We start from the raw sequence: 144,179 nt of genomic DNA on the forward strand, positions 1-144,179 counted from the left end.
AAACTCAAACATGACACTTTTAAAAAACAGATTATTGATAAACCTAAGAATTTTTGAAATATAACTGCAAATATACATGGGTTAATCAAAAATTTAAGGCAATTTGACAAATACGTAGCAATAAGCAAAAAGGAAAGAAGCTGACACAACATGTTTGCAATGACTGCTGGGTAGTCTGGACGTGCTCTGCTGTTAATCTGTTTGGAAACAAGATCAAATGAATATGGACGCTCTGCTGCGGGACTGCACCATTGTTGAGCAACCTGAGCAGTAATAATGGACAACATAACCGGTTAGTCTTCTCTGATGAAGGTAATCACCATGTTGATGGTGGACCAGGATGAGCTCCTTCTGTTGCACTTGTTCTTCCTGCATCAAACTTTTCTACCCAATCATAAACCTTTTGCTGAGTCCTGCTGTTTTCACTACCATACTAAGCCAACATCCCTCAGTTAATGTCTGCACGTTTCACTTCCTCCTCCCAAAGAAATGTCACTGTGGCGTGTGGTTCAACAAATGCTGTAATCCTGCAGTGGAGCATCCATGTTTGTTTGACCTTGGCCTCAGCTAGACTAATAGCAGAGTGATGCACTGTGTATGGTTGAACTACTCATCACTCACTGCAAAACTTGTTGTATTGCATCAGCTTCTGTCCATAACGGTTACCATGTAATTTTCTAATTGCCCTTACTTTTTGATTTACCCTCACATATTAACATATAAGGCAGGATGCAAGACAGAAAAACATGCAACAAAGAAGAGGCAGACTGTTTAGAGTTCTAAATCTTGGCACACAAACAGTTTTACAATACAAAGTTTTTCAGGTTGATGTTTGACGTTGTGCAAATTTGTTGTTGCTCTGGGTTAAAGTGGAGGATTCTTCTTGCATTGGAGTGCAACTCTGCAGGGAAAAACATTACTCTTCCTGGAACTACAGTTTAGATGCTGAAATAATGGCTGCTTCTCTGTCTCCTCAGACTGGGCTCAGCTCTGGAACACAGCTTGACGTGGCACTGTGGATCTCAACATTCAGCTCTCAAACAGAGACCTGCTTATCAGCTTTTAGGTTTTAGAGAGTACAGGAGGTTATTTCAGCGAGTGCTCCCATAGAGATTCCCCAATATGAGGAATGCAGCTAGTTTTAGAAAGAATTTGTAACCTCTCATGATTGGATTCAAATCACTTCCAGTTATACAATCAGTGCCTTTTAATAGGGACATGATTTTGTCCATCACAGCTGTCACTAATTGAATTATTGCTCTTTGTTGGGACTCCATTGTCCATTTTTCAATTTTTGGTCAGAAGGGGGCCTCTATAAAATTGCCACCTCGACTCTGGAGTTCAGTCGCTTGCTTTGAAATGCAAGTTGGGGGAAAGTGAAGCTGGATTTCTACATCACAGTTAATTATGCTGTCTTAACAGACCTGGAGAAGACTAGCAGAATGGGAAATGCCCACCTTGACCTACACAGGGTGAGTCGCTGGGTAGGTCACATTAGGTGATTGGATTTAAGGAGGCATGTCACCAAACACCACAAGTCCAGAAAAAACATTTTAGAAAGTCATAAAATAGAACATGGCCTTTAGTTGTCTCATGTATTAAGATTCCCCACCCTTACTTGCTTATTTTAGTCTTTAAGAGATATATTCACTGCTTTAATAGCTCCTTATATGCAAAAAAAGATTCAAATGACAAAGGAAGCAGCAGTTTTCTGTTTACTTTACTTCTAGTTACACCGGTGTGTATTCATCATAAACTATCAGCTTTAATAAAACATTTTAGAAGAAATAAAAAGTGAAGGACTAAGAATCACTCATCTGCTTCAGGATACAAATCATTCATATGATATTCTTGGAAAAGGAAAAAAAAGCCTACAACATAAAGATGACTTGACAGGGAAGAATGAAAACCTTAAACAAGTCAAAATGAAATAAGATCCGTTACTGGCAAGGACTGGGTTCTAATTAAGCAAACTGGGCTGGAACAAAACCCTACAGCAGGGGTCCTCAATCCCAGTCCTGGAGGGCAACAGGTTTTTGTTCTAACCCGGTTGCTTAATTAGGCTTGTTAGTGCTTTAACTCTGCTATTTCAGGTCATTCTCATATCCTAGATTTTCTTCCCCTTTCTAAGGATATCATCCAAATGATTTGAAGGCTAAAATGGAGGAGTAATTCTCAATCCTTCACTTTCCTTCCAAGTATTTAATCAAACCAAATAGTGCATGACAAATACACACAGAGGTGTAAAATGTAACAAGCTAATTGGAGAAACACTGCTCTCTTTTGTCATTTGCATGCTATTGCTAATTAGTGATTAAAAACCAAGAATAGAGCTGTTTAAGACTAAAATAAGCAATAAGTGTTCAAAATCTTAAGGAGCGAGATGACTAAAGTGAAGCAGAAGTGTTACTTGAGTAATAAGTGTGTCTTATGAAGTTGTTGGGTTAGAGCAAAAACCTGCAGCCACTGCGTACCTCCAGGACCGTGATTGAGGACCCCTGCCCTACAGCCCTCCAGGACTGAATTGGCTGACCAATGAATGAGAAATAGCCACTTGTCTTTAAAAGAAAAAAAAAAAAAGTATTAATTGGAAGGAATATAATAGAGCAGGAGTGTCAAAGTCACAGGTAATGTATAGTTTCATTCCAGTCACTTTTCTCAATTAGTAACCAGTTACTGCTGTTAATTTAACATACCTTCTTTAATTGTGATTAACATTTTTTTTTTTTTTTACTTAATAAGCAGCCAAACAAAGAAATGCAAAGCAAGTCAATAGATAACCAGCAAACTCAAGGGTCCAAAAAAGTCCTGGAGAGGCACTGCTTTTACTCCAATTAAACTCTCATTTAGCTGCAAACAAAGTCCATTATTTAATTCTATGGCTTGTTAATGTTGTCACTCTACCACAATTGTCATTTTCAAAACTGCTTTTCTTTTTTTCTCCCCCCTGAGCTCACCATCCAAATTATTTATGTGGAACAGAAACGATCAATATTTCTCAGACCTTCACATTTTGTTTTCAGGTATCTGATTGAGAGAAGTCTTCATATGAAAGATCCTACTTGCACTTGTGTTTAAGTTAGCATGGTCATCTGTTGGCTCATGTGGCATCTCATTGTTTTGGCTGCTATTTAAGGAAAAAAAGCAAGCAATTAAAATCCAATTTAATTAAAAATCAAAGCAAATTCATATAATTCATTATCATTAGTAACTGGATACTAAAAGATAGAACTTTATTTGTCCCCAGTGGGATTTTTTTTTTTAAAAAACAGAAGCTCTTTAAATAAATACATAGACATATAAATATGTATACACACACCAGAATGGAAGGAAATTTTTAAAAAGAACAAACTTCTGACTTGGCAGTCACAGTGAGGCACTATACAGTCGTACTGATAACAATGAAATACAATTTAATAATGAACATGACTGGAATGAAAATCTGCAAGCCTAAAGGAATAAAGTGTGACAGATAGTAACAAGGTACTGTTTAAATATACAGCGTATGAATCTGCACTTAAATGCAACTGGGGTGCTGTCTGGCACTAATCTGTCCTTCAGTAAGATAAAGGTGTGCGTCTAGCTTTTTGGGCAAAATATGTTTAAACATAATTGATTACTGCAATTATTTGTCTACAGGTTACTGACATTTTTTGCAGCTTACAGCTAGTTTAAAGTAATGCTGCACTACTCATTACTAAAAATCGGTAAGTTTGACCCAAAACTCCTGTTCTTATATTAGTACATTGCCTTTCCACTTAATGTCGACTTCAAAATCCTCCTCAAAAAATGCAAAGCTCAAAGCTTTTGTTTTCCAAACCGTAACAGAACGTATCAAAACCATACATTCTGAAGTGTACATTATGATTACAAGAAAATTACAAGGATGAATAAAGCTACTGCCAGGATGCTAAACACTTGGATGTGAGGCCAAAAAGGTTGGACACTGCCTACCCCAAGTAAGAGCAACAGGTTCAGCTATAGATACTGCAATATTACTTACTAGCTGTGATACCCATTTTAGGCGGGTTTAAATTAAAGAAATCAACATGGACTTCAGCAGATTAAGAGGTAATGTTTAAAGCAGAATGCATGAACTAATTAAAATGGATTGCATTTTTCAGTCCAACAGATTGTGCCTCATTAACATTAGAACTGCTTATACAAATTCCATACAAAATGCACAATACAGATGCACAGCTTCAGATGGGCACACAAATACACAAAAACTTGTCCTTTTATTTTGGTGAATTTTGTTTAAAAACTGAAAGCTTGTCAATCATTACCAATAAATATCGATTTTCTCCTTCCTCCTGTGATTTTCTTCTTCGATGCTCCTGTCCATGTAATAAGACAGACAGATGTTAACCTTAAGATTCAACTGTTAGTGACAACTCTAAAGTGACTTTGTTTACTTCAGGAAAGTAATTGGGCTTTTAACTCATTAAACTACTGAATTCTCAGAAGGGGTAGAGTGGCAAAAATTATAACTGTTAATTAATTACTGCCATAACTTAATGTGGGGGAACAAGAAAAACAAACTATTTTTTCCAAGTTCATTGTCTATACATAGTTACGGACATGAGAAATCATGGCTTAAATATTACTGTTGAGGTTGTAATTTTCAGGGGTCAGTTTGGAAAATGACATCAAGGGGCAGTAATTAAAGTAAAAAGTTTATAAAACAGCCAGGTATATGGTCTTCCTTCTCCAATTATGGTAGAACTTCTGGTTAAAAGATGCTTAGAAATCGGGAACTTCTAACCAGAAATAAAAATAAAACATTCAGCATCATTTAGACAATGTGTCTAATCAAACCTTCATTGTGCTAATTACTGTCCAGAAAAAAATTAATCAAATGAACGGATGAACAATGTTGTCACTAAACAACAGTTCAACCCTAAAATGAAACGTCCACCAAAAACATCTACCTGAACTTAAATGTTTAATTGACACTACATCAGAAAGTCCAAAAAGAGCAAAAGAATAAGATTGTTGGCTTCTCCTAATATGGAATCGATTCCAATTCATTTTAATTAATTTGTTTACATTTATAAAGAACTCCCCTCAGGTGCTCTCCATTGTGAGTGGGCACTTCAATCACCACTAATGTGCAGCCTCCACATAGAGGATTTGACTGCAGCCATTTTGTGCCAGAATGCTCAGCACATGTTAGCTATTAGGTAGTGAAAGGGTGAGAGAGAATGAAACCTAGCCAGTTAGAGAAAGGACTTCGATTGCATGTTTCATCTGAAGGACAGTGCCATTTTTACAGCACACCGTTAGTGTACATTATTGCACCGGGGCATTGGGATCCACATTCAGACCACAGGGTAGGTTCGCTTTGCTGGCTCTCACCTCTTCCACCAGTAACCCAAGCTTTTCCTAGTTGGTCTCCCATCCAAGTACTGGCCAGGCCCAAACCTGCTCAGGTGGAGTACTTGTTCTGAAGTGCATGTGGTATGGCTGCTGGCATATTTTAAGATGGTCAGACTATTAAAATATTTAAAATAAATTTCTGTATTACAGAAATGATTATTTTTTTTCTGCAATTCTACTAATGAATATGCACATTCTATTACCAAATTGTGGCTCTTGGATCACAGCTTGATTACCTATGACTAGCTGATTGTAATTTTCTATACTTGCCAATTACAAGAGCTATTCTGTCCTGTGCCTGCTGATGTCAGCATAAGTGCTGACTTTCTCTCAGAGGTTATTAATGTTACTAGAAAATGCAATATTCAAGAAAACAAGTGAAATGATACCAAAGGTAGTAGTGGTAGCATTGTTAAATATTCTACTAAATGGAACAAAATATACACACACACTATTAAAATGAAAATCAAAAAGATACCAGTAAAAATGACCACCAATATTATGAGAATTAAAACCTTTATTAGTGTATTTATGTAGTCTGCATATGCAACACGCTTGAAGCTTATTGTCTCTAGTTCACATGTTCTACCAACGCCAAATTTTCTTCAGGTAAAACAAGCTCAAACATTTGACTGCTTTGCCAAAAATAATAATTAAAAAAAAAAAAAAAAAAGTCTGGCCAATTTTTCATCACTATTTGGTATCACTTCCGCACACATCTTTATGGCAAAAACAACCCTTTCGTTTGGCCTCTATACAGCCGTTACAGATTCAAAGCTATAACACTGGCCACGTTTTTGTTGTCAAAGCTAATCACTAGTTGCACTTACAAAGTACAATTGCTAGTGTAATAAGAAAGAAATTAACAATGAAAAAAGAAACATTTAAAAATCTTGCTACTGCCACAATAGGAAAAATAATGACAGACAGCAAGATCACAGTCATTAGTAATTTTACATAAGTGTGTATGTTTCCATCTTTAAACAAGTTACAAGAACTCCCTTTTCTGTAGAAGGGAGGAATACCTTGTTAGACCCTTTGTCTTGGCTTTCCAACAATTTCATTGTGAAAATTAAGGATCTAAACAAATAATTCATGTTGATTACAATATCACAATTATGCAGTATTCTACTTGACAAGGCAGCATGCCAAATATTTTAAAAAACACTATTCTTTATTATATTATGTTGTTGAATAAAGGCTCCAGTCAAAGGCATTTATTTAAACTTTAAGACGTTCTGTCGCATCACTGCATTAAAACGTCCATGAACAAATATACTTGACCAATTCTATGTCTGTGGCAGTTGAAATGTTGATGGGAAAAGGAGGAAAAAAAACCCACAAAAACAAAAAAACTTAAGCAAATGGTATCAACTTAAAGCACTAAGGACTTCAGATTTTTGTTTTTAATTAATAAATCTTACCTTTATCTTTTATTCTTTTTCTTTATATGCTACTTATTTAGAAGGAGGAAGTGGCCTATACCTTCATTATAATAAAAAGAACTGTACTAAAAGTGAAAAGTTTACGAATTATTAAATTACAAAATCGTACTATCTAGTCAAAATGGTATTTACACCCAAAATGGAATACATTTTGTATTAGTTTTCCTCAAATTTCGCACTTATTGGAAATATGCAAAGTGCATTTTAAGGGAAACTTTGAATGCAAAAGTAAAAAAACAAAATTGCTTTCAGGGATCATGAACTAAGATGGCTGCTCTGTGCTATTACATGACTTAAGAGTTGTGCTGTGTTCAAAAACAAAAAAAAAAAAAAAAAGGAAAGAAAAAAAAAACCTTTCTTGCAGTGCTATGCCAAGTATTACAAAGTCTTCTAGAATGGCCCTGATTATCAATTCCACATTCAAGATATCCGAATTCTACTGACTAATACATTTAATATTAGGGATTTGGAGACAGAATTAAACAAGGTGCATAAAGCTGATGGGACATCAAGTGCCTTTTTGTCTGTTTCAACAGTGAAAAAGTCTGTAGGGGTCACCAACAAGTACTATGAAAAAACAGGTTGTCTATTATTCAGACTCCAATACATGTCTTCCAGTCCAGAGTTGAGTTTTAGGACATGCTTGAGCAGCGGACAGATGGGGATCCCATTTGTGTCAATACTTTATCCAACCACTGCAAAGGTCCATTCAGGTGTAGTTCAATCCAGCAAGGAGTGCTTGTCACAGTCTGACGTCTGAAAAATGGAAAAAAAGAAAAGTATGAAACTAAGCAAAAGCAATAACATACTCTTAACTGTTAGTGTATTTATAACATATAATTAAAAACACCTACTTCAAACAGAAAATGTTAAGAACATTCCACGTTTTAAGGGGAAACTGATAGTCTTAAAATAGTAAACGCCAGTACCCAAGAATTACTACCTAAAATGGGCATTTTAAACTTATTTACATACAGTTAATGGCCCATTATATTTTAAGGTTAACTGAATACTCATATTTACTCGCTTAATTTGCACTTTTCTTGTGCAATCTAAAATTTAAGAGATTCTCGTAGCTGCAGAAAAAGATACGTTATTTTAAAAGATGACCAGCACCATGCAACTGCTTGTAGATTCTTCCACGAGCAGTAGAAGTGGTTTAGTACAGTAAGCAGATTCATGTGCAGAAACATTACTTTCCGATTCAGCTTCCTTTTACTAATGCAAACGTCATAGGAAAGTGTTTATCTAGTATGCCTATATTTAAGTTTTGTATCTTTTCTAGGTTTTATGTTGAGTGTACATTGGCATTAACAACGAGGTCCTGAAGCGTCTGAACAGCTCAAGTAGTTTAGCTTAAAACAAGCCATATTCTCTACTTTTGCCACCTTTATTTAAACAATAAAAAGATCACTCATTTGTTTGTATATTTGCATCTCTTTGAAAGCAAGAATTATAGGATTGTTATCAAGTGTTCAAAGTCCACTGAAATTCTTAACTGCACGTGCTAATCAACATTGGCATTAATAAAGTTAAATTTTCTTATATACTTGATGTTTCCCTATTAAGGAAATAGTCATTTTCAATTCATGCTTTTGTGTTACTGATGGTCAAGAACTTTCCAAAAGAGGCATAGCTGCATTAATCAAATATGAAGAGAAATATTTTGGAAAAAATCAAAGTGCCCCATCCACAGTTTTCCACTTTACACCCAGTAGAATGACCTTGCATTTTCCCCAACCAACACTGTCTTTATAACTTTATTTTACTTGAGTGTCAGATTCTTCATGTTTTAAGAAGATTTTCTATGGGGACCACCCCCCAGCCAGTCCAGACTACAGCTCCCTACTTTTAGGTGTAAAATAATGATGTGTGTAAAATTTTTAAAATTTCTCTACTATGTAAATAACTGTTAAAAAGGTGGCTTAATCATGACTATGTTAATGTCTACTGGCCCACTTGTTAAAAAGTAATGTGTAACAAACGCTTTGACCCTTTGTCTCTGGTTCAAAGCATGTCTTATTTGGCTACCCTTCTGTAATTCTAAAATAAGATCAATAAACAAAGTCAGTTTAATATATGTGATGGATGGCCGGCTGTTTATCCCGGTCAATACCCCCAAGCCGCTAGGTGGAGCCCTCCTTGCAGCATGGAGGTCCCCAGAAGACCAGCAGGGCATCATGGACAATGTAGTTTTTATGCGCAGCCCTGCTGGATGCCATGGGGTCCACTAGGGGATGCTGCAGGGAGGAATAATGGATAGTTTCCCTACACCCCGGAAGCACACGTGGACAAGAGGAAAGAAGGAAGAAGGAAAGAACTTGTACCTGACTCGGAAGTGATTGAGAGTCATATGGACTGGGGATTAGGAATACTTCCGGGTCAGGAGATATAAAAGGACTGTGGGAGCTCCCAGAAGGCGAGCTGAGCTGGGTGGAAGGGTGGCAACGCGTCTGGGAGTGGAGGATTGTATTTGTGATTTAGTATTGTGATTTATACGAGTATTGTGCTGGAGAGTGTGCTTTGTGCACTGTGGCCATTGAATAAAGTCAATTTGAGGACTTTTACCTGGTGTTTGGAGTCGTGGACAGGGGTTCAAGGAAGCGAGAGCGCCCCCTATCTACCACATCATCAGGAATTAAAACTGAACAAAAATAAATGGCAGAAGTGTAAACATTTCAGTAAAACAATTGCTATTTGTGGTTTGTTTATATCTATACCACATTAACGCTTTCAGGGCAGATGTCGACTTTTGTCAAAAGGAGGGGTGGATGCAGGTAATCAACTGTAAATGGTGAGAAAACCTGCCATTATGTTTTAGTTAAACTCTCATTGCTAGAAGGAAGTTAGCTTCATTGGTCTGTCTTACGCTTGCGTGAGTAGTGAGAAGCAAACAACGGCAAAAATGGCATCGACATCTGGCGAGAGATTGAAGTGAATGTGTAAAGCAAAATACTCCATGGACGTTTTGCATATTATCGCTGAATTGGACTCAGACTTATCAGATTCTGACTTTGATACAAGTGATTTTAAACAAATGTGAGGTACCAGCATAAGCTGATTGTGGTGCTCAACAGGTTTGTATAGCTGATGCAACTATGGCAAAATTTGCCTGGGAGGACCGCCATTTACAATGACAAGAGATACAAACCAGATTGTGATGCACCGTGACCTCTGCTACCACCCCTCACCACACAAAGACAGCCTGGCAGTCAGCCTGCTGCACATTCCTGGTAAACCTGCAGCCTCAGCATGCAGCAACAGATAATTTATGTAGATTTTTGTGTGCTTTTCAGAAACTTATGTTTTTTTAGAAAAAATACTCAGCCCTCAAAGAGTTAACACAAATTCACAAAAACCAACCTGAGGATACTTGTTTTGTTTGTCGATGGTAATGAAAATTAAAATACACCATGCTAAATACCAATCGATTCACTGCCATATATATATGTGTATGTGTGTGTGTATATACACACACACACACACACACACACACACACACGTCAAAAATAACAGCACGATTTAAATCAAACATTACTGACAATGGCTTTGCAATAGTAACTGCATCAACAATATGTAGTCTAATCATTGTTATTTTAAGACAGAACTGAATTTTAAAGAAGTCTATCAAAATGAGAAAACTGAAAAAAAACCCACACACAAAAGTGCCTTTATTTATTGCTCAAGGAAAAGGACTCTAAAGCACACCTGTATTCTGCACCCCATCCTTTGACAAAGCTCATTCTAATAGTGCACATCCTTGTTAGCTGGTATACTGCTTCAAAGCCTTGATTCACAGACTGTGCAAGAAGAGCAGCAAATTCTTGATTGTTAAAAATCTTTAAGTTGCAGCCTGTAATAAAAAACAAAAAAAGAAAATTTCCTAGTGATTTAACTTTCATGAAATGCTTACAGTAAGTTTATCTTATAAACAATGTAAGAACTATTGAAAATATCACACAAGGTGCATTAAATGTTAACACACACACAACATGATGGATTTCAATAATCACTTCAGACTGTTACGAAATAATTTCTATAGCTACATATGCGTAACGTGCAACTCAGTGGCCTTTAATTTATGAAAATATAATTTTACTGTGTAGAAATCAACACAAGTACACAAATTAAGCAATTTAAATAAGAAACGGAGTAATATGTAAAGAGAGTTCAGACATGCTCCAGAAATTAAACAGGATATAAAATCCAAATAAACTGACAAAATATACCCAAAGAACCACCACAATAAACAGGATGATCAGTGTGTATATTCCATTCTCTATAAGGCAGAGATAATACGAAGCTATGATGCAGAGTACTTTTTGTGATCACTTCTTAGATATTTTATATATTTTGCATCACAATATGAAGTTGATGTCAAATGCAATAAAGCTGGACAAAGTCGGCAATGAGCTTATAGACAATGTAACTGTAGAAAAAAAAGATCTGCATGTCATACCTCTGTAAAACCATTTTTGGTATAATACATGTAAAAAGTAACAAGATATTTGGAAGAACATGCTAAAACTTATAAAATTTGGGAAAAACTTTTCATTCAATAACAAAATCTAAAGACACTGTATAAAGAATTTATTCAATGACATACAAACACAAAAAACCACCTTATATTACACATACATCATCACTTTATTTTATTCCCTGAAAATTAAAATGGTGCAAAAATGTTTTCTTCGTTTTCTGAATTGTACACCTATCTTTGTCCTGATCCTGAGAACACTATAAGAACAGCAACCAATTGTCAGACTAAGACCATCTAATTTGATATTATGTCAACATGAAGCCGTGATTGGCTGAACTGGCTGAAACAGTGACTTAGTACAACAAAATTGCATGTCAACATCCATCATTCCCCAGCAAAGTTATTCCATTGGCCTAGGAAAGATTACTCATGTTTGGAACCTCATACAAACATTCACTTTAAAATTACAATATCAAACTTGAAACTGACATGCCAAAAAAATCAGTTGGCAGCAATCAATATACTTCAGGGTGGGTGTGGTTGGGGAGGTAAAGTAATCAAAAAATATTTTTTTTTTTTTCTGTCTGGGGAAATGTAATGAACATAAAGTTTTTGGCTTAATTCTTAAAATGTACAAGTCTAAGTCCCTGTCTATTAAATGTATAATTCTACATAAATGATGATGGGTATATATTTTAATATTCTAATGTATCAACAGTGACATTTATTAGCCAGATGGTGAAAACCTTGAACAGTGAATTTATATTACTGATGCATAACTTAAAGGTCTAGATGTAAATGCTATCTGTAAAATTAATTATTAATAAAAAAAATATCACTTATAAAGTGATTTTACAAGCTTACATCTTTTCCTGTGAAAGAGTTCATTAAGGCTGCAGTTTATTAAGCAGAATTGTGAAAAATAAAATGTATGTAAGATAATGTCATTGATTATCTTATTTACTCCTAACTACACAAATGTATGTGAAAAATGTGGTGTGTGTCACAGTGTGTAATGGGATGTGAAATGACCCACACATGAAGGACAACTTAACTGTTAAGACAAAATAAATTAGGAAAATGCAAATATTACATTATACCAATAATTTTATCTTAGAATATTACATCATACAAAAACAGAACTGTAAGGAATAAAAACAGTACCACACTATTAATATTAGCGAAAAACCCAAGGATATATTTTTTAAAAAAAAAGTGTACCAGGTGGAATTTTACAGACGGTAGCAGGATGCCAGCCATATCTCTGATTACAATTTGGACTTTGTACAAAAATTGCACTGTCACTGAGGCACTCTGCAAAAACTTCTCCTCCAATGTAATATAGTCTCACTCCTCTTCCTAGAAGCAATTAAAGAGTACATTATAAAAAAAAAATACAATGTTTCTGAACTTACACTTAAATTGTAATTTAGAACATCTGCCAGAAAGAAGTAATCTTTATTCATCAGACAAAAGTTTCTGTTTACCTATGTGTCTCCTTGTCATCTCTACTGTTGCATTTCTGTTGACATTGGAGAGCAAACCTAGACAAAATCTTTCAGAGTTTGATGGATCTGTAAACCCATCCACAGTCAATGAGGGCTGAGATGCATGAAAGGTTTCTCCAACTCTCTGATTTAATTCATAGTATGCTATAGAACACCAAAATGCTGGCTCGGAGTACGTCACTGGCTGAAGATCTGTTTAAATATAATAATAATAAAAAAACAAAAACAAAACACCATTAGTGACCAACAATCCTTAATGCCTTTAACATGTATAAAATATATAATATAGACCATGCATTAAAGACTGCAGAATAAAACCTATGTAAATGCAGCAAACTATAGAGTGTATATAACTACTCGAGTTATTATTCTTGTGTAATTTAATATATGTGGAGCACATATGCTATATAAAGTACTTGAATTGAAATACAGTTCATTTACTAACCAGGGTACCTTAACATTCAAAGTCAACTGAAAGTAAATGTGAGTTTACACTGGGAGCTGTAATTTCCACCCATAGTTTAAATAACTTCTTCTAGGCCCAGTAGTTACTCTGAATCAGCCAGGTGTCATAGACCAGTGTGAGTGCATGCATGCGTGCAGTTGGGTCTTGCTACGCTTTAGCATCAGGTCTTATTTTTGCCCACAACCACTAAATTAAAATATAAAAATGTATATTCAAACATTAACAAAACAACCTATTTTAACAGCTAGTTGTGAATTTCATTTAAAATTATTACCAAATACTTGCCCAACATGAAGAAAGTGTGCCCAAGAACTTGTGCAATTTCTTTATTACCCATGTTTAAACACTTCACATGTACACAAAATCTGAATAAAGACACCTTAAACTTGTTGTGTGCAGGAACACTTGATTTTCATATGTAAACACTTCCAAGTTACAAGTATTCTATTAAGCGATTTCTTCGTCTAAACTCTATGACGACAAAAATGATAAACACATGTAAAAAACATGATATTTTGGAATTTATTTATGCTAATATATGTGGGTGCCATCATTTTGGAGAAACATTTGCAAGTTTAAATCAAGACATGCAATGATTAGCACTGCTACTTCACAGCTCCAGAGTCCCAAGTTCAAATACCAATTCAGACACTGCCCATGTAGAGCTTGAACATGTTCCCTATATCTGTATGGGTTTTCCTCCCATATCCTAAAGACATCAATGTATGATTAACTGTAGTAACTATAAACAGTTTCACTATGACTGAGAGTGTCTAAGTGTGTACACGTTTTCTCTGTAACAGACTGATAATACGCTCAGTGTTGTGCCAAACTTGTACAGATATGCAGATTAGAAAACTGATGAATGGACTCAGCTTCATATTTTCAAAACAGTAAAGGTAAAGGATAAAAACAAAATAGAAAACATAGGAATCTTGACAGTTTTCCTCAGATTATTAAAGACATATTAGGAAGAAAAACATTGCAATATTATACTTATCTATTCAAAGAAATGTTAATCTGTTGATGCCAAAAGTAGCCTGAAATACTTAATTTTCTGTTCTAACAATGTGCTCAGCCAGGATATTGACATTTCTTTACCAGAGACCTGCTAGGAGCATAACATTGAAAATTACATAGTTTTGATTTCAAGGCTTATTTGTACTTTGTGTTGGGTGGAATTGCAACCAAATTAATTATTAGGTGCAACTATTTCATTCCCAAACCTTTTTTGTATCTATCCTTTAGATGAAAGAAAGCATCAATGCAGATGTTAGTAATTATAGCTTTAGAAACAAAGTACATGTTCAAATGCAAACTAAAATAAAAAAAAAAACAAACAATTGCAGATTCAAGCTTTATTGTCAACCATGTAAATTTAAAAATTACACTGTGGCATTACAGCTGCAAAGTCTGTCCCAAGGCTGTTGAAAAAGTGTATTGTTTACACCCTTGTAATCAAGGTTTTAATTATACTTCTGTATAAGCCTATGAAAGCCTTTTAGCTTTGTCTTATCTTTAAAAATAAGAAGTTTGTCTTGATTTCAAATCTAGACTGAATAATGATCTGTTCTCTCTGGGTGTTTTACTTGGCTAGTTACATGAAAACTCATATAGGCAAAATACTAATATACACCATAAGGAAATAAAATTCCTAAAACTAACAAATAACAAAATAATAAAAAAATATTCTGTTGTGTTTGTGTTCAGAGTTGCAGATACTGTAGCTTCAAGATCAAGATTACTACATATCACAGTTAATCAGGAAGAACAGTAAGGAAACCTGGTAATAACAACCTTGCTAGAACTAACCCATTTACAAAACAGAATGACAATGAACTGAATATTGGTAATGGGTGAAGGATCACATAATTCTGTAGGGATTTAATTTTCAGTGTGCAAGGGCAGATTATATACAATGAGGAGATGTTACCCCATGATTTTTAAAAAGCGTATGCATATTCTATGTAGCCTTTCTGCCCTGCTTGGAGGCATTCGTACAAAATAGTTTCAATTAAGATCAAAGTGCATTCAAAAAGACATCCCACAGAAAAGAGTAAAAGCCTTATTTATTGTGTTCGTTATTGACAATAACAGAAGTGCTGACTTTCCATATTAAGAGTGTTGTAAATGATTTTCAGGAATTTAAAATTCAACACCACCTGGCACAATGGCTAATAGTGTAGAGACAATGAATACTCTTATCTTGCCTAATGACTACCAAGTTTTTTTTTCTTTTTTTTGTTATTGGCCTTTGGTTAAATTGTTTTAAAGGAGTGGCACAATAAAAGTTTCTCTCCAAAGATGATTAGGCCTTTTAAAATTAATACTTTGTGGGGTGGTTTACTAATGTTACTTAGCCATTAAATCACATCTTAAGAAATTCATAACAAACATACTTCATGTAGAAATTACTTGACATAATAGGGAATACTTTTCTCTACAAGTTAGGTAGAAACAATATTTAATAGAAAATATTACTCACTATACCATTTGTGAAAAAAAATTACCTTCTTCCTGTTATTTTTTTCCTCTGACACATGTATAATGTTGGCTCACCCTTTGGTAGCTTGGACAGTAGAGAAACATTGTCCATCAACTTGGAGATTTTTAGGGTATTGTGACTGACAGTCTGTGGCTACAAAATTGACAAGCAAACTGCCTTCACATTCCCAATTTAAATTAGCATTAAATTCAATTTTGTTTTTATTAGCACTGCTCACAGTACACTGATACTAATAGCGATGCAAATTTTACACTTTTTTTTAATAATGCTCACAAACGCAACAGTTTTAAGTTATTTCTTGTTTATCAGGCTTTTATCTAGAGCAGTGATGGCGAACCTTTTGAGCTCGCCATGTCAAAAATTCTGAAAATGCCTAACTTGACTCTGCTGATGTGTCACCACACTAAAAAAAAAGAGAAACAATTCTTTATATACTCATTTATTTAAAAAGATACATCCCAATCATGTGTGGTGCTTTGTATTATAAAAGTAAAAGAAAAATCAGTGTCTTACAACAAAGAAAATGATATACACACTGATATATCACCGATAATTGGGCTTAAAATAGTGCACTAATATATTACGCAACTTTTAATAGTAATTTTGAATTAAACTGAAAAAATATGAAACACATTGCATTTGATTGGACATTAATGATTTTTTTGGTACCGAGTTTTAATAGATAAGTCTGAAATTGATGGTAGGTACTTTGTGCACTTCAACAAAGCAGCACTAACTTCATCGGCCAGTCGGTTTTTTTTGTACGTCTTAATGTTGTTTACTACCGAGAATAAGGTCTTGCAAAAGTATAACGTGGAAAATAAGCCAGTTTTAGAAGGAATTAAGAGGGATAGTTGAGAGCAATGTAAAACAGCAGATACTTGGAGACTGCACTTGCGCCATTGAAAACAAGCCTCCGGTTCAGCAGTTAGAAGTCATCTGACCCGTGTGGCTGCCATGACGAAAGTTGATGTGCTGATATGGATGGTAATAATCCAGTTTAAGCTCTGGGTGGTGCAGGGTCTCATATTTCTTATATTTTGGTTCGTTCAGCTTTCTTGATAACTCAGGTCTTGGCAAGTCACCCAAAATGTTGTGGCATGTCAACTTTGACATGTGTCATTGGTTTGCATCACTGATCTAGTGCATCTTTCTAGGATGCACAGAAACGAACATGTACATCAATATATAAAAAAACGTAATAGTAGGATTGAAATAACTGGAAAACTATTTCAAATGTAGGCATTTTTGTGGTAATACTGTTTGTAACAATGTTATGACATGATTAACACTTTTATTTTCATATCAATTTCTCAGGATACTCGCCAGAAATGCCTCTAATGCTTCTGTCCCTTTAGGTCTAAGTTTCTGCTAATCACTTTGTACCAGTTACACCTACTATATATACTGTATAGTATGATGGAACAATAGAGGTAAATGTAGTTCTACCATGTGATACTGGGTCTTTGAGACTATGTCATTCAAACTAAGTATATTTATGAAGTTTTCCCAAAGTTTTATATATGAGTTATTAACTGCATCAGTAATCCACTTGCCTACTACAGATCTTAACTAGATTTTTGAACAATGATGTGATAAAACTCATACCAAAAAATTAAGTGTTTTATTGAAAACGTTTGTTTTAAGCAGTCAATGACAAACTAATGTAAGATAGCACTGAAATGCAATATAGAAGTGGGGTTTGGTGCTTAAAATGTGAACAGCATACAGAAATAAACTGTAGGCTGATCAAGTAGGAAAATATAACGGGAGCTCATAGTAGGATCAACATAAAGTTTGTTGTTACTCAAAGTAAATGTACAAACCTGTGAATCTGTGCCAAGATCTTTTCATTTAAACCAAGTTTTGCAAATAACTTTGGTAAACACTGGATCATCACTAGGCAGACCCACTAACATGCAATGTTTAGTTTTAAAGTTAAAGTAACAGTACTGAAGTCTACTGAAACGTTTACAATGATGGTCATAATAACACGATAAGAAAAGCCTGAAAAGTTATTTAAGTAAAACGATCCTCGTTTGCCGTAGATGGATAAGCTGGCTGTCCTGAACTGGACTGGAAGTGATTTGCGGCTTTGGCAACATGAAACAATATCCAAACATACAGTGCTCATGTATGAGTTTAGTTCTCCTCTGTATGAGGTAGGAATGTGACCTTCATGTTCAAGCCAATTTACAGATTTTAAAGGAGAACATATTTATTATTTATTTTTAGCTGCAACAGCAGCACTGTGTCAGGAATCAAATCTGGAAGTGACCTTCTTTGGTACTAGATGCATGGTGCATTCAAATTAAATTGAAAGTCTCAATGTATTCAGGCTCTCATTGCATTTGAGATTTCAGAATATAGTAGCAACATTTAAAAACAAAAATGAAGGCCATATTAACTTTCTGGATCTTTTGCCTCTACATTTATAGACTTGTATTTAGGCTCCTGCTACCTGTTAATGGCTTGCATTGTGTCAGGTCTTAATTTTCTGTTGTTGGTACTGCTGGCATTTTTCTTTTTTTGCTTTAAGCCAGATTGCTAGGCAAGGGGCAGAAATGACAATGGAAAAATCAAGCCCAAAGTAAGACAACCCAAACTTTATCATTTCTAAAAACACTATTGGGCTTTCTTGTTAACAGTACAGTAAGAATAGGCATAGGAACATTGAAAAGGAACTGTACAATGAACACAAACACCAAAGCAACTTATCTTGAAACGTAGTTTATGATTTGTCACACCCTTACTATACAGCATATAGTTAGTCTACAAGCTTTAAAAGCTCCATGCAAAAACATCCTGTGCTGTTACTGCTACATTTGGCATGTACTACTATTTGCATTTTTACATTGTAGCTGTGTTTTACACACAATCCTTCATTTAAACTTGCATTTAAAATTTGGCAGGTATACTTTCAATCCCTTCACAGTTGCAGTCATTGCTAGATTTTTTTAAATTAAAAAACAGTGCTGATTTACTGTGCTCATCAGCTTAAATATTTGATCCTACACTATAGTCTTCATGCTCCATGCTGAAGGTATACATTAACTAGTATTATGAATTACCAGTAGATAATTTTTGTTTGCTACAGACCTACAATAAATAAATCAATAATGCCAAATAAAAAAAAACAAAAGCCAAAGTAAATGAGTAAATAAGTGGGACTTTAGGCGGGATTTAAATGTCAGAACAGTGGAAGCAACTCAGATATTAAGTGGCAGCGCATACCAATATTTTGGGATGGCCACTGAAAAAGCTCAATTCCCATACCAAATGTACTGACAGCATAGCACCCACAAGAGAGATTGGGAAGAACATCTGACCACCTTGAAGGTAAAATACTTAAGAAAATCTGAGATATAGGAAGAATCTAGGCTATTTAAGGCTTCAAACTCAAATAACACCTTAAACTCAATCCTATTCCTACCAGGCAACCAAGAAACAGAAACCAAGACAGGAGTGATAAGCTCCCTTGTCTGGGAGGCCAGTCCTCAACCTGTCTGCAGGACTGACAGACACCAAAAAACAAATGAGTTACAGTAGTCAAGCCGATTATAAATAAAAGAACGGATATAACCGAATGTATATGGCTAAATAGCAGGACTTCTAAAAAGAAGATCAGCCTTAAGATGTTCAGATGCTCCAGGCTAAAATCCTTGTAATGCAGTGCAAATGTCTAATTGTAACTATTTTTACCTCCATAATCCAGCATTTGGACTGATAATGAAGCTTTCAGCTGAAAGAAAGGGCACTTGTACTTTTCATGTTTTAAATTATGGAAATAAGCATTTTTTTTTAAATCTAACTAACTGGAACGTGCATTGATTAACCAATAGATTATCTTATCAGTTGGTAGGTCAAGCTCCAAATCTGATAGCAGTTGGAGTAACTTCCTGCAAGATAAAATGTTAACATTTTATACTTAAAGAATCCCACTGCATATAAAATAAATAAATAAATAAATACCCATGCTGTGATTCACAGGCGAAAGCGTACTGGGTGATAACTCTGCTGGTGAACCTAAAAAAACAAAGAATTATAAATAAACCTGTAATGAGAGTTATAAATTCATTATCCACTGACTGTAACAGAGGCTCAAATCATCTGTAGGTAACTTTGTAGATAATGGATAGTAAGGCCATAAGGCAATCATAAAAACAATGCTTATTTTTATTTTTAATGCAAAGCTAAAGAAAATGTACTTTATTCACAGTTTCTATATTTTACGTTGAACCTGTACATTTTGTATGAGGAGTTTTACCTGTGTCCATACTTTGGTTCATTTGTTGATCACTTGTCTCACCATCTTCACTGATATAACCAGGTGGTGGTGTTTCTAAAAAGAATATATTAAAAAAAATATATATATATATATATATTAAATGATAAACATGATTCATTATTTTAAGCACAATGCAAAGGAATGAATGTAACACTGCTAGAGAAAGTCTAGCCTAGTCTGATTCCGAGACTGAGAGGTAAGAGCTACAGTATAAGATGAGCTTGAAGGAGTTAAACTTTTTTTAATTTTAAGCAAACAGAGATTAATAGATGATAAGATTAAAGTTAAAGTGTATCCCAGCAGTTACTTAAATTGTACAACTAGAACACGGGCACATGGCTGGAAATGTCAAGGTAAGATTTCACACAAATGTTTGAAATGTTTTCTTCAAGCAAACAACCATAAATAAAAGAAATAAATTACAAAGCAATGTGATGGAAAGTAGGTCTTTTAGAGACCCTCAAATCTTAACTTGATGTTATTTCAATCTATGTTTTTGTAGGTAAATGTGACATATACCAAAATTTAATAAGTTCTTTAAAAAAGTATTAACTGAACAGATTCAAAATTGTTAACAAGACATGTGTTAAGTTCTAATTTTATGTTACAGATATGCTAGCTAGAGAGTGATTAGAGCTGTATTCAAAATACTGATGCAATATAGCGTGAATAAACTCTTGCTGAAACGTGAACTAATGCTGTCATTGCTGCATCAATACTGATGCACTAATTTTCATACAAAGCACGTGAGCTTGAGAAAATGGTACCATGTTCAAACATAAGACAGTGATCATTATATAGTCCAGTAGGTGGCAAAACTAGGCTCTAGATTCCAAAAAACGTTTTAACAGAAACAGCTACAGCTAGCACCACTGAAACTCAAAACAGACATCTTAGCACATTCTGGTTTTATAATAAAAAATGTTTATCAGTTATGTTGTCATAATGTTAATGTATCATATCATCTTGTAAACGTTTTATATGCATCTTTTATTCTGAAGTCGCTTGCAACAAACTCTTCCTAATAATGATTTATATTCAAGAAAGTTCTTAACAAGAGTACCAATAGAAAATTGAATGAACTATACCACATGTAAAGCAGTGTAAATTAACAACAACTGCTAAGGAAAAGTACATGTTGAAGAGACACACACACACACACACACACACACACACACATTACCTGGAATATAATTATTCGGTGGTTCAATTCCAGCAGGGAAATTAGTGTTTTCAGGTATGGAATGGGTATAGTCATCCAGAGGAGGCAGTTCTGTCAGAATTTCTGTGTGTCTTGGCACAAGAACAGGTGGTAAAACTGGAGCAGGATTAGACATTATGACATTAGGATTAATATGCACTGTTAATTTCATTCAATGAATAGTGCTAGTATCTGTATCATCTATTGAACAGTACAATGTTACATTTACTGATTTTACTGTTAAAATTTCATCTTTGATTTAAACAATTAACAGTAGTCACCTGTCTAAAAAACTAAACATTCAAAGAAGTTAACAAATACTACACACAGACAACTGAAATTTAGTTTCCATTTAAAGGCCAAATCTAATTCGGCAAACAAAAATCAGGAGTATATATATATATATATATATATATATATATATATATATATATATATATATATATATATATATATATATATATATATATATATATATATATATATGTATGCACAGTTGAAAAAAAACCCATGTAACATTCTGGAATAGCACAGTATGAATGACAGGCTTGATATCTATCATGACTGCCAGTACTTTCTATTCATGCTTAACATAGGCTTTACTTGCTATAAGAAGTAAACACAACTAAAATATGTAGAACAGAGTACAGAGGAGGTGACTAATAAAATGTAACTAATACGAGCTATGTATTTAAGTAAACACTGCTCAGCCAGAGTTTCACTTATAATAAATAACATTGATGAATAACTAGATTAAGACAAACTTAAATATTTCGGCATGTATAAGCAAAACTCAAAATTAACACTGAACAGTAGTTGTACTTTGAAAAACAAAAATGCAAGTCAATAGCTAAAGATACTATTTCTAACTCTTCAGTAATTCAGTATGAAAGCATTTTCACCTTTTAATTTTCTAACCATTATACATTACTATACAGTTAATATTACTTGTGGGCACCCAGTTTAAACTCAAAACATACCATATGTTTTTTTTTTTTTTTATTCATTCAAGGGAAATGCACTTTTTTGCAATCTTTTCAATTACCATAAGGAAATTGTCTCTGAAGAGTCTCAATGGTTGGGAACACTTTGCAAAAAGGCAAAACAATGCTTGATTTGATAGAGAAGCCAGATGGCCTTTATCATTTATTAAGTGAATTAATGCTAGTCTTGCACTAGACTATAGCTTGTATATTTTTATTTAAAGTATAGATGAAAACAAAAGCTTTATGTCCCTTGACCTTACATATTTTTTTCACTTTCATGAAGCAATGAGGCTAGTCTTTTGCATTTTAGGAAGTAAAATTTTGAACATTTAAAAAAATGTAATATTTAGCTTTTTAAACAAGTATACTGCTCCGTCCATTTTTTTGATTAAAAAGTTTTAACCTTTTATTTCTTCTTTACAAAATGAAAAACCTACTAAATTTGCAGTGTTTGGAAAAGCCAACACTTTTATTTCTATAATCAATGAGTATAATGAGACACCTTAAAAATGATTTAATATATATAGCAAAGAATATTCGCTTATACTTCTGAAGTGGTTGCTTGGAAAAATTTCATACAGAACTACTATAATATTTAACTGCAATCAAAGTTCAAAAATTGTCTTGAATTCAAAGCTCCCCCCTTCTTCTCTGATGAGGATTTCAGAAAACACAAAGAAACTGGGCTATCTCTTCGAGGACAATATGATCTTCCACAATGAAAACTAAAGTGATCTGCCACATGGGAGGGCAGAATAAAGTACCTGCAGTACTCTCCACTTCTACATTATCTTTCAGCTTTTCATTTCCTCAATGCTACCAAGATAAGCTGGCGAGTAGATTTACTGTCTGAAAGCAGATCACAAATATGACAATGTTGGAGAAAAAAAAAATTCTCTACAGGACAACAACAAACTCATTGTGAGCCCTTACATGACAAATTTATTTCTGAGGACTAGAGGTGTCCTAGCAGTATGTTTTAGTATTGAGTCTGTTTAACACGGAAGCTATAAAATAAAACCGCTCTTCAGTTCACCATATTCTCCATTCTCAGCTAGGCTATATTTTCTCTAGGTACTTTAAATTCTACATAAAACTACGAGGGAAAGGCATATAACTGTCTTACACATTTTACATTTTATTGCAGAGAGAAAATGCAAGGCAGAAGCTGGACCAGCTTATATTTGAAATGTCAGAACAGAGTTTGACCAAAAGAACAACTAAATCTTTGGAATATTTTTTACTACAAATTAGACAGTTAAGCAACAGAGATATGTTGCAGTCTTAAGGTTTTCATATTTGCTAAATTAGCACATAAACAGAAATATGTATTAAACAACTTTAAAAGATCAAAATGCCTACTAATATTTTTTTTCTTATAAAGAGAGAGAGAGAAAAAAAAAAACAAAACACAAGAACCCATTCATACCTGGTGTTTCCACCCTTTGGTAGTGATAAGGATTAACGCACACCTCGTCCTTTTTAAGATTAAAAGCATATTCACAAGTCTCAATGGCTCGTAATTCATGATGACTGTGCAGATCCGGCCACCTCCATAACCGACAGTAGATGACATGTGGTAAACCTTTGCGGTGAGAAACCTGCAAACGTCCATCAAGAGATCTAAAATGTCAAACAAAAAATGAAAATAATCAAGGCATGAGTACCTAAAATAGCCGCAAAGCAAGTGCAATTTACATTATCAACCATTCACACGGCTGTCCATATATGTTTAACAGCACCTTTAATTTGGATAAAATTTATAGTTACTGAAAAATGAATTTACCATAATGTGCTTATTTGTAAAATGAAGAATATGATCTTCTGGCTTTCCAAAAGAATTAATACGACAACTTAAGAGAGGCACTAATATTGTATATGTTAGACAATATGTATTGAATGGTTAACATTAAAGAACACTTGAATGAACTAAATTCTTCTATTTCTGATGGACTACAAGTAATGTGCACTTGTATTGCTGTATTTTGAACTGTATTTCTCAGGTGATTAATTAAGAGCCAATCAACAACTTGTTGAAAAAGGTGGAGGATATGAATGACTGTAAAACAAAAAGGGGATGTAGAAAATAACACCCATCTTCTGATGAAAATACGGCACCACCAATGATTCCTTATGTGGGCATCTTTGAGTGTCTATACTTTTCCTGGCTCCCACTTTTTGGTAGCAGATTCAGAATTCATCTAATTAAATTACTTGCTAATTACACAGTATGTTGTGCACTTAAGAACACATTCTACCTACTGTACAATTCTGAACAAATTTTAAAACAGTACACACTAAAAAGAAAATATATATATATATTTTAAATAATGTATCAGCAAAACTGCCATCTAAAAATGCTTCCTTACTTCATGCAGGAGAAGGTTCTCTCTGTCATGGCCCAAAACAATTTTGTTAAACTAATCTCTTTCAGGAATAATATGCATATCAATGTTTTGGATCCTTTGTAGCTCTAAAGACTGTTCCCAGTTACTCATGTTTTAACTTCCCTAACTGAAACAATTTTAAACTCAGAAAAAGTTACACTAATCTTGTTTATTTGCGACATAGTTTAGTATATTCACCTGGTTTGGTCAGGATAGCTGTAAAGGCCTGTTGTATCCCACTGATCTATCGTATTTGGTGTACTCAGTCCCCAAATTTCAGAGCAATTGCTGTGTACAGAAATCAAAAGAAACAAAACAAAAAAAAAAAAATTGATGTAAACATGGGGCATGGTTCATTCAAAAAATATCATGGTGAAAATAAGACATGGGAACAGACAAATTAGTCTCTTTTATGTGACAAGTAATAGCAGCCAACAAAAAGTAGAATTCCTCCTCATTTAAATTACGAGATCACATAAAAGAGGGCTACAGAATGGAATGAAAAAAAAAAAAAAGAAGGTGTAGGGAGTGGAGGGAGGAACACGGACAAGAAAAAAGTAAAAACAGTAAAACTTAAGATGTTTTAGAGTTTAACAGTTAGCTGCATTAAATATGAATTTCCAACCTTATATATATATTTTTTTTTTTAAATACGAGAACTGAATTAAAACCTACTACTGGTGAAATATGTTTCTTCTTCAAATTCTTTCAAAAGTTATTCTAATGTGTGTTGACTTGGATGAAAAAAAAAAAAAAAGAACAACTAGATAAACACTACTCATTTAAAACAGCCAGTTTGGTGATGGAGGGGGGGAAAAAACATAATATTAAAAGAAAATACCGCCTACATCTTTAAAAAATGAATATATGCATGGAGGTTGGCTGCCAAAGAATTATTTTAAAAGGTAATACATGAAGTGGGAAAACAAGATGTGCATATTTAGATACGGTTTTTAAGTATAACTAGATTAGCCTGTTCAATATAAAAAAAATGCATGACAACCTGACTTTCCTTCCTTTTACAAATTCATCCATTTATCTTTTTAAGCCACTTAATATCTTTTTTTAAAATTTACAGTACAGAGTGTTAATTTAATTTCTAAATTAAACCCTCAAGGTACTGCAAGAAAAGTTTCACGACCCCAACTAAAATAAACATACAAGACTTGACAAAGATAAATATACGACAGACACTGACTGAATATTAATTTGTTACTGGAAAATAAAACTTTACTGTTCTATCACCAATACAGAGCTCCACCTTTACAATACAAGTTATTTACTTTGATACTCATGCTTTACTCCATTAAATGATGACAAAGATCATTCAAACTAAATGGAAAGAAACTATCTCTGTGCGAAGCATCTGAAATACTGACATTGAACAATGCCTTGTTTTTATGCTTACATGAACAGAAAGCTTCACTCAAGATTTTGGCAACTGTGAAAGGCTCAATTCTACCACCCACTGCACTAAAAAGAATGCTAATAGTAGATCTGAGAATGTACACTTGGCATCACTAAGTAGCTGTGGGAAACTGAAAGCTTCAAATTTAAGAATAAATATTTTTAAGGGGTGAAAGGAGGTGGTGGTAATGAGTTAGAATGAAAAAAAAAAACACCCTCAGTCATAATTGTGGCATCATTTGTAAAGCCTTCCTTGCATTTCAGAACAACTGGCAATGAATTTGGGTTTTAACAAACTCTTCCTGTTTATTTTATTATTATTTTTTTTTGCCTTTGACTGACTATAAAGTTAGGTTTCTGGTTTACTGATGAGACATCACAATTACAAAGATATTCTTTATAAAACTGATCAGAATTACAATAACTGGACACCAAAACTGAGAATGCACTGTTAATTCTTCAAGTACTACCAAAAATGATTTTTTTTTTGTGCAGATTTCCCCATACCCTAGCTTTACCTAATATGCACTATGCAATGAATAAGAAGAAAGAGAAAAAAAAAAAACCGTACAGCAGCAGTGTGGTTCTGGAGCTCGCAGATAAGGCAACAATGTGGTGTGAAGGATTTTGCACATGAAACAGATGAAAGGTGAAATAAGAAACTGTACTACTTTAGTGTGCAAAAGTGTACTCTAAAACAAAGAAATCTGATACCTACAGTATTTCTAACAACTTCAAGGAGATGCATTTAGACCATTTAAGCAATTGCTAACAGGCTAGCAACTTTATCTGTACATTTTCAATGTAACTTAGTATCTGACATATGTTGAGATTTATTCTTTTTTATATTTTACACAGGCACATGACCCTGCCCTAGATAAGCAGGCAAGAAACATGAATGGATCTCTATAGGGGTGGGCAAAAGTAGGTTTACAGTTGTGCCTTGTATGCAAGGCTGGCAATTTGAGACAGCCTCTTAATTTTTCAAGCCAATGTTAAACTACAAAACAAATGAAAAGGAAGACGCATTAAAACTCCCCTTAATTTTTTCGCAAATGAATCCATCTCCACTGGATAACACATCTTGAAAAAGAAGGTATGTCAAGTCTGGTCTAGGACCATCTGTGCTAGCGACAGCTGAACTAGGTCTTCAAAAGAGTTTGTACAAAATGGCAATTTCTGCACATATACTTCCTTCTGGATTTTGAAATGTAAAATTTTTCAGGTCTTTATCAAAAGGTAATTTAAGATCTGACAGATATGGCAGGGACTTGGTGATACCAGGAACCTATCCCAAGTAATGTGTACAGTGTAACATAATCTTCAATCATTTTGTACGAAGGCTCCAAATTAGTGAGATAGTTCAGTGTTACAGGATGCCACATCCTAAATTTACAGAAAAGAAAATTGATATTTTTTTAAATTGCACTGTTTGTGGTCCGTGTACTTTTTGGTATTTGAAATTTCGTTTAAAAGGGAAAAAAGAGAGACACTTATTTGATTTTCAACTTAAAGGGGAAAAATGAAAAACGCCAAATAAACACTTTTTTCCTTTTGTTCTTTCGCGCATCAGAAAAGAAAAATGCAAGAAACGAGAACGAGAAAATGCCCTTTATTTTGTAGCTACATCAATTAAGCAAAGTTTGCAAAGCTTGTATTTTTACCTGAAAGATGTGACTCAGATTTTCTAAAGTCAAGTCCTCGTCCTGGAGTGTCACTCTTTTACTGTTCCAAAAAACAACGTAATGGTCCATCCTATGCTGATGCCAGTGTAACTTCAAGGCCGTCAATCGATGTGTTGTGAGTAGGACTGTTCGCACGTGTCGTCAGAAATCGCACAGAAGAAGAAATACTTCCAGTTTCAGACAACAAAAATCTGTTTTGTTGTTTTTGAGCTATTACACCTCATTATTTGAATCACAAATCAATTCAGAAAAGTATATGTAATTTTAAGTTTATGACTGTTCTTTGTTACCATAGAATTAAAAAGTACCTTATTTTCCCTCACTTTATTCTTGAATCAAAAATCAATAACTGAAAATTCCTTTCATTTTTGCTTCTAAAATGAAATATCAAATACCAAAAAGTACACGGACCGTTTGTGCACATTGTGTGCAAATAACGAAATTATTCAGTTCAGATTGCTTAATTTTTCTATGGGGTTTAGGAAAATATTCAACCTAATGACATATTCAGATGAGATTAGTTTTATACCGGTCGGGGGTTTGGGTAAATTAAGTGCCAGTACACACAGGAACTCTATCGGCATTTTCTTTTTCTTGCCTTATTGGCGTATCAATACACACAATCAGTTCAGACCACATCAGCAATAGCAGCCCTATATGTATTATAACAAATATATGTTCTTTGGCACCTACAATCGGGACATACTACTACTTCATATACAGTAAATTGTACATATCACAATATGGAACCCTCTGAAGGAACACCCCACAAACTCCCTGCAGCTTGGTCACAATCCCACCATCACCTCGTCATTCAGGATGCACAACGAGTACCAGCAGTTCTTTTTTGTATCTTGTATTTCAGGAACTGGGTAAAATTAACTATTACTGGAGGACCTCTATAATTTTATTGTTACATGAATTATTCAAATGATGGAACTACTGTATACCAACATTTAACGTTGGCTTACTTTTGACAGAATTTCTACAGAAGGTAGAACGTTCCATAATCTTTACTGAGATGTGAACATGGAGTCTATAAAAAAAAATCTGCTGACAACAGTTATTCAGAAAGGACAAAAATTTTAAATGTCCCCTGGTAATATACTCAGCAAAAAAAGAAACGTCCCTTTTTCAGGACTGTGTATTTCAACAATAATGTTTTAAAATCCAAATAACTTTACAGATCTTCATTGTAAAGGGTTTAAACAATGTTTTCCATGCATGTTCAATTAACCATAATCAATGAATTAACATGCACCTGTGGAATGGTCGTTAAGACCTTGACAGCTTACAGAAAGTAGGCATTTAAGGTCACAGTTCTAAAAACGCAGGACACTAAAGAGACTTGTCTACCGACTGTGAAAAACACCCAAAGAAAGATGCCCAGGGTCCCTGCTCATCTGCGTGAACGTGCATTAGGCATGCTGCAGGGAGGCATGAGGACTGCTGATGTGGCTAGGGCAATAAATTGCCATGTCCGCACTGTGAGACGCCTAAGACAGCGCTACAGGGAGACAGGAAGGACAGCTGATCATCCTCGCAGTGGAAGACCACGTGTAACAACACCTGCACAGGATCGGTACATCCAAATATCACACCTGCGTGACAGGTACAGGATGGCCACAACAACTGCCCGAGTCACACCAGGAACACACAATCCCTCCATCAGTGCTCAGACTGTCCGCAATAGGCTGAGAGAGGCTGGACTGAGGTCTTGTAGGCCTGTTGTAAGGCAGGTCCTTACCAGACACCACCAGCAACAACGCCGCCTATGGGCACAAACCCACCTTCGCTGGACCAGACAGGAGTGGCAAAAAGTGCTCTTCACTGATGAGTCACGGTTTTGTCTCACCAGGGGTGATGGATGGATTCGTGTTTATCGTCGAAGGAATTGAGCACGTCTGGGACCTGTTGGATCGCAGGGTGAGGGCTAGGGCCATTCCCCCCAGAAATGTCCAGGAACTTGCAGGTGCTTTGGTGGAAGAGTAGGGTAACATCTCACAGCAAGAACTGACAAATCTGGTCCAGTCCATGAGGAGGAGATGCACTGCAGTACTTCAAGCAGCTGGTGGCCACACCAGATACTGTCTGGTACTTTTGAATTTGAGCCTCCCTTCATTCAGGGACACATTGTGAAACATTTTTAGTTGATGTCTTATGGTGTTGACTCTTTTAGTGTTCATAGAAATATTTACACATTAAGTTTACTGAAAGTAAAAACAGTTGAAAGTCAGAGGACGTTTCTTTTTTTGCTGAGTATATTTACTTTACCTATCCTCACCTTCTGGTGTAACCCAAGCTAGAGGACTTAAGAGTTAATATTTTATTCTGATTTTCTTCACAATATCTGTTAATAAAATAGCCACATGATTGTGTTACAGATGGTTGTGACCCGTCATGAACGATCACGTCAACTGTAGAACATATTGTGATTAAAAAGTAATTTTAAGACAGAGTGTGAGGGAAACCTACATAGTGCACTTATCCATGAGAGGTCATTTTTCAAAACAACTATTTTATGTTTGCTTTCTCAAATAACTTAATTAGTAGAGTCAATGACAAAACTGATCTTAAGAATGACATTGATGAAAAGGACAGATACACTACTGGTCAAAAGTTTCAGAACACCTCAGGTTGTCCAGTTTTTCTTCAAATTTAATCAGCTGAAATTGCAATAAAATGACCTAAAATGGTAAAAAGGTAAGAAGTAAACTGCCAGGGGTTCAAAGTTGAGGTTAGCAAAAACTGAAGAAAAGAACATTTCAGAATATTACAAATTTGCCTTCTTCAGGCAGAAGAATAGAGATAGATCACAAAACCTACAGACGGTCTGCAGCAATTAAAGCAAATTAAGTCTTGCAAGTTGCAGCAAACATTTTACACAGGTATCCCAACTTCTCTTTATTTAAAAACCCCTCTGTCCGTCTTAAAGCAGAGGTGGAACAGTCTGCGCTACAACACTCTCTGAAGTACTACTTGGGCAATACTACACGATAGAAAGTTCTAAATTACACTGATAAATGCAAGACAACTGCAATTAACAAATGAAATGAGACAGTGCATTACTACCCTTAGAAGTGAAGGTCTTTTATTTAGAGAAACTGCAAGTAAAAATCAAAGTGTTGGTGAATACATTGGTGCCCTGCACAATCCAGAAGGAACTGGAGACTAAGAAACTCTGATAGGAAGCGATCTTGAAGACCCAAAGTCACAACCCAATCAGAAGACAAGTTTATTAGGGTCACAAGCTTGCGTGATCAGTGCATCAAAGCACAACGGCTTCAAGCACAGCTTAACAGTGCAGGTCAAAATAAGCAAGCCTCAGTTTGTTTGTACCGTGAAGAGGAGACTTTGTCCTGCAGGTTTGACAGGGTGGGTGGCAGTAAGAAAGACAATCCTTAAAGGACAAAGTGGGGCCAAATACCAGCTGTGAAGTACTGTAGACTGGAAGAAACTCTTATGGACCGATGAATCAAAATTTGAAACCTTTGGTTCATCACACAGGGTGTTTGTTATGACGTTGAGTTGGCGAAAGGATGGTTCCTCAGTGTGTGACACAGTCAAACAAGGAGGAGGAAGTGTGATGGTGGTCTGGGGTTCTTTTGCTGAAGGCACAGTTGATGACAGTTGGCTGGTATTCTGAAACAAAAGGGTTACCACAGTTTGGCTGCTATATCAGAAAAAGTGGCTACTTTGATGAATCAAAAATTTTAATGCAATTTTGTACATTTAATGACACCTTGACTTATTTTTTATTTGCCATTGTTTATTTGTTTTATGCCTTGATTTCATGAATCAAAGACCTTAAAATTGTGTGCATTTCCATAAAAACTGAAAAAAACTGAGGTGTTCTTAAACCTTTGACCGGCAGGGCAAGTGAACAGTTTATTTACACGTTTAACTGTTTTCTTTGTGAAAAAGGAAAACCAAATTTCCATATACATCTCATGCTTTTGGAATGAGTTATATTTAAAATAAGCAGACTTTTAGTGCAGATTCCACTTTGTTTATATAAAGCATGCAGTCTTCACAGCTTTGGTAATAAAACGCTGCTCATTGCTTGTGCTATTTATTCTGCATTGCTTTTGTTTTTCTTTATTATACTCTGATACTTAATTTAATGCTGCCAATAAATCGAAAGAAAGGATTGACAATTTCAGATTATAACACATTTTTGCATGGACTGACTGGAAACGATGCAGCAGTTAATTAAGATCAAGTCATTAAGAAAATAACTTAGTAAATGGATGAGAAATTTTAAAATAGAGGAGGATGAGCAAACAAGGAAGTAATCTTTAGAGGAAGACTCTACACACTGGCAAATTGTGTAATCAGGAAACTGCAGTATCTCATTACTAAGTTGGTGCAGGAAGTTAGTGCTGAACATGATGACTGCGTACACTGACAAATTCTTTCCACAAAATTTTGCAAAGTGGCAAGTGATCAGACTACTACTTTCATGTCCCATTTCCTGAAAATAATAATGTTGATTGGTAAATTGTCATATTAATATAACTGGTTCTCTACCAGAAGGTTGATAAAGTACTTACTAAGCAGAACCTCCAAACAATCCACCCTATCACAGCACAAATCATCACCCAGGTACAATCCACATCCATGCACTAAACAAAGTCATAAAGTTCAGGTGGTCTATGAAAACAAGGGGCCACGACAGATAGTATTCTCCCACTTTTATTTATGATATGTGCAGTACTTGCAAAAACAACCTACCTTGCAAATGGAGAAAAGAAAAAAAGACAACAGTTCTAGGTTGTAAAGATTTTAAACAGACAATGTGTACCCTCTCCACCCACTTAATCCATCATAACAACAAGCACAATTTTCCCCACTCCCAACATACTTATAAGTATTTACTGAAGAAAATAAAGCAAACCCAAAACATTTCCTGGTGTGTGAAACTAAAATGAATTTTTAACAGAAGTCAACTTCTTCCTCCTTGGTGATGCATTGTGAAATAAGTAGTACAACAGAGAAAGCAAATAATTTGTCAACAGGAAAAACTTCACTGCCATCTGGGCACCTCTGAAAAATGGAACTGGTGTTTAACTCAGAGACACTGAATACAGAATCCAACCTTTCCATTTCTTCCCTAATACAGACTAGATCCTAAAGCATTAAGTTTGGATGCTGTGAACAGTATACAATTTGCAGGTAGATGGATTGATGGATTAAAATAAACAAATTTAAAAAAAAAATCAGAAATCTTAAATCCTTCCAATTAAAAAGCATTTGCGAATTTTTGAAATCATGCAGAATGTTTACTTTGGGATGAACATCTTCAACTACCAAGTAATTTACTGTTTTACATTTAACATAAAAAAGGTTTATTTCAACTTGTATATTTATCTCTTTTACTAGTCTGAAAGGTGAACTGGACAGCTTATTAAAACATGAACAGAAGGCACACAGCTGGACTTCTGCCACAACAACTCACTCCTCCTGCTGCTAGAATCTGTACATGATACATGGAATTATATTCATAACTATAAAAACTTTAAAACACACAAAAAAGTCGTTTATCTAAAATACACGAAAGAGGAAACAAGCTCCCCAAATGCAGCTATGCTGGCCATTTATACAGTGAATAAAACAAGCACTTTACATGTACAATCACACTAAAAACAACCTCACGGCTGCACTATCTACAGATTATGATGATTCAATATTTCTTTGACACTATAGTTTATTGATGAAGCACCACAATAATCAGCTATCCATCATGATGTGTTGTAGTAAACAATTTTAGCTTTGGATTCTGACAAATTTTACAGCTACATTAGGTACTTCTTTAAAGAATATTTAGTAAACATGAACTAAAATTACAAATAAACCATCCACAACCAACAACTAACAATAACAAAAAAAGCCATTTTTATATTACTTTTATGAATTTGGATCAGGCATCTATAAAAGTTTTTAAGCCTCAAATGCCTAAGTGGAGTTTTTAATTACAATACATTGTAAAATACTATTACAAGGCATTTATTTTTATGTATTCTATTAACACATTTCACTAAATTCTATTTTATAGTGTTACTTCTGGATATGACTAATTGCTGCAAAAATATTTAATTGACAACAGAAAAAACCTTTAAAACAATTAATGAAGTCCCCAAGTGTATAGATCAACTATATCAATCAATTCATTCATCACCATGGGGATGATGTCTTAAATATACTGCTGCTGCTTTTCATGCAAGAGACCAATGTCAGGCAGCAGACCTTTTAGTTATTTTAGTGAAGTCAAATTTTTATTAAGAGTGTTTTTTTTTTTTTTAATTTACAGTACAGGACAAAAGTTTGGACACACCTCCTCATTCAATGTGTTTTCTTTATTTTCATGACCATTTACATTGGTAGATTCTCACTGAAGGCATCAAAACTATGAATGAACACATGTGGAGTTATGTACTTAACAAAAAAAGGTGAAATAACTGAAAACAGGTTTTATATTCTAGTTTCTTCAAAACTCTGATTACTGCTTTGCACACTCTTGGCATTCTCTTGATGAGCTTCAACAGGTAGTCACCTGAAATGGTTTTCACTTCACAGGTGTGCCTTATCAGGGTTATTTAGTGGAATGTCTTGCTTTATCAATGGGGTTGGGACCAGCAGTTGTGTTGTGCAGAAGTCAGGTTAGTTGGACGATCATTTATTTTTCAACAGGACAATGACCCCAAACATACCTCCAGGCTGTGTAAGGGCTATTTGACCAAGAAGGAGAGTGATGGAGTGCTGTAAAGGGTCATGAAAATAAAGAAAACACATTGAATGAGGAGGTGAGTCCAAACTTTTGGCCTGTACTGTTATGTGTTACAGAAAATAATTCTATAGGCCAAGGCCAATCTCAGGAGCACTAGGAACAAAGCAAGAAACAGTCCTGGACAGGGAATCAGTCCATCACAGTGCCCACTGATGCACAGACACAAACTCAAATTCACACAGAGACCTGTTTGTAAAAGGAATTCAACCTAAACTATCAGTGAACCATATTTCAAGTGTCATAGCAAAGGGTCTGAATACTTGTGTCAGCGTTATAATTTTTAATAATTTTGCAAACGTTTCTAAAATCCAGTTATTTCTTTATCATTTGACAGTATTCAGTGTTGCTTGCTATGACGGAAAATTAATTTAAAGGATTACAATAAAAGGCTGCAACAAAGCAAAATGTAAAAAAAGTAAAGAGTAATGAATACTTTCTGAATCTACTGTATTGTGCCAATCTGCAGTGTGTTTAAGTAATACTTTTCTTAGGAAGTATATACAAATTAAAAAAAAAAAGAAGGAAAGATGTTAAATGTATGATGTTTTCTCATGAAATGTTTTCATTTAGCATATAACAAGTTAAATAACAGATAACACCACTTGCAAAAACTGTAATGGTCTTTAGAAATCAGTTCCACCACACTGAAAGGTGGCATGAAGTTTCTTCCTCTTTCTAAAATGAGGAGATGCCTCTTTTTTTCCTCATGAAACAAGTCTCAATAATTCTAGTCCATAAATGACAGACTGTAGTAAAGAAAGCAAAGCAATAGAAATATGATGAAATCTTGCCTGAAGAAGGAGCCCGAGTTGCCTTGAAAGCTTGCATATTGTAATCTTTTTAGTTAGCCAATAATAGGTGCCATTTAGATTGACTTTTTAAATAGTAGTAAAATAATACTTGTTCATAAATAAACATGACCAATCATAGTAGAACATAATATTTCTTACTCAATATGATAAAAGGTGAAAACGCAATGCAAGATTGCATGCTGAAAACAAGTTAAATTCTAATAATTAACTTAGAATAACTTCTCTGAATTAGAATGAACTCTATGCACTGTGAAAGTTGCTTCAGCAAAACAGGTAAACAGAGCCTACAGCCCAGCAGCACTGAGCAAAAGGCAGAAACCACCCGTGGCAGAGGGACAGTCCATTATATGTTCCATTCACGGTATTACTTTGATGGTCATAAACATAAAATAATGAAAGACAAAATTTACTTGTAATCATCTTCTCACCAAGAAAGAAAAAACAACAACATAATTAAGAGGTCAATTGTATGAGTAAAGGAGAGAACCTGAGCTTTCCGTTTCAGTTTTGAAGCTGTTTGCCTGTACAAACATTAAACGCCTCAAGATGCACAGGCAGACAAGTCACATAACTGGTTTGAAGCTTTTCTCACGGCTTATAAAAGGTTCAGGAAGGAAAATGTAACACAGAGAGGGCGTGATTAAAAACACACAACAAAATATATTTTTCATTACAGCCGTATGTAAAAATAAAGCTTCTCTGCAATGTAATAATGTGTAAGGATGTTATTTGATGTACAAAGAAATCCCCACTTTTTTGACACCTACAACTAAACTCACAGCAAGCGAAGAACCATGGAAAGACTCATTATCTGCATAAAAAGTTAATTCCAGAGTAATATGTTTTATTGGACAAATACCTGCCTTTGACTATGATGTGAAAATATGCTGTCAAACAGACAAGCACAGGATGAAATGCAGTTATTGTCAAAACTTTCTGAAGTTGATGTAACTTACAGATGCAAATCTATATGCCTAGGAAAGACAAAAACCTCTGCAACTCTGAAAGCCGACAGACTGGGGGTTCAGACTTGTATGTCTCTATGATAGGGGAAGAAAGTGGTAAATTAATGTTTATCTGAAAACTCAATGTAAGAGCTCTGCTAAGCAACTACTGCAGCTATTTAAAAGCTAAAATCATTATGATTTTAGCTACTGGGTGAAAACCTCCTGTTGTGCAGTGGTCATCTTAGCAGACTGTGAGCACAGTGGGGATAAGAAAAAAAAAATCATGGAATATGGCATTTTAAACAGAAAAAATTGAACATAAACTGTAATAGTAAATAAATGGAATGATTTTATTAATCTTCGATAAAAGGTATCCTTGTGAATTCCAGGGACAATGAATACAGAGTGTAGAGTTTCAAATCCCTGGTAGTTTTTTAACACATAAAGTACACTGTTGATGTTCAATGCATTACTGTTACTGTGTATATCAGTCAAGGGGAGTGAGTTTTCAAACCAAACCTGTTCTACTGATACACTGGTAAAAGACTTAATGTCATGATACATCAGTGCCTGATATCATCTAATTCAGATAACTGAATAAAAAGGGATAAAAAGTATAATATTTTGTTTGTGAGATATTGATAATGTATTGATCTTCTCTCGAACAGCTTGTATATGTGACTTTAGTTACAACTACTACTATGAACTTTTTGAACTTGGGATGGGATAAACTTGGGGATGCAGGTCATACAAAGAAAGCAGGATTTTGATTAAGAGTACAGCTATTCCCTATTATACATATGAAATCAGAAATCACTGATGACTAGCACAGCACTGGAACGTGAAGAAAAAACAATATACACCTTATAGTACAGTTAAGTGATACTTTAATTTTTCTTAGAGAAATCAACTACTTTAATGAGAGTGGCAAACAAATCTCCCATTAACTGTGTAAAGCAGGTGTTACAAACATAGCACTCCAGCTTTTTACATTCAAACAGTTTTTATTAATAAATTAAAAGGCACAATAGCAAAAACACACACAGATCCTTTAAAGTTCAATGTTAAGAGTTTTCATTTAACAGAATGGACAGAACTTGAAACATACTGTATTATTCTAATTGATTTGTGCATGATTAAATAAAACATTCTATGGCAAGAAAAGTAAAGCAAAAGAGACAAAACATTTCAATCTCAGTCAAGGTTTTATGGTTGTATGTAATCAAATATGAAAAGAATGTTTAAAAGATATGATTTCTCCCTTGTCTAACATTAAACATTGCCTGAGGCATTTATTAAAAGGTACAAAATAAAGCAAATCATTTTCTGTTTTGTCAAAGTTCCTCAAAGTACTGTTTATGGAACCACCAAGTTTAAGGCGAATAAAATAAACTATTGCCACTGAAAAGAAGCTCATAAAGTTGAAATTTGTTTTAGTAAAACGTATCTTTAACTTTCACCACATTTAGTTCTAAAACTAGGGGGCTTCGCCCCCTGCTCGCTTTGCTCGGCAACCCCCCTTTTTGGTTTTCCAGATACACACTTAAGATTTTTTTTTCTTTGAATTGTTGCTATTTCATTAGTTTCACTTTTATTTCAGAACTTTTGTAAAAACAATATTTGGACTCTTTCGAGTCCCAATATGCTGAATCTTTTAAATGAGGTCAGTGAGACATGTGTTTAATGACTTTGTACCATAATTTAGGATAGGTTTCTCTGTTTGGAATTTCAGCACAGACAAAATGATTTACATCATCAGCAGTTAATATTTTTTGCAAAGTAACCAATAAATGCATGTGAGGTAAACCCCATTTTTGAAATTCTCTGACTTTAACTTCAAAGCCTTACAATATTTACATACTTCTGACATATCACCTATGTCCATATACTCGATCTCTATTCGCCTTTTCTTTATTTCTCCGAGTAATAATTTCTCTTTCTTTGCACTAACACAAGGTTTACTTTCTTGTTTTTGACACAGTCGTTTTTTTCTGCTTTCATATTCTGTACCTTGCTCTGCATGTGTTTCGCGCCTACGTTTTTTTTTTTTGTCTTTTGAATTCCACTTTTCACTATCTCTAACCTGCTCTGCATGTGTTTTGCCCCTTTTTATGACGTTTTACTTTGTTTTCTACTCTGTCTTTTATTCCTGACTTCGCTTTGTCCTGCATTTTTTTCCAATGACACCTGCTCCGTGGTGATTATTTTCCATTTATCAAGTAATAACTTCCGTTTGTTTACGCTACAGAGATCTTTACTTTCTTTTTTTATACTTTCTAATTTTCCTACTTTCATATTCTTTAACTTTCTCCACACGTGTATCGTGCCAACTTTTTTTGAGCCTTTCGAATTCCACTGCTTTCATAATCTCTAACCTGCTCTGAATGTGTATAGTGCCAACGTTAGTGAACATCTTTATGAAGTTCTACTTTGTCTTTTAATTCTGAGCCCGAATGGACGTGCTTTTTATCCTTCAATTCCACTTGTTGCGGGCTGATAATTACTTTCCTTATCTTCTGAATTTGTACCTAGATTATTCTTTTTCTTTTTTTTTCTCTCCAACGCTTTTGAGTTCCTTTTCTCCACTTAGTCTACGTTTCATTTATAACATATTGTCCTTATAAGCTTTATATGCGTGGAGAGCCCTGGATCTGCTTGTGCTCAAAGCCTTTGCACGACTGAGTGTTTTGCTGCCCGTGGTCTTATTTGATATTGGTTTTAAGTAGAGCGTGTCTTGCAAGAATCTCATATTCTACGTCCCTGTGAGACGGTCCTGGGTGAATCTCTTGGCACAAAGTCTCATGTTTAAGGTCCCCGTGAGACACTCCGTGGCCAATCCCTTTCGTCTTGCGGGTCTTTTAAGTGTCTTCCGTGATCTTGACTTGAAGATCACGTCTCGTATCCCTAGTGTTTCGCTCCAGGAATTTTTTTTTTTTTATAATAGACACACATGAATAGTACAAATTCAGCAGTTACTTGTTGGTAGCCTTCCAATCATTGTTATAAGGTTTTATTCAATTTTTATTTAAAAAAAAAAAAAAAAAAAACATCCTTATGTATAATTTGATACTATCTGTATGTATGGTTTCCTCTTCAATATCTCGACTCAATACAAGTTAGAACCATGCAATTTGGCACTAAATTTTAGCCGATCTCGGATCTAAAATGAGTGACGATCACAACGCAGCCAGAAGAGCAGCGGCCGCGGAAAGGATGCATAGGAAACGAAGTCACATGACTGACAAGGAACGTAAACTTGCTAATGCGACCAGACGTACACAACAAACGGATGAGCACTATGCGGCTACAAATGCTACTAACGCTGAAATAAATCGTGCAAATCGGACACAAAAGGACAGATGAAGAACGTGCTCTACAGAATGCTATTAACGCTGAAGGAAATCGTGACAGCCGTTCACAAGCGACTGAAGAAGCTCGAGCAGCAGTAAATGCAGCACGGGTTGAAAGAAATCGAGCAGCCCGTGCCTTGAGGCGTGAAAATGCTCAGCGGCACAGCATTGCCATGTGCAATCACACAGATATTATTGAGGACGAATTGTGCTTGACGTTAATCAACCATGCACCAGTCAGGGACTGGCAGGACATGATCCGCCACGCCAACATAATTATTACTCCAACTCTGATTAGAGTCGTAAAATACGGTTTGTTTTGAAATTTTTTTGCCGGAAAAAATCAAATGAGGTGCACCAAAGAGCTGAGTTCACGTCTCGCAGCCCCGTTTAAACAGGAAGCTCTTCATTACATCGGCCGAAAAGGTATATTTTAAGCATAAAATCAGTGCCATGATAATAAAATCATTTCAAGGACTTAAAAAAACAAATAATTCTTTGCAGAGAAAGTATTGATTTCACAAATGTAGAAATTGTAGCCCGATTTGATCGGGCTCCCAGTCGCTAGTACATATATTTACAACTAGGAAAAAAGATGTACTTCATCAGAAATTATACTGCAAACTTACAATCATATCTATACATCAAGGTTGGTCGTGTCTGCCAATAAACAGCTGAAGATTTCTGAGGTTGATTGTTTAAGCGATATACAAGATGACTGAGGGAATGTGATTTTTTTTTTTCTATTTCTCCCTTGATTTTAAGACGATATGCAACAGAATTGTTGCTTGCATAACTCAATACTTGTGATTATTGTTGCATCCCTAATGCAAACTTCAAAGAGATGACAAGTTGCTCATGGAAGTGAAATCCCTAGATGACTGCTTATTTAGAGAAAAGTAGGACGTGCAACACACTAGTACAAGCTGAATCTAGCTTCTGTGTGAGCACCAGCTTTTCAGGGATGCATAGATAGAATTTAACAGCAATGTGTACTATAATGAGATAATTTATTCCATAACTCTCCAGGAGATGAGCATATTGTGGAAGATAACTTATTTGACTCAAATATGGATTTAAATTTTTTCAGTAAAGATATTATTCAAAACCTGAATTAAAATAAATGGATGTAACATGACAGACTGAAAGAGGAAACCGGTCAAATACCAATTTGTACTTTCCTGAGAAAAAAGCAAACACCTAATTTTATAAACAGGAAAAAAAAAAAAAAAACATACAGGGGAAGAAAAAAAATCTTCAATGCTGATTAAAAAAAAAAAAAAAACTAGAATAAGAAAATACATAAAAGTACAAAAATAAAAATAACTGAAAAATTAACAGTTGTGATCATTAACTGCCATCTTGCGGTTTGTTAAACTCTTGTGCAACTGCCCCTTGTGGCCACTACTGGCGCATACAGCAAAATGAGCCTATTCTGCAGTTGCGAGGCCTTATCCTATTGCTGCAGAAAGGTCTGTCAAAATCGCAAGAAACTGAAAAGGTAGAGTGCATATTTCTAGATGCTGAAATCCAAGGCATTCCAAAGGTGTTCTATAGGTTAAGGCCCAGAAGGACTATTAGATGGACCAGTTTAATATGTCGCTCCTACTGTTGTGTGTTCACTCAAGGGTTGCAAGATCTTAGAGGGTCATTTGTCTTGCCGGTCTGCTCAGATCTTGCCTGCAGACAGAACACAGCAGAGTAGCTTAATCCATAGTGTTTGGCAATTCTGGAACATGACATGCATGCATGCCTGCCTGCCTGCCTGCCTTATACCCAAAGCACTCTTCCCTTTCTTCTGCAGATATTCAAATCATTATGGAATGCACAGAAAACCGATCAAGTGTGGCCTTTTTCATCTTGTGACCTTAACTTTAAGCAACAGATTTTTTAAAGGGATCTGATCAGGTAATGCATTTCACTGGGACCTTTCTGCATAAAAGTGCACCTAAATAGCGCGTTTAGCAAGATACAATGTCTCAATGCACAAGCTGTATAAGTGTTTTTCAAAGGAATAAAAACTGACAACTTTTAAGGAACATACATAAGCTTTAACTTACTAGTTAGGGGGTGGGGGGGCAGAGAGACTGTGTTTATAATGTTTATACATACAAACACAAACTGATGTTTAAAAGTTTTAGAGCACCAACAGTTTTTTTTTTTTTTTTTTAATTCTAGCAGTTAAAACTCCAATCAACAGTGTTGATGAACATCATATTACCCGCTACTTACAAAAAAAAAAAAAAGTAACTACTGTAATAGATGGCCGGTTTCATATTCCGGCCCTCACCCCCAGGAGGAGCTCTCCCGAGAGCATGCACGGACCCCGAATTCCTGCAGGGCCTCATGGCCTATGTAGTTTTTATGCACAGCCCTGCTGGATACCTTGGGGGCCACTGGGAGTCGCTGTCGGGAGGCCAGTGGACTCGTTTGCGCACTATGACCCGGAAGTTTGTCACAGGAAGAGCGACGGGCTTCCGGAGTGAGGAAAAGCATTGTTTACCCTGACCCGGAAGGAATAAGGAGTGTGGACTGTTGGATTGTTCACCCACTAATAGGGAGCTGAGCTGGGTGGTAGGAGGGCAACGCGTCTGGGAGTTGGAGGACTGGTATTGTGATTATTATTATTATAATTATTATATTGGTTAATGAATAGTGTGGAGTGGAGGGTGCTTGGTGCACGTAATTCTTATAATAAAACAAAGAATTGTAGCACTTTTACCTGGTGTCTGGCGTGGTACCTGAGGGTTCAAGGGAGTGATACTGCCCCCTACTGGCACACTACATATGCTATATAGCTACTTATTATAAAATTACAGTGCATTGCAAAACACTTACTTTTGTATAAAAAAACTGTACATTTCCCTAAAATGTGTTTTATAAATATATTTGGTAATTTCATATGCTATGAAGTGAACAGCATCCACCCTGAAGATTTATGGTATTGCATCACCCAACAACACCATTTCAGTATATCAATAGCTAATAAAGAAGATGAAAACTAAATGGACATAGTTTTCTGTTTTCAAAACAGCACACAGCATACTCTACCTGGCTGTGCAACTGAGCACTGCAAATGACTGGCATGCTTTTTCACCACAGTTGTTTCTTGCCTTTCATTCAGTGTGTGCATGCAGACCCATTAATGAAAAGCAGCAAAGAGAGGTTGAGTATAATATACTTGTGCGTGGGTGACGTACATGATAAACAGATACACTTGGATAGTTTTTGCATGTCTTCCTTGTGTTTTGATGACCTGTTGCATCATATTCAGTCCTTCAATCAGCATTCCAAGCAACCAGGTAAGAAGATTCTCCTCGAATTTCAACATTTAGGATGTAAGGCACTGTGCTTGCATCAGTGAGTAGTTGGGGGAAAAAAATTCTGTGCAAAGCATGTGGCAAAAAACTAGTGCTTTTGGCAGAGTCTGACAATATTTTTGCTGTGCTGTTCTCACAACTAGCACAGATCTGACAGGTATAAAGCAGGTGTTAGATGGTGGTTACAGAAATCTAGTGTGATACAAGCATCTATCTTTAAAAGCAACACCAAAGCCAAGTTCATACAAGAACAACTAAGTCAATTTGTTTTTTGTCACTTTGCTTTTGATTAGTAAAATTTGCATAAATCAAAGATCTAAAACATTTGGTAGTCTACCAGGCTTTGCGAGTATGTAGTTTGGTTGTCTGGAATTAAAACTAGTCCCAGGCATCTGGATTATTTGTCCAACCCTGTATTAGTGATGAAAATAATATGCTCTATACAAATAAATTTCTATCACATGCAAGGAACATGCACAAGTATTGTTCTACTATTTATAAAAGGACTAACTGCTGGCAGGAGTAGATTGAAAACTCTGCGGGAGTAAGGTAGTTGATAATCAAAATGTAGATGTCTTTCAAATGCCTGTGGCTTAAGTTTTTCCATGTCTTTGATAGACTCTACACCCTCTAACTGTCCAGAAGGATAACAAAACTCCACATTCCCCCTTGTGTGCCAATAACATATCAAATCCACATCTCTCCTCGCCTGGCTGCATCAACTCTTGGTTTTATGCTGGGTGGCTACTAAAAGGCATACTACTTCTGCTGTTGATAAAGTACCAAGAGATCACAATCAGACTAAAAACTGAAAAGACCGTTCTTTGTGAAACAATCTGTCATTTTCTTACCACCAGTTACTTCCATATGTTAGAATTCTGGATCACTGTAGAGAATACAAACAAGCAAGCGCTGTGTACTTGAATGTTCATGTTACAGAAAAAAATACCTTTTTCATTTACATATCTACATGGTGATCTACATATCTCTATGGTGAGGAAATTTGCTACTCTATATGCCAGATTTATTGGAAAACTATCAATTAAAATGAAACTGGGTCCACGAAAGTGAAAAAACATAAGCCATACGAAGCACTTTTTCAGCACAGTACAGCTAATCATACTAATACCACCAACTACAACCTTCAAGTTTACCCAAAAAGCAAACACTAACTTTCTACACCTTTTCCCTCGTTATCCTTACTAGCAGGAGAAATGATAAAACAAACCTGTACCTTTCTTTGTTCAAAAGAGTTTTGCTTGGTGAAGTCATATATGTATAGGTCACGTTTACCCGAGGTGTAGATTAAGGAAATGCATTCCCAGAATAGTAAAATCTGCTAAAGCGGTTTTTGCAGCAAATATGCTGTGTTCGCCGGTCACCCAACTTGCCAAATATTTTCCTGAATAATTGCAATTTCGAAAAGTTAATTTCTATCATTATTTATTGCAATAAATATTTATTACTGTGTAAAAAATTATAATGAAAAGGAAACACTAATACTCATGCGCAAGGGCCTACTTAGTGAGAGTACCTGATCTAAAAGTCTGCATATGTCTCACACAATTGATGCACATGAAACTGATGTTGCTTTACAACAAAAGAAACCTTTTCTGTCAGGGTAACTCTAACCATTTCCAACAGTACGACAGGCTGATGAACAGTAAAATGGCAGAACACTCACTTTCTTTGAATAAGTAATTGTCTGCACAAAGTGTGTCTCATTTTGTGAAGGGCTGTGCTTTCAGGTGTCATTATCTTTAAGAAAGGTTTCACCTGCATCGCGTAAGCAACAGTATATGAATTAGCGTTCTGCACAGTACTTCAGTCCCACTCCTGACTGCTCCTGTCATATTTTCATCCCACTTAAGGATGCTCCAGACCAAGTCCCATCCCATTTACATTCACTTTCTCCAACACCCAATCACTTTCCCATTTTTGCCTTTAAAAGGCACTTAAATTTGGCTTAAAACAGCACAAAATTCCTAAAATTGCCCAGGATTTTGTCTTGTTCATTACTTATTCTGTGTAAACAAAATGCAGACCCACATATTTTGTATGACGTGTTTATATTTTAAATTTGTGGTCATTGTAACTCTTGTGCAGTGTAGGGTTTGTTTGAACAAAACAACACAGAGCAGTTTGACTCAGATGAGGTGACAGCTAGGAGGACTGGGAAGAGCCACATTACTATTCAACACCAATTTCTAAGTATGACTGTGCCCAAAAAATGAAAGAGAACATCTGCAGATTAGTAAAATATTAACAACAATAACAGCACTCATATTTATGACTAGGATATAACTAGTATTAAGCTGAATGTGCAACGAGGAGAGCAGACATGTTTGACCTACAAGACACAGGAATAGGAAATATAAATAGCAAGTCCATAAAAAGGTTACTAAGAAATTCAACATAAATCAAGACATTTAAAGCGACTGAATTGTATAATCAAAAAAAAAAACAGGTCCATTATATATGAAGGCATGTATCTTATATTACTGCCCCGGATTTGAAAAACAGAATTTAGTCACCCCAATAAATAGACAGACAAAAATATGCATTAGCCGCACATGCACCGGTAAAGATGCTAAACAACCACAGGCACTGAAAACGCAAAGGCAAGTCGATATACTTATAAAGGACGCGGGGGCTTGGGGATTAAAAAAAAAAAAAAATACAGTACCACTACAGCTATTAATCATACCATGTGCACCATAATGCCTGCAATAATTTTTTTCCCTGACTGTTTAAATTAAAGACAATACTGCATTACAGACACACACACTCTTTTTTTTCCTTTTCTAAAAGTGAAGCTAACCTGACAATATCAATGATAAATTTCAATAGTAAAACTTCTCTCTCAAACTCTCGAAACATAGTTTATTTTCCAACTAAAACATACCCAACTACGCACCAACGCAGGAATAAAGTTGACTTGTTCGTGTTCACTTACTAATATTAAAATTTCTCTTCTCTCTGTACTGTACTGCTGTCATTGAGGAGACATGCAGTTTAAAAATTTAAAATTTGAAACTAAAATTCAGATGTGCCCATTTAAACCTAATATTTGGAGACAGTCCGATTTTCTTCCTTTGAGTAAATAAATCTTTAGTGTGGCCTGAACCGTTCTAAATATAAAGGAAAACAGACCAATCTGTGATTGGTTTTAAAAAGAACCTGCCTCTAACATTTAAAAGCTTGATATTTAATTCAGTTTCTAAGAATTACAATTAGGCTGCAGTTTGAATTCTAATTTTTTAAGGAGTTTGTATCTATTGCTCGCCCAATAATAAGCATATACAGAGTAATTCTTAATTTTAGCAATTATTAAAAATATTTATTCCTGCATAAATTTAGTTCACTATTGTTTATTACATAAAACTGTACTGCTCTCATAGCTTTGTTTTGAAAATGTAGGAACTTTTTCTTTCCAATATAAATACTTCTTTAGTACAAGTAATAAAAGCACAATGTTCGCTAAATACAAAATTAGTGTCAATACATTGGTTTAAATCAGAAAATATAGCTATGTGCTAGACACATACCATAATGCAGTATTTACAATCACAACTTGCAGGTTGTGTTAATAATTTAAAAATGAGTCAAGAGATTGTTCTAATCAGATGTAAACAACACCACACTGTTGCCTGTAAGGATATGACTAACTTCAATGTCAGTCTTTATTTAAAGACTAAAGTTAGACATAACCTTTACATAAAGTTGGTCAAAGGAAATAACACATTGTAATATATTGCAAAACAAAGTATCAGTAATATATATTGTGGACAATTCCATGACATTTCACACACCTACTGCTTTGTCCCTTCTAGCATTAACAGCAATATTTTGACAGGTAAGGAATAGTAATTTATGCATAAATGAACAAATATAGAGGATAATTTGGTTTCTTGTTCTCAGCTATCACAAACTGTCTGCTGATGAAATTTCAGCATAAGGCTAAATGTAAACATTGAGTTTATTTACATTATAAAAATGGTATGGACAAGCAGCGCTTCAACCTCAGACGAGATGCCAAATATCTACTGTGAGTGAACAAAGTATCCACCACTTGACCACAACAACAATTTGATGCAAATGAAAATTACATGTTTAACATTTTCATAAAAACTCTTACTAGAAAAGTAAAATATACAAAAAAAAGCCATCATCAGAAAGTATCAATACCCTTAATATCTATGATCATTAGTAGTAGGGTGTTGTACCAGATTAGCATTATGGCTGTAATGAGAAGACAAGCAAAATGACACCTATTTGCTACTTAGTCAATAAAAGGTGTCAATTTGCTTTACTTCTTATCAACAATCATTAAAAAGGATGGTCTCAAACTGTTGGCATTAGGATTTTCAAAAAATCCAGCTACAGTAATCATTTAAACCAAATTTAACTGTTTCTGCAGTGTTATTATATATATATATATATATATATATATATATATATATATTATATATATATATATATATATATATATATATATATATATATATATATATATATATATATATATATATATATATATATATATATATATATATATAGTTACATGAAAAAGCAAACCAGATGAACATAACTGAACATCTGTGGACATATCAAGATTTGATCTTCATTAAAACATTACCTTCACATAATAATGATATAAAATAACTCCATGCCACCTTTATATTTTCATATATTTATAAAGCAAGTGGAATTATGCCCCAGCAAGTTAACCCAGAGAACATAATGCAAGATGCTGAAAGAAGTCTCTAAGAACCAAAGAATTTCATAATGGGGCAGTGATGGTGGGGAACAGCCCCATGCTACTTGAACCCCTAGGTGCCTTTTGAACCCACCCCCACCGGTAACGCATCTAAGCGGTGAAGATGCAAATGAAGACACTCACATAAAAGCAAAGGGAAGGTGTAAAGTGCTCAGTGCATTTATTAAAACAAGTCCAAACAAACGCTGTTCAGAAAGTGCAGTGCTTAGTTAAATAAAAAAATAACTAAATAAAATATGTGGAGATAAAAAAAAAAAAAATCAAATAAATAATCAATTATAATGAGGTTAAAAACACGGTGTAGGAAGCTGTCCTTAAAAGCATGAGCCCTGGTGCATTCCCTTAAAAACACAGACTTAACCCAGAGTGGGTCCTGCAACCAAGCAGTTCTAGCCCACCTTTATTGCTGCTCCTTGGCCCGGGCCCCTGTAGCTGTCTCTGGCTCCTGACAAGGCCCCCATCAAGCCTCCAACTCTCGCTGCCAGGCTTGTGCCCCTGTGGTCCATATTACCACCTGCAGGTCACCTCTTTCAGCCTCTCAATCCCCTGCAGCCACGCTGTCCGTCTCTTGCGAGTCGCTACGCTACAACTGAGCACCACCTCTGCCACTCCAGCTCCCAGGTCACTCAGTTAACAAACACAAACCATGTAGAAACATATTGTAAGAATTCGGGGGGCGGAGGGGGTTTCGAACAATTCCAAGGAGCAATATAACATTAACAAATAAAATTACCCAGCATATTTAAAGAACACATTTTGTCCCAAAACTCAGCAATCAAGCAAAAAGAAAATTAGTGGAACATCTAAGAAATCCAAAACAACAACAACTTAAACTCTTGAATGGTTTAAAAAGGTGGTGATACTCATTGAGGATCCAAAGTCCTGACTAAAGTTCCTTCCACAAATATTCAGTTATTAAAACATTGCTCTGTAACTTTGGGTCAATTCTGCATGAAACAGGGAAAAAAACAATTCAACCCACAAAATATGTAGCACGGGTAGCAACACACTACAAAAGACTTGAGGCTGTAATTGCAGCAGAAGCACCAGCTACCAAATATTAAATGTTTAATGACTATGATGGTGAACACTTTCAAAGTGAGACTTGCTTTCTGTTTTGTATTTCATTTATTTTAATTTACTTTCCTTTTATATTAGGCAATTATGTCTCATTACGGCCCAATTGGCTGTGCATAAATTTTACAGAAATAACGGATTATTCTACTACTCTGTTTGCTTCTTGAAGAGACAGTCAATAAACACATTCCTAAATACATGTGTTGAACTCCTCCCTGGCACTGGAATTTTTATTTACTGCAAAACTTGAAAGCTCCCTTTAGTTTAATTGCCTCTGCACATTTTTCATGTGAGCCAAGGCAACAATTGTAAAAACCGTCTGCATTGATGTGGCAGTTGCAGCAGTATGAAAGTGGCATTTTCTCAAAAACACTTTGGCACTGGCAAAACAGCACTTCCATTTAAATAATGTGGTAGGTCCAAACATTTACACAATGGTGAATAAAAACACAGTGAATACACAAAGATGAAACAATAACTAAGTTTTATCTGTAATGAGTGCAACAAATTTTAAGCTTTAGGTCAGAATAATTTAAACAGTGAAGGGGCAATATTTCATGAGGAAGGCTCATGAAAGTTTCCCTGAATGGAAAAGTAACAGAAGGATAGATTGAGACTGAAGACCTCATAAAAATGCATTTCATTTTCAAAAGTGGTGGGATTTTTTTTGTTGTTGTTGTTTTAACTACTGCCTTCAGTTTGCCCAACCTCAAGAGATTTGGAGGACATTCAGAAAAATATGGCTAAAACAAAACAATTAACAAGTTTGAAAGTGGTACACAGAGCTTAGTGAACTGTTTTGAAAGCGGGAGCACCTTTATTTTATTTATTTATTTTTTTTCAATTCAAAGAGCCAATGATCACATATTTAATAAAACTATTTTTTTTAACAATGTTATATTTAAAAATAACAGCGATAATAGAATGCAATTACATGTGTTAGTAGACTACATTAAATACATGTTTTTAATAGAAGTACTCAATGGCATATAGTTTTGTTTTTGTTTTTTTGTTTTTTTAAAAAAAAAAAAAAGCTCATATAAGTTTGTAGTGCTTCAATAGCTTTCACAGATAGCAGATTTTAACTCAAATGATGTAAACATGGCAACAATTGATGTCTTATTGTTACTTGTTGGTCATTAAGAACCTGAAATGAAGTGTATATCAAATTTCTTAAACACAACAATTTTGAAAGTAGTATCCAATGGAGAGTTAAAACCTTTTAAGTCTCCAAGTAAAATTGTTAGTGGTTTCAGGCTATGATGGACAGCAGGTCTGGAGGTTTGCTGATAATTTATATTTTCCAAGTAAATTATAATGTACAGATAGAAAGATATGCTTTAAATGTAGATAATTAGAAATTATTAACTTTGAATGACTGCCATAACAGTTGGTCAGTTATGTTTATGTTGGTCCTCGGACTGCATTCTGCAGCTTTTACAACTGCATGTCATGCACATTATATAGGATTTGTAGTTCTCAGAAGTGCTAGCAAATGCGTTGTATTGTTTTTTAACCCCCCAATTCTTCATTTTTGCACAGCCGACAAATGGCATTGGCATAAAACTAGAGTACTGCCAAACAGGTACCATTGTGCTTCATTTGGTTTCAACTGCATGCAAAAAGCTTGCTCTAGCTTGGTCACAATATTTTTTCTTGGGTGTCAATGTGTGAGTATATGTGTATGAAAGAGACAGACAGAGAGAGACAAAGATCTTCCTAAAGTCATTTAAAGGTTTGCTTCCCAGTTTAAAAAAATATAAAGCCTAAATTCTGATTCAGCACTGAACAAAACTGCTGATGTGAAAACAAAATATCCAATAATTAAACATATAAAATACTTTCCATGCTGATCTCTATTCTGCTATAGATGCATTTTTGTAGAAAAAAAGTGTGTTTTACTTAGTTGGCTTTCATGCCTTGTTGGTTAGATGACATTTATTTTTATTATTATGCTGTCTTAAGGAATTGTTCTGTTCTGTATATTGTTTTGTATTGACCCCCAACTTTTGACACCCACTGCACGCCCAACCTACCTGGAAAGGGGTCTCTCTTTGAACTGCCTTTCCCGAGGTTTCTTCCATTTTTCCCTACAAGGTTTTTATTGGGAGTTTTTCCTTGTCTTCTCAGAGAGTCAAGGCTGGGGGGCTGTCAAAAGGCAGGGCCTGTTAAAGCCCATTGCGGCACTTCCTGTGTGATTTTGGGCTATACAAAAATAAACTGTATTGTATTGTATTTACCATGTGTTTTGGGTTCACTGTGATAAGCTCCATTCAAACAGACACAAACACAGTTAATTTTTAGATAGGCCTGCATTGAAAATAATTATCAAAGACAAAGGCTGACGCACAATTCAAGAATTTTCTCTCTACAAGCAGAGGGGCGAAAGCAAAAAAGCTTTAAAGGATTACATATATTAGTAATAATTTAATAAGTAAATCTATTATATATTTATCAGGCTACAGCGACTGCCTTCAGGTCCTCCCTTCTCCACATCCATAAATATCCTCTTTGGCCTTCCTCTTTTCCTCTTCTCTGGCAGTTCCATCCTCAACATTCTTTTCTTGATGTAGCCCTCATCTCTCCTCTGCTTGTGCTCAAACCATCTCAATTTAGCCTCTCTCACTTGGTCACCAAACTGTCATACCCCGGTTGTACCTCTAATACAGGGTGACACAGAAAAACGGGAACTTTTGAAAAACCCAATAAAAATAGAAGAAATCCAACAAAAAAATTTTATTGACAGCAATTGAACCACTACAACCAGGGCTGTGGAGTCAGTAGATAAATGCTCCGACTCCTCAGTTTCTAAATCTTCCGACTCCTCTGTATGTATATACTATGCTAATGTATTTTCTACATCCATTGAAGGAAAGGAAGGCAACATACATGTCATTTCACCACAGAACTACTGGCTAGGAAGCCAACACTCTACTATAATGCCAGATTAAAGACAAACACAATTGATTGGCGGCCGCAGATTGAGGGTGTCCACATGGACGGGCAGATCCAGCTTGCCAAAAATCTCGACCACCACCCCCATCCAAAGTAATGTGATGCCTCTATCTGCTGCAGTGGCTGTCTCCTCTGTCAGCCAGCCGGAAGTTTAGTGTATTGTGTCACTCACCAGCCAGCTGATCAGCAGAACGAGCCTCTGCTGGAGACCGGTAGGGAGATCTGTGTTCTCGGCTCCTTCGGCCCCCTTCACTAGCGCATAGCGAAGGGGAGCTGACGGAGCTGAGAATACACCAGATGATTTTTCAGGCGTTGGACGCGTGATGACTCGTTGAACGGCCAAAAAATCGGCAGTGCATCTGTAAATGTATGGGGGGCTTTAGGCTAGGTTCACAGTTCCCTGTAACAGTGGAACACGACACAATGGAAAGCGGTGCCGCACCTTACCTGTGCATTACATCCCATATAGTGACGCATACAGTCAATGAAAAGCATGCTTCATGGTTACTTGACATGTTCGTTTTGTGGTAACATTATGCACTGCATGCATTGGGCTTTATTCTTACAGCAGAGAAGTAGTTCATTATGACTGTTTGTGAATTGGGACATTTCAACTTACTTTTTTAATTCCCATTTAAATTTAGTAGGAGTCGGTTAACTTTTTGCCGACTCCGACTCCAGGTACCCAAAATTGTCTCCGACTCCGACTCCTCGACTCCGACTCCACAGCCCTGACTACAACTTGCCTTTTAAGAGACAGTAATCCAAATTATCAATTATGTCCCGTAGATGGCGTCCTCCTGTACGTATGCAGTCTTCCAATCTGCTGTTGAGGTTCCCCAATGATCCCTGTAACATCTCAGCTGGGACACCACGAATTTGGTCTTGAATTCTTTGTTTCAATTCATCGTGTAGACCTGACTCTTAAGGTAGCCCCAAAAGAAAAAAATCACAAACGGACAAATCCGGCGATCTTGAGGGCCAGGGAATGTCACTGAATCTTGAGATGACACGGTTACCGAACAATTCTCGCACAGCTACCATTGATTGCCTTGCAATTGATTACTAAATGGCGAGACTGTTTACAGCTCAAGGTCTCTGTTACGCATTGCTGCCAACTGTACATGGCTGCCTCTATGCATTTCAAAAGTTCCCGTTTTTCTGTGTCACCCTATATATTCATTCAGTCCTAATCCTGTCTACCCTCGTAACTCGGAGCGAAAAATCGTAGCACCTTCAATTCTGTCTCCTGCCTTTTCGTCAGTCATCATCTAACAACCGAAAAACAAAAAGAATGCTCATAGAATACTTCAAATGTATTACAAGGCTTACATAAAAACAAAAAATTGGCTTTCAAGCACTTATCAATGAAGCATCACATGTCTGCCTCATGTGAATTATGGTTCATTTTTCTAATCTTGTTTTACAAATGGTGTAATGTAATAAATTTTGCTAAAACTAGGGATGCTCTGATCAGGTTTTTAAGGCCAATACTGAACGCCGATTTCATATTACTTGATCGGCTGATTCCGATACAGATTGCAATTTTTTTTTCTTTTTAATAAAATTTTAAAAATGCAACGCGTTACACTAATGTCTTGCATAACCAGGCAAACAGAAATTTTTTACCTTGTTTAAGCTTAGCTAGCGATACCGGGTTTTTCAACAGTTATTATCATCTAGAGATTGTTAAAGGGCAACGTTTAACATTTTTGAGAGAGAGAACACAGCTACAGGTGTTTAAGAGGGTGCCTGCTCATTAGCAGAGATATCACGTGCTCTTCTCCCCACGTGGTGGACGCTCTCCCATCAAAGCTGAACACGATCAGATACAGTGCCGACATTTCACGTTGGAGCATACCTACCTTTGCTTGACCAGAATTATATTTAGATCATGGCACTGCCAGATCTAAACAACAGTGTGGCGAACTGCTCACATACTGAAGTGACTTTAGCTGCGGGTGGAAGTCCCATTTTACTTTATGGTGCCAAGCAGAGTGCGGCAGTCTATTAGCCAGCGAAAGCACTATGAAGAAGCTGTCTGTTGTTACGGTCCTGCCTTTGTCCAGTTTGATAGCGGTCACGGGACACCGTATCTTTGATTGCCAGTAGAACAAATAGTTCTAAACAGGCATCAGCCACAGAGCTGCACGTGAAAAGAATGGAGATAAATGCCATCAACACTGAGAGGGAGAGGCAAGTTCATTGTTCCATGTGAATGTCACGGAGAAAAAAAAAAGAATAATAATAAAAACCAACGCTAACTTTTAAAGTAGCCAAAATTTACACTGGGTGTAAGAGACAAATCAAATGTATGTTTTTATTATATTATAGTAATAATAATTATAGCAACTAACTAATCAAATGTGGAGCACCCAGTCTCAAACCTGGGACCACTGAGTTATAAGGCAGCGGTTCTTACCTCTGCACCATTCAAGAATATGTATAAACTCCCTGTCGATTGACATTTGAGCTTGGGTTTTTAACTCATTGACAGCAACATGAAAATCAAATGTGTTTTCTTTAGTTCTATTCTTAAATAAAAATGCATGTGTTTATTTGATAATTGAACTAAAGTCTTCACACATTATATACTTTACGTCATTATTAGTATAACATGGAAAAAGTTTCTATTCTAGGTATATGTTCAGCAGTTCTTGCCTCACATTTCCTTTCATCCTACACTTAATCCACATCTTGGTAGACACAGAACACACATGAAATTCATGTGTTTCAAATAACAATATATTGTATTATTTAACCAAAACAACTCCAGGAACATTACATGCAGATAAGGAGCCTTGGCTTGAGCTGGGAGAACTTTTTGCCTGAGCTGAGCTCCATCAAGGCAGGGGACGGGACAGCATGCTGTTTGCTGCTTGTGCTGATCGACATTTATGAAACAAAAGATGCTGATGGAGAGGTGCAAAGGGATTTAAGGTGGGCTGGAATTAAGAGTTATTTTGTTGGCTTCAGGGATTCTAGTGTTAAATTTAGATATACATGCGCTTATGTTTTATTCATTTTAAAACATTAATTGCATTTTTGCTGTTAAAATATAAATTTATACAGGTTTATTTTTTCTTCCATGTATTAACTATACATTTATAATTCTTGAGGTGTAAAATATTATAAAATATGAATTACCACTTTAATTATATAGTACTTGTTTCCTATCAAAACTTATGTTGTATGACACACAGCAGCAAATAACACAGTAAAAATCTTTAAATAAATAAAAAAAAAAAAAGCCTATCGTTTACTAAGAAACAATCTTAAATATGTTCTTTTTCCAATTAAAAGTGTAAGCCGCTGCATTTCTGTTTTATTTTAAGGATAAAAAAAAAGGTCTGAATTAAAGTTGATTTTCTTGTCATTCATCTAACTGCCCAGGAAGACTACTTCGATTACATTTTTTTTCACTTTATTATTCCACTTTCTTTAATGTAAAGGCTAATACACTAATCGCCTCTCGTTCACTGAGAAAACAAGCTTCTACTTCCTGCTCTATTTATGCAGCAGGAAGTTTACAGCAGTAGAAAAAATAAAGACTTGCACTGGCTCAACTATCATAAAACCTTAAGTAAACGAGCACAACAACTAAATTACCACAAAGCTTAGAAAAGCAGGGGCTGAAAGTATCATTTTTTATCATGGGCCTATTTACTGATCAAGCCATTATTTTTAAAACTGAAAATCAACCAATTTTGATTGGTGGTCGATTGATCTGCACATGCCTAGCTAAAACACCAATACCAAACCAGATTGGAAACTTGTACTTTAATTTACTAGTTCATAAAATGTGACAGGATATGTCAGTCTTGTCTGTTGCGGGAGATGGACATCAGAAGCGGAACTCCGTTAGTGGCGGTGTTAATTTTTCTCTTATTTTTATTATCCTGAGGTATCCTGTATTTACCCAACTAGAGGAGGTTCTACCACAGTATATGCTAGCATATATAAACATGGGCGGTAAGAAAGGGGCCGAAAAAGAAACGGAAAAGAAACCCAAAGATACACCCAAGCATAGACAGGCATCGTCCAAGTTCAACCTCAAGGTATGGCCTTAAAGAGACAGACCAGGAGCTGACAGGCGAAAGCAAGGACCTCCTGGGACCCCGGTCCGCTGCATCGTCTCCAGTTGAAAGTGAATGTGCAAGTCATGCAGGTCACAATAGCTTGCCAATTCCAGAAGATCACTTGAAACTGGAAATGGAATTGCCGTCCGCGTTATTGTCTACTACTCTTGAGCCAGGAGCATCGGCTGTAAAAGGGTTTGCCGCTTTACATATGGAGCGTGAAGGCCGAAACGATCTGTCCGAATTGAAAGTAATGATCGCCGAGCTCAAGAAAGATATAAAGAAAGAAATAAATGGTATGCTTAAGACAAACGAGAAGCTGCAGCTGGATAATAAAGACTTGGAGAAACGTGTATATAATCGCTTTGAGGGAGCCTTTAAAGATACAGTGGTACCTCGGTATACATCCTTAATCCGCTCCAGATACTTTGACTTATACCAAACAGGACGTATACCAAACAAATTTTTTCCATAAGAAATAAAGGGAAAGTGATTAATCTGTTCCAATGAAAAAAAATCTGATTGTAATTGGCATATTATACATTGATGGGGTTGTATAAAATAATTTAAACAATGCTTAATACTAAAATACATAAACACAAAAGCAATTAGATGAAATAAATGAAAATTTAACCTCAATTTACTTTTTAATAATGTCTTTGTTTTTCACAATCGTAGAGACAGTCGTTCTCGGCATACGGTATGCAGCAGCCAAGTCCTGGATACGCATGCCACCTTCATACTTTTCAACAAGCAATTCAAAATTTACGCGAAAACACACAAAGTCACGTGAAAATTCACAGAGTTATAGCGCGGGTTGTTCACTGAATGCTAGCAACTGCTGCATTGATGCTCGTGGGCAGTCGTGGCTATGTCTTGAGAGAGGTAAACAAGGGTATCACGTGAATCGTATTCCAAACAAAGGTCGTATACCAAGCAAAATTTTTCATGTCCAAACAGGACGTATGCCAAGTTGGACTTATTCCAAAGTGGACGTATACCAAGTTATCACTGTATACTGGAAAAAACTGAAGAACACATTCAGGAAAATACATCAAATACATGTTTGAGGGAAAACAGAGCACTTGGTGATCAGTTGAAAGAAGTTAAGCAAACATTTACGACTCGAACTGACACAGCCGAATATCTGGCATCCACCGCCAATGGGGAAAAACGGCTGCAAATTCCGAATGCAAAAAACTCGGAGACAGACTTCCTGCTCTGGAAGACGGATGCAGAAGGAATAATATTAGAACCGAAGATATGTCAGTCTGTAATACAATGAATAAACACACCACTCAACTGTCCTGTGGACCGTAACTATAATGTTTCATTAGCTTTGTTGTGTGTGAACATGTGGAAAAGAATTACAGTGACCCTACAGGATTAATGACCATGCAAGAGTGTGATTAATAAACAGGAAAATATTATACATGCCGCCATCAATAGTTTTTACCCTTCGGAACTGGAAATCACTGCCACTACAAGATACAGATAGAGATAGAGAGATTGAGAGATACTTTGTTCATCCCAAGGGGAAATTCACATACTCCAGCAGCTTACGGATACAAAAACAATATTAAATTAAAGAGTAATAAAAATGCAGGTAAGGACAATAACTTTGAAAAATGCTAATGTTTACACCCCACCCGGGCGAATTGAAGAGCCGCATAGTGCGGGGGAAGGAACAATCTCCTCAGTCTGTCAGTGGAGCAGGACTGTCACTGAAACTACTCCTCTGTCTGGAGTTAATACTGTTTAGTGGATTCTCCATAATTGATAGCAGCCTGTTGAGCGCCCGTCGCTTTGCCACGGATGTCACTGTCCGGCTCCATGCCTACAATAGAGCCTGCCTTCCTCACCAGTTTGTCCAGGTGTGAGGTGTCCCTCTTCTTTATGTTGCCTCCCCAGCACACCACCATGTAGAAGAGGGCACTCGCCACAACCGTCTGATAGAACATCTGCAGCATCTTATTGCAGATGTTGAAGGATGCCAATCTTCTAAGGAAGTATAGTCGGCTCTGTCCTTTCTTACATAGAGCAACAGTATTGGCAGACCAGTCCAATTTGTCATCCAGCTGCACTCCCAGGTATTTATAGGTCTGTACCCTCTGCACAGTCACCTCTGATGATCACGGGGTCCATGAAGGGACCTGGGTCTCCTAAAAATCCACCACCAGTTCCTTGGTTTTGCTGGTGTTCAGGTGTAAGTGGTTTGAGTTGCACCATTTAACAAAGTCCTTGATTACGTTCCTATACTGCTTCTCTTGCCCACCCCTGATGCAGCCCACGATAGCAGTGTCGTCAGCAAACTTTTGCACATGGCAGGATGCCTTTCTGTAATTCTGTTAGTAAGCAGTGTTCTGTAAAAGTGTAATTGTCTTGTTTTATGCAAGCAGGTGACCTTCTGGATGAGCCCCTTTGGAGTGCTCATTAAGAAATTACAGCTAAAAAACTCTTGTATTCGGTTATAATTAGTTGATGTAAAGGCATCTTAAACTCCACTTAATAGTTTGCTCTGAATACAGCAGCATTTATCAAACAGGTACAAAGTATGTTTCCACTTCACATATAAAAAAAAAAAAAACAACAAATAAACAATAAAAAGATTGATGCATATTAGGGCTGTACTATGTCTTAAAAGTTCATCCTCACATTGTCATTTTAAAACATTAAATGTTTGATACTATCGCCTTGGGGTTTTATTCAAACCTGAAGAGATGCTTGTAGATTAAAAATAATTAGCTGCTCTACCCATGAACCATGGAAAGCATCTATATTAGGGCACAGGAGTTTTATAGTTAGTTTTGCTGACTCAGATTGCTGCAACTTAACACACCAAAAAAAAAAACCCTATAAATCACAATTCAGTTTTGGAATGAAATCCTAAAATTAGATCTGCCTCATAAAATTGATTAAAAAACATGTACTTACAAGAAAGCAGAGATGTCTATAATTACTTTTTCTCTATCAAAACACTGCGTCCTCAGTTGTTCTCTTACTACCATCATCTTAACCAAACAAAAAAAAAAAACCCACAGAAATCCCAAATGCGTTATGGGGTGGGTTTGGGGGGGAAGTGCTTTGTTGTTCCACCATGCCTTGTATAAAGCATATTTTGCCTTATTATTATGCATTCAAATAACATGCTGCCAAAGCCACATATTGCCAAGTGTTGATTGGTACTGCAAGCTTGCACTGGCCTAAAATAAAAATAAACAAATGGCACTGATATGATATACCTGTACAGTGTAATCAGTTTATTTTAGATGTAATATCTTGTGTACACAGTTCAGTTGCATTCCTATTTGCCCCCTTGGATTTCAGAGCACATTAGTATATGATATCAAAGGGATGGGGCTCCCCATGAAGCATCAAATGCCACTGGTATTGGCCCACATCAAGCACTACCCGTAAGACCAAAGAAGCACCCCCATTATTTCATTTTCCTTTTCCGGCATCCAAAACTCACTGCATAGGGTTATGTATTATATAAAGGCTCCAAGGGAGGTAAATGAAACAAATTGTAACATTGCTGACAAGTTACATTAGCCTGCGGATCTGTCACCCACCGTATCAGCTGACACGCCATTATGCAAATGAGGAGCACCAGGAGACCATATTCAATAGGTAAACCAGCCAAAGACTCAAATATTCCAACTTGTACAGCCACAGTGAGCAAAAATTTTAAGGACAGTAAGCTACCAAACAGTGATGTGAAGAGCAAGAAGGTATGGAGACTTGGCATCTGAGAGCACAGTAGTGGCACATACCAGTGCTCTTCCCATGCAAACTTTGTGCATGACACATTGATAAGCCTGCCTTCAATCTGCTGCAGGACAGAATTTATAAAAAATAAAGAAAAAAAAACCATCACACAAATAAATTACACCTTCACAATTTCTCAGTATAAGCCATTGTCAATTTTGGGAAATCATATGGTCATAGGTGACTTTCCAAGTACTCCATCCATCCATTGTCTAACCCGATGAATCCAAATAGGGTCACGGGGGTCTGCTGGAGCCAATCCCAGCCAACACAGGGCACAAGGCAGGAACCAATCCTGGGCAGGGTGCCAACCCACCGCAGGACACACACAAACACACCCACACACCAAGCACACACTAGGGCCAATTTAGAATCACCAATCCACCTAACCTGCATGTCTTTGGATTGTGGGAGGAAACCGGAGCGCCCGGAGGAAACCAACGCAGACACGGGGAGAACATGCAAACTCCACACAGGGAGGACCCGGGAAGCAAACCCGGGTCTCCTAACTGCAAGGCAGCAGCGCTACCACTTTCCAAGTACTGTACAGGTATAATTAAAAATAAAAACAAATCTATTTCAAAGCAAGTACATTTTCTATATAGTGTTGCCACACATGAATCCTAAAATATTAAAGCTCAATAAAATTGTTAGCTTAAGTTACTTGACACTCATTGCTCAAATCATAGTTGCCTCAGACCAACTTAACTGTTTCTGAGACTGGAATATTAGTAATGTTTTAAATTCAGTTTATTTCAAACAATCACATAAAAAAATATTATTTTTCTTATCACAAAGAAAATACAATCACAAACCTGCCATCCTTTCAATTAACAATGCCACGGTCTACAAAAATAATTCCTTATTGTCTGGAAAAAGTCATACTATTGATCATTTAACATGATTTACGAAATGATTAAGAGCAAACTTTGTGTTCAATTTATTAATTCAATACGATCATATACTTAACTAAATCATCCAAAGTCTCAAAGATACTTGTCTTTTTAAATATAAACCAAATAGTTTATAATGTTAAGTGGGACTATTTTCCACATTCCACAAATATTAATGTAATCATTAATTCTTAATTTGAATAAAACCTTCCTATTCTAATCCCAGATCTTCAATTAATAAAAAAAAAAAACAATGCTGAGGATCACACTCTACAAATAATGACTATTAAAAGCTTTCTGGGTTTAAGAGGATTTTATGTGAATGACTGTACATTTAAGACCTGACTTGAAAATTCCCCCCAAGTTATTACAAAAGAAAACCTCCTGGTATCGCTTTAAAGTTTACCCCCAAAAAAAACTAACAACAAAATGGAACACGTCAAGCAGTATGTATGTAATTTATACAGATGCCATATGTCAGCTGTTCTACATGGAGAGAGGTAATGCAGTTAAAACTGAACATTTTTCCGATGATTCAATAACATTCTCAGAGATTGTGCACTGATCAAAACAGCCAGAGAGGCTAATGAACAGATTTACTTCTTTAACACAAAACCAGCATATTCTCTAAGTGGCCGAACCTTATCTTAAAATTGCCAATGAAATGTGGGCCACTTTCATGCTTGAACAATGTTCTCTTTTGTAGGGATTGGAGGAATTCTGCCTTGAAGGCAGCAGGACTAAGGCCAGTGTCAAACTACAAAAACTTCTTCAGTGCTTTTAAGTCTTTAGCCTTCATGTAAGATCCAGACATGCATTGTTGCGATATCCCAAGTGACTCAGTCATATTGCTCTATAACTCTCTCAAACAAAAATCAAACAGATTTGACTTTTTCGATAGATGCAAAGTAGTACTAATACTTTGCACTATAAGAGATGAAAACCAGAGTGGTCTACCAGAAGCACAATATGAAGAAAGCAGGTATTTTGGAATATCCAAAGAAAAGCAGGGTTTGTCTGCCTAATAATATCTTGTGTTTACTAGATTACAAAAGAATGGAAAAAGATAAATGGAGATTGCAGCTGAACTGTACATACCAGGTCAACATTCGTACTGCCAGTGGCACCGCCATATGTCATGTTAATTGGGTGACAAAATATTTGGTGTCAATTTTGAAACTGTCAAGAAGTTGTGCAATCCGTCAAGCCCTGTTATTTTTATTCAGTATAACTGGACATCCTCAAAGCAACTAGATTCAGCAACTGTAATCATTAAGAGAGAAGTGATCTCTGACACAGTCATGTAGTTTGATGCCGAGTTTAGTTTGGAATTTTAAGGCGACCTTGGCAATTCTCTATAATTCTGTATCAAAAAAAGACAGACAAGTCAAAAGTGTCTGATGGAAATATTCAAGGGCCTTGCGTAACTGCGAATACTGCTTTAAAAAAAAAAAAAAAAAACACCAAAAGGTCAAGCATGGTATTGATCACTTTAAAGCTGGGTGTTCATTTTATTGAGCAGGACCCTGGGTGACTTGACTGGACTAAAGCAACAATATGCACTTTATCAAAATATTCTTTTAGTGAATGTAAAGCCATCCATTTTGAAGAAGGACAAAAATCAACAACAATAACATATATCTTGTATAGCCCCAAATTACACAAAGCATGCCTAAATGGGCTTTAACAGGCCTGTTTGACAGCCCCAGGACAGTGGGTGTGCTATGGGTGTCAAAAAATGGGGACAAAAATACAGAACACAAGTATCCAAAACACACAAACAAATCTAAAAATCACAATGGCTTAAGAAAAATAAAATGAAACTAAACCCATAAACTACCAAAATACTGTGTGAGCAACTCAGCTTGAAACATTACAACTGTAACCAACTTGAAGAGTTTCTGAAGGCGGAGTGATTGAATATTTTGGCCACACCATTCTGACAGACAGATCAAAACAGGAAGCATTTTGTTGAAGTCACTGCTGCTAAAGATGGCACATCCAGTTACTGAGTGCTTGAAGTTAAATTTTCCACATGGTCCATCCATCAGTGCATAACTATTAAACAGGTATGAACATTTGTATATTCAGGGTTCCCTTTATCTAATACTGACCTTCACTCATGTAATGATATCCAGAAACAGTACTGTAGAGATTAAGATATGGGGCAACACTGCTTTGGAACTACATCTTCCATTTACATCTTCAACAGAATCATATCTTTAGTTATTTAGTTGACAATCCCTCCTAAAAAAACACAAAACCTAAGAGGTAGGTCTGAATGACTAAAGTTTAAAAATTTTACAATTTGCCCTGACAGATTATATATACTCACCTAAAGGATTATTAGGAACCCCTGTTCAATTTCTCATTAATGCAATCATCTAATCAACCAATCACATGGCAGTTGCTTCAATGCATTTAGGGGTGTGGTCCTGGTCAAGAATCTCCTGAACTCCAAACTGAATGTCAGAATGGGAAAGAAAGGCTTTTTAAGCAATTTTGAGCGTGGCATGGTTGTTGGTGCCTGATGGGCCGGTCTGAGTATTTCACAATCTGCTCAGTTACTGGGATTTTCACGCACAACCATTTCTAGGGTTTACAAAGAATGGTGTGAAAAGGGAAAAACATCCAGTATGCGGCAGTCCTCTGGGCGAAAATGCCTTGTTGACGCTAGAGGTCAGAGGAGAATGGTCCGACTGATTCAAGCTGATAGAAGAGCAACTTTGACTGAAATAACCACTCGTTACAACCGAGGTATGCAGCAAAGCATTTGTGAAGCCACAACATGCACAACCTTGAGGCGGATGGGCTACAACAGCAGAAGACCCCACAGGGTACCACTCATCTCCACTACAAATAGGAAAAAGAGGCTACAATTTGCACAAGCTCACCAAAATTGGACAGTTGAAGACTGGAAAAATGTTGCATGGTCTGATGAGTCTCGATTTCTGTTGAGACATTCAAATGGTAAGAGTCAGAATTTGGAGTAAACAGAATGAGAACATGGATCCATCATGCCTTGTTACCACTGTGCAGGCTGGTGGTGGTGGAATGGTGTGGGGGATGTTTTCTTGGCACACTTTAGGCCCCTTAGTGCCAATTGGGCATCGTTTAAATGCCACGGGCTATCTGAGCATTGTTTCTGACCATGTCCATCCCTTCATGATCACCATGTTCCCATCCTCTGATGGCTACTTCCAGCAGGATAATGCACCATGTCACAAAGCTCGAATCATTTCAAATTGGATTCTTGAACATGACAATGCGTTCACTGTACTAAAATGGCCCCCACAGTCACCAGATCTCAACCCAATACAGCATCTTTGGGATTTGGTGGAACAGGAGCTTCGTGCCCTGGATGTGCATCCCACAAATGTCCATCAACTGCAAGATGCTATCCTATGAATATGGGCCAACATTTCTAAAGAATGCTTGCAGCACCTTGTTGAAACAATGCCACGTAGAATTAAGGCAGTTCTGAAGGCGAAAGGGGGTCAAACACCGTATTAGTATGGTGTTCCTAATAATCCGTTAGGTTAGTGTATACTCTGAACGGAATGGAATTCCATCGAGTCCTTCTTCTTGTATGGTGTCTTATGTGTAAACACATCCCTAAGCTATCAACTGTGCCTAATGCTAAATAAACCAAATGGAAAATCTTGGTTTTCTCCATCAGCAAAATATTTCACATATACTTTTCTTAGACATTCAAGATATTAAGATAATCACAACATTTTTTTTATCAATTCCAAATTAAATGAAGTTCCCTATATGTCTAGGAATGTCATTTACTAAACTTAAACATACTTTCCAGGTCACATTATTGTTCTTAAACAAATGTAAACACCACCCACACAGCCTTTTTGTCTATACGAGTACATCCCTGCTGTGCACACTACATAGTCAGCTCTTCTATGACTATGGAAGCTAACCTAACCATTCAAAAATGTGAAGAGACTCAAACTCTGCCTTCTTTAGATTACATTTTTGATATGATAGACCTATAAGTTTTCAAGCAACATTTGGAGCAACATTTCAAGTCTTAAAGTTAAAATGCATTTTTCAACCAGAATTTTTGGCCTTGGAAATGAATAAATGCAGTCTAAAGTAATTTCCCTAAATTAAAAATGTCATGCTTTGCATTGTCCAGCAAGGAATGGAACTAACAGTCAATATCTCTTGTCCATATATTGATCCACTATTGCTATTCTTCTATCCAATGTCTCATTATTCATCAGTTTTGGTGGTCAGAGTCCCATTAATGCCAAGAAGAAATTTCAGTTTTACTAAACGGTTAACTAGATTTTTTTAATTACACTCAACTTGGAAAAAAGTTAAATTGGTTTAAACAAAAAAATTAGTCAGAAATCTACTGTTGCATTATTTGAAATTAAAAAAGAAACTAAACTGAAAAAGATACAGTATATTCAAAAATACTGCTTATGCCTATGTATAACAATTCACTTTTGGCTTTTTAAGATAATCCGGATTTTAAATTGTTACCTTTTGTAAAATGGTTAAAGAGTATTGTGGTATAAGAAGGGAGAGAAGTGTGATTACTTTGTGTACATTTGCCCTTCACATAGAAATGGGTGTTCAGTCAGTGACATCATCATACTTGCAGAAAGCTCCACTTAATGTAGGTAGGCATCAACAGATTGTGTTAAGCATGCAATTTAGAAGGTGACTAATAAGTTTGGAGACGAGATAATACTTTTGAAATAAAAGGTTCAGTTTTCATTTTGGTTTACTTTTCCTAGATTACCTTAGCCTTGTGAAATGATAATGACTCACCAATCACATAAATGGCCAATTTTAAGAAAAAGAATATTAGGGTGTATGATCCAACTGCTTGCTGCATTATTATTTTAATACAGTTCTGGCTAGCCAATGATTAGTCAGCACAACCGTGCAAATGCATGTTTGCCTCATCACTTATGTTTAGAAGATCAAAAAAAAAAAAAAACCCACTATCAACCACAACTAAACAAGCAAAAAATAAATGCATTATTTAGTAAAATACTGTAATAGCACATAAACTCTGATACTAACAAATGTCATATTACAACACTCCTTTAACAAAACCTGCATTTTAATTCTTGCTCACATGCTTACTGCCAATACTGCAATCATCTCACTTAAGTAGTTCAGTTTGACTAAGAATCATTTAAAAAACAAAAAAAAAAAATGAATCACAGCCCTGGCTCTCGACCTTAATTAGAATAGGGTATGTAATACATTTTTCATTAAGAAGTTATCAGATTATGGAACACCATGTATTTATACAGCTTTACATGTAAAGCAAGTACTTTCCTACTGTTCGCCAAATTTTTGCTGCGGTGTGTACTGTTAGTGCAGCATCAAGTTGGAATGGGGAAGGTGAGGGATGGTGGTACCTGTATATCATATTTATTTATTTATTTATAAATGAATTAAAGTAAACAAATCCAACAAGTGACATGTAAAAGCTGCATGTAAAAGTCCAATCATCTGTTATTTACAAAAAAAAAAAAAAAAAAAGTCTGCCATAAACTCTCAGATGGTGCACATCCTACATTTTCATTTAAACGATCGTGCAAATAAAAAAAAAAAGTAAACACAACACAAGTCTAAACATTTATGCACATTTGCATGTAAGCATAAGAAATAACAGAATTCATGCAGAGTATTTTTAGAGCAATAGTAAATAAAAATGCTGTGAATTTTGTGTGGCTATTAAAACACTCTAAGTTACATGTGCATAATTAACTAATAGAAAAAAAAAACAAAACAATTGCACATAAAGGAAACTTGTCTTAAAATAAAAAAATTCTACACTCTTATCTTTTAATCAATCATACTACCTACAGACACAAGGGAGCTCCTGACTTAAGGGCAACGACTAATCCCACAAGATATTTAATCAGTCTGAGCAAAACATTAGTCTTAAAATTTTAAGCATAATTAAAGATTCTCCCCCACCATCTTTAAATGCCTTACCCTGGTTACTTATTTGTGCAGTTTAAAAAGATTAAGACCAGCATTTGGCTAATTGGCTAATAGGCAGCATAGGTCTTGAATGCATTTACTAAGGAGATTGAGGAAGAAATCCGGTTTAAGTTTACAATTCCTATGGGGGTCTGTATTTTAGAAAGATAATCTGTTCTGTTCAGATTCAGGACATTCTGAAATCTACCAGTTTCTATGAACATCAAGGCTCAAACATACCACAGTAACACTTTGTATTTCTTTCTAAATGTGTACTTACCTTGGTATAGTTACACACTTGGTATTACAGTTCTGAGTGGTAATGGCTTTTTCTAATTCATCCAACTGTCCAGTTTTCTTGAGCTTTTTCACTAAACTTTTCACTGCTTTTTCACACCACTTCTCTTCTTGCCCATTCTGTTCCCCTCCACCAGCTCCCCCTGATCCACTTGCAGATTTTTTCCATCCGAGCAAGCGCTTCACAACTGGGGGTGTAAATGGAAGGATTGCTGACATTGTATCTGCAGAAGCGGTTTCAGATATGTCAATGAAGGTAACGTCTCTGAATGACCAGCAACCTGGGGGAAGGGAGAGAAGAGTAGAGAAGTAAGCACACAAATACACAAATTATGAATAGAGCATGAGATAAACACTTCACATTCAACTGTTTCTTGTACATATGTTGTAATGTATACATTAATTCTAATTAAAAGGAACAGTCACATTATTTATAAGTTAAATAAGAAAACTGACCTTGCATTTTCCTGTGCCATACATAATTAACATTTGTAGCCATGAGTATATCTAAACATGTACCAGCCTATATTATCTTACAACCATTGGTCATGACCTTGAAATGGAGTAAGTGGACATGAGAATAATATGTAATGCCAAGTTATTTGTTACACAAAAAAAAAACACTGCATTGTTACATCTGTGGTATAAACTGCACTGCACTACACTACCACACTACCAATGTCCTCTTTATAACCGGAGTTGCGGCGACGCAATTATTACTACAAGACCTATGTAATTTTAGTCCCAACTGAATTGCTCATGAATGACGAAATTATACTGTCACAAGGAATCACATGGGACTAGTATAACCTGGGATTATTTTTTTACTGACTTTTTATAGAAGGTAAAAGCTCTCTAGTCTTTACTGAGATGTGAATGCACAGTCCATAAAAAGTTACTTAAATGAGTAATTCATAAGGGACTAAAATTGCAGAGGTCCTTGGGTAATAATTTCTTTACCCCACCTACTGATTAAGAACTATTCCCACCCAAAAGAGGTCTTGAAATAAAAAGTATGATTTATATATTTATTTTTATGGAATGCACAGATATCAGAATCCTATCTGGATCAGCAAATAATGGTTTAAAATAATTTCATCAGCATTGGACCAATAATTAGATTTTACTGACAGGTCAAATATTTGATGATGCATTCATTGCAATCCAGATGAGAACGATGTTTGGGGATTACTAAACTGCAGCACCAAAAAAGTGTACAGTAAGTTTTTCCAACATGAGCGCAACATATAATATGCCATTTGTTATAACTAATATCAAACATTCTGTGCATGGAGTTTAGTATGTCACCTTTGAACAGTTCTTACAGCATCTAAAGCTGTCTGGCTGTAGCCCTCTTAGAGCAACATGATTACTGTATGTACCTCACTACCTCAATGCACATGGCGGTCCCTCAGCAAACAACATTGCTTACCGTAGTAACACAAAGGTGAGAGGAGAGATTTGAAACACTGAATTTAATTTCAAAAGAATTGGGGGGATAAAAAAACTCTCTAATTTTTAATGTAGCAGCTTTATTGACAATGAACACTGAACCGAGAATAACCTGAAAAAAAACAAAGGTTAAACATCTAAGCAATAATACATGAGCGTTGTGTGCGTAAGTGGGACTGTTTTACACAACTGGCACCTTCATTTTTTTTCCTGCCCGTACATACGTTTTTGCATGAGAATACAATTCCAGTCGCTTACTGATTAACTTCCAGCCAGCATACTATTCTATAACTCTTCATGTTTTAAGCAGTCCAGTGCCCATTTAAATTTTCTGCCTCCTGAACTTAGAGATTTGATACTTTCGAATTTTTAAATTAGATACATTTGATACTTGGGGGCTTGGAATCCATAAAACAGACAATTCCAAGTATAAGTAGCTAGGGGGCAGTACAGCATCAACACAAGTACCAATGAACATTATATGTGCAATCCCTAGCTGCAGGTGCACAACCAGTTATCAGTTCCACAGGGAAAAAAAACAGATCATCCAGATGATTAAAACAATTATTGCAATGTTGAATTTACTAATCTGGACAATCAATCAATCATTTTCTTTTACAGAACATATTGGGTTTTAAGGGCTGGTTGAGGACTTTGAGTCCCATTACATAATGCCTAATCTCTCTGATGTAACTCTTCCGGAGCTACACATCACTGTACACAAACATCTTGTACTTAATGTCACAAAGATACATGTTCTGGATCATACAAGGATGTAGTGTTCTCCACTGCAATCAAAAGAATGCTTCAAATGAGAAAAATACCAAGAGTATTCATGTAGTATTCCAAGGCAAAGTAAGCAACATGGCAGAGGTTATGAAGAATGTTGGATTCCTGTGTTTACCACATATGACCAATATATCATAGTCTGCCATGAATGACTGGGCATTGCAAAAGTACTACATCTTGGATACTGTTCTGAACAGCAAAGACGGTGGCCCATTTTAAACATGCACCATTAATCATCTCATCTCAAAACCATTCAAACAGGGACTTGGTGCACAGCTGAAAATGTTTGAACAAAATTTGCTCCTAGATGGAAAGGTACTTTCTATATGTTGTGAACCTTGCTGGAGTAGAAGAGAGCCCTTGGAACTTGGGGCTAATGCTACAGATTCTAAGCTATTCAAGAATCAAACATCTAAACAGTGGGGTTTGATCAAGAACATTTAATTTGCATGTAATGCATTTAATGATCATTTTGACTTGGGACGTCAACATCAGCAAAAGCGCAATGTTGGGAGACTAAATGTTGCAGTGAAGTTAATACTAAATCTATGTACTGCTTTTCCACTAGATTTGCGATTAGTGTTGAAAATGTTTGAAAACTTTGACGTCGGTATTGATACAAGCTTTCGGACCTCAGTACCAAAACAATTTCTGAAGCAAATAGCGGGAAACTCCAAAACTCACCACACTACTCCAGCCTCTTTGGGATGCCATGGCATCCTACACACAGCTTTCCTTGAGAGCCGTTAAGTTTTGATCACACTGAAGCAATATGGAAAAAGGTTACCTGTGAATCTCAGATAACATCAAAGTATGTAGTTTCATTTCATGCTGTCTACAAAACAGATTTTTGTTTTCACTACTGCAATATTAAGTCGCGTGAAAAAGGTGAGTGGGGAATGAGAGAAAAGTGGATGCTTACTGAACTGCTTGTACTGAAAATCCAAAATTATGGTACCATTACAGTTTTAAAAAATTTTTTACACCATGCAACCCAATCCATGATCTATGAGGACACAGGCATAAAATCATAAGCACACAAAATGTTGCATGCTGAAAAGAAGAGAGCATTGAAAATAATGCAAACCAGTAATCCACAGATGTTATAAATTGTTCACAACAGGAACGGGTGAGAAAGGGCTACTTTTGATTTGTGATTTAAAATTGTGGTGCAGAGGGGAAAAATGTGTCTGCCCCAAACATTACGGAGTAGAGGTAGAGGAGGGCACACACCACTTTGATTTTATTACTTTGTGGGCTGTTTTTTCTAGTGTCAGTACAAGAATACACACAGAAGTCAGATTCCTACTTTTGCTAAAGCAGCATAGAATTACCCCTCTGTACAATTGTCCGTCTTCAAGAATAAACTGTAATTTCATTAAGACAGTATGGGGTCTTGATTTTCAGCATGAAATTGCCAGTATCCCGTCAATTGTTAAAAAATCCAGCATAGTTTAACTTTATAAAGCAGGAAAATCCTGCTGCTCTTTCAAGGCAAAAATGGCTTTCACTAGTGCCAGTTTTGTGCCATTGTAAAGTTATTTGCCAAATAAAAAAGCACAAAACTTGCATACTTTGAGAGTAAGATCATCTGTTTATCAATACACAACGACGATGAAAGAATGGATGATGTGCATTTATTCTCAAATTGTTATGAACATGGCTGCAGTAATCAAATCAACCATGTATTTTCTGACTGGTGTACCTAGTTCAGAGTCGCTTTGAGTTGGCGCCTAGCTCCACACCATGGGTAAGAGATAGGATCCTATTCTGGACATTGCACAAATCTCTCCAAAATTATTATTATTTTTTAGATAGTGTTTTGAAATTTCCATACTGGCCAGACAATCGTGTGGTTCACTCCATAATGTTTTAAAGCAAATCTCTCCAAACATACAAAATGTGATGTGTTAAAGCACATAATCTCAAAAGGTGCACAGTTAGCTGGGCTACAGAAAACAAATAGTTTGGTCATTTAAAAAAAAAAAAAAAAAAAGTAAGGTTTACTGGTTTATTAAAACAACTAAGATGTGCACAAAACAAATGACAAGTATTTGAGTGGTACAAAGGTGAATGCGGTTCCATCTTCAGTTATGTATAATTTTTGCACTTGGCCCAATTCAATGGCTAATTGTGTATTAAAGCACAGGCATTAGCAACACAAAAGTCTGGTCACTTAGGTGAGGTAGCATCAAAACTGAACCAGGCTTGTTTAATAGCAGTGATTCTCAAACTCAATCCTCACCCACTGTGGCCGACGGTTTTTCTTCCAACCAACTTGTTTTTATTTGGACTTAAAGTGTAACTATGCAAGCCATTATTTCCCCAAATTTTATTAAAATTTACTAGGCAGTTATAATTGGATTTTCTCTCCTTTTTTTTTTTTAAACTTTAACACAATTTCCAGAACAAATAAAAAGCAGGTGTTCTGGTTATTTAATCTATTACTTATAAATTGCTGGGTCTGACAGTGAAGTAGATGCAGCCTTTTGTCTTTCCAAAATGGACTCAATTCATTTTTTTCCTCAGAATTCTACACACAACACCCCATAATGACAACATGAAAAAAGTTTACTTGAGGTTTTTGCAAATTTATTAAAAATAAAAAAACTGAGAAATCCCATGTACATAAGTATTCACAGCCTTTGCTCAATACTCTGTCGATTCACCTTTGGCAGCAATTCCAGCCTCAAGTCTTTTTGAATATGATGCCACAAGCTTGGCACACCTATCCTTGGCCAGTTTCGCCCATTCCTCTTTGCAGCACCTCTCAAGCTCCATCAGGTTGGATGGGAAGCGTCAGTGCACAGCCATTTTAAGATCTCTCCTGAGATGTTCAATCGGATTCAAGTCTGGGCTCTGGCCGGGCCACTCAAGGACATTCACAGAGTTGACCTGAAGCCACTCCTTTGATATCTTGGCTGTGTGTTTAGGGTTGTTGTCCTGCTGAAAGATGAACCGTTGCCCCAGTCTGAGGTCAAGAGCACTCTGGAGCAGGTTTTCATCCAGGATGTCTCTGTACATTGCTGCAGTCATCTTCGCTTTATCCTGACTAGTCTCCCAGTTCCTGCCGCTGAAAAAACATCCCCACAGCATGATACTGCCACCACCATGCTTCACTGTAGGGATGGTATTGGCCTGGTGATGAGCGGTGCCTGGTTTCCTCCAAACGTGACGCCTGGCATTCACACCAAAGAGTTCAATCTTTGTCTCATCAGACCAGAGAATTTTGTTTCTCATGGTCTGAGAGTCCTTTAGGTGCCTTTTGGCAAACTCCAGGCGGGCTGCCATATGCCTTTTACTAAGGAGTGGCTTCCGTCTGGCCACTCTACCATACAGGCCTGATTGGTGAATTGCTGCAGAGTTGGTTGTCCTTCTAGAAGGTTCTCCTCTCTCCACAGAGGACCTCTGGAGCTCTGACAGAGTGACCATTGGGTTCTTGGTCACCTCCCTGACTAAGGCCCTTCTCCTCCGATCGCTCAGTTTAGATGGCCGGCCAGCTCTAGGAAGAGTCCTGGTGGTTTCAAACTTCTTCCACTTACAGATGATGGAGGCCACTGTGCTCATTGGGACCTTCAAAGCAGCAGAAATGTTTCTGTAACCTTCCCCAGATTTGTGCCTCGAGACAATCCTGTCTTGGAGGTATACAGACAATTCCTTTGACTTCATGCTTGGTTTGTGCTCTGACATGAACTGTCAACTGTGGGACCTTCTATAGACAGGTGTGTGCCTTTCCAAATCATGTCCAGTCAACTGAATTGACCACAGGTGGACTCCAATGAAGCTGCAGAAACATCTCAAGGATGATCAGGGGAAACAGGATCATTGGAGAAAAAAAAAATCTCACATTAAGAAATAAATTTTTTTACATTAAATCATGTATGCCATAATTATTGGCACCCCTAACAATTCCTATAAAATAAGTGTAATTGAAGCGTTTTTATAATTTCTAGTTTAGTTTTTAAAGTTGATCAGAGTAAATTGGACTTTTTAATTAGTAATTAAGGACTTCCTGTGTCCCTGGGGTATCAATATAATGTGACAGAGTCCTATTGCTCTTAGCCACTCTTCAACATGGGAAAGACAAGAGAACATGCTGTTCAAGTAAGGCAGATGTGTGTCGACCTTCACAAGTCAGGTAATGGCTACAAGAAAATAGCTTCTCACCTAAACCTGCATGTATCTACAGTCAGAGGAATAATAAAGAAGTGTAAAACAACGGGAACAGTGACAAACAAGGTTGGACAAGGACCCAAGTTTATCTTGCCACCGCACACCGCGAGGAGGATAGTAAGAGAAGTAAAAAATTCTCCAAAGCTCACTGTTAGAGAACTGAACCAAAGAGTGGTATCTTGGGGTCAAAAAGTCTCCATGACAACCATAAGACGCTATCTCCATGCCAACAAGCTGTTTGGGAGACATGCAAGGAAAAAGCCTTTTCTCACCTACAATCACAAACGAAAATGTCTGGAGTTTGCTAAGCGGGGCTTCAATTCGGACCAAGTGCTTTGGTCAGATGAGATTAAAATTGAGGTTTCTGGCAACAAACATTCTAAGTGGGTCTGGCGTGAATCCAAGAATGAGTATGCAGAAAAGCACCTCATGCCCACTGTAAAGTATGGTGGAGGATGTGTGATGCTGTGGGGCTGTTTCTCTTCCAAAGGCCCTGGGAACCTTGTTAGGGTGTATGGCATCATGAACTCCTTGAAATACCAGGACTTTTTAAATCAAAATCTGGTGGCCTCTGCCAGGAGGATAATGACCCTAAACATATGGCAAAATCTACACAAAAATGGCTTAGCAGACACAAAACTAAGCTCCTTTCACGGACATCTCAGTCTCCAGACCTCAATCCCATTGAAAACCTGTGGGGTGAGCTGAAGAGGAGAGGACCCAGGACTCTGGATGATCTAGAAAGATTGTGCAAAGAAGAATGGTCAAATATCCTTGTCTCTGTATCCTCCAACCTTGTGAAATGTAATAGGAGAAGATTAAGTCCTGTCTTGTTGGCAGAAGGGGGATGAAGGAAATATTAACAGCAGGGGTGACAATAATTGTGGCACACATGATTTCATGTAAAAACCTTTTCTTAATGTGGGATTTGTTTCCCAATGAATAAATGTACTTCAGTTAAAGGTTAGATTCTTCTCTTTTTTTGTGTTGTGAGCCTATATTTTCTGGAAAAAAAATGTATTAGAAGCCTAAGAACACATCTTAACCAGGGGTGCCAATAATTGTGGAGGGCGCTATATAAAAAAATCATGTGTGTGTGTGTGTGTGTGTGTGTGTTTGCTCTGGCTGGAGCGATTTTCATGAAACTTGGTACACGAGTTTCTCATTGGTTGACTAAAAATGCTGTAGGGTAAAATCAACCCTAACCCAGCCCCTTCTGGGTAGGGTGCGGGGTGATCTTTTGGTATTGTATGCATGCTATTATCCAGTTGACACTGGGAACGACCACCAGAGGGCGAAATGGAGGTGACTGCCAGCATTGTTTTTGTTTGAGCACCATCACCACATCCCTGTTGCTTTTGAAATTAGAGTTGGTCGGTTCAGAGAATCAACTGGATGATAACATACATACAAGTCCGCAATACAAGCACATTAGTGATCCTTCATTTTTTGTATATTTATTTTTAAAGTTGTGTTTTATTTAATTATATTTTTCTCAAACATATATATATTTTCTTCCCGGGCAATGCTGGGTATTTCAGCTAGTAATAAGAAAAACAACAAAATTGAGTTAAGCACTTAAAGCTATAGCAAAGATAGAAACGCTCTAAATGTAAAATTCATACTGCTGTGCTTTTCTGAATGCAGAATAACAGAACAGAAAAAAGAACAGCTAATTACACAACCTATCAAAAGTTTAAGAACAAATCAGTTTTTTTTTCCAGTGTTTCTTCAAATTTAGTCAGTTGGAATGCAATGAATGACATAAGTGCTTACTGTTTCACCTATTTAACTGCCAGATATTTAAATTTAAAGTTCAAGTTACCAAAAAAGGAACAAAAAGGACATTTCACAATATTACCGATGGGCCTTCTTCAGGGAAAAACTAATAGGTGTGTTGCAACAATTAAAGTAAATGAAGCCATACAAGATGAAACAAACAATTTCCAATGGTGTCCCAACATCTGTTGCTTACTTAAAATCCCTTTGTCGGTCTTAAAGCAGAGATGGAACAGACTCTGAAGTACTACTTGGACAATATTCCAGTGATAATGGCAAGAAAAGAGCAATTAAATAAAATGAGACAGAGCATTACTACCCTATGAATATTAAGCCTTTCATTTAAAGAAACTGCACAAAAAAAAAAATTTTTAATCCAAGTGTCAGTGAGTAAGGTGCCCTACAGAATCCAAAGGTAATTTGAAACTGGAATACACTCCAATAAGAAGAGATCTGGCAGACCCAAAGTCACAACCCAATCAGAACACAAGTTTCTCAGGGTCACCATCTTTCGCAGCACAACAGATTCAAGTACAGGTTAACAGGGCAGGTCAAAAAAAGCCAAGTGTAACCCTAACCCTCAGAAACTTCTTGTGATCAGATAATTTACATTTTTTTTTTTTTTAATATACAGTATATTCATACATGTCATCAAGTAAACACTACAACAATCTAGACAAGAACAGGCCATTCAATCAAACAAAGCTTACCAGTCCTATCCACATAATTTTTCCAAAATAAAGTTGAGTTTTAAGGGTCCGTAATGTCCTACTGTCATCTACACTACTTGGTAACTTGTTTCATGTGTTGATGGTTTTCTGTGTAAAGAAAATCTTCCTAATGTTTGTGCGTAATTTACCTTTAAGTTACAATCTCAATCCACTGTATTAATTCTCTTCATAATTTGTAAACACTTCAATCATGTCACCTCTCAACATCTTTTTATGTAAACTGAAAAGGCTTAGCTCTTTTATTCTTTCTTCATAAACTCATCCCCTGTAGCCATGGAATCAGCCTAGATGGTCTTCTCTGAATTTTGTTCAGTGTTGCTATGTACTTTTTGTAGCTTGGAGACCAAAACTCCACACAGTATTTCAGCGCCAGTGCACTATAAAATGTCAGCAGAACCTCTGACTTTTACTCTACGCATCAGGGCTCTATATAACCTAATATTCTGTTAGGCTCCTTAATGGTTTCTGAACACTGTCTAGTAGTTGACAGTGATGAGTCCATGACGAATCCTAAATCCTTCTCATAAGGTGTACTTTCAATTTTCAAACCTCCCACTGTGTATTCAAACTTCACATTTTTACTTCCTACATTTACTTATGTTAAATTTCATCTGCCACAAATCTCACCCAAGCCTTTATGCTGTCCAAGCCCCTTTGTAATCATCCAACAGATTCTAAATAATCTGCCAATCCACTTAACTTGGTATCATCTGCAAACTTCACCAGCATGCTATTTGTATTCATGTCCAAATAATTTATATATAGTAAATAGCAATCGCCCCAACACTGACCCCTGTAGGAAACCATTCTTAACATCAGTCAATTCTGATATGGTTCCTTGCACAATAGCCTTCTGTTTCCCGTGTCTGGGTCAATTCTGCACCCATCTACACACTACACCCTGAGCTCCCACTTCAAGTTTGATGCCCAGCCTCTTATGTGGCACCATATTATTTATCCTGACTTTCAGAAAGCATTTGATATCATATGCTCCACTTTGATCATATTATTTTGTTGCTTCCTCACAGAATTCCAGCATGTTAGTAAAACACATCTTCCCTAGCCTGAACCCATGCCGACTGTTCAGTAAAACGTATGTACTTGTCTTGTGTTGTTCAGTCTTTTTCCTTTCAACTTTCTTCAATTAATTTACCTGTGATGCATGTTAAGTTTAGCAGCCTATAGTTATCTTTTTATATAATGTGATAATATTTGCCATTTTTTCAGTCCTTTGGAACTTCCCCAATACTTCCTCGAAATATGCATGAAGAGATTATTCACGTACTCACTAACCTCCTTAAGAATGCAAGGAAAAATATCTGGTCCTGGTGATTGGTTGGATTTCAGTCCATTTAATCTACATAATACTTCTTCTACAATTTCCAAATCCCTCAGTATCTCGATATTAGTCCCTTTTTACTGCTGGAAGGTTATTAGTTTTCTCATTTGTGAAGAACTCAGAAAAATGCAAATTTAGAGCATGTGCTATTGTCTTCATTTTTATTTCAACTTTTCAAATCCTAATGCACTTCACCTCCTTTTTGACAGCTCTTTTACTACTAAGAGAGACTTTCTGGGACATCTTTCACCTAATCTGCAATATTCCTCTGTAACTGCCTTTTAGCTTCCCTAATACAGTATCCTTCTTAATGGCTGTCCTCATGCTCTCACATGCAACACAACTCAAATTATAGTTACTATAGTTTCTTTTTTCCTGGCAGCTTCTTTTGCAAGTCTTTAACCCACTGCAGAGTTTTTTGTTTTCTTACTAATTCCAAATGTAGGTATGTACCTGATCCTTGTTACATGTAAAAAGTTTTTAAACCTGTTCTACTGCTCCCAGACTGTCTCCACACATACTGTAAAAGCTCATCACAGTCCATCCTCCTTAGACACTGCTCAAAATTTGCCCTACCAAAGTTAAACTTGATTGTTTTAGGCTTTGCATTCTCACTCTTCCAAACCATTGAGAATGAGCTTCTAATGCTAAACAAAGAAAGCAAAGATGGACACATTTCACAAATAGTGAGAAGTCAAGCAAAATGACACCATTTATTGGATAACTAAAATGATTACAATATGCAAGCTTTCAGGGCAACTCAGGACCCTTCTTCAGGCAATATGTAACTGTTGCCTCAAAAGTTTGCATATTATAATCTTTTTAGTTAGCCAATAAAAGATGCAATTTTGCTTGACTTCTCACTACATTCATAATGGCAAACACGGTACAACACCCTAGTACTATAAACAGTGAGTAAATCTGCTTTCGTGCATGTAACTAATATGAAATTAATGAAGAAGAAGAAACTCTCTAATGACACGGTCTGTGAATGGTCAAAAAAATTAGTGAACACAGGTGAAACCCTAAACGCTGTCTGTGACTGGTTAAGACTGGTAAAACACACGTTTTATGTATTTATGTATTTATTTATTTTAAGCATATACCTGAAAGTCTCTGCATGCTGCCACAGGCAGGAACACAGTCTCACTAACATCTTCTATACACCGTCTCAAAAACTGACCAGCGGAATGTTTTGCATTATCATAGTGTTATGCTATGCTTTAGACTATAACGTTCGTACATTCTCGAAGTGACACATCACTTGAGGCAGAAGCCTTGCTGTGCTTCTCTAACACAGTGCGAGTGGTGCCAACCCACAAATGATCACTAAAGAGAAATTTATTCTCTCTCATTGGAAAGAAACCTGGTCATATAAATGATGAAAGCAGAAGCTATACAAGTGAAAATAAACAGTCTGTTCCTGGAAATGATGTGTGAAGACAGCCAAGTCTGGAAAAGTGAAAAACCTTATAATGTTACATAGTGGTGTCTGGAGCAATATGAAAAGAGATATGCACTTTTCACATTGAATTTTAACGCACATATCAAATACACTCATATACAAATACTGCTAAAACATAACCAAACATACACATTGACAAAAACAATTAATTCCAACCATCGTAGTGAGAAGACTACATGTGGTTGTCACTTTGAGAAGCACTGAAAATGACTTGCTTTGGGTTGAGCCTTTCCCTTAAGGAAAATAGTACAAACAGTGTTGACAAAATGTGATTAGTAGTAGTACAAATATGGACTTAAAGGCTTTTGCAGAGCTAACTATTGCAATTAACAAATATGCAAAAGATCCTTGAAAACACAGATGTCATTGATAAAATATCCTCAAATTTATTCTCAATGAGCTAATGACCTACTTTGTGAAACCAAGGGAAATGAATAAGAGTTTGAAAGTGTATCAAAATGTATTTTCTGCACTCAAATATCCCTCTCAAAAACATACATACTATCAATATTATATTGGGAGAATGAACCACAGCACAAGATTCCAGATAACATTACAGTACCACCTTGAAATGCCGTTAGCGTGACATCATGGTGCTGGGCGAGATGACCAAAATTCTATATCACGGTATTTTTCAAAATTGTACTGGTTTCACAGTATTCGACGGTAATTTTTTCCCCATGCATGAGTTAACCACATTTTCCACTGCAATTACTGCAGTAGACTGGCTAAGAATAACCTATTCCACTGTCATGAGAATTGTATATTGTACAAAAAAACATTTTAATGTGCACACAAGTATTAATACAGGTTTGCATGGCCCCATAAAGTGATAGTTTTGAAGAAAGGGGGCACTAATGAAGAGAAGAAATCACATTGCATGACAATTACTGTCAAAATATAGAACCTTTTTATTGAACAAATTTTGCAAACAACTTAAACTAAAATTTTGATTTATATATATATATATATATATATATATATATATATATATATATATATATATATATATATATATATATTTATTTTTTCTCTTCTGGTTCCTCTTCAAACCCGGTCCCATCCAAACGGCATTTCTCGATTCCTATTTGTCCTCTTCCAAACCCTTCCCCACGCTGCCTACACCCCCACACCGCTTTTCTCAAGTCCTACCCCTCCTTCGGACTACCGTGTTCCCCACTACTCTCTCATGACTCCATTGGTGTCACGTCACCGCCCGATATCTAGCCTGACAGCGTGACCTTTCACTTCGGCCATGTCTGCGCCTGGGAGTCTTTTCTGTAGCCTGCTACAGGAACGTACTCTTTCGACCATTGCCATTGGTTTTGCTCCTTGCTATTTTCATTATACTGCGATGGCTGTTTCCTAAGCCTTTGTTATAAAATGAATGACAGTATCTTCTCTGTCGATGGGTTTTTGTACAACATCATCTGTATTCTGGGATCTGACAACTGCCTGTTCCTATCAATGGGTTATTTCTTGACACAAACAGTTGACGAAGGCAATGCCTCTCACTACGACATAGAACAGTAGATTTTGTTGCATTACATTGGGACAGATTTGGAGACGTTCTTCCTGTTCTTTCCAACGCAAGTCGAGTTATCACAAGTCATGAGTATTATCAATACATGGCAGCATCTGGAGTTTATGGTGTTGAAGCTGAAATTCAAGCTCTTTCCGAGATTACATCTATCGACTCATTATCTGTCGTCTCCAGCAAAACACCTATTCACAACCACGTCTTTCAAGAAGTATTTCTTTCTTCTTGATTTCTGAATTCCTATCTCACCATTTTCCGTTCCTATTCTTACACCGCCGTATGCTACGGCGGGTGTCCACTAGTAAATAATAAAACTGCAACTTGCATTTAAAATGCTATTTGTGGTATAGTGAGTCTGCGGCTTCAAAAAAATTCAGTTCGCCGTGTCCATCTCTATGGGCGCGACTGCACAACCGCGGGGAGTTGGAATGATTGGAGCGAGTTGCATCCGATCGTTCTCAATTGCTTTGTCGGCTTACTGTAGTGTGTGAATAAGGCGATGTGCACACGGAGACATATTTATAGGCCGACAGGATATGGGAAAAAAGAAAAGTTAGAACACAAGGAGGTTAAAGAAGGGAAAAGGCAGTCATGGGAGATGATCCAGACACCAGGAAGGAGAAGGCAGCATGAGCTGGGGTTCTATGAGGGAGCGCAGGCTTAGGCGATCTAGGGGCTGGTTCACCCCACTGACTAAGCATGTAGAGTGGGGCGAGCGAAATGCAAGACCTCCCAATTGATCTGAGGAGCGACTGAGTGAGCACGAAGGAAGATGGGAGGTGTGCAGACCTTGGGCAGTCTGGCTGCGCAGTGTGGCAGTAGCCAATACAGGGGTTGGCAGAAAGCAGTTTATGCTGCAAAGGCTCCGCCAGCAACGGGTGAGCCGTGGATACAGAAGTTGGTGTGCTGCGATCGACTAGGAGAGAAAGACTGCATTTTAGCAGATTTATTCATTATAGATTTTATCCCCACGTTTCAATGGCTTTATGGATTTGCTATTTATTTGGGTACTGTATTTTTCTGAACAATGCAGAATGGACACTTTTGGTTTTACTTTGACTTTTTTTAACAAAAGCACTTGAGCACTTTCCACCATCCACTGGCTTCAATGAGATTTCTCAGCTCATCTTGGTCATAACTACTGATGGTGTTGGTTCAACAGACTCCCATGTAGGAAGAGGGAGTCTGTAGGGGACTGGCATCGTCACACTATTACACAGTAACCAGGTACATTACACAGTATTAAAAAAATGAATAAAATAAAACAAGTACAACTTGACTTGCAGTACTATCCAGTAGCATAGAAGCAGTATTCACACATTTGAACATAATGGTCCACATCCGACCTTTTAAAATCAAAGTATCTCAAGACAACCTTTTTTTTCGTCATAAGTTCTTCTGTGTCATCATGTTCAACTTTACCGTCTGCTACAAGTTCAGTTTCAGAACGTTCTTTTTCCATTTTCACCGCTCAATACCTCCACTAACGCATGTACTCTGATGCATGCGTATTTTGCGGTGCACAAGTGAAAAAGGACCCCCCCTTTAACAGTTTCCCGCTGCACCATGTTCCAAATGTTGTTTAGGCTATTTAAACTGATGTTCCGATATAAGAAAAGTCTACATCATAACAAAAATAAAAAACTGTTTTTGGTATGAACCGGTTATACCGCCCAGCACTAAGACATCACTTAAACAAATCAATTTTGTCTTAAATTAGGTTGCAACTTACAGTTTGCACCTACTGCATAAGCAAAACTGTAACCGTGTTCTCTTGGTTTAACTATGATAATTAGAGAAATCAGCAACATTCTAGGAATCATTGCAAGAACAATGGTTATATGTTTTGTAGCAGGTTCTTTGAGTTTACATTTTTAATTTAAAGTTGATATCAATGAGAGACTTAGGACCACTTATATCTTGAAAGATTTCTTGATATTGTCACTATAGAACATTTTAAATACATTTTTCATTGAACTAAATACAAAATTGAAGCCACCACAATTTTATACTGCAAAACAAATAAGAGACAATGTACATTAAGACTTAACTGTCTCCTTACCACAACAATTACCATCATTCTGCTACTATATTGTCATCTGGACCATTCTAAACACCCCCTAAATCATTCTCTATACATTAAAGCCAACACTACAGGTGCAATATTTATCATTTACTACAGTAAGGTATCAATAAATAAAAATATTATTGGTATCCATGGGCATTTAAAATAAGTATATTATTTTTTTCTATATCTTTGAGATTAAGCCATGTCTATAACATCTACACTGTGACCAGATATGCTTCCTCGGAATGGCATGAGTAAAGCTTGTCAGACAAAAACATAACAAGAAAAGCAAGCAGTAACAAACATGCTCCCAGTCAAGTATTCACCTCACATTTCTGCCAGGTATTCACAATTCAGGATTGTCGGAATGAATGCAAATATGTCTTCCAAGCAGGTCAGCTAATGGTGTGCCTTTTCCATCTTAAGACAGCCACTATGAGGAAAAGTTGACCACAAATTTGTCGTGTTCAAATATTATTTCTCCTCTAACATCCTGTGCCGTAACTCATTACTGCTTTTTGATCCTGCATTTCAGAAGTTTTTAAATAAACTCTTCCAAAACAGAAGATATTAATTTTGGCTATACAGAGAATCCTTTGCATGTCTGATCAGCAATCAAAGGGGTAATTCAGAATTTTTCCTATTAGCTATGCCTCCAGTCTAGCATGGTGCCATATAACAGATAAAAATCAAATAATACACAATCAAATTTCCATTGACACTTAACAATGGCTTTATCAATCTACCCCTTGATGTCCATAACAGCCTTGAAAGAGTAAAGTAAGTTTCAAGTAGTTCACTGTTTTGCGTTTTGTTCCCTTTATGTTCTACTTTTCCTTTGTTTTTTTATGTATTGATATTGAAGTAAATGGTTTTTATCTATTAAATTATTATTTGTATGATTGAGTAGCATGTCATTGTAATGGTCTTCATTCCGAAAAAATAACTAATTGCTATATATGTATGTTTTTTACAAATCCAACTCTAAACTATATTTGTACTATATTTATGAAGCAGAATATTGTACTAGGAATAAAACACTAATTTTTGAATAAAATTATTGGATTTGCACAAATATTGCTTTTTTTTTTAAATTTCCAAATAATTGAAAAAGTAACTGACCAATTAATCAATTAGTAAAATAGTTGTTAGTTGCAGCCCTAGATAAAAACACCACATAAAACCTTTTATGGATTATTTCACCTGTAAAAACATTTTCTATTTGATCAATAGCAGATTAAAATTAATGACTGAACTTTACAAGAGCCAAGACATATATGTACATTAAAAACAAAATACAGTCAGTCACTGCTAGTATATGAGAACAGTGTTCTGAATAATTATTCTAGATAAGAAAATTTGTGGGAAATGCTCTACAAAATGAACAAACTGCAGAAATACACATTTAAGACTCAAGGATCAGGTAATTGTTTCAAAAATTACATTTTTATTTTCTTCAAAACATTTTTCTGCACATCCTAATGGGAAATAATATGTGTCTGGAATTTTATAACATAAATATAGTAATACAACCATATTAAAGCATAAATTGATATTCACTCAAAACTATGAAGACAAAATTAATGTGAATAGTTTGTCACAGATGTATTTAGGTTTACTAAAAAAAGAAATTCTGTATGCGATACTTTTTAACTGGCAAAAAATGCAATCAAAAAAGGAACCATTTGAGCCCATTCTGACAACCTCCTTTACCCAGCGATGCCCCGCTTGATCAGCTGCTGATCCAAGGTTGGAAGATTTTCACCCCAAATGACTATCGGTGATTAGCAAATTATCTCAAAAAACGATTTCTATTTCAGGAACTGCTTTCCTAAGCTTAAAGGAATCAATTGCTGTCCTGTGCAATGTGAGCAGTGTTTTTATATAAAAAAAAAAAAAAAAGAGAGGTATATCTTCAGCAGAAATTATAAGAGAATGAATTCAGACCTTTTCATTTTGTCCTTTACATAAAAATGGATGTTCGTTGTCTGAACGTGGACAGTGAGCATGCTTTTGTTTATACTGTGGCACACATTTTTATTCAAAAGATATCAGAAGTAAGAATTCACCCTTGCTGCTTAAGCCAAAAAGTACTTGTGTACGAAGTGACAAATGTGTCAATTTGTCATGTAAACTTTTTATGAGTTAGTCTTGTATCTTCTTGACAAATATTAATATTTTATTAGAATTTTAACTTAGAATTATGACAAGAACTATTTTTTTTTTTATAATGTGGACAAATATTTGTGCATTTTTTATAGATTAAAAATATTTTAAGGGTATTTTACAGTCACCAAAATGTAAGATTAATCGTTTGCACAATTCACCAAAGGAGTTGTACTTTGTACATAGTTCACAATTTCTTTTCATCTGTTATCTGTACACTGCTTAAAATGATAAGTTGATTTTATGGGACACAAATGTACAGCTTACAAATATCAAGGCTGCATGTAACAAGTTAAATGAAACCATGACTCTGTGTATGTTGCTTTTTATCTAAACCCTCCAAAACTTTGTAAAGGTACAAGATTACAGATCAAAGGCTTGCATTCAAATCTGGCTGAAGCCAACTCTACCACCTAGTTTCCAATCCAGCAAAATGGGTGCCAATCATAAGCCTGGATAAATAAGGAACACTGATAAGAGATTCCACCAAGGCTCTTATTTATTTACTTATTATGTATTTATTTCTTTTAAAAAGAGGAATGAAGATGATGGTGAAAAAAATAAGAATTCAAACTGAATGGTGACCATTATAAAAATATTCCACTTTTCAGCCTTGGGAGACTAGGGATTGTGGTGTTAAATGTGCTTCCGAATCCCATTCTGAAGTTTTGGGGATTAAAAGTGACATTAAAAATAATGATGCTGAACCCCAGAAACTGAGGATGAAGTTCACGGTTGGATGCTGAAATTTAAGATCACAATGGCAAGTCAGGAAGTATGAGATACTGTAACAAGAATTAAACAGAGCTAAGTAAGTCATTATCGGCAACTGCAAAATATGATGGAGAGGTTGTGGAGAGATAGATAACTGTAAATTGCTTTGGTCTAGAAACAGCAAGCATGATGATGGAGTAGGAATGTCACTAAGTAAGAGGGCACAGGATTCACTAATGAGACACAATAATGCAAATGAGCAAATAATGCATGCCAGTTTCTGAGGATAATAGTAGCATATGCATCAACATCATCTCACTGTGATGTGGAAATAAAAGATTTTACATTACACTGGATGATGTGCTGTCAACGGTTAAGAAAAGTGATGTCAAGATCATAGTTGGAGACTATGATAGAAAGCAAAAAATGTGGGATTTGAGGATGTGATGGGATACAATTAAATTTAAGAAAAATGAAAAAGGAGAGTGCCTACCTGAAATAAAAAAATAAAACACACCATAAAAACTGTACATTGCTAACACCAAAATGCAAGGAAGAAAGAAGTGGACATGGGAGTCACTGGACAGAAAAAGTGAATCTGTCTGATATGATTTTGAAACAGAAATGGAAGAACTTTAAAACGTTCTGAGGTTTGCCAAAGAGTGTAGATTATAAGCTCAGACAACCAATTAGTTCTGTGCAACATCAAGTTCAAAATCAAAAGCAACAAGAACTATGAGATAAGGTTTAAATAAAATAAGATCAAATGCAGAGGATATACAAAAGAAAGTAGCAAAATGGAAATGGACAACAAAGTGATGATCTTGGAAAGAATTTTGAGAGAAGCTATAAAAGATTGCAAACAAGAAATAAGACCCAAGAAAACTTAAAAATCTTGAAATCAGATGATAGGAGAAAGCTGAACATCAGAAAGAGACAGAACGAGAAAAACATGAAATATGAAGAATTGCTTAAGGCGATAAAGAAGTGTGCTAGGGCTGACAAAAAGAGACGAATTGAAAATACAGTAGATGTGAAGAAATTGACCAACGCATAGTTGCAAACAGAACAATTACAAAGGAAACTTTCGAAGAACATTTTGAGTAATTAATGATAAATACAGTAATACACAAACTGATATGCAGGCAATAAGAGACAGACTGTTCATGTAAAGGATCCGTTTGCTGAAACAAATGTATATAAAAAAGCAGACATTGGATAGACTGTAAAAGAAAGAAAGGTAGTCAATGAAACAGACAATGGAATTGTATTTGAAGTAGTAAAGTCAATCAAAAAGCCAACGAGCAGGAGTATTAGGATAGATGGAATACCAGCAGTACTGATTCTGTGTATTTCTTTGACTAATATGTGTGGAAATCTTTGAGACAGGCCGGTGACCAGAAAACTGGTATAAGACAAATACGTTGATACTACCAAAGAAGGGTGACTTGAAACGATACACAAATTACTTGCAAACAGAATTTATATATACACATAAGCAGTTGTTCTGAATGTCCTTCAAAAACAACTATGGATAGCCTTGGAGTATGGACATTGTACTCTCCTGTAAAGCTAGAAAGCTTTAAGATTTTAGTTTTAGATTAAAGATTTCAGAATTTTACAATTAAGATTTTATTTGGAGCTGATGAATAAATTTAGTGTGTTCTCTTATAAAACTTTAAAAAGTCTCAATCCTGACCATAAGTGTTAAATTTTGTGTTACGGTTCCCATTTTACTTATGTGGAACTGACCAAAGAATTTAGTTGTGCGTTTTGTTTGGGTTCTCCTGTTAACGCTTAAAGCTTTTAGTTTATTTTACAGATATGCCTATTTTATATATTTGAAATACAGTTGTATAATGTTCTACAGTACATCTGTCATATTCAAATTCTAACAGAAAATAAATATTTAAACAAAAACTAACATTGTAATATCTTTACATATCACTTAGGAGTAAAAAGGAACCTTTAAGCTTGACAGAAAGTGATTTTATTTATCTTGTGATATTTATTGATATTGACGGATTATTAAAAAAAATGTTAAGATTTTTTTCCAGCCCTAGCTGAGAGTAGGAGAATGGACAGCAATAAAAACGGGCAAGTAAAGAAAAGGTTTCTGGATACCAGCTGGAAAAGTCTGAAAAGCACCATCTGCCTCCACAGTCCCTAGATGGACTACAGAGGATCTCTAGATCTGACTGAAGCTACCACTTTACAGTGAAATTATAATTATACCAAAAATCCCCATTATTCCTACTAATTAACTGTTTAAATTCAAAAGAATACAGTATACCATAAAATTGTGATTTGCAGCGACATTCAACAAAAGTCAAGTCACTAGGAAAAGAAAGAATTGATCCAAGTCAGGAATGTTTTACTCATTTGCAGTTGTATGTACCATGTTCAAGAGTAAGGGGTGCCAGTTAACTAATATTAGCCCCTGGTGGGGAAAAAAAAACAAAACAATTGTATTACAAAAAGTATCCAATTACTTACTTAGTACTTCTAAAACAATCAATCAATTCTCAACACTATAACCAAAGCTGGATAATAAAGCTAGTTTGTAACTGTATTACAAACATTACAAGATTACATATAGTTAATGTTTATAGTGAACAGGTAATTAATATTTAGTCAACATTTTTAATTTATCCCTACTGCCCATTGACCCCAGACAGAAAAAGAATGCTACAAATGAAAAACTAGCAAATAAGAAAAAACAAAACAAGGCATTGAACTCATCTTGTACCTTTCTGTTTTCTGCCTTCATTAACAAAGCCATTTAAAATATAAACCATTCTGATTCTGTAAAATGTTTAAAAGGAAATGGTAAAGATGATCAGCAGAATTCTTCCAACTGAACAATGACTTGTATGCTTTTTTTGAAATCTGCAGTAAAAGCCAGTAAATTCATTAAGGACGGAATCCAAGTAAAACAATGAAGGATCATGGGAAAAATTACTAGTGCTTCTAGTCAAAATCAGCACTTTAAAAGCTTTTGAAAACCTGTCTGCTGATATGCATGGCCAGTTACAGAGGTAAGAAGGAAACGAAAAAAGGATACAGTGCAGTGTTTCACTGAGAACAAATATCAAGATTAATAGGCACCACATGCATTAGCAGGTCTGCAGAAATTTCAGCAAATGCTCTGTTCATCTTAAGTTCAACATTTGGACTCATTTTTATTTCCACAGTGTAATAGGGCAACACAACTTCATATTAAGAACATAAATTGAAAGTATTTATATACAAAATTGGACTACAGTTTTGAATATTACAGCTCAAGTTTTTCAGTCTGAATATTGAGAATTAGTGTTGGTAATTTGAGACGTCTTTAGTTAATACTAGGGGGAATTGTTACATATGCATTATGTTCACTCTTTTTTTAAAATTTAAAAAAAATTTTAAAAAAACTTCAGTAAAAACAATATTTGATTCCCGGATACAGTATGTAATATTGCAAGATTTTTTTTTTTTACACTGCCACCATTTTTATCATCAATGAAAAAGAAAATCTTTACCCAGTGAGAGGTGCAGCTCCAGACTTTTTCAAAAAGAGGAGCTGGTCAGTATGTCTCTCCCCCTGCCCTTCATTCGACACATGCACTTGAAGTCAGACTTCACAGGCTATATTCACATAAAGATCAACCTCATACAAAGGAATTTTAAGCAAATATAAACTAATGAAATCACAGAGAGAGAGATAGAGAGAGAAACCTTAAACAAAACTGCTGGTCACATAACACGAAAAGTAGAAATTTGGTTCGAGATGCAAGAAAGCTCCATAAGCAAAAGAAAAAAAAAAAGTCCTAAAGATATAATAGACTAATTAATTAAAATAACATGGATTTTTTCATATGTGAGAACAACGCAGTTGTTAATGTGTTTTGATTGTAGTGCACAGAATTTTAACAATTTGGGAGAACAGGCATGTTCATGGCCAAGCTTTAAGCCCCTCTGCACCCGGTCAACAAACTTCACACGCACATTTAAATACACTGAAATGAAACACATTTTAAATAGGGCTCTCACCACTGGCAGTGTTGCTGCCTCGTGATCCTGCTTCCCATGAATGAAACCCTGCATTCAGTTGCTGCCTGTGTCGACTTTGCACTTTCTCCCTGCATCTGATGTCATTTTTTTTGATATACACAAAGATATGTATGTTACGATAAATAACTATTCCCAAATGCCCCTGTGGGAGTGGGCAGTACTATGGAGAGGCACCCAAGTCAGGGCTGTTTGTTGCTTTGTGCCCATTGCCACCAAAATACACTCTGGTCTCCATGAAGCTACACTGGGTTAAGCTGCTTTGGGAGTTTAATGATGCATTTAAATATGAAACTTAATGGCTGGTGGACATCTGAACTAAACAGATGAGCTTATCTCATAACAAATTGTTTAAAGCTAACTAGAAATGATTTACTAATGTGTGAAGGGATGTCATAAGAACCAATACTTTGTACCAACTTAATACAAAAATCCAGAAAACATAATGGTTCCGGCTTTTTGATAGTATCGGTAGTACAGAGTGAAAGTCCATAATGCACTCAAACATAACTGCAAGTAGGCAAATTACTTCAGAAAGCACAACAACACATGAGAAAAACATGAGTAAAAACTAAATATAAAAACAGATCACAATAGTGATGATACAGCACCATATTAACACATCAAAAAGAAAAACAGCAGAAATTATGTCTGGAAGTGTTTTGAGTTCGATGAAGAAGAATTTCCTGTGTAACTGCGGGAATCACACTAAAAAGAAAAAAAACACAACAAACCGCGTACTAGTTACTGTCACTCTTAACCTATTATGAAATTCGTTCAGAAACAGATTTGGGCATGCTTCAGAGCAAAACAATGTGACTGATCAGATGAGGTCTAATCATTTAAGTTATTTGTCACGTATTTGTGAGAGTAGATTGAGAGCTTAATCACTTTTAATTAGTGTCTTATACAGTCCAGATAAAAGGAACAGTGGATATGCATTCATTCTCTGATTGTAATAAGCATGTCTACAGATCCATCCATTTTCTAATAGGCATATACAACTCTGAGTCATGGGGGAACCTCACATGCATTCACAATTACACAAAAGGACCAAACAGCTGCAGGAAGTGAAAACAAAAAAGAAGAAAAAAGGCAAAATCCAAATGAAGTGGATACTGGCTTGCCTACATCAACAATGAAATGAGCTGAACCATTTGTTAATACCAAAATGAAATTTATTTAGTGCTTCAATAAATCGAAGCACAAACCACATTTCCCTAATAATACGACATGTACTGCACTAATAGAGGACATACCAACATTTCAAAGCTGCTGTTACTGATAACATTTAAGTATGTTATATTGTACTAGCAGACGCCCGCGGTGGTGTAAGAATAGGAATGAAAAATGGTGATAAAGGAATTTAAAAATCAAGAAGAAAGAAATACTTCTTGAAAGACGCAGTTGTAAATAGGTGTTTTGCTAGAGACGATTTGTGTCAAGAAATAACCCACTGATAGGAACAGGCAGTTGCCGGATCCCGGAATAGAGATGACATTGTACAAAAACCCATCGATTAAGAACATACTTTTATAACAAAGGCTTAGGAAACAACCGTCGCAGTATAACAAAAATAGCAAGGAGCAAAACCAATACCAAAGGTCAAGAGCATAGAAATAGATAGATAGATAGACGCCGCATTCACTGTGCTGTCCAGTCGACACGATACGTCAGCGTGTCTGCCCTATTGCGAGTGGCAAAAGTGCCATTTAAACTAATACAGGTAGACGTGGAAACTGGGTTTTCTGATGGAAAAACAACATTTAAAACAGTATCGTTTACATACAGCAGATTTTGGCGAATTGCTTACATGCAATTATTTATATCCATTTATATACTAATAATGGCAATTACATAATAATAATTATTATTATTAAATAATTCCTCCCATAAGTAACATTTCTCGGACTGCCTTCTTCCATCTCTGAAACATTTCTAGACTTCGTCCTGTTCTTACGCAACACAGTACTACTGAAGTATTGGTTAATGCCCGAGTCACCTCACGTATAGATTACTGTAATGATATTCTAACTGGCATCCCACAAAAACTTATCCATCACTTACAACTTCTTCAAAATTCTGCTGCCAGGATAATAACCTGCTGTTCTAAATCCACTGAACATATCACACCTACTCTCTCTCAACTTCACTGGCTCCCTGTGAAGTTGTGAATAGGTGTTACTGGAGACGACAGTTGCCGGATTCCAGAATAGAGACGACGTTGTACAAAAACACGTCGACAGAGAAGATACTGTCGTTCATTTTATAACAAAGGCTTAGGAAACAACCGCTGCAGTATAACGAAAATAGCAAGGTGTATGGGAGGCCGCAAGCAGCATGGGGAAGGGAAGAGGACGAATAGGAATTGAGAAATGCTGTGTCGGCTGCGTGTGGGCGGGACCGGTTTTGAAGTGGAAGCAGGACGAACCCGAAAAAAAATATATATAAGATATTACAGAAAAAGGCACTTAAATAACAGACATACTTTAATAAAAGGCCACTGAAAGGGACTTCTGCTCTTGTCATGGTATCAAAAATTGTAAAATTTCACTGGTACTGTATTGGTATCGAACACAAAAATTCTGTTATTATGACATCCCTAAAACATGTGTGAAATACTAAAATGGTGTATTCCCAGTCTTACTGGGCAAGTGGTATGATACTTGAAATTTACTTATACTATAATCTGTGACAAATTATTTGAGAGATTTTTTTGTTTTGGAAAAGCACACAAAGCCAGTCTGTCTTCACATGGCAGGGGTGTCAGCAGCAGCCACAGAACAACACAAACTTGTTCAACATCACAATCAGATGGGGAACAATCAGCTGAAGCTGGCACCTCACGTACATTTTTGATTACCTGCATCAAAACCGAAGTCTGACAAGTCAGAGTCCAATTCAGCAATAATATGCGGAACGTCTTACGTATCAAAAGTATTTTGCTTTGTGCACTTGCTTCGATCTCTTGCAAACTAGCGATGCCATTTTTGACGTTGTTTGCTCCTCGCTCCTCATACGAGCGCTGTGAATTTCAGTCAAACCAACAAAGATAACTTTCCTTCTACCAAATAGAGTCAAATTAAAGCATAACAATGGGGTTGGTCACTGTTTACAGTTAATTGCCACCCTCAACCACTCCTCTTGAAAAAAGTCGACATCCGCCCTGAAAAAGTTAAAAAAGCTAATGTGCAAAACAAGTTAATTTTGGCTTTTACAAAACATATCATCTCAAATCAATGCACTAGTCATTCAATTACCAGTTTAGGCATAACTACTTTTTAACATTAACACTAAACAATTCCTACAAGAAAAAAGTAAAACATGTTGCCACCAGTCATTTTTGGAAAATCTCATCAATGAGACGTGAGGAGATGGATTTTCCTTGCCAGAAGCTATTTCACCTAAAGAGCTTTTTTTTTTTTAAATTAAATTTATATGACCCTTGAGAACATGTTTTGAAGACACATCTATATTAAAAAGAAAAAAAAAAAACACTTTCAAAACATGCCAAATGCAAAGTAACACCTAAAGGGAAGACTGGGACAAAAATGTATATTTCTTGTAAGAAACCCAAACTTAAAAAACCAACATTCTTACAACGTAACAGATATGTTGTTATATCCACTGTCTTTAAACTAGCCTGCTGAAATTGAACTAACTAAAATAAACAATAAAACACAAACTAACTACATGCATGTAGGGCACCAGTAACTAATTCTGAAAAGAACTTGTTGCCATATAAAACTCTCAATACACAGGAAGAGAGTCTGCAAGAGACGCTGAGCCAAATACATTTCCATTAGAAAAAAGAAAAAAAGCAATCAGACAAATATATTTTTTTTACATTGGCAAATTGTGCAACAGCAAGTAAAAATACTACTAACTGGAAATTAAGCTGCTGAATCAGCACCATTGTATATGTATTTTATTCAACAATTAAGGGATAGTCGATGACTCCAAAGAAGGATATGTGAACGATATTTTGATGCTTGACTTTAGTTTTTTGCAAAATGTAAAATAATTCAATTTTTTTCAATTATTTTTTGTATAGCACTCTTCACTGAGTGTCAGGTAAAATACAAATTCAGACTTTACTAATTAAATAGTAAGTACAGTACATAAAGACACCAAACCGTTAAATAGTGATTACCATAAAAGGTAATGACTTAGCAAAGTTAATGCCATGTCAAATGCCTACCACATTGTCAGATAAATTTGATGTCATTTAAGAAAGCAGCATATAACAGCCAGGCATCAAGTCCAGAGCTGATCCGGGTACTGCATCCATTTTGACCAGGCTAGGTTATGGCTCTTTGCTGCTCAGTACTAGAAAAAGCCAGAATCAAAACAAATAAAATAACAGGCAATGAGGTTTCTGGATGTTAATTATTGGTTAAGCACAAGTGTAACAAATAAATCAGTGATAATAAAAACAATACAAGCTCATAAATAAACTACAGAAAGCGTTTCTTTTTGTCCATGAGATTTACATCATTTAGACTGCATTTGAAACATGGTGCATTTCTGGTTACTATACTATTAAAAATACCACTTCTCTTCCATCCTAGCACAAAATGGCAAACTCTAATGTAACAAGCTAAAGGAAGCGAGTGTCTTAAAGCTTGAAAAAGGCTTGTTGTGTCAGGACCTCATTTATGTCTTCAATAAGCTGACTCAGCACAATTCCTTTGCTTCTACAATGAATCACAAACACAAAGACACTGGTTGAATTTAACAGAAATGCATTTAGGATGTAACATGAAGATACTAATTATTTTATTGATTTTTTTTGTTTTTAAGGGGCCAAATTAGAGACACTGACACACTGAAGCTGGCTCTTTCTCCTGTTCTGCTCCTACTTTCAAGCTACCAGAGGCTATTAAAAATTATTTTAATAAATTCACCAAACTAAATCAACTAAAAATAGTAGTAAAAAATAATTTTGCTACTCAACCAGCCACCAAATATGACTGTACACATCACAGGTTAAGGGACAATGAATGAATGGATGGATGGATAGATAGATAGCTAGATATGAAACAAGTAATAGGTTTTCAGGTTTTTAACTGTGACAGCACAACCAAGATGGACCACGTTTATTTCAGTTTTTATGTATACTAGGGGGCTTTGCCCCCTGCTCGCTTCGCTCACCAAACCCTGTGCTACGCACCAGCCTCTTTGCATATGGAGATGCAGTTGTACAATTTAAACAGATTTTTATTTTCATGAGAATTTCACATATGCATAATAGAACTATTCTACATTACAGTGAGTAATTAACCATATTATAAAAGAGTAACACGTAGTAATCTGAAAGTAAAAAATTTTTTAAACATACACTTTACTGTAAAAACAAAAAAAAATTTTTGAATTTAATTTGTCAATATTGCACTGAATTTTGATTCTGTGTTTGGACTTTCATCGTGATAACGTGTTTCTCTCTACTGAAAAAATCTAATTTTTTGAATGCTTGGCTCTGAGATTTGTTCATTCTCTTTGCAAAAGCTATTTTAACGGGAAACTGTTAACATTTTAATACGAATGGCATATCAAGATTTGTTGTGTAATGTTATCCGTGGAAGATGTACTACATTACCTTTCTTGGATACATGCATGTTCGTGCAGAGGAAAACCAGACATTGTTAACGGGTGCAGATATTCTTCGTGATATTGCAAGTTGATGTTTTCATCTTCTGCACAATCACCACCAACTGTTCCAGCATAGTCTATTAATACACATTTACCCAATTTGCTGTGTAACTGCTCGTAATTTTTGGCATTAATTTGTTTGACTTCATCGTTTCACTGTGCTAGGATTTCCCCGTGTACTAATTTTTTCTGTTGATAATCCTTCGTGATGAAATTCTTCAATAAGATTTGGACATAACACGTCTTCTTTAATTGGGAACTTAAAATGAGGAAAATGTTAAAATTTATAAGAGCTGAGAGAGAAGAAACACACAAATGAGAGGTGAGATTACAGTGTGCATGGTCAAAAATGATTGAGAGGGTGCATGACTTAAAAAAAACCTCATGGCCAAGGTCTCAACTCGCAGGTTCTTGAAAAAATCTTCCAAAAAGTCTCGTCTTGTTGCAGGATTATTTTTTTTTTTTTTTTATATATGATAGAAAGATTTGTTACTGTTGCTGTATTATTTCTGTTATGAGCAGTAGCTCCATGTTTTTTTTTTTTTATTTTGTTCTTGAATACAAAAAGTTGTTTAACGAAAACATTTATTTATATAGCACATTTTCATACAAATAATGCAGCTCAAAGTGCTTTACATGATGAAGAGAAAAAAAAGTAATAATTAAAATAAAACAAAATTAATTAACAGAGTAAGAGTAAGGTCTGATGGTCAGGGAGGACAAAAAAAACTCCAGACTGCTGGAGAGAAAAAATAAAATCTGCACGGGTTCCAGACCATGAGACCGCCCAGCCCCCTCTGGGCATATACACATTTAACCAGTCACCATTCATGGGGAGGTTGTGGAAGTGGTGAAGAGCTATAAGCACCCAGATGTTCACATGAGCAACAAACTCGGCTAGTCTGACAACACAAGGAGACTCGGTTCTTTTGATGTCTGCAGAAAGCTGCTGGAAATGTTCTACAAGTCCACAGTAGCCAGTGTGGTGTTCTAAGCTGTGGTTTCCTGGGGAAGCAAACAGAGCTCAAAAGAAGAGAGCTCAAAAGAAGCACACTGCTTAAATAAACTTATCAGGAAAGCCTGCTCCCTCACAAGGCAAAACTCTGGACACAATGGAAGCTGATGTGGAAAAGAGAATAGTGGCAAAATTGGATGCAATCGTATCCTTGAGGCGCTCTCTTGGAACACTTTTAGCCACAGGCTCATTCCACCATGGTGTGCTAAGAAGTGCCTCTTGGGGTCTTTTCTCTCCAATGTTATTAGGCATTTCAATGCTTACACCCAATGTACTTGTTAGATAAATAAAAATAAATGCATTTATTTATTTACTTACTTGCATGGTGATGGATTGACTGACTGCATTATCTGTGATGCAAGTCTGTATCCTTATTTTTTAGGTTTCTGCTGTTGCATGAATCTGAATTTCCTCATTAGATTAATAAAGTTTAATGTAAGACACAGGTTAAGTATAGTACACCTACTGGAGTTTCAACTTCTGTTCTGAGAAACAAAATTTGATACACGAAGGTTTAACTTATCGAGAGAATTCAGATGAGGTGGCTCGGGCATCTGATCAGGATGCCTCCTGGACGCCTCCCTGGTGAGGTGTTCCGGGCACGTCCAACCAGGAGGAGACCCCGGGGAAGACCCAGGACACGCTGGAGGGACTATGTCTCCCAGCTGGCCTGGGAATGCCTTGGGATTCTCCCGGAAGAGCTGGAAGAAGTGGCCGGGGAGAGGGAAGTCTGGGCCTCTCTGCTAAAGCTGCTACCCCCACGACCCGACCTCGGATAAGCGGAAGAGGATGGATGGATGGAGGTTTAACTTAATTTAAAGTTTATCATAATGTCTGTTTCAGAGGTTTAATCAAAATGAGACAGTGATATTTAATCTTTATTTTCATGGCAATGTTATTTTAACATGCCACTTAATGAATGAAAGGTAATGTTTATACAATCTGCATGATGTTGTACAGTCTATGAAAGAAGCACCCAGTCAATTAAGGCAGAACCAAAATTCCGAAAAGACTACGGAGTGAACGAACAGCTAAATTGTTTATAGGGGGAAAAAATGTAAAAGCAACTTTCTGGCATCTAGAAGTGCTAGATAATGGATCACTTAATTTAAAACATTAAAAAGTGATTGTGAATTAGCCTAGTGTATTGCTAAAAGGATAGACAGACAACTTGGAAAAGACAAAAAAATTGATCAAATATGAAGTGTTAAACCTCATGACCACAGCTTGAAAAACAGAACGGACTGCAATAAGAGGAAAACAGATCGGGAAATCAGAAAAGCAGATGGTTCTTCACAACATTTTAATGTTTCCTTTACTTAAATATAAAAACGCAGGCAGTGTACATATTTACCAATAAAATATTGCAAAATAATAACGTAGTGTTGCTTCAAAGTCTGTGAACCCTGCATGTCTCAAAAAAACAAAAAAAAAAATCTAATCTTAATTCTAATATTTAATGAGGAATTCAAATAACAGACAGAGATAAAAGCTATACAGTGCATTGTTTCAGAAACTCTGCAATCTCTGCATGCAAGTGCAACTGAACCTTTTAACTGAGTAAGCAAGGGCACATCCTTTAGCATTTATGACAGCAACCAAACATTTCCTCTAGTTACTAATCAGTCTCTCACATCTGCTTCGAGGAATTTTTGCCCATTCTTCCTCACAAGAATGCTTCAGCAGCTCCAGGTTTCACATGCACAGTCCCTACCATTTCTTTCGTGCATGTGAATTTCTATTGGGGGTTTGGCATGACCAAAACACCAATTTTTTTCCTCTAAATTCAGATGCTGGATGATTTGCTGAAATGTCAGTGTTTACTGTCATGCTAGAAGCCTGATTTCCAGCTCAACTTTAACTTACATATATGATGTTCTTCAGAAACATATGGTACAATACCAAACCCTTTTTTTTTTGTTTTTACCGTAAATATCCCACATCCAAAAGGTATAAATGCAGTGCAGATGGAAAGATAAATGGAATGTGTTGTGATCGAAGTGTAAACAAGGTATACAAGATTTCTTTTTCCAATAGTTATTTCTTGGCCAAACTCGGTTTTCGTTGCAAACAGTAACTACAATTTTAATCAATCAACAGAAAATTACTGCAAAAATCTACAGCACCATTCAAATTATATTTTGTGAACTTTTGTTACTGAAAGCTAAGCATTTCTACAGGTTTCCCCGCCATGAACCCAATTTGTTATTGAGCTTGTTATAATGGCAAGGATATTACATGTGTTTATATAATAAAAAAAAAAACCCTCTATAAAATGGTCTGTACAGTACATCCCTGTAAATTAAACTTTAGTGTTACTGCAGGAAAATACTCAACAGAAGGTTTAACAATACAACTGACTGTACAATAACAGAATCAAGTACATTAACTTACATAATATTTACTATGTACACAAATGTAGAGTAAATGGGAAATTCAAGAGAAAAACTTCAATAAAATTTAATTGGAAACTAAACAAGCTGTACAGATAAGCAGATTGGTACACAAATGGCATAATGGCTCTGTCCACATTGACCTTATAGAGATCAGGTTGTGTGTTTGTGTGTGTGTGTGTTTGTTCAACTCTCTCATCATCATCCAGTATGGTAGGGCAAAGCAAGCTGTCTTCACTAATAAATTTGAGAGTGTGTGTGTGTGTGTGTGTATTTAAATAAATTATGTATCTCAAAAACTACTCTTGCAAAAATTTAGCAAATCAATGCGCCTGGTCCCATGCCTATACAGAGCAGACTGAAACAATTTCGAGGGCAGCTGTTTTTGAAGTATACGGAGATAAGTAATGGACCAAAAACAACTGACTTGGAGCCTGTAATAAGACAAACACAATGAAAATTGTACAAAAGAAGAAAAAAAAATAAAACACAGGTTCATTTTTTTTCAGGAGTTACTGTCATACATATATCTGTGTGTTAAAAATTGATATCCTGGAAACCGGTCGTTCTAAATTTTTTAAATCTTTGCTAGAATGTAGTCATCCAGGAACAAACCGCAAAAGCCTTCATCTTTCTACAAAAAATGAATTGTAATTTTAAGACCTCAATTTCAATTTTCCAGACACACACACACAGTCAACAAATAGACACAATGATAAAATCAACTTTTCTTTATGTTTTGAATGACACAGAATCAGAGTCTAAACTTACCTCGATTATGAATTTTTGACTCAAAACTTCAATTTATATGGAAGTAATCTGGTAAACCTTTGAAAGGGTCCCAGTGTTATTTAGCACACCCTGAACTAGGTTCCTTATTGATCTTAGGAACATTGCTGTAGGATGTTCACACCTAGGTAGTGTCACCATGGTCTTGAATTTTCTGCATATGTAGAATACCCAATGGTAGACTCATACAAAACATAAGAAATTCACAGATTTTCAAATAGGACTGAATACCCAGATATACTAATGCTCCTTCTACCATGGCCATGTGAAAAGAAATTGGGAACATATAGTGTAATCAGAATTACTCCATGTGTGGAAACTTCAATCTCCAAATAGAGGGAAAAAAATCTTTCCAAACGTTGAAGTATAAACAATTATTTTCAAGAGGGAAATATTAGCTTTATTTTTCTGTTTATACGTTACTAGCAAAATACCCGCGCTTCGCAGCTGCAAAGTACTGCCTTAAAATTTTTATTAAGAAGTAAACCTTTTTAAACTGAGGGAAAAATATACCAATAATTATTTGTTAAGGATCTCTTTGTATACCACGTTGTCAGTTCGGCCCTCCAGCTGTAATATGACCAAGCTATGCGCTGAACTTACTCTTGAGCATGCAACATACAGTTGGCCATGTGAAAAGCAATCTTGCCTCAAATCTCACAGCTTGGATTGCTGCTGTCATAATCGGTTTGAGTTTCATGGGTTGTTTCAATTACGACAGTATTTGCAGGACTTGTTGTGTTGAAGTGACATTCGCCATCTGTCAAGCGTTGTAAGCATACAAACGGTTTCATCGATAACTTCGCATCCAGCTTTTGAGAGTTTAAACATTCATAAACATCAAAGTGTCCACTACTCAAATCGTCACCTGTGAATCTAAGATGTTTAAGAGGCATTGGCGGCTGTCCAAAGGTGTAAAATATTTGGCCATTTCGGTACACTTGAAAGCGACAACCGAACAATTCAGCGGCAGCCATCAACTCACATGCAGAACCACAGGTGAAGGGCTTAAGCATTTCACTCTTCTAGTGCTCCTGTGTAGTATAATTATCTCCTGTACCGTCATCAGTCCACACCTTGAACCTGTCCCAGTCATGCAATACATAAGACACAATGTTCCTCCGGATATCAAAAGTGAGCCTGATATGGCCATGCAATATGTAACACAGAGAATGGAAAAGGCAGGTGCCATCTCCGGGCATGGAAACCACTCGGTAAGTGACAGTTCTTTGATCGATGGTGATCACCTCGATAGACATGTTAATGGGGTACGGTTGGAACGATAAAGGAAATGGGTATCTGAACAATGTAAAGTAAGTCTAAAATACCTACACAATAACTATAATCGTAATAAACGAAGAATAAAACAGCGGAGAAGCCGTGGATTAAATAAAAAGGCTGCAGTTACCAGCAGGGAGACGTGAATCCCGTGGCAAAGCAAGGAAGAGAATGTAGAGACTGGAGCGACGGACGGCCTTATATAGGCAGGCAGCCAACAACGTGGGAGGCGTGGGGATGGGGGACCAAATGCCGCCTCACACAGCAACCGAGCTGCAGGCTATGGACGTATATATGTACGCAAGTAGGATTCAGTTAGCGTTGGGAACCTGCGTACCAAATTTCTTGAAGATGGGCCCATAAGTAACAAAGACCATTGGAAAGTTCAATATGGAGGCCGACAGTGGTGTCATACCACTGAAATAAGTACATACATCGGTTTCGGTTAGCGCAGGGAAGCTGCCTACCAAATTTCGAGAAGATGGGGCCATAAATAAGAAAGTTCAACGTGGCGGACGTTGTCGACCGTTACGCGTAGAATTTCGAAATGAAACCTGCTTAACTTTTGTAAGTAAGCTGTAAGGAATGAGCCTGCCAAATTTCAGCCTTCTACCTACACGGGAAGTTGGAGAATTAGTGATGAGTCAGTCAGTCAGTGAGGGCTTTGCCTTTTATTAGTATAGATTATTTAATGTGAAGATAATCCTATAGCAATGCCAAACATTTCGTCATGCAAGTAAATCCAATTTTTTCCCCCATATAAATGGAAGCTTAGTGACAGGAACACACACGTTGTACAGAGTTAAGCTGTTCAAAACACTGAGAAAATTTGATTTTAACATGGCATCTGCATGTGCGCATCAGAAGAAAATCAGAATTTATTTTTACATGTAAAAATCTGAATTTGTCAGAAAATGTAGCTTTTTGCATTGTATGGTGGTAGCGGTTATCCACCCTCAGACAGATGTACAATGACATCTTCAGAAAAACTTGACCTATCCTCTTCAAACATTTCAATTATGTTCATCTTATTACAGGCTCAAGGCCTATTATTTTGGTCGTGTACTTAACCCCATATCCTTCAAAAACAATTTGACCAATGTCTAGCAATAACTATCACACAAATTGGTGAATTTACCTGGGATTTTACCATGGGACCAAGCCTATTGATTTGCAAAATGTTTGCACAAGTAGCTTTTAACAAACATTTGTATTTAAATATGAATGTACACACCCATTTGACCAAATGTGTTTGAAGTTTCAAATGAAATATTATTGGAATTGTTGATCTGATTCCATTTCTGGTTCATTTTACTCCACATTTATTTGTGTACATAAAATTAATAACTTAACTCTTTTAGGGCTAATTATTTTTTTTTTTTTTCCTTTTCTCCCGGGGCTGAACAATTTCCCTAAAAAACTCAGTTTTCTAAAAAGTAAGGGTGTCGCACATAAATCAATGAAATACTTATTTAGGACAAATGTCACTCTGTTTTGTTTGTTTCAAGAGCCTCTACAGTAAGTAAATTCACATACCTGTTTTTCTCATCACTCATAAGCTGAAAGACACTTTCTGAAAATAAAAACAGCTACCTGTCTTTCATTTTTGATTTCCAGATCGTTTGCACTCAGAGTTAGTTAAGTCAAAGTCCGATCCAGAGATAACACGTGAAAAACCAAAAAATAAATAATGCACACAGAGCATTTTGCTTTGCGTATTCTCTTCACTCTCTCATCTGATGTCGATGCCATTCTAGACATTGTTTACTCTACGCAACTCATGCATACACTAAAATTCGACCTCAAGTCAACAAGTCTAACAGTCCTCCTAGCAAAGAGGGCCTTCCTATAACATAATCAGCTGTAAACATTGACAAAACTCACTATTTCCCTCTTCCCCTTGGCCCTCAACAACAGTCGACATCCGCCGTAAAAGAGTTAAAGGTACCGGACTATAATATGATAAGCCATGACAAAGATCACCACTGGCTCATCTCACCCAGGTCATCACTTGTCTCAAATACTCCCCTCTGGTAAATGTTTCACGTTAATTAAAATACAACTAACAAACACCTGATTTACTTCTTTCCTAGAGACATAGGCCTCACAAACCAGTAATTTAGCCAATTTTCCTCACTTTCTCATGTATTCTCTCACATATGACGATGTGAATATCGGAAATGCATATAAAACCATTTGCAAATCTCCTTAATAACTGCGCAACTCGACAACTGGTTACTATGTACTTGGTATGTCACCTGTCTAAGACATGTAATATCAATTATTTTAAAAATGAACTATTTGGTATCCCTTGCCTTACGGGAGCCCTCAGCGTTTGTCCAACATCTTTCTTCAGTATTCTCTTGTATCTGAGCTTGTCTTGGCCAGCATTTACTCTTTAGTTCACATTCTTGTAAAGCCAGCTTCTCAGACTCCAATTTTGAAATGTGTTGCTCACCTCCTGCCAGCTTTTTAACTACCGCAGATTGTAGACGGACCCCTATTACCTGCTGTGAAAATATCATTAGTATTTTTGCAAATACTTCCCGATTGATGACAACTCTCTGCTTTCGTCAGTACTCTTGTTTGAGTCCACCTCACCTGCCTGGTACCGCCTGTTTCAGTTGTGCTTGACTGAGCAACCACAGTGTAACGGACCATGCAGACTCACCATTCAGATCACATACCCACACACATTAGTGTCTTATAATCTAGATTGATACAAAGATGTTGATTAACTTATGTTATTTATTGTATTTGTATAGAATGCTGTATTCTGTTATAAACAGCTCCAAAACTACAATGTTTAAACTCCTTTACATGAAGTAATGGAGGATAAAAGTGATTTAATTATACTTTAAAAACTTCTGTTGTGTTATTTCCTTCGGTATCACTGAAGTGTAATTTATATTGAAGTACAGTCGTGGCCAAAAGTATGGTACCAAAACATTCTCTGACAGCAACTTCTCCCAACTATCCAAAAACAGTTTGGTGACCAACAATGCCTTTTCCGGCATGATGGAGCACCGTGCTATAAGGCAAAAGTAACAAACTAAAACAAAACGTCGGAAATTTTGGGTCCATGGCCTGGAAACTCCCCAGACCTTAATCCCATTGAGAACTTGTGGTGAATCCACAAAAGGGCAGGTGGAGAAGCAAAAACCCACCAATTCTGACAAACTCCAAGCATTGATTACGCAAGAATGGGCTGCCATGAGTCAGGATTTGGCCCATGAATTGTTTGACAGCATTCCAGGGGTGAATTGCAGAGGTCTTGGAAAAAGAAAGAAGGGCCAACACTGCAAATATTGACTCTTGCATAACTTTAATGTAATTATCAATAAAAGTATTTGAAACGTACAAAATGCTTGTAATTCTACTTCAGTATACCATAGAAACATCTAACAAAAAGATCTAAAAACACCGAATCAGCACAATTTGTGGAAAACCAACACTTGGGTCATTCTCAAAACCTTTGGCCACGACTGTATGGACCGTTCCATATTGACTTAGAACAGGAGATACATCTGCAAGATCAGATCATGTCTAACAGATTATGTGGCCCAACACCTAGTCTAGGCATTGGTCTTATCACCTCCAGCCTATTGTGACTCTGCTGGCAGGAGTACTGGCATATGTCACCAAACAGATGCAGATGGTTCTATGAATGTCGCAGCAAATCTGTTGTTCAACAAGCGAAGGCCTGGCACATGTCACTTCTCTTTTTCAGAGCTCTATACTGGCTTCCTGGATGCTCACTTACAGAGTAGTCCATGGGTCAGCACTTTATATACAGAGACACCTGTGAGGCCTTACGCTCCTTCTCAATCACTCAGGTCTGCTATTGAACAAGGTCTAGTGATGCCAACTCTGCATGGTATTAAATCTCAGTCTAAACTCTTTTCATGTGTAACTCCTAGCTGGTTGGATGAGCTGCCCATTCAAAACTCTGACTCCCTCAATGTATTTAAGAAACATTTGAAGACTGACTTGTTTGGTGAATTTCTAACTGATACTACCTGTTCAAATTTTGAAAAAGAAAATCTAGAAGTTGAAACTAGCTTGTATTCTGTTCTGAGCTCTTCATTTATGATGATCAATTTACCCTGCCCTGCAACACTTGCTCCCAAACAGTCCATTTTGATTACAACAGCATCTTTACATATAATATGCTGCCGTGGCTGTTCATTTGTCTGTCCAGGATTTTAAACCACCTGTAGCTCACAGATCGTTTGATCTATAGACCTGAAATTTGGTAAACATATGCTAAGTGACGTCTACTATCTGCTTTCGGGGTGATGATTGACCTCCAAGGTTATTCCACTTTTTATTTTATTGTAAAATCAACTCTCGGCAGAAGCCAACAGGGCGGCCAAGCAGCACATGCGTATGGACGCCGTTCTCATTCCTACTACCTCTTCATATCTTAAATCATTCTTGAGGCACATTGAAGACTTCAATGCCAGTTTAACTAAAAAATGGATGAAAACGTACTAAGTAATTGCAACACAAACAAACAATGACCATCACTTTTAATGCGAAAAGATACCGACGAAAGAAGAAAAGAAACGGGCCGCTAGGATGAAGAAAAGAAGAGCTGTTCAGGAAGCAGCAAGCGCATCAACCTCTGAGCAAACGAATGATAAACGTACAGAGAAAGAGGATGAAAACTGGGAATGCTCAAGTCATCATGCAGTGCGCCATTACTGGTTTATTTATATATCATAAACAAGGGGAATATAGCTAAAAGACCTTAATCACTCACAAAATAGACAACAGAAAAATATAAATATAAGACAGAACAATGTACAGTCCTAGATTATACCAACCTCTTTTCTAAGTCACTTTGGATAAATGCGTCTGCTAAGCAAATAAATGTAAATGATTTCAGAATCAGAAGATGAAAGGATGAATTGAGTAGTGAGAATAGGCCATGTTGTATAGACAAACAGCCTGTGGTGGAGCCTATCTGCGGACACTAACTGCAAAGATGAAATAGCTGATTGAAAAGCTGTAAATCCAAAGCTTATGGTGAAACGCAAACATCAATATTAACTAATACGAAAACTTTAAAAAGTGATTTCATTCATCTAATAGTTAAGATAAATATATGTGCACCAAGCACTGGCAACAACTTAATTCCAAATCCAGGACATCGGACCAAGGCAAAGAATCAACAGCTCCTCGCTCTGCTGTGGTCAGGAAAACAGTAAGGCTGCCTGAAGACCTGTTCAGGTAGACTGAGGATGAGTCTCCTCCCTACCCCTTTAGTATACCCACACCTTGAATGAGGAAAGTGTCTAGTGCTACATAATGTTCTATTGCCCATTGACTTGTATGGAGCTACCGGTAAGTGGTTATTATTAGTTGGTTTGTCACATTTTCTGTAATTCTAGTGTAATGCATTTCATACTATTGCATTAATTTAACACATTAATTTCTTTGAAATGTGTAAAGTTGTGTTATTGTTTACTGTCCTTATTTACTGCAGTCTTGGAGTCCAGCAACAAACCATTTAGATCGACCAATCGTTTGATAGACCTTTATTTGACCCAGGGGGAAATATGGCTTTTTACACAAGCTCAATAACAAACAAATTATGACAAACAACAAACCTTGCACAAATATATGCCAGAATGTTAAAAAGAAAAATTATGCGACTTGGCAGTTACAGACCCAATCATGTATTATGCAGGTGTACTACTGTTGATATAAAGGGGCCCCAGTAGCATTCCTAGACACACTTCTGTTGAATAATTTCTTGCCGTAAAAGTATTTATCGTTTGTGTGTCTGAAAGATAATTTGCCGCATTGTTCATAATGGTACACAATTCTGTCTTCAATCTCTCCTCCAAGTCAAGAGTGTGTCCCATAACTTAAAAGAGCTTTTATTTAAGGAGCTTCTGTACAAAAAGCCCAATTTCCCCTTGGGGTCAAATAACGTTCTATCTAATCTAATTTGTCTTTTTAATTACTTTGTTGATTCGGTGAGCCTCTCTTGAATGGATGTTACCAGCACAGCAAACCACATTGTATAAAACTGCACTGGGTATCAGTGTTATAGCATGTGTGAAAAATGTCATTACCCACATTAAAAGTGTGCAGCCTCCTAAGACAAAAAAAACATTTCTCTGCCCTTTCTTATATTCTGTAGTTCATTTCTGTTAAAAACCAGTTCAGCCTGTCATTAATGTAGACCACCAAAGACTTAAAATGCAGCACTTGTACATCCACTCCTTGAACAGTGACCAAGCTTTGAGGTTCTTTGGTAAAAATCAAAAATCAGTTCCTTGGCTTTGCTGGTGTTAAGTTGCCGGCAATTCTTTCTGCAGTGAGAAACAAAGTTCTTCACCTGACTCTTATACTGTGTCTCTCCCTCACCCCCTTTATGAAAATATCCCTCAAGTGCAGAATGATCACAAAATCTAGGCAAGTAACATGACTTGGCATTATATGTATAGTCTGATGCGTGCAGGGAGAAAAGAAAAATGTAACAGGATTATTTCTTGTGGCGTTCACTCAGTCTTTCAGCCTCAAAAATTGCTCTCTGCCAAACAGTCCATTATCAAGGACCCCACAGGCTCATGCACCTGAATGCTGGTGTCTTCAGCCAGCCATCTTTGGATGGACCACACATCTAACGACATGTTTCTTTTGTGGACACAACAAGCTGCACCTGCTATATTTAAATGCCAATGGCTTTAAAATGTTCGTTTGGACAGATTTTGCCATCTTACTGCCACCTACAAGTCTGTTATGGACAGCAGCAGCCCTCCAGTATCCAAGCCTTAAGTTCCTATAAGTGTTGGGGGGGTTGCTGTTTGTTTCACATTTGTTAGTCATAATATTTCTCTTTTGATCTTCTGTAAAGTTTTACATTTCCCCTTGGGGACAAATAAATAACTCTCAGTTTACCTCTTAACAACAATGGCCGCATGGTACTGAAGGTATTTAAGAAACATATACTATATGCATAATTAAGTGATAAATATAACTTGATTTGATTCTCAACATGCTCCCAATGAATTGCTAAAACGCTGGCCCTGAAATTCATCATTTGTTTCTTAAAATTCACGATATATATTTTTTTGATAGAATGGAGTTTGGCTCTTCCAGAACAACATAAAAAATGACCCAAGAAGCAGATATATGATAATTATGCAAATAAATGTAACATTCCGTACCACAAAATTATTTACCGGACCACGTAATCGAGTGATCTATATGGGAGAATCAAACAAAAACCGTGCTCAGGACACGAGTGCCAACTGGCGAGCACGTTTTGATGTATTCTGCGGGCTGCTACTCGCGAGTCTTTCATGAAAAGCAAACTTAGTATAATCAGTCTAGTTGCAGCACACGGGATGAAAACAGTTAAGAGTGTAACTGTGTATTTACGTTTAGATTACGTAACAGAAGGGGGAAAAAATCACCTCGGTGCATTAATGTCCCCCTTACTGAAAGGATAACTGAGTGCACAGAAGGCAACAGGAGATACAAGCAAAGCAGTGCACAACTGTCCAAAAACAACAAACCCCAAACGGTGTAATAAAAGGATTACTTAAGGCAAGCCCAGGCCACTTCTGATGCCTGTGCGTAAACACCATTGTGGCACGCGTTTATCTTCACAAGAACACACACACATATATACAAACTCACCTCGACACTGGATTGATGATTAGCGGGCTTCGGAGCTCTGGAAATCAAAGCGAGGAGTCCTTCCCCCGTTGAACAGTTCCTTCCAGGAACTCGGGTCCCGCTGCTTTTAAGGAGCGAGGAGGCAACAATAAATCCTGCCAGTAAACATGTAATCTCTCTGATAAATCAGCAAACAATTTTAAGTGAAAAAAGAATATCCAGAAAAAACTTAAAGAAAACATATACTGCGTATCGGCGTTTTAAGCCCGCTAAATAAAACTCAAAAGTATTAATACGACACTTTACAGGATGGGGGGGGGGGTTAAAACATCTTAAAAATAAACCTCTTCCGCCAAGTAAAATACACCTCCAAAAACTATCCTACAGAACAAGTTCAAATTGAACACGAACAGGGAGCAGAAATTCCAACTTTTAAAGCTTGAGAGTTTGGAATTACTATCAACGGAATTTCGTTTTCCTTTTTTATCCGCCCCGACACACTAGCTGACGAACGGCCTCACACACTTCAACCTACCAAGCTAAAGCACGCAACACGACACTTTGCTTTGCCATTCCCGCCCCCTTCCATTCCTATTGGTCAATCACACAGCTTCTACGTGAACAGGGGGGCGGGGAGCTGCCCCAGGATAGGCCCTGGAATCAGCTGCCAGTCAATCACAGAACTGTCAACTCGTTAAAAAAAATCCCTGAATCAAACCCGCCCCCTCCCGATCGTCATCCCTCACCACCACCCCCAACCCCGACTCAATCCAGGCCGCCATCGGGAAACAATTGTGGAGGAAGTGACCGCCTTTAGAGACTCGATTCTACAGAAACGACTGGATAAGTTACCTGTCGGTCTAATGACATCATAATAGGTTGGCCGCCACAAGGCGGACCTAAAAAAGCTAGCGGGGTTAGTTGAATCCTCTCAAAACATTCGAGCTCATGCAGCTTACGATTGCGTGTTCCTCCGCAGAAGAAAACGGTGGGAAAATAGTGCTGTCCGGATCTTAAACTTGAATGACACCGAAGCTGGAATTGGAAGAAATGAAAGCGCAGAGCGTGAACATTGCACTGTGTAAAAAATGAACAGAATGCTGCTGTTTGTAAGATGAACACAAGAAAAAGTTTTAGAAGAATAGGCAATTGAGGCCCGTGTAACAACTAATAATTAGTATTTGATACTATAGTAAAAATAACTTTTTTTTTTTTTTTAGAAAATCAGTTTATAAAGGACTTTTAGTGAATAGGTAAAAAAGATGACTGAACACATTTCCAAGAGAAATCTGATAATGTGAAAAAACAAGATAAGACAAATAGGAAAGACACTATATGAGATAGATGGAAATTGTACTGATCCCGAAAGAAATTGCAGTGTTGCAGCAGATGACAAAAATACATAAATATTCACATAACAAGAATTATCATCTTAAATCGATACATTTGGCATTTTTAAGTAAGTTATTTTTCACAATCATGATATAGAGTGCTATGATGGACTGTCGCCCTGTCCAGAGATTGTTCCAACTTTGTGTCCAATTCTTTCTGGGATAGGCACCAGCTACACTACAAACACTTCAGGAGAAGCAAGTTTAGAAAAAGGATGGGTGAATAACACATCATTTCCAATTGAGTTACATACAGTAGGTGGGTTAGGATTCCTCCAGTTAAATAAGATGAGCTTGTTCAGGATACCACAGTAGATTTTTTTCATTGCATGCCATTACATTATTTCATATGGTGTTACTCTGAATATTGCTCTGATAGGATTGGAAGTAACTTTAAATCTGAGGCTATGTGAGGGAAGAGGCCACAATTTTAAAATCAAAATGGCTTACATGAAGAGCATTCTCAAAACATATAACCTAGTGACTCATGCAGTTGAAAACATCCATCACAGTTTAGATCCTGCCACAGGAACATCATCGCTTGAATGCCATGGTCTATTTGAGTTTTGCTGCTGCCCATCCCTTTGTGGCGACAATTTACCCATCTTCTAATGGCTACTTCCAGCATGATAATGTACAGTGCCACAAAGCAAAAGTCATCTGAAACTCGTCTCATGACATGGTCTTCCCAGTCACCACATATGAGTCCAATAAAACAACTTAGGGATGTGGTAGAATGGGAGATTCACAGCCTGAATGTGCAGTGGACAAAGTCTGCAGGAACTTTGTAATGCAATCATGTCAACATGGACCAGAATTTCATAGGAACATTTGCAACATCTTGTGGAATCCATGCCATAAAGAATGAACTTGTTTTGGCAGCAAAAGGAGGTCCTATGCAGTAGTAGAAAATGCAGCAAGTAAAACCTAACCTGCTTATTACAATAAACCTTACTAAAAATGTAAAAAAAATTAGAATGAAAGCACATTTGAAAAAATTACTTAATGTCCTTGGTATCTTAAACCTATGATAGATAGATAGATAGATAGATAGATAGATAGATAGATAGATAGATATAGATAGATAGATAGATAGATAGATAGATAGATAGATAGATAGATAGATAGATAGATAGATAGATAGATAGATAGATAGATAGATAGATAGATAGATAGATAGATAGATAGATAGATAGATAGATAGATAGAGCCCTCCAAACTATCATAATTTACCTCAGCTTGCTTCTACCCATTGGTGTCTATGGTTACCATTTTTCAACATGAGGACAAGAGCCAATGTGCCATTGAAAGTCAAAGAAGCCATTATGAGTCTAAAAAACAAGAATAAAACCATTAAATACATTGGTAAAACCTTAGGATGACTTAAATCAAATGTCTGGAATATCATGAAGGAGAAAGAACACCCTGGTGAGCTCAGTAATCACAAAGGGACTGATAGGCCAATGAAGACCTCCACTGCTGATGACAGAAGAACCCTCACTATGGTAAAGAAAACCCCCCAAATGCCTGTCAGACAGATCAGAAACAGTCTTCAGAATGCCAATGTGGATGTGTCAGAGACGACTATCAGCAGAACAATTCATGAATAAAAATGCAGAGGCCATGCTGCAAGATGCAAACCACTAATTTGCCACAAAAACAGGATGGCTAAAGTACACTTTGGGAAAAAGAACTTAGAAGAGCCTACAGAAATCTGGAAAAAGGTCTTGTGGACAGACGGGGACAAAAATGAACCTGCATTAGAGTGATAGCAAGAGCAAAGTGTGGAGACCAAATAGGAACTGCCTGAGATCCACCTCATCTGTTAAACATGGCGGTGCTGGGGGTGTTATGGCTTGGGCATGTATGGCTGCCACAGGTTTTGGCACACCTCTCTTCATTGATGATGGAACTGCTGACATCAGTGGCACAATGAATACTGAGGCGTGTAGAAAAATCTGATCTGCTCAAGTTTCAGTCAATGCCTCCAAACTCATTGGATCCCGCTTCATCCTACAACAAGATAATGATCAAAGCATACTGCTGAGGCAATGTAGGAGTTTTTCAGAGTTGAAAATTGGAAAACTCTTGAATGGCGAAGTCAGTTACCTGATTTATGTCCTACTGAGCTGGCCTTCCATATTCCAAAGAGATCATTTAAGGGGACAAGAAAACTGAAACAAGCAGGAGCTGAAGATGGCTGCATTTGAGGCTTGGCCGAAGCATCACCAGAAAAGGTCCTCAGCACATGGTGATGTCTATGAATCACAGACTTCAAGCTTAATATGATGACTTTAATAGACCTTCTATTGCTGTGTCCCAAACATTATGGTTCCCGGAGTCACACATGTGCACATGGGAGGCAGCTTAAGGGCTCCAGTACATGTAATTACCCACCAATCCAGGCGTTGGCACTGTTTTCTGATCCTTTCTCACTGTTGCTGCAGCCCGGGTGATTGATGGCCTAACTTCACTGACATTATCTCTGGAGTCCATCCTCTTGGACCCACCATTTCCTACCATCTTTTTTCATAAACTGGCAAACCAGTAATCTACTTCGGTTCTGTTTGGACTTGTGTCCAAACACAACTCATTGTGCATTTAATCTACTCATACTGCCAAATTATACTGGGTTGACAAAGTGGTACCCCAAATCTTCATTTGTATTCTTTGTGTCATTTTATAGTCCCAAAGGTATCACGTCCTAGTGAAGCTGAATGACTTCCGGCCTGTCGCTCTGACGTCACATGTGATGAAGACCATGGAGCGGCTGCTGCTTCACCACCTGAGGCCACAGGTCTGCCATGCCCTCAACCCTTTGCAGTTCGCATACCAGGAGAAGGTGGGAGCGGAGGATGCCATCATCTATATGCTACACCGATCCCTCTCCCACTTGGACAGAGGCAGTGGTGCTGTAAGAATTATGTTTCTGGACTTCTCTAGTGTGTTCAACACCATCCAACCTCTGCTCCTTAGGAACAAGCTGACAGAGATGGGAGTAGATTCATTCCTGGTGGCATGGATCATGGACTATCTTACAGACAGACCTCAGTATGTGTGTCTCGGGAACTGCAGGTCTGACATTGTGGTCAGGAACACAGGCACGCCACAGGAGACTGTATTTTCTCCGGTCCTCTTCAGCCTATATACATCGGACTTCCAATATAACTCGGAGTCCTGCCACGTGCAAAGGTTCGCTGACGACACTGCTATCGTGGGCTGCATCAGGAGTGGGCAGGAGGAGGAGTATAGGAACCTAATCAAGGACTTTGTTAAATGGTGCGAACACCAGCAAAACCAAGGACCCGGTGGTGGAGTTTAGGAGACCCAGGCTCCTCCTGGACCCCGTGATTATCAGAGGCGACTGTGCAGAGGTTGCAGACCTATAAATACCTGGAGTGCAGCTGGATGATAAACTGGACTGGACTGCCAATACTGATGCTCTGTGCAAGAGAGGACAGAGCCGATTATACTTCCTTAGAAGACTGGCGTCCTTCAACATCTGCAATAAGATGCTGCAGATGTTCTATCAGACGGTTGTGGCGAGCGCCTCTTCTATGCTGTGGTGTGCTGGGGAGGCAACATAAAGAAGAGGGACGCCTCACGCCTGGACAAACTGGTGAGGAAGGCAGGCTCTATTGTAGGCCCGGAGCTGGACAGTTTAACATCTGTGGCAGAGTGACGGGCGCTGAGCAGACTCCTGTCAATCATGGAGAATCCATTGCATCCACTGAACAGGATCATCTCCAGACAGAGGAGCAGCTTCAGCGACAGACTGCTGTCACCGTCCTGCTCCACTGACAGACTGAGGAGACCCCACACTATGTGACTCTTCAGTTCCACCCGGGGGGGTAAACATTAACATTATTCAAAGTTATTGTCTGTTTTATCTACATTGTTATCACTCTTTAATTTAATATTGTTTTTTTTTATCATCAGTATGTTGCTGCTGGAGTATGTGAATTTCCCCTTGGGATTAATAAAGTATCTATCTAATCATATACACACACACTACAGTTTCACACACTGGAATTTTCAATGTAGTTGCTTTCCACGAAACTTGTTTATTAAAGAATTCATTTAGATTTGTCTTTTAAGCATGTTTGCATTCACTTCACTATTCATGTCATTTTTTTATTTGTAGTTGTTGACATTTACATTTTCTAAACAAGATAAAAGATTGGTCAGAACAAGTGCCATAATATCAGAATTAACTTTAAAAAGATTGGTGAGATGCTCAAATCTTTTCTTTGTTCTGATTAAAAGTCCTAAAAATAAAAATTATCTTTTAACATTAACTTCAAGAACTGAAACATGTCAAATTTTACTCAGTATTAGTACCTTTACTATCACACAGGCATCTGAAAGAATTAACATTTTTTATCTGTTCTTGCATTTACTAATATATTTCTTTTTCTGTGACATATATAAATGAGGTGAAAGGACATACCATAGTTGACATCAAGCCGATGAGTTTAACGTGTTACTTTTATAGCATTTACTGTCACTGCGTGGTTTCTTCTAGTTAAAAGTCAACCACTCTACCTAAGCTTGAATCCAAACTAAAATCTTTCATAATGCATTCCTCAACAAAGTATGTGAGAGGGTAATAAAATCAAACAAAAGTCTATGCAAATTTAACACCTTCTCTGTAATTATAAAAACATATCACAACTGCGCCTTCTGCTCCCTCAGCCTAGTCTGATAGTCTTCTGCCTCAGTCTTCTCTTTATTCATGCATTTTATGAATCACTTATTGCAGTGTCCATCCTGACAGCTTTTAATACAAGGGTGCGACAGTCCTGTAATGTCAGACAGCACACTACTGGTCACACTCACTCACACAAGGACAATTAGAAGTGGCCAATCAGCAAAACATGCACACCTCTGGCATGTGGTGGGGAACTGATAGTACTGAAAAAGTGAGCACAGTAAGACCGCCACAGGTACAGTGAATATGGAAGGATTTTAGCTCCTTTGCTAATTTTTTTTTTTTCATTACATTTTTAAGGGCACTTAAGAGAACAAGTTCCCATAATCATTTACTTACAGTGGGATGCAAAAGTTTGGGCAACCTTGTTAATAGTCATTATTTTCCTGTATAAATCGTTGGTTGTTACGATAAAAAATGTCAGTTAAATATATCATATAGGAGACACACACAGTGATATTTGAGAAGTGAAATGAAGTTTATTGGATTTACAGAAAGTGTGCAATAATTGTTACTATTACACTTTGACTATTGACAGCACTGTAATAGAAACATCAATGGTGGTGGTGCAGTGATGTCATCATGGAATTATTAATCAGGGATAGCGTTTTAATAAAACCAATAAAGGAGCAACAAGGCCATAAGCAATATGGCCGAATGTAGTATGTACTGTAACCAGTTAATGTAGAACACAGCAATACCACGACTAGTCGCAGCCGAGGTGTCGATACACCTTGCCAACACAAAAAAGCCCTGGTTGTATTGATATTGTTAAAATATCTTTTAACATTAACTTCAAGAACTGAGCTGTGTCATATTTTTAAAATTGAGCTATAGATTTGTGTCTGTTGGACAATCCATGGACTGGTGTTCACTCTAGAAAAGTGCTTTATCAATTAAACCTTTGTGAGTTCATATAGTAAGGACCTCTGGAGGGGCAGGGGGGAACAGTTTGACTGTGAGACAGGCTTGGCAACCAGCTTAGTTTCAAGATGTGTGATGTTTGTGTTTTGTGGCAGTGTTAACTCCTCTGCATATAGTTATTTAACACACACAAGGGCAACTATAAATAACCCCTTTGGTATTACAGTTCAAACAATGCGTCATTGTTTTTTTTGAATACTCATCATAGTAAGAATCATTAATAGGATAGATTAGTGTTTTTAGGACAGCAAACCAATAATGGCTTCAGTATGAACACTCCATGATTTTTTGTATGCATGGAGTTGACCCCTCCATTAAAGTTAATATGTTTTTAAAATATCCAGCAGGTTCATCTTGTTCTGAGATGTCTACAGGGATAAAATATGTATCACCAGACTTGTCTATGATTATGCAGCAGGCACACATTCGATTTTTCTTATGGTTATGAACCTAAAATAACATCTCAACATGTGGTGTAACAGAAAAAACAGTAACATGAGCTTAGAAAATAAACTTGTTTCAGTGTCAGCAAAGGTTATCATCATCTTCTTTTTGCTTGAAAATGCTAGATTTGACGTTTAGTGCTGTCCCTGCTTATTTAGCTTAGCAGAGCTTATTCACACTTAGAAGCAAGCTTTCCTGTTGCACAGGCAGGTCTCACTTCCTAGTACTTGGTTACCTCTTACTGCCTTGGCGAGTTGTTCTGCACCCTTAGAATCTTTGCTTCTGTTGACAAAGGTCTGGGGTCTCATTTACAAAGCTTGCATATACACAAAAAAAAGTTTGAAATGTGTGTATGCAACGACCCATGCAAACAGCAGTATTTATAAAAGAAAAGTTGACATGGAGGACATGTGTATATTTATAGCAAATCTGCCCCATGCGTATGCAACATTTCAGAGAAACTGGGTGATAACAACACTCTTGATCAAGTAGAGAAATGCAGGCAAACCTGCTAAATGATGACTCACATGTATAATAATTCATATCACTGTGCTGTTATTATAATGTGTGTTGACTTGACAAACATATGATGAATATGGGGCACAGACTCTTTTATTTCCTTTTAAGAGGGCCTATGCTGTGTATTTGCACTGACAATCTTTTTTTTTTTTGTCGCTTTATATCAGTTGCCTGTTGTTACTTATCAGGAAACTGGTCTACAAGTCAGGAATACCTCAGCCAAGCTTCACTCCACTTTATCATGCATGCCGTACAGCATTTGTGGGCAAAGTCGTTCCTGGAGGGCTGCAGTGGCTGCAGGTTTTTGTTCCAACCCAGTTGCTTAATAAGGACCACTTATTGCTTAAGTAACACTTGTGCTTCATTTTAGTGGTCTCGCTCATTAAGACTTTGAACACTTATTGCTTATTTTAGTCTTAAAAAGCCGTTTTCTTGGATTTTAATGGCTCCTTATTAACAATAAGATGCAAATGACAAAAGAAACCAGAGGTTCCCCATTTAGCTTGTTTCCATTTACACCTGTGTCTATTTATCGAGGACTATTTGGTTTAATTAAATACTTTGGAAGGAAAGTGAAGAGAAAAAAGTGAAGGACTGAGAATTACTCCTCCGTTTTAGACTTCAAATCATTTGGATGATATCCTTAGAAAGGAAAAACAAAATCTAGGATATGAGAATGACCTGCCATAGCAGAGTTAAAGTACTAGCAAGCCATGAAATTAAATTATTGGCAAGGATTGTTTTTCTAATTAAGCAATTGGGTTGGAGCAAAAACCTGCAGCCACTGCGGCCCTCCAAGAATGACTTTGCCCACCCCTGCTGTACAGGAAGCCTTTAATCAACCAACGAAGCATTATATCCAGTTTTTGTAGGGAGTTGGGGGACATACATAAAACATGTTAATGCCAACGTAAAAAGGCAATTTGCTGCAGTGTCCAGTTTTTCTGCCATAGCTGTAGCTTTTTATTGCACTCATATTGCAATAAGCACCTAGCGAGAATGTGGCTGCATTTGTTAAACATGAGCAGAAACATTCCATTCATGCAAAATCCATATGCAATGCCAAGATCAGACCATCAAATGTCATGTCACAGTGGCCTGGATGAAAGTAGCTTTGATAGAAGTGATGGTGCTGTTTGTAGTGAATGGCTTGTTGCTAAGGTAACTGGCTGACCCTCACTGTTTCATGAGGCCTGTAATATTCATTGTAACAGCAATCAGGTCATTACATGTGCCAGGTGATACCCACTCAGATGCTGGTGCCTTATACCTTTCTTGGGCCCCCAGAATGCAGAGGAGAGGCACTAAAATGCTGTGCGTGATCTTGCGCTCTCAGTTGAGAAGCACTGCCAGAAACTTTTGAATGCAGACGGTGGGCTCTTGATGAGTTAGGTGAGAGGCTACTTAACCAGCCAATGTAGTTTGGCAGCATTGCGACTGCATATGTATAAGGTTACTTAGAATGCTCCTTATATGGATGTTTCAGGGTGGCGCTTGAGGCTCTTTCCCATATGTTTATAAGGTGATTGTGATTTACAAATGATAAATTGCATAGAGATATTCATACATAAGGTTTTATAAATCTTTTTTTTTCCTGATTTTTTTTGGCATGCCCATATTTTCATGCTCAAATCCATGCAAAATTTTATAAATGAAATCCCTGATGAGTATACATGTAAATCAATGACTTTTATGGCCTGGCACACCCAATTGAATTTGAAGGCAAAAAGATGGTGAACTTACTTATTGTAAATCACTGTGAAACAACAAATAAAGGTAAAGACATCTTTTAGAGGAGCACAAATTCACGCCAATGGAGGGAGTGGAAACTTCCACGTGAAGCAAGACACCACAGAAATGTATGCATCTAATATTGCAAAGGTGTCCGTGCCATCTGTTCAGCCTGCTCTCACAGTCACCCATATGCATTGACTCCGGCAATAATGACACTGTGGTTTTAATTCAGCAAGTGATGATAATTACTGAGATGCTGTTGAAACTAAATTATGCATTTGCAAACTAAAATTAACAGGTCAATAGATGCTGCCATCTCTTAGACCCTACACATTGTAACTGAACACCTGGAAAGGAGGGGCATCTACTTCATTATGTGATTGATTATGCCTTCAGCATAATAATTATTCCCTATGAGCTAGTCCTGAAACTTAGTGTTCTGGGTGTGGGTAACTTCATCTTCAAAGAGACGGCTCCTGTCTCAGCCCCAGGCTAAGTTCATAACCATTGCTATAAACCCAATTATACCGACCACCATATGATTAGATCTGTTGGTAACCCTACAATGACTAGGCTAACCTGCAAAAGAGACTAGACTGTATACTGCAATTAGGTGGTAGATTTGACAAAATGTTGTAGCAACAACAACCTGGCCCCGATTGTCAACTGCATAAAACCAGTAAAAGAGTCATTGTGTACTTCAGGAGGTTTCAAGAGTGAGCTACTCATCATTTAGTGAAAACTGCTAGCTGTTTCACATTCCTTGGGTCAAACAGTGGATTCAGAAAGTATTCAGGCCCCTTCACATTAGAACATTAGAACAACATTCAAACAATCTAGACGAGAACAGGCCATTCAGCCCAACAAAGCTCGCCAGTCCTATCCACTTGTTTCCTCCAAGAAAACATCAAGTCGAGTTTTGAAAGTCCCTAACGTCTTACTGTCTACCACACTACTTGGTCGCTTATTCCAAGTGTCTATCGTTCTTTGTGTAAAGAAAAACTTCCTAATGTTTGTGTGAAATTTACCCTTAACAAGTTTCCAACTGTGTCCCCATGTTCTTGATGAGCTCATTTTAAAATACCAGTCTCGATCCACTGTACTAATTTCCTTCATAATTTTAAACACTTCAATCATATCACCTCTTAATCTTCTTTTGCTTAAACTGTAAAGGCTCAGCTCTTTTAATCTTTCCTCATAATTCAACCCCTGTAGACCTGGAATCAGCCTAGTTGCTCTTCTCTGGACCTTTTCTTGTGCTGCTATGTTCTTTTTGTAGCCTGGAGACCAAAACTGCACACAGTACTCCAGATGAGACCTCACCAGTGTCTTATAAAGGTTGAGCAGAACCTCCTGTGACTTGTACTCCACACATCAAGGCGCTATATAACCTAACATTCTGTTAGCCTTCTTAATGGCTTCTGAACACTGTTGGGAAGTTGATAGCTTAGAGTCCACTATGACTCCTAAATCCTTCTCATAAAGTGCACTCTCGATTTTCTGACCGCCCATTGTGTATTCAAACCTAATATTTTTACTTCCTATGTGTAATACTTTACATTTACTGACATTAAATTTCATCTGCCACAAATCTGCCCAAGCTTGTATGCTATCCCAGTCCTTCTGTAATGATATAACGGATTCCAAATTATCTGCTAATCCACCTATCTTGGTATCTGCATTCTGCATACTTTATTGTGTTGTAGATGTAATTTTAAATGGATAAATTAGACATTTTGCCTGCCAATCTACACTCAGTAACCCATAATGACAAAGTAAAAATGTTTTTATAAAGGTTTGCAAATGCATTCAAAATCAAAAATTGAAATCTGTCATTCAGATAAGAATTCACACCCTCAATTCAGTACTTTGTAGAAGCCCTAAAGGCAGCAATTCCAGCCTTGAATCTTCTTGCACAAGTGCCTATTAACTTTGCACACCTGGATTTGGGCAGTTTATCCCATTCTTCCACTCAGATCCCCGAAAGCTCCATTAGATTGGACAAGAAGAATCTGTTAACTGCCAACTGCAGGTCTCTCCACAGATATTCTATGGGATTTAAGTCTGGGCTTTGGGCGGGCTACTCATGGACAGTCACAGACTTGTCCCAAAGACACTCCAGTGTTGTGTATGATTCAGGTCATTATCATGCTGAAAGGCCCCAGTCCGGAAGTTGTGTGTACTCATGAACAAGTTTTCTTCAAGGATCTCTCTGTATTTTTGTAAATTTATTTTTTCCTTAATTGTGACCAGTCGCCTTGTCCACGCTGCTAAGAAGTAACCCCAATGCATGATGCTGCCACCATGCTTCATTGAAGGGATGGTATTAGGCAGGTGATGAGACATAGTGCTTAGAGTTCCGCCCAAAGAGTTCAATTTTTGTCTCATCAGACAAGAGAACCTTTTTCCTTGAGTCTCTTAAATACCTTGTACTCAAGAGTAGCTTCTATCTAGACACTCTACCATAAATGCCTGATTGATGGAGTGCTGCTGAGATGGCTGTCCTTCTGACAGGTTCTCCCATCACAAGAGAGGAATTCTAAAGCTCTGTTAGAATGACCATTGTGTTCCTGGTCACCTTTCTGATCAAGATCCTTCTTGTCTGGTTTATTAGTTTGGTCAGATAGCCAATTCTGGAAAGAGTCCCAATGGTTCGAAACTTCTTCCATGTCATAATGGTGATGTTAGCATGTGATGCAGCTGCATTAAGATAGAAAGCCCATTTGGAGTGTTGTCCGATCATCAGTGAGCATCATAGGACTTATCTTGTCATCAGCCAAAGATTATCAATTATAAATATCGGTGAAATTAAGTCTGAAGAACTGAAACCACTATAGAACAAACTCTCAAATTCTTGGTCTGGAATACAATACTAAATCATCAAAGCTCAGACCAGATGTTTTTTAGAAAAACATTTTGTCTCCATGTTGAATAAATTGAGTATAATGGGGTGGACGGATTATATTGTTACTATTCCTTTTAAAGATTTAGAGTTAAACATCATCACACTGTAGGTTGCACGATTTTGTACAATTTCATTTGCTCTCTTTCAGTTCTCTGTTCTACGTTACACTTTGACTGGTATTGTTAATCTGAGGACTACAATAAATACAAATTAAGATTTCCTTCTGAAAGCTTACACAAAGCAGTGCCATTTTTATTTTCAAATTTCTAGTTGTGCTCAATATTTAAGAGAGAGCATTTATGAAAGCTGCCTCCTAGTCATGAGCTTACTAGTATAACTCATGTTTATATTTTTCCTTTATCATTGCTTTCACCATTTTTTACCAAATTTGATTGTCCCTTAGAATATCTCTGCTTTCAGTATCAGTCTTTGCTTTTTTAGAACATTAAAACAATCTAGACAAAAAAAAAGGCCATTAAGCCCACCAATGCACGTCATTCCTAACCACTTAATTCTTTTAAAATAACATCATTCAAGTTTTGCGGGTCTCTCAGTTCCGACTGTCCATCATACTATATGGTCACTTATTCCATGTGTCTAACTGTGTCCCCATGTTCTTGATGAACTCATTTTAAAGTCATAGTCTCGATCCACTGGACTAACTCCCTTCATAATTTTAATCACTTCTGTCATGTCTCCTTTTATTCTCCTTTTGCTTAAACTGTAAAGGCTCATCTCTATTAATCTTTCTTTATAACTCATCCCTTGTAGCCCCTGAATCCACTTAGTTATTCTTCTCTGGACTTTTTCCAGCACTACTATATCCTTTTTGTAGCATGGAGACCAAAGGTGCACACAGTACTCCAGATAAGGCCTCACCAGCACATTATAATGCTTCAGCATTACCTTCTTGGACTTGGACTCCACACATCAAGGTGCTATATAATCTAACATTCCAAACCAAACATGTCCTTTAATGTTGGTCTGGTTATAATTCCAAGGGCCAAGCTTAAAAGAAGTGGTGAGGTGGCCATTTGCTGTTATGCACCAAAAATATGGAATACATTACCAATAGAGACTCACCAGACTAATACTGTAAAACATTTTTAAAAAACTGCTAAAAACCCATTTTTTGAATTTGTCTTTTTCATAGCTACATTTTAGACGTTCTCTTAATAGACTAAATAGATACAGTATGTAATTATATTTTTCAGTGAACCTGGAAACTTTATTAATTTTTACTTTTCTCTGTTTTCGTTTCTGGTTTTTCTGTGGTGGCACACCTAATTAAAGTCATGGGTGCCTCAGCTGTGCATGATACTCACTGCATCCAATTCTCCCAGATGAAGACTGGGAAGAATGAGGAATGATTTAAGCACATTTATGTTAGGTAGAATGCCCAGTGGTGGCTGGGTGGTCTTTTGACTTTAAAACCCCTGGAGTTTTTTTTGTTTTTTGTTTTTTCTGTCCTCCCATCCATCTGACCTTATCATCATACTCATCTGTTGAGATTTATGATATTGTATATAAGGATGCTACTGTTCTACTATCTATCTGTTTAATAAGATTTATGGATTTTTTTCTTTGTTACTTATTCATTATTATTTAAGCAAAATCTTTTTTTTTTTTTTTTTCTTTTCTTGTACGGTAATTTTCTCCTTGACATAAAGCATTTTGAGCTCTATTCTTTGTATAAAAACATGCTAAAGAAATAAATGTTGCTGTAGTTCCATATGACCCATTAGAGATAAAACCAGTTTCAGAAAATGGATGGCTGAATAACTATCAAGCACAGTGAAGAATGACAAGTCTTACTTGGTAAATGGCACCCAACTCAATGGTGCAGAGAAATAATGAAATAATTGAAAACAAAAGCAGCCAAATCAGACTTCAGGTTTTGTGTTGTGCTCTGCTCACAGAGAGACGGCTCCTTCTGTCGGCCCCGTGACATACAGGTGGGATATCGGAAGGGGCAGAATCAGGTGCCCTCACTGAGCGTCTTCTCGGTGCTGTGGAGGACAGCGCCCCCTCTCAACCCGGGGTGATGTGAAATACTTTAAAGTGATATAAATGCATGACAAAGTCTAATTCTAAAATGTTATGATTGTGCTGAACTACTATGTACATTTGATCTAATTTTCTTCTCATATATTGTTTAAAGTAACATGCAATTCTTCAGTGTGAAAGATGTTAAATAAGTTTACCATTTTATTTAATGCTTGTTATGTCCAATAATCACTTTGAGTCCTACAATGGATATATTTTAATAATCCCAGGGTATGCATACAGTACAATGAATTTTACAGTGAACAAAATTAAACATATTAGGTTAGATTACATTACATTAGATGAACTTTATTAATCCCATGGGAAAATTCAATTTATATAGGTAAGTTAATATAAACTGCTCAAAAAAATTAAAGGAACACTTTGAAAACACATCAGATCTCAATGGGAAAAAGAAATCCTCCTGGATATCTATACTGATATAGACTGGGTAATGTGTTAGGAACGAAAGGATGCCACATCGTTTGATGGAAATGAAAATGATCAACCTACAGAGCCCTGAATTCAAAGACGCCCCAAAAATCAGAGTGAAAACATTATGTGGCAGGCTGGTCCATTTTGCTAAAATTGAATTGCAGCAACTCCAAATTGTACGCAGCACTTTGTATGGCCCCTGTGTTCTTGTATACATGCCTGACAACATCGGTGCATGCTTCTAATGAGATGACAGATGGTGTTGTGGGGATCTCCTCCCAGATCTGGACCAGGGCATCACTGAGCTCCTGGACAGTCTGAGGTGCAACCTGGTGGCATTGGATGGACCAAAACATAATGTCCCAGAGGTGTTCTATTGGATTTAGGTCAGGAAAGTGTGGTGGCCAGTCAATGGTATCAATTCCTTCATCCTCCAGGAACTGCCTGCATACTCTCACCACATGAGGCCAGGAATTGTCGTGCACCAGGAGCCACTGTACCAGCATAGGGTGTGACAATGGGTCCAAGGATTTCATCCTGATACCTAATGGCAGCCAAGGTGCCTTTGTCAAGCCTGTAGCGGTCTGTGTGACCCTCCATGGATATGCCTCCCCAGACAATCATTAACCCACCACCAAACTGCTCATGCTGAATGATGTTACAGGCAGCATAATGTTCTCCATGGCTTCTCCAGACCCTTTCACTTCTGTCACGTGCTCAGGGTGAACCTGCTCTCATCTGTAAAAGCACAGGGCACCAGTGGTGCATCTGCCAATTCTGGTATTCTATGGCGAATGCCAATCGAGCTGCATGCTGCTGGGCAGTGAGCTCAGGGCCCATTAGAGGACATGGGGCCCTTGGGTCACCCTCATGAAGTCTTTCTGGTTGTTTGGTCAGAGACATTCACACCAGTGGCCTGCTGGAGGTCATTTTGTAGGGCTCTGGCAGTGCTCATCCTGTTCCTCCTTGCCCAAAGGAGCAGATACTGGTCCTGCTGATGGGTTATGGACCTTCTATGGCCCTCTCCAGCTCTCCTAGAGTAACTGCTTGTCTCCTAGAATCTCCTCCATGCCCTTGAGACTGTGCAGGGAGACACAGCAAACCTTCTGGCAATGACACGTATTGATGTGCCATCCTGGAGAAGTTGGACTACCTGTGCAACCTCTGTAGGTTCCAGGTATCACCTCATGCTACCAGTAGTGACACTGACTGTAGCCAAATGCAAAACTAGTGAAGAAACAGTCAGAAAAGATGAGGAGGGAAAAATGTCAGTGGCCTCCACCTGTTAAACCATTCCTGTTTTGGGGGTCATCTCATTGTTGCCCCTCTAGTGCATCTGTTGTTAATTTCATTAACACCACAGCAGCTGAAACTGATTAACAACCCCCTCTGCTACTTAACTGACCAGATTAATATCCCATAAGTTTCATTGACTTTATGCTATACTCTGACTAAAAAGTGTTCCTTTAATTCTTTTGAGCAGTATAGTTTAGTGCTCCAGAAATGAACCCACATTTTCCCATAATTTCAGATACATATTTGCAGTTTCTTTTTATTTCTGTGTTGCTGCTTATCTTTCTTCATGCCTACCCTCTAACTACCCAAAAGCAGCAAAATGATGCATGGCTAGACATGATGTTGACAATACTAATGGATGTTTTGTCTAAAATATGTTCTTCTTGAGAAAAGCATTTCGGTCATGACGTAGAAAGTTATCAGAGTTGCTCCAGCTATGACACAAAGTGCCCCAAAATGATATTGCTTCTTACTTCATGTCACCTTACTTTGTTCTTATTTATCCATGACTATTAATTTAATACAGACGGTCATGAGTTAAGAAAACAAAAAGGTGGGGGATTGGAGTGCCACACCTGTTTTAGGGAAACGTTGCATTCTTAATTTTTTTCAGTACTTTTGGGAGTATGCAAATGACAGGTTTGATTCCGTGTAGTTAAGAAATTATGCCTGAAACGTAAAATCTCAAGTTCATGTCTTGCCCCCTAAGTCACATACTCTCAATTAGTAAGAATTCAATTATACTCTGTCGTGAATAATGTTTTGCATCTCATGTTAATTATCACAAAAACCTGCACTGTGGCAACCTGGCTGTCTTATCCAAGTTGTGGCATCCTGAGTTCTAATCTTACATGTGGGAGTCTGTGCATTCTCTCAGTGTCTGCACGGATATTTCTTTGGGTTCTCTGCTTTTATTCCCACATCTCCAAAGATGTGCAAGTCAGGTGAACTGATGATGATTTTTAAACTGGACTTTTGTCAGTGAGGGCTGTGAGCTTGAGTGGACCCTGGCTACAGATGTTTCCTGCCTTGTGTCCAGTGCTGCTGACATGGGCTCCAGGCCTGCACAAATATAACCATGGTCTGTGTCTACTGGGTGCTCAGGCTTATTGATTTCTGAAATAAAGAATCAAGTCATCCAATCTTCCAGTGAATTCTTGAGAGTAAGGAAGGATTTTTCACTCAATAATTGAAAACAAAAATCAAAAAGTGGAAAACAGGCACAAAAACAATATGTTGCCAAAATTTGGATACCTCCATAAATGCACAATTAATTGAAGGTTCAATTTACAAAGGAAGCACCGTACTTTTCAATGTGCCTAAAGCACTCTGTAGCTCTGAACTTAGATGCTCACCTGTCAAAAGACAATCTTTGGTGGTTGCTTTTCCATTTTATACATAGAGCAAGGCTTATCTAGCCAATTCTAGCATGTCTACTACTCTCAGTCAATCATTAAAGGTGACAAAACACTCACCTCATGTTGCACTTTAAGAGGTGAATATTCTCTATAACTTCTCTTGAAACGTGAACACACGAACCTGGTGGCATGAGTATGAGTGAACAAGTTAACAAATTCTTCTCTCAGGTAGCTAGGCCTGAACTTCTCCTTACCCATAGCTCCATATACACTCACCTAAAGGATTATTAGGACCACCATACTAATACGGTGTTTGACTCCCTTTCACCTTCAGAACTGCCTTAATTCTACGTGGCATTGATTCAACAAGGTGCTGAAAGCGTTCTTTAGAAATGTTGGCCCATATTGATAGGATAGCATCTTGCAGTTGATGGAGATTTGTGGGATGCACATCCAAGGCACGAAGCTCCCGTTCCACCACATCCCAAAGATGCTCTATTGGGTTGAGATCTGGTGACTGTGGGGGCCATTTTAGTACAGTGAACTCATTGTCATGTTCAAGAAACCAATTTGAAATGATTCGAGCTTTGTGACATGGTGCATTATCCTGCTGGAAGTAGCCATCAGAGGATGGGTACATGGTGATCATGAAGGGATGGACATGGTCAGAAACAATGCTCAGGTAGCCCGTGGCATTTAAACGATGCCCAATTGGCATTAAGGGGCCTAAAGTGTGCCAAGAAAACATCCCCCACACCATTACACCACCACCACCAGCCTGCACAGTGGTAACAAGGCATGATGGATCCATGTTCTCAATCTGTTTATGCCAAATTCTAACTCTACCATTTGAATGTCTCAACAGAAATCGAGACTCATCAGACCAGGCAACATTTTTCCAGTCTTCAACTGTCCAATTTTGGTGAGCATGTGCAAATTGTAGCGTCTTTTTCCTATTTGTAGTGGAGATGAGTGGTACCCGGTGGGGTCTTCTGCTGTTTTAGCCCATCCGCCTCAAGGTTGTGCGTGTTGTGGCTTCACAAATGCTTGGCTGCATACCTCAGTTGTAACGAGTGGTTATTTCAGTCAAAGTTGCTCTTCTATCAGCTTGAATCAGTCGGCCCATTCTCCTCTGACCTCTAGCATCAACAAGGCATTTTCGCCCACAGGACTGGCGCATACTGGATGTTTTTCCCTTTTCACACCATTCTTTGTAAACCCTAGAAATGGTTGTGCGTGAAAATCCCAGTAACTGAGCACATTGTGAAATACTCAGACCGGCCCGTCTGGCACCAACAACCATGCCACGCTCCAAATTGCTTAACTCACCTTTCTTTCCCATTCTGACATTCAGTTTGGAGTTCAGGAGATTGTCTTGACCAGGACCACACCCCTAAATGCATTGAAGCAACTGCCATGTGATTGGTTGATTAGATAATTACATTAATGAGAAATTGAACAGGTGTTCCTAATAATCCTTTAGGTGAGTGCATAGCTGGCATACATGCTCACTCCTTGCTGGAAATCGAATTGGATGTCTAACTATCCTTCAGCAACATAGTGACACCAAGACGCTGGCAGATGCATAGCTCTGTAGGTCTTCTGGACCCATGCAGCTGCCCAGCCGTATCTTCCTGAAGCACTTCTCTTCTTTTAAACACCTCATAATACCAAGGTAATATATCTACACATGAAAAGAAGGAATTAATGATATACAGTACATAGTTGTTATAGCATTGAAAAACTAAAACCTATAACGCAGCTCATTGCAAGGATGGGTTGCAAAGACTGCTCTATGAAAGAAATGCTATACTGTAAAAAAAATGCCTGTTAATTTACATTTAAAACTGTTAAATGGTGAAGGTGATCAACTCTAAAATCGAAAATGGTAAAGGACTGTTTCAGCAACACTGAAGCTGTGAAATGAAACATACAGACAGATATATTTTTTACATTGTTAATCTATAAATTTTTTTTTTTTTGTGAAAAAGCAGTAAGCACGTCACCAAAAATGAGACAATGACATCAGAAAGGAAATTGTATTATACATATTATCCATTTCACTGCACCAAAACATTGCTGTTTGTTGACCATGTCCGGTTGGCTGTAATACAATTTCTCATGGTTAAAAATATATTCTGTAATTTTAACAGCTACCATACTTTAATTTAACTCAAAGTGATCATAAGTACTGGCTTTATGTAACTCTTTCTTAAATATTACTTTCAATTAATGTGCACACAAAGCAAAAGAAGTTTGTTTGGTTGCCAAATAAAGTATAATGCAATTTTTGCTGAACTTCAAAATTTTTTGGGATTTATTTTTCTTGGCACCAATTTCTAAATTTGCATACAGTTACTATATTTGCATAATGGAAGGCCCCCTTTTACCGTATTGATCCTGATGACTTGCACATCTTTGCACAGTGGGAAAAATAACTTAAACAGAGTTATCAAACTTATTATTCCTCAAGTGCTGAAGGTTTCTTGAGGTCATGGAAGTTGGGTTGTTTTCAATAAACTGTCAAACCTCTAACACTTCATATACCATAAAAGAAAAGTTTTCTTCTCCACCTAACAACACGTAATAATTACAATCAACTGTGAATGACTATATTGCTTCCATGTTGGGTCAGTGGATCCGGTAATTAAATACGATTCTGACTTTATCAAAGCACCACTTCCCTTTGTCAGCTTTGTATCAACTGGACTGGCCTAAAATGTGATTTTTTATTTTACTAATGCAAACTGTGTACTAGTTTGTGCTTCTGATAGCTTTAAAGATGGTTTAATGAAAACATTTACAGTGTGATTCTCAGTTTATGTTAAAACCATAATCGCTATTGCAATATGCTACAAACAAACAGCAGTTATTTACTATATAATATGCAGCTTCAAAAAGTTATACCATACACCTAAAAATATTGTCACTGTACTTTTAAGGGTAAGATTCTTGCAACCACAGCTGCCAGTTTTTTACTGTCAATTTAACGATTTATTTTTTACTTCTGCCACCAGCAAGGCAAGCAGGCTGAGGCTCAGAAGAAGAAGGACATAAATTGTAATACAGGCTTAAGCCAAAACCAAGAAAAACAAATTATACTTTTGTTTTAACAAGGGAGAAAACAGTCATAAACAAAAGAAAGAGTCATAAACCAAAGATGCAAACAATAGAATTTGTGCAAGAGGTGCTTTGAGATCCATAAACTAGGGACGTTGCATGTGTCAGTGTATTGGACTCATAATATGTAACCTGGTGCAACTCCTAGGTTTATGGCCCTATTGACCTGTCAATGCAATTTCATATTTCTCTATTATAAAAAAAAATCTTGGAAGGCTTGGGAGGAGATGATACGTGATCTCCTCGGAAGACATTTTGAGCCACTTTAACGTCACGCGAGACAAGGCAGTGAGATAAAAGGACAGCTGCTGTACAGACTTTCAAATGATCGAGGTGCAGCGCAACAAGCAGAACACGCAGCTTGGCAGCAGAAAGACAGCAGCTGAGCAGGCCGCATTTCCTCAGCATGTGTTCAGCCTACAAACCCCCTTGACAACAACAACAACAACAACATTTATTTATATAGCACATTTTCATACAAACAGTAGCTCAAAGTGCTTTACATAATAAAGAATAGAAAAATAAAAGACAATAAGAAAACAAAATAAATCAACATTAATTAACATCGAATAAGAGTAAGGTTCAATGGCCAGGGGGGACAGAAAAAACAAAAAAAACCTCCAGACGGCTGGAGAAAAAATAAAATCTGTAGGGATTCCAGACCATGAGACCGCCCAGTCCCCTCTGGGCATTCTACCTAACATAAATGAAACAGTCCTCTTTGGAAGCGTCAGAGACACAAAGTGGCTGGAGCGTAGTGCACCCAGGGTGGGATGGTAGGGGATGGTTTTAGGGTAGGGGATAGAAGCCCATCGGGCATGCCTGGGCACACTGACCCCCCAATTTAAAATCTATATATATAATTCACTAAGGCAAGACACCCATAGAAAGCTCCCTGGAAGGGGCGTGGATTCACTAAGCCGCCGACAAGTGAAACACCTATGGCGCAGGAAGGAGCCACGCCCACCAACTCCAAGACCATTGGATACGACGACAACTCGCAGAGCCACACCCACCAACTCGGACGCGACAACACAGAAAAAACGGTGTCATTTATATTCGTCTGTCGTACAGGCCACATGCACCTCCGAGCCACGTTGACTGTTCATAGAGGCATGTTTCTCGTGGAGGTGAATCGCCATATACAGCGTGTAAAACGGTTTGCGAGGGGTATCCTGTATCCTCAAACCCTCCCTTCTTAGACAACTGTGTCTTTCCAGAAGTGTTCAACCATCAATAAATAATTATGCAGCGTTTGTTATGCCGCGGGTTCACTATTGTGTTGTATTTTGCTCTCTCCAGAGTTCCATCTTTTCATTCACTTTCTGTTGTATTCTCACACCAACCCGTTTAAGACAACCGTATCTTTCCAGAAGTGTTTAGCATTCAATAAATAATTTTGCATGACATTGAGCGTGTCTCTACCCGGCGCAGAGAGGCGTGGGTAAGCCGTTGAACCCCATTCGGGCTGCAAACCGTGGAATTCCCACTAAGTGCGACTCGTACGCTCCCACTGGTTACGTCCCTACCCTTTGTACACACCACCCCTCCCACCTCGCTACCACCGTGGTCGGGTGTCTTGGTGGATTATATAAAGAAAAGCAGCCAAAACCGCACAGAGCAATGAAAAGTCTACGTGAGTCACAAGTGCATCTGGACTGTGCAAAGACGACAACGACTCAAGTGACGAGTTGGAGGTGGGCACATGAGCAGGCAGTGCATACTGAACGAGAAATCTGCAGACTAGCATGATGGAGGGAGCGGAATGGACGTCCTTCCCTTCTCCCTTCCCGTTCCACCTTCCGCACCTGAGCGCCGTCCAACCCCATCCCTCCGTCTGGGAGGAGAAGGCGCGATGGTCGTCCTCCAGCTTTCAGTCACGGACAACTGTGTGTTGGTTCGTTCCGTGCACTGTTACGGTGTTGCTTTTCTTGCTGATTTATAACATTACCGATTTTTCAAATGTTAATTTTCTCCCTGTGCTTAAAAATCATTCAAAAACCGGCCTGATTATGCGGCGTATGGTATGCCGCGGGTTGGCTAGTTTTAAATAATTCAAGTAAAAAGGTCATCTAAAAACAAGATGTATATTTCTAAAATTAATAAAAGGAATAAAAAACAGTCTATTATTTTAAATAAATTAACTAATAAGATCTATTTAAAAAATAAACTTTTAAAATTTAGGTCCATAAGATGTCATAAATATTATATTTAATAACTGTTTAAAATTTCCTTATAAATACAATATAAACTAAAGATAATCCTTAGGTTTAAGGGGGTGGGCGAGCAAAGTGAGCAGGGGGCAAAGCACCCCCTAGTTTAGGAAAAAAAAAAATATGTTAGGAATATGTGCCTAGCGCTGCTAGCTTGTTTCTGCATCACTTGGGCAGTCCCTTCAATCCTGTAGTGTTCTTGCCATATGTTTGTTCAGATATGTGCATGTGTAGCCTGAATCTATAAGGTCTGACATGATACCCCGTGACCCTGTAGTTAGGATTTAATGGGTTGGATAATGGATGGATGGATGGATGGATGGATGATGCTTGACGGTTAGAACCCTTTAAGTGACCCTTTGATTGATTTTTCTTGTGACACAATTTAAAGGGTGTGTGAACTTGGGACAGCTTGCTATTCAGGAGTAGCAATCATTATTACAAAGTGTTACATCTAGGAGGAACAAATGTTTGATTTGAATACACAGTTGGAGGTCTGAAACTTGAAAGTATCCCTTATGAGAACGGCCTAGTGGATGGATCACTATTCATCAAAAAGGCGAATAGAATATTAGGTTATATAACATTAAGTGTGACATACAAATCAAGGGAGGCTATGTTTAAGTTTTAAAACACACTAATGAGGTCTCACCTGGACTACTATGTGCAGTTTTGGCTTCCATATTGTAAAAAAAGACATAGCAGCACTAGAGAAAGTCCAGAGAAGAGCGACTAGGCTGTGTCATGATTTGGTATGACTGTGAGTCCTCAAAGGCCGCCAGTGCTTATTTTCATTGTTAGGTCTGCTTCCAGTGTTGCTAGGGGGTTGACTTCTGAAGATGGGACCCATGTGTAATTGACACAATGGGATAAAAGGACGGCTATGAGTGTAAATTTTTATCAGATCTGCAGATTACAAATCTCCGAAGTATTCAAAGTGATTCTTTGTGCTCTTTTCTCGCATGTACTTTTGGTTTTGACCCTCTTGTTCTCTCAACCACAATTATTGTCTCTTATATTGGGTTTTGGCCTCATTTCGCTGTATTTTTTTGTTTTGTTTTGTTTTTTTTTTACTCAGATCTCCAGTTTTTATATCTGCCAGTGGGACTGAGGTATGAGCTATGGGGAGAAATGAAAGGAGATGAACCTTTTCAGTTTATGCAAACAGAGATTAAAGAAACTGAAGGAAATAAGTGCAGTGGGTTCCAGCTGTTATTTCAAAATAAATCCAACAAGTACACGGGGACACAGTTGGAAGTTGTTAAAGTATAAGTATATTCATCTGACATGCGAAAACTGTGATCTAAAATTAAAATTTTCTACAATTTTAAAAATATCTTTAAAACAGAAACTAATGAGGCATGGGGCACCACTGTAAAATAAAAACCTAAAAATGTATTAATAAGAATACATGCATTCCTTTTTTCTCACACTTTTGTGACCACAAAAGGGATCTGGAAATAATCATTTTATCACATATTCCTGGTACTATTTTCCTCTAGGGCGGCACGGTGGCGCAGTGGTAGCACTGCTGCCTCGCAGTTAGGAGGCCCGGGTTCGCTTCCCGGGTCCTCCCTGCGTGGAGTTTGCATGTTCTCCCGTGTCTGCGTGGGTTTCCTCCGGGCACTCCGGTTTCCTCCCACAATCCAAAGACATGCAGGTTAGGTGGATTGGCGATTCTGAATTGGCCCTAGTGTGTGCTTGGTGTGTGGGTGTGTTTGTGTGTGTCCTGCGGTAGGTTGGCAGCCTGCCCAGGATTGGTTCCTGCCTTGTGCCCTGTGTTGGCTGGGATTGGCTCCAGCAGACCCCCGTGACCCTATTCGGATTCAGCGGGTTAGAAAATGGATGGATGGATGGATTTTCCTCTAGGTAAGGATACTTTTTGTATTTGCTTGTGCGAGTTTCATATAAATACAAAAGTAAATCAAAACACAACCAACCATGTGGCATGAAAAGTTTACTATGATTTGGTCTTCTGAGAAGAATCCGTGCCCTGGGAGGTGAAAGATTATGGTAGAATAAGACAAACACAGATGGCATACACACCTGGTGTTCTTTTTAAATGGCTGAATCTCATAAAATAACATGTATAAAGTACTTTGCAGTGTGTGTGTAATCATAAGACGTGGATCAATAGTCAGCAACTATTTTGGACTTTAATTTTCCAGTGATGCCCCATTAGCCTCCATTGGCAAGTGCCAGTGAGGGCAATATATATATTTTTTTAATTTATAGAAAATGATTAAATTTAAAAAACAATTTTTTGTGGCAAATCCATCAATGCCCTGTTTGGGAAGACATAAAATAAAAATAAAATACCAAAGTTATCCTTTAAGGGTAGATTTTATACTAATGTTAGAAAGTATTTCTTCAAGCAAAGAACCATAGACACATGAAACAGATGGTCGAATAGTTTGCTGTAGTGAAGAGCAAGACATTAGAGACTTTCAAAACTTGATGCTATTTTGAACAATCTAGATGAACAAGATGGATGAGCTTGCTGGGCTGAAGGGAATGCTTATTTCGCAATTTTTCCTAATATAATAATTATGAATCACATTGATTACTTGTATGTAATATGACATACAGTGAACAAAACTTGGAAATTTATTATCTTTCATTTCTTTTTTTTTTGATGTTGATAATAAACGAGCTTCTTGGGCTAAATGACACATTCCCATTACAGTTTTATAACATTGTAATCTACTGCATAAACCTAAATAAAGCTTGTGTTAGCCCATATAGACACACATCACATTACTTGAGCACTTTACTATCTGCTTATTAAGTCAATGTCTTTTACATTTTGTACATTTAATGAACTGATGATATGATACAGTTTTCTGTAACCCAGCTGTGGATAAGGGATAGATGGACATTTGCCTATTTTTTTTCTTTAAGTCCTCTCTACTCTTTTCATTTTGCACTTTTGGTGTTTACATTCGGTAGAAATAATGTGGAATAATTTTTCATAATGGAAATTCTGATGCTTTAAGCATTTGTATTTTTGTACGTCACAATGGTGCCTGTGTGATGATGGCTAACTATAATCTTTGGCTTTCTCAATTTTCTGTTTCTTATTGAGAAGCTCTCTTGGGCAGGTTTTTGATATAGCTTACTTAAATCGGAGCAGCTGCCTATTACAGATACGTTATACTTATTAAATGCAGTGAAAGAAGAGAAGTACATATTTAACTTCTGCTGAATCAGTACAAAAACTTTGGTGTCATTAGTTTTAAACACCGTGTTATTATAGAGAGTTCAAATAAAAGGCATACAGAAGCAATGACACTGCTTACTGGTTACAGACTTATGATCGACAGTCCCAAATGTTACTGGGTTGCTATACAACTAAAAAAAACTGCAATTATAATTTTAAGTATGGCCCAGTGATTCAGCATTTAGCACTGTTAAAGTGCATATAAAAGGAATTCGCCCTCTAAGAGGGTGTTATTATTACACAACATGGAATCACAAAGGAATTAGTTTGGCTTTTTTGACACTTAATGTCAAAGTGAAAGCAGATCTCTGCAAAGTGGTCTAAATTAGTTACAAATACAAACCACAAAATGATTGGTCAAATAAATATTCACCCCCTTCACGTCAGTATTTAGTACATGCACCATTGGCAACCAGGAAAGCTTTCAATCTTTCTCTGTTGGCTTTGCACATCTGTCATTTTCCCCAATTCGTATTTGCAAAACCGCTGAAGCTCTATCCAGAGTCATGGGGAATGTCATTGAACGGCCTTTTTTAGAAGTCCAGCCACAAATTCTCCACTGGACTGAGATCTTGACTCGGACTCGGCTACTCCACATTTAGCGTGTTTACATGCGCTTCAATGACCTGATTTCTAAAATGCCATGTAAACCTTTATTCTGATTAGAGAAATCTGCTTATTGGCCTCTGAGAAACCCAATTAAAAGAGGTAGGTTTCTTTGTGAATAATCTAATTATATTGCCATGTAACCAGGATCCTGTTAAAGATTTAGCATTATTATTCCATCAGCACTGGGTGTAAGGTATGAAGCACATGTAATGTTATGCCGATCCTTTGCAGGGCTAAATCACATAGCCAAGTAGAAACCTGTAAATGAAATGTCAATTTGACTAAACATATTTATGAAACACAAGAAAGTGATCACGGGCGTCATGCTTATGTTTTAATTTACGGTATGGTGATGATGACTTTTAACTCATTTTTGTGCAGTTCAGTCACATTGAAGCGTTTTGACATAGGAGAACTCCAGAGGATCACCTGTGGATTAATTAGGGTTGCCAGATTAGAAAATTAGAAATTACGGGACACTCTTAAAATCTCTCTCTCTATGCATTATAAATAAATGTATACATGCCCCTACACACCCAGACCAATATATTATATAAAAGTAGAGCCATAAGTTAAAAATATAATATATATTTCCCCTTGGGATTAATAAAGTATCTATCTATCTATCTATCTATCTATCTATCTATCTATCTATCTATCTATCTATCTATCTATCTAAAGCAAGGATTTCAATGGATTATGAGGAAAACAAAAATAAAATCATTTGAAAATTATTTACTGAAAGTGCAATTACATACACCACAGTTTGCTTCAAAACAGCTTCTGTTCCTTGTTTGATAAATGTCCATTTGCTGGAATATTCATCATGAAATTTACACTTACGTTTTGGCATTTTGGGATGGATGGATGGATTAGTTTTTAAGTTAGAAAAAAAGGTGGCCATGGCAGGTAGTAACAACACACTTTGTTGACCCCGTATGTTGCAATGCTGATCCAGAACTGCACAGCAGCGCAGCTGGAGAGCAAATTGGTAAGAGTGTTGCTGTTGTCAGCCAACCACAGCAAATGAACAAGTTGCAAACAGGCAGCAAACACTTGTTTCCTCGTTACATTTGGGTTATTTTCATCAAGAGAATCTGAGAAAAGAAAGTACAGTATAATTACTTAAAAAGTTACAACTAAGTACCATAAGAAGGTAGAAAAAATATATCTTTATTACAAAATTTGAAAATGAACTAAATATGGGACATTTGGATGTTCATGAATGGCCAGTACGGGACAGGGGACAAAATTATCAAATATGGGACATGTGCCGTATATAAGGGACGTCTGGCAACCCTGGGATTAATAAGAAGTCAGATTTCTGCCTTAACTCTTTCAGGGCTGATGTCGACTTTTGTCAAAAGGAGGAGTTGACGATGGCAATCCCCTGTACACTGTGACAAAACCAGCCATTACATTTCAGTTGGACTCTCATTGCTAGAAGGAAAGTTAGATTCATTGGTTTGACCGAGATTCCCTGTGCTCTCGTGAGTAGCAAGGCATACACAACGGCAAAAATGGCACTGACATCTGGTGAGAGATCAAAGCAAATGCATAAATCAAAATACTCTGTGGGTGACGTTTTGCCTATTATTTCTGAACTGGACTATGACTTGTCAGACTCAGTTTTTGATACAAGTGATTGAAAACGAATGTGAGGTTCCAGTTTCAGCTGATTGGTCCCTAGCTAGTCATGGTACTGACAATGTTCGCCAGGGAGGACCGCCACCTAACAATGATAAGAGTCAGAAACCAGATTGTGACCGTTACCGCTGCTGCTGTCTCGCCCATTCAAAGACAGCCTGACAGCAAGCCTGCTGCACATTCTTGGCAAACTGTCAGCCACAGTCTGCAGCAACAGACGTTTCATGTTGATTTCTGAGTGAAACCATTGTTTTTTGGTAAAAAAATTCAGCCCTCAAAGAGTTAATAGGGATATTCATCTTAATTTCCCCTTGGGATTAATAAAGTATCACATTGATTGTTGTTTTGAAGCCATTCCTGATTGACTTTGGCTTTGTGCTTGGGCTTGTTGTCTTACAGGAAAACAAGTCTCTTCCGAAGGCGCAGGTTTCTGGCAGAGTACATGAGGTTTTTCTTCAGAATTTCCCCATAACAAGCTGCAGAAGACTTTTTGGAAACACAGATTCAGCATTGTAATGTAAACACATGAAAATGCAGTTTTTCTAAAACATAGACTCTAAACACACACTTATCTGTGCATGCGTATTATGTGACATTTTTCCTGATTGGATCACGCTCACTACAAAGTTTCATTCCCTAATTCATCACCCTTCAAGGATGTGACAGAATTTAGGAATAACAGAGCTTTTGCTCATGAAGTGTTGTGTTAATGCCGTGCACATTAAAAAGAAATATATAGCATTTGTCTTAAAAATAGCCTGAAGGGACTGCTGCAATGGTTGGGCAAAGAGACAAAATATTCCAAGTTGTGGTTTAAGAAATTGGCTGATGTTATGTACCCAGTAAGATGTGATAGTTGTCATATACAAAGAAATTCCATAAAAGGGTAGGAGCTGAACTTGAAAGACATTGAGAAGAACAAGAATGTAATAGAATGAGACTTTTATTTGGGTATGTTATTTGGGTGTGTAAGCCAGTGAACCAATCAGAGTAAATGATCAGATGGTATTTAGCATTTGAGCCAATCATAGTAAATGTCAGATGGTGTGTAAGCAATAATTCAGCACTGTTATGTAAATTCAGTTATCTATAAGTATGGGTCTATGTCTCTACTCTGTGACCAATCCGTGACACCTCTGCTTGGGGTACTATCCTTTGGCAGAGTGCTGTAACGGGGTGCTCCCTCTTCATGAAGAGAAATTAAAGACGCATGAACAAGCTTCCTCCTGTCTGATGGTTTATAGTTTTTACTTATGCACTAGTTAATTTTAGTTACAGTTGCTTAACAGTTTTTAATTTCATCCACCCAAATGAAAACCATATTCCAATGCTGTGGACACAGAGGTTTTTATGGCACTTGTTACTTGTCACTATGGCACTTTTCTTCTTTTATTGTAAAGCACTTTGGCCACAGCATTCCTATTTTGTTTTAAATGTGCTATATAAATAAATTGACATTGACTTGTTGTGTTGCTTACCTGTATGCATCTAAACTGCGTTTTGTACAGTATGAATGTTGCATACATGCGCAAAAAGCAAACAGCGGTTGCTGCACTGTTGAAAAAAATCTTTTTGCCACCTCTTCAAGGATTTTTCTGTTGATGTGTGCATGCCAGGTGCTGGAGAACGTCTACATCATATGTGTTTTCAGTCGTATCAGTGTGGACACACTGTCACTCTCATTTGCCGCTCAATCCACACATAAAGCAAATAAGGATTAGATAAAGAAAATAAAAACCAAAGGAAATTAATTAAGTTGGTTTCACATTGCTCCAGCTACAAATTGCCCACTCAGTCATTTCTGGTCAGATTTATTGTTATTTTATTCGCTCTGCTACCAGTTTTAAGAAGGATTGAATTTTAAGTAATCAACATAGACTTCATCGTTAATGTTTTCAGTGCACCATGCTACATAGTTTTTTGCCATTTGATATGAGATCTGCAAAAGTAGTGTTAATGTTTCTGATGTGCCATCTATTGGAATGGAAAATACAGTGCATTTTATTACTAAAAATGTTTGTGATGTGCCATCTTTTGGAATAACACAGACAACCAAATGCACACCGAGACAGACACACAGACATTTATCCTGTTTATTACGGTAGATTAAAAGGAGATCAGAGGTCGTTATTGTATGGCAACTCTGGGAATTCAGGTATCAAAGTCATTTTTGAATAGTCCCAAAGGGAGTTGCCACTTATGGAAAAGCACTGAAGTAAAATTTGCCACTAGGAATCTCTTTTCCCACAACATGAGAACACAGCCCTGTTCAGAGTTTAGATAGGGAATGCCAGAGATGCTCAGAGGGGAATTGCCTTCGTGATGTGAATTGTGAAATATTATTGGATTTCAATCTTAATTCTATCAATACTAAATATCATGTTCACCTCCCAATAAGTGTACTTAGTACCAGACCCCCTCATGAGAAGCTACATGTTCTGGTCACTCATGTACAGTAGTTAGAAATGCTGACATGATTACCCACATTACAGCTGAGCTGGGCTGAACAGCTTGGGTGTAGGTTGAAAGACCAGAGGGATCCCCACAAGTTGTTAGGGTGGCCTGGTAATAAATAGGAACACATCTAGTTAGAATATGTTTAGATCTCATTGAACATCCAAATGTACCCAGATCCCAACCTCCTTAGTGGACTCATCTATGTCAATAACGTGATTAAGGATTTGGTCAGGGAGCTTCCTGGGAATTACACAAGAACAACTGCAGATTGTTATTTGAAATCGGGAGGTCCGGTCTGAAACTGCTGAGCCTGTCATCACCTTGGACCTCACCAGGACAAAGTAGCAGAGAAGATGAGAAGAGATGAGATCATCTCTTTACGTCACAGGATGAATAATTGAATGCATAACAAGGGTGCACCTCATGAAAAATGTAGCAAATGGGAGTGATATATATTTAATTGGATTGTTCCAAATATGAGGCAGTGTTGCTTACAGTACTCAAATATGAATTGGGGGTTAAAGTTCCACTATAAATTGAAGAACGCTCTAGTGGAAAATGTTCTTGAAACTGCCTGCCTGTTTATCTAGGACATCCTGACATATGTACCAGCACATTTCAGTCAGAAAATGAGGCCATATTCATATTTTATTCTCTGATAACAGTTTACATTTAACAAGTCTTATTTTTTTTTAACCGGATATCTAATCAAGAATTTTAATAATGAACTATTTTGGGACTTTAAATAATACTAAATGGAAGAGGAGCGTTTCTAGAGCATACCAATTACCTGTATGCTGATTGGTGTAACTGAAATGCCTCCTAGGTATTATATGTAAATGAACCTGTTGTGATGTGAAATTTTGCATGCAAGATTTTGTATGTCTTTATTTGTAACTGAGACAAAGCAATGTGATATTAGTGTTACATTATTGATATTAACAGCAATGGTTTGATGGTTTAAGAACCCCTTCCACCCTTTTAGGGTAATTTTATGACAGGGTTGGGGGGGAACGTGCCTCAGACAAGTTTGGTAAGTGTTTCTCTGCTAAAGTCTCTCTCTCAACACCCACAGGAAAGCCAGGCTGCCTAACTGCCAAGTTTTACCTTAACATATGGTTTTGTGGGCATTGGTCTGAAGTATGTCTGTTTGGAACTGGCTTGTATCAAAAGCTTTTAAGAACTATGAGGCCCTATTGGCTGGAGGGGTTGGAGAGAAAACCTATAGATTTGCTTGCTTTACCTTGCTCGCTCTCTCTTACCAAACTGATGAAAGACCATCTCACACCTTGAAACTGAAAAGGACAACACAATGAAGAGCACAGCTCGGCAGCCATATTGAGACAGGCATGCGGCCTGTTCTGAAGAAAGCTGACCACAAATGATGCCTTAACTAGAGACATTTTAAGTAACTAACAAGCCTGTGTGCCGCCTGGAACTATACATCAGCATTTATCAGGTTGTATGGTTGCCAATATTCAAATATACTTCGCATATTGTTATTATTTATGAATATTATCAATAATACATTGTTTAAATTGTAACTTAACTCCTGCTTGTCTTTTACTACACCTAATTGCCTGAGGTTATACATGTTTAAGGGAAGGTGGGGAGAAGTTATATGGTACAGTACCTTATAAACAGTGGTAAGTCTGTGAGATTTGAGAAATTCTGACAAAGGCTAATATTAATAGTACATAAAAGTGGAAAGCAGAGCAATATATTACTCTACCAAGACAAACAGAACCTAAATGAGTCAGAACCAGAGTTGACATATGTGTGGTTTTCACACCAAATCGGGCTATTTTTTCAAAAGCATTGTGTGAGGGAAAATGTTGATTTGGCAGTGTTCTGCTTTTTGTTCTATTGTCAAGGCATATGTGTGGATGCACAAAGCCCAGAATCCAAAATACAACAAAACAAAACCAAACGCCTCCCAAACAATCCCGCTGACATCGGCCAAACTTCAAGGAAAATATTTCATTAACAGCAAAACTCTAAGGTGAAAGGACGTCGACAATGCCACATCTCCAAGGGGGAACAAGTTGGCAGCGTCATTGGCTAGGTTGGTCCACAGCACCATTAGACAGGCTTTCAGCTTTTCAGTTGTCATTGGACTGGAAGTGTTTCCAGGACTTGGCAACTCTGATAAGAGGAAACTAAGAGTAACCGGTCATATTATACAGAACTATGCTGGTTCACAAGGCATGGCTGCTCTGGCCATTCAAGGACATCCATGTTGGAGTTCATTTGTAACAATGGCTCAAGTCTCTTCTTTATTCACTAAGTATTTCCTAAAATTGTGCTTAAAGGGTTAGTTTAAAATTTTTCAAGTCAAAACTATATATATTTTTGACACATAAAAAAGTTAAGCGTTTTGTAAAAATGTAAAAAAAAATCTTACCCATTCTGTAAATTCACAATGGAGGGTATGGGGCACAGAGGAAAAGCTTAAAAACTTTCCAAATATGCCAAGACACCTGCTGAGTATTGATCCACACATTCTGTGTTTCTGAGGCATGTTTGTGACAACAAAAGGTATCTGGAAATAATCATTTTACAGCGTATTTCTGGAACTATTTTTCTTGTGGTAAGGATACGTTTTCTATTCCCTGGTGTGTGTTCTCAAGTAAATATGGATATGAATTCAAACAAACCCAACAATGTGACATGAAATGTTTATTGTGATTGGCTGTATCAGGAGGAAACTATGCACCTTTGGGGTGAAAGGTTGTTATCCAGACTAAGTGCTGAGTTATTCTGCATAGCTGGTTTTCTTTTAAAATGGATGAATCTCATAATATTGGTGATTTTTTGTTTAAAAATGACACATATAAATTATTTTACAATGTGTGTTTAATCACAAGACACGGATCATTACTTGAGAACTGTCTTGGCTTGAAAAATTGACATATTTGGTAAGTTTGTATGTTTTTCCTCTGTGCCCCGTAGACTGCAATGTAAAGTGCCAGTGCGGGAAAGATATTTTTTTTAATTTATTGAAAACTCTTAACTTTAAAACACAATTTTGCATGGCAAATTATAAATAGCATTTTTTTGAAGAAATAACTTTGACTTGATGCTGCCTCGCAGTTAGGAGACCCGGGTTCGCTTCCCGGGTCCTCCCTGCGTGGAGTTTGCATGTTCTCCCCCGTGTCCGCGTGGGTTTCCTCCCACAGTCCAAAGACATGCAGGTTAGGTGGATTGGCGGATCTAAATTGTCCTTAGTGTGTGCTTGGTGTGTGGGTGTGTTTGTGTGTGTCCTGCAGTGGGTTGGCACCCTGCCCAGGATTGGTTCCTGCCTTGTGCCCTGTGTTGGCTGGGATTGGCTCCAGCAGACCCCCGTGACCCTGTATTCGGATTCAGCGGGTTAGAAAATGGATGGATGGATGAACTTTGACTTGAAAAATACTGGGGAGGCACGGTGGCATATTGGGTAGCGCTGCTACCTCGCAGTTAGGAGACCCGGGTTCGCTTCCCAGGTCCCCCCTGCGTGGAGTTTGCATGTTCTCCCGTGTCTGCGTGGGTTTCCTCCGGGGCGCTCCGGTTTCCTCCCACAATCCAAAGACATGCAGGTTAGGTGGATTGGCGGATCTAAATTGTCCTTAGTGTGTGCTTGGTGTGTGGGTGTGTTTGTGTGTGTCCTGCGGTGGGTTGGCACCCTGCCCAGGATTGGTTCCTGCCTTGTGCCCTGTGTTGGCTGGGATTGGCTCCAGCAGACCCCGTGACCCTATTTGGATTCAGCGTGTTAGAAAATGGATGGATGGATGAACTTTGACTTGAAAAATACTGGGGAGGCACGGTGGTGTATTGGGTAGCGCTGCTACCTCGCAGTTAGGAGACCCGGGTTCGCTTCCCAGGTCCCCCCGGCGTGGAGTTTGCATGTTCTCCCCATGTCTGCATGGGTTTCCTGCGGGTGCTCCGGTTTCCTCACACAATCCAAAGACATTCAGGTTAGGTGGATTGGCGATTCTAAATTGGCCCTAGTGTGTGAGGGTGTGTGTGTGCGCCCTGCAGTGGGCTGGGATTGGCTCCGGCAGACCCCCGTGACCCTGCAGTTAGGATATAGCGGGTTGGATAATGGATGGATGAAAAATACTGAACCTCTCCCTTAAGCATTGTTTCAGACAACATGATTAAAGAAAAGACTTCACCCATTGCTACGAACTTGAATGAACTTGAACATGGATGTCCTTTCGCGTGTCAAATGGATACTGTATACAGCGTGTTAGTGAAGAAATAACTTTGGTGGAAAAATATAGAATTTATCCTTTAATAGCATTTTTACTGCTTTGCTTTTTGTCACTTTCTGTCTGGAATTGTGCAACAACAACAACATTTATTTATATAGCACATTTTCATACAAACAGTAGCTCAAAGTGCTTCACATATTAAAGAATAGAAAAATGAAAGACATAATTATAAAAAATAAATCAACATTAACATCGAATAAGAGTAAGGTTCAATGGCCAGGGGACAGAAAAACAAAAACTCCAGACGGCTGGAGAAAAAATAAAATCTGTAGGGATTCCAGACCATGAGACCCCCTGACCAGTCCCCTCTGGGCATTCTACCTAACATAAATGAAACAGTCCTCTTTGGATTTAGGGTTCTCACGGAAGGGCTTGAATGATGATGATGGTCACGTAGACTTCTTCCTTTTAATCCGTCCATCATTGTTGGAGCATCATGAAGCTTTGAGTAGGTGGAGGTGGCGCAGGCCACCACCACAAAGAAACCGGAAAAAGAAACAGAAAGAGAGTAGGGGTCAGTACCGATTTTAGAGCCACCATGAATAGTTGTTATGATGAATTGAACATACAGAGTATCAGGATTAAGTTAAATTACGATTAAAATGAAGTTATAAAAAGGCCATGTTAAAGTAATGTGTTTTCAGCAGTGTTTTAAAGTGCTCTACTGTATCAGCCTGGCGAATTCCTATTGGCAGGCTATTCCAGATTTTAGGTGCATAACAGCAGAAGGCCGCCTCACCACTTCTTTTAAGTTTTGTTCTTGGAATTCTAAGGAGACACTCATTTGAGGATCTGAGGTTACGATTTGGAATATAAGGTGTCAGACATTCCGATATATAAGATGGGGCGAGATTATTTAAGGCTTTATAAACCATAAGCAGAATTTTAAAGTCAATTCTGAATGACACAGGCAACCAGTGTAGTGACATCAAAACTGGAGAAATGTGTTCGGATTTTCTTTTCCCAGTTAGGATTCTAGCAGCTGCATTCTGCACTCGTTGCAAACGATTTATATCTTTTTTGGGTGGTCCTGAGAGGAGTGCGTTACAGTAATCTAGTCGACTGAAAACAAACGCGTGAACTAATTTCTCAG

The 144,179-nt window shown here is 37.1% G+C and overlaps 1 protein-coding gene across 2 annotated transcripts; it reads right to left on the reverse strand.

Moving 5' to 3' along the window:
* Positions 1–5,878: 5,878 nt before the first annotated feature.
* smad2 (SMAD family member 2) lies at positions 5,879–108,344 on the reverse strand. Of its 2 annotated transcripts, XM_039759668.1 has the most exons (11): positions 107,826–108,344; positions 66,757–67,054; positions 24,845–24,934; positions 23,689–23,882; positions 21,256–21,390; positions 20,052–20,126; positions 19,757–19,810; positions 12,792–13,004; positions 12,526–12,663; positions 10,533–10,677; positions 5,879–7,580 (listed from the first exon to the last, which is right to left on the reverse strand). In XM_039759668.1, the coding sequence occupies exons 2-11, from the start codon at positions 66,990–66,992 to the stop codon at positions 7,457–7,459; spliced, it is 1,404 nt and encodes a 467-aa protein (XP_039615602.1). In that variant the 5' UTR covers positions 66,993–67,054; positions 107,826–108,344; the 3' UTR covers positions 5,879–7,456. The 2 variants fall into 2 exon arrangements, with proteins under 2 accessions (XP_039615602.1, XP_039615603.1); XM_039759669.1 differs by lacking the exon at positions 24,845–24,934.
* Positions 108,345–144,179: the final 35,835 nt, after the last annotated feature.

This window comes from Polypterus senegalus, chromosome 7 (assembly GCF_016835505.1).
Source record: "Polypterus senegalus isolate Bchr_013 chromosome 7, ASM1683550v1, whole genome shotgun sequence".
Lineage (NCBI taxonomy): Eukaryota > Metazoa > Chordata > Cladistia > Polypteriformes > Polypteridae > Polypterus > Polypterus senegalus.

Coding starts and splice junctions, on each gene's coding strand:
- smad2 (XM_039759668.1), bottom strand. CDS start 66,992: ATGTCAGCAATCCTTCCATTTACACCCCCAGTTGTGAAGCGCTTGCTC. Junction 20,127..21,255: donor ACCGAATAATTATATTCCAG/GTAATGTGTGTG, acceptor TATTCTTTTTAG/AAACACCACCACCTGGTTAT. Junction 7,581..10,532: donor GGATGGGGTGCAGAATACAG/GTGTGCTTTAGA, acceptor TCCATTTTTCAG/ACGTCAGACTGTGACAAGCA.